The following is a 144179-nucleotide window of genomic DNA, read 5'->3' as shown; positions in this document are numbered from 1 at the left end:
CTAGTTTTGAGTAGCTTAAGCAATTGTTGACACATGCACCAGTGTTAAAGATTACATATCTGGACAAAGAGTTGGTAGTATGTAGAGATTCCTGCAAGAGAGGACTTGGTGGAGTTCTTATGCAAGATGGACAGGTGGTATGCTATGAGTCACAGAAAATAAATGAACATGGGCAGAACTATCTGACACATGATATTGAGCTAGCAACGATCATACATGCATTGAAGATGTGGAGGCACTATCTTCTTAGTAGGAGGTATGTACTGATGAGTGATCACAGTGGGTTGAGATTCTTGTTTGACTAGCCAAATCTAAATTCCAGTAAGGCTAGATGGTTGGCCACAATAAGTGAGTTTGACTTTGAGATCAAGTACATCAAAGGAAAGGAGAATGGGTTTGCAGATGCTCTTAGAAGGTGGATACAGGTAAATCATATAGCGACTATGAGTTACTATGGTACAGATCTATACGGTAGGATATTAGAGGCAAGTTAGCAGGATGTTAGGTATATGGATATTGTGAATAGGTTCAAACAGAGTAAAGGTACATGTACATGTAGTATTATAGGTACAAGTGCATGTAGTAGTACAGGTACAGATATAGGTACAGGTACACAGAATGTGGACTATCACATCTAGACAGATGGATTGGTTAGATTTAAGGAAAGGATATATGTGCTAGACAACAGTGAGCTCAAGAAGGTGATCTTGAGGGAGTTTCATGCGAAACCATATTCAAGTCACCTAGACTATCAGAAGACACTAACTATGGTGGAGAAATTTTATTATTGGCCGAATCTGAAGAAGGATGTAGCAAAGTTTGTGGCTAGGTATTTTGATTGTCAACATGTAAAGGCAGAGTGTAAGCATCCAGGTGGAATGTTACCACCGCTTGCAATTCCAGAGTGGAAATGGGAGGTCATTTCCATGGACTTTATCATATGTTTTCTTAGGAGAGTGAGATAACATGATTCCGTCATGGTTATTCTGGACATGTTGAAAAAGGTTGTGCACTTCATTCCAGGGAAGTCTACATTCTCATCTAGCAATGTAGCATAGGTATTTATCATAGATGTTGTCATATTGCATGGAGTTACAAAGAATATTTTGTCAGAAAGGGATGAAAAGTTCACTTCTAAGTTTTGGAAGGAGTTGTTCATAGATTTGGGCACAAAGTTGGACTTTAGTACAAATTATCATCCAGAGATAGATGGACAGACTAAGAGGGTCAACATGATATTGGAGGACATGTTGAGGATGTATGTGATGCATCAACAATGAAAGTGGGAAGAGTATCTTCAACTAGTAGATTTCGCTTACAACAATGCGTATCAAGAATCTTTAAAGATGAGTCAATTTGAGGAATTGTATGGGTGGAATTGGAATACTCCGATTAGTTGGAGTAATCTAGTTAACAGGATGTTGATTGGACCAGACATGTTGGCAGAAATGGAACAAGAACTCTAGTTAATCAAGAAGAATTTGAAAGTAGCACTGGATAGGCATAAGAGTTATGTAGATTGGAACAGGTTGTTCAAGGAGTTCCAAGTTGGGGAACAGGTGTACTTTAACATCAAACCGAAGAAGAGCTCCTTGCGGATTGGATCATGTGCCAAGTTGGCACCACTATTTTGTGGCCCTTTCAAGATCATTGGGAGAATTGGACCAGTAAACTATCGATTTTCACTACCTTTGACAGTGAAATTACATGTTGTTTTCCATGTGTCATTGCTTAAGAAGTATTTTAAAGACGTTGATCATGTGATTGACTGGTTTTTATTGCAGGTGGAGCAAGATGGAGAATTCCAGTTGAAGCCTCAATGTATATTGCAGAAAAAGTTGCTCATGCTCAGGAACCAAGAAATTGAGAAGGTTAAAGTGAAATGGAAGAACTTTGGGCCTGATGAAGCTACATGGGATATGTCAGATCAGATGTGGGCTATGTATCCTTCATTGTTTTCCAGTTGAGGCAAAAAAATTTTGTTATATCTTTTGGTGTGATGTTCTGATATATGTACATATGTATATGGATGTAAATACAACGATGAGCTTTGTTATAAAGCTCCAATAAGCGGTATGGGTGTCATGTCATTATACTTGTCATGTTCTTATGTTGTTATGTTGGTTGCTTTTCAGCAGGGTTATCATTGTAAATATCACATGAGCTATGTTATAAAGCTCCATGGGTAGTATGTTTTCTTTTTAGTGATTTTTCTGAGGTATAGGTGTGGTCGGACATAGAGGACAGTGTCGCCCAAGGGGGATGGTTCTGTAACATCCCTGGTGAACATTCCATGTAATAAAATTTAATAAAGGAAAAATTAATAACCATGGTTGATGGGACACTTATTCCAAGATGAATGTTGGGCAAGACATCCTAGTGTGGGGGTTCATTTGGTTTATTATGGCAAAGGAAATTGGAAAAGGAAATGGCTAAGGTTTTGGAAAGGTAAAATGACATTTTTGGCACATTTATTTATGAAAAGAATGGAAATTAGGAGAAAAGCAATGTGAAAGGTCATAGGTTGCATGTGAGGAGGAAATTGAAGGAAAATAATGGAAAATGAAGAAAATAGAGGCCTAATTGATAAAAAGGCTTCTGAGGATCAGTTTGTAGCCTTTTGTCAGTTTAGTTTTGGAGCTCTCTTGTTATTCTCTCTCTATATCTCACTCTTGGACACTTAGAGTTTTCTTGGAGCACTTTGGCATTGGATCAAGAAAGGCAAAGAAGGCAAGAGGAAGGACAAAGCAAGAAAGGAAGAGCAGGATCAAGTAGCTGTAACAATATTCTTTGCAGGTATCAATTTTCATTTTTGTTTTCCTTGCTAGATTTGGCATGCATGGTATTTCATGTGGTTATTTTCTTGTTATGGCATGGAGTTTTCCAGGTGTGACAATGTTCTCAGGTTAGCTTTGCCATTTCCAAATAACCATGGTGTGACGGGGTTCTCATGTTTTGGTTGAGGTGGATTTCTGGATGGATTCAAAGAGAGGTGGATCTTTGAATGATAGAACACATGGCCTAGTAACCCTTGAACCAAACTTTTGGTTGCGGTAAAGCCAAAATTTTTGTTGCCTCGGTGGGCCTCAAAATCCTAAACCGGTGAATGGAGGGATATACAGTAAAGCCTAGAGGTGGGTGCTCTCCACAAGGCCTAGTAATCCTATGATGGGATATGTGGTAAATCGTCGAGAGTGGGTCTCAGTTTAGGGCCTATTGATCTGGTGTGCATTGTAGTAAAGATTGAGAGACTAGGAGACAAGAAAATTCCTCACGGTGTAGGTGGAGAAATCTGATGGAATCCATGCTCGTTTTGCCTAGTGATCTCATTGAGATCATGGTAAAGATGATTATTACATGTTGACTATGTTGGCCTAGTGATCCAGGATGGATTATGGTAAATCCTGGTTTCTATTGATGAGGGTGAGGTGGTTTAGCCTCAGGATGCCCTGGTTGGTTGTTTTGGTTTGAGTCCCACATTCATGCTTGGAATATGGCACATGGGTGAATGGATAAAGAGAGAATTGGCTCAGCCATTCTATGGTCGAGTGGAACATCGTCGTCCCATCCCAAGTTGGATTTTGCATTCATTAATAAGAGGTTCTCTCCTTGATATATTATGTATAAATGTATGGGTTTATATGTTGATTTTAGAGATGTTGTATCCTTGATATTTCTGTTGTTATTATGTTGGTTATAAGCATGTATTATGACACTTATGTTGCACATATTTCCTCATGTTTTTATTTGGAAATTAATGAATAATGTATTAATGACTTAATAGATGATAATGCAACTAATGATCTAAGGGAATAATGCTTCTTAGCAATTCTCAGGTAAGTATGAGACCCCTATGCTCATATTTGTTGTTTACACCTGTACATTACATATTTTTGATATGTTTGATGAAATGTCTGTTTGGGCTAGTAGGGGTCCAGTCAAGCAATTGATTAATTAATTGTATTTTTGTCATCATTCTCTTGTTATATTTATGTTCTGAAGGTGTCATTTAATTCTCAACAGTGACCTAGGATCTGAGCCTGAAAAAGTGCCTCAAATCCCAGGGACGATGGCATGACACTGAGTAAAATATTCCTTGGATGCTGGTAGGCCATGCTGCGGGAGCATCTAGAGCCTTCTAGACATTGGAATTCTCATATCATTGGAGTTTTCGGGGGTTAATTGGTCTAAAAACTCAGCGGGACCTAGGGGCTAGTTACTTGAGTGGTTGGGATGGTTCCTGGGAGTCCTCTAGCTGATGTGGAAGGTATGTGTGTTATCTTGTCGTCAATTCAACCTTCTTAAGGTCACATAGGAGGTTGAATCCCATCATAGTAACCCCTCGTCACATATTTACCCTGGTTGGCCGGTTACTTGGGTAGATGTGGGAGGACAGTGTTACACTAGCAATGACTATAAATGGATATTGACAATTATTTATCATTTTACTAGATAGGTTAAGGCCATTCACACGAATAAATACACCACAAAGGTTGTTATGGAATTTATATAAGAAAATGTCATCTTGATGTTTGGTATGCTAGTGAAGTTAACATTTTATAATATTAAAGCTTTTAGTTATACTGAGCTGTCCACACAACTATTCAATTGTATTTTTCCATCCAAATTATTACCCATGAGGACATGGATTGGCTAAGTCAAGCAATAATAATATCACAACTATAAAAAAGTAGTGGGTGAAAACAAGATAAATTGGGATAGAAATGTCAAATATGCCTTGTGGGTAGACAAAATCAGCAAGAATCAAGCCACCAATATAATACATTTCAGCATGTATATCCATTAGATGTCAAGCTACCTTTCCACTTAAAGGTTCCCATGAACTAGTCACTGCAACACTTTACCTATGACTATATGGTTTTACAGGTATGAATCAATCAATGTATACACAAGTAAAAAATGGGTGATTAGTGATTGCGCAACTAAAAAGGTTAGTCACCACAATTATTTCACATGAATTACTACTAAATTTGAGTAATTTTAAGCGACCCAACTAAAAATGACTAAATTAAACGACTAATTTAGTCCAGGGATAAAATATACGACTAGATAATAAGTGACCTAACTCAAATGACTAATTTATTCCAGGACTAAAATATATGACTAGATAATTAGTGGCAAAATTAAAAATGATTAATGTAAATGACTACTATAATCCAAGAATAAAAATATGACCAACTAACAAGTACAACAAGTATATGAATAAGTCATTTATGCTATCCATTTTAAAATTTCCACTTCGAAAATGGAAAATTATAATTTGGATACTAAAGTGTTACATTTCACTAAATTTAGAGACCCCCTTGTCTCTAAATCTGTCTACAATGTTAAAATTTAGGTAGGTGGATTCAATGACCCCCTTAAAGGGGTCTATGAATCCATATATAATGCTAAAATTATAATAGTTTTATACAATATAGAGTATAAGTTTACAATATATAATAGTTTTATACTCCCTTTGGAAGGAGGGACAAGAAAGAGAGTTTGAAATTTATATAGAAGGGTTTTAAGGGGTAATAGGAATTTGTTCCTCACATCTTAGAGAGACGAAAAAATATTTGTTGTGGGGTTTTTGTGATGTTGTTACATACCATGGTTGATTATTGCAATAGATTCATAGAGACAATGATTTTATTAATTTGAATTCAAAGTATGTTGATTTAAACTTGGTAGATTGAAAAATTGAGGTGAAACTGAGGCACAAAATTAGGTGCAGTAAGGCGAGAGATATAGTCAAGATTGAATTAGCAGGCATTGAAAAAAATCATCATCAACACCTGTCTTCATCTTCTCTACGTCACATAGACTAACTTTGTGTAAATATTTATTTTGTTTGCAAGTTTATGTGAGTCTTAAAATGACTGCACGACTAACCTATGGCTTGAGTAGTCGTGACCTAGGGGCATCTAAGCCATCAAAATCTAGATCGCATCTGGTATGGGCTGCATGCACCAACCCTTAGCATGGATGGATTTTTTCCCATGGAGTTTCGAATTGATGACCTTTACACCACAGAGTGCCTTAACAAAACACCATGTCATCCTCTATTCTACACCTCATAGACAACTCTATGCAAATATTAATTTCATTGTTATTTTTTGTTTTTTTCCAATACTTAAATTTTATAAAGTTTTAACAATGTGTAAATATTAATTCAATGGTATTTTTGGTTATATTTTCAATACTTAAATTTTATCTATTTTTTTAAACAATCGAAAAACCTATCATAACTCAATTGTCAAACCAATAAAGGGGACAACCATCACTAGTTGATATCCGCTAATGCAGGTTGACTCATCATTGTTATTCAAGGAAAACCACGCCACATGTAATTACCCACTGGTGGTCTGTAAGGGGGCATGCTTTCACTCCTCCCAGATGCCTCTAGGTCTTGGTGATTAGCTTGTTTCCTCACGTTCGAAGAAAATGAGCTCTAAGCCAAGAAAAAACAGTTTTAGGACATACTCCAGGCCTGAAATTTTATCCATTCTTATATTAGATATATTTCTTTAAGACTAAATATATGTGATTTAAAAAAAATAAAAAATATATTATATTCCTTTACCAAATTTAAAAATTATATAAATTATATTGATATTTTTGAATTTACAAAATATAAAAAATATTTAACATGATATGGAAGATAACTACCAATTTAAAAGTCATATAAAAACAAATAAATAAAGAAAGACTCCCACCACAATTAATTAAACTCATGCTTAGCCGACCAAATATGTAAATTTTTCATTAATGTTATTGTATACGTAATATCCCAACTCCAACTCGCATAAAATCCATATAAATTTTCAAATTGGCCTCACAATAGGAAGGGTCATCGACTTCTCAAGAAATGACTGCAATTTCAGAGTTCAGGGACTGACGGACTTCGATTTTGAAGCTTTCCCTAGGCTACAATTTAGATTTCAGGGACTAACAAACTTCGAATTTCAATCTTTCTCTAGGCTACAAGAGTCATTCACATTTTTTTTCGGTTCCATTTGAAACAAAATTCCTTGGAAATGGAGGGTGTCTAGATAAAAAATATCTACATCGAAGGTTTCCAGTGTTCTTAATTTCATATATTAGTGCCCTCACCATCAAATCACGTTACACCTAATTACATCCTTTTCAACCTGAAGGTAACTGCGTAGTAGAATCGGGAAAAAGTGTAGAAATCCATGCAGAGCGCCAAAATGGGCAGTGCTGGTGGGCCAGAGGAAACTGTAGATAGAATGGTGTGTACCCTTCCATACCTTACTCCTTTAAATTTTCATTTTTTCAAATTTTGTAGGGGTTGGGGAGGTCAAATAAAGCTATGATATAGCAATGAAAATTAGGTCAATACGTGTGCCTTTGGAATAATGACATATGATGTTTTCACACTTGCAATGATCCCAATATATTCAAAACCATGACTTGTGTTGATTTTAAAAATCCAAATTTCTGATGTTTGTCACATCATTTGATTATGGAAATAATGCATCTAATCCTCCTATTCTCACACCAATAACAACTTCTTGTGCTTTGAAATTTAGGTGTCACATTTTCTCTTCTAGTTATAGTGCAACCAAATTCTAATTCTTTGGGGCTCTGTACTTTGTGACAATGCCACTTAGGGTCACATTCTATTGGGGTTTGTGTTCTCCATTCACCTGCAAATGGCATATGGCGGTTCAAGCTCCCATTGGCTTTCTTGTTGCAGGTCACTCAATGGTCCTATATATCATATTGTTTTGGCCATGACACCCTTGGTATTGAGTTGCATCCCAATTGATTTGGCAGTGAGGTTTCACCTATATCTGTTGTTGTTTATAATGCATGATCATTAACCATTTTTCTATATCCCATACTGTGACTGCCTCGCTCTAGTTTTTCATGGCCATGGTTGTTTAGGGTTAGTTGGCAATCTCAGATCTGTTTGTGCTTTCAGCATGTTTTTCCCTGCACACTTGTATGGCATTTCATGAGCAATGTAATTATTCCTAGCTAAGCATGTGTTATTACCTTACGAGTGATGGATATTTGATTCTTCTTGACCAAGTATGTGTTCCTCCCTTGCATGATGCTTGAGTACTTATGAAGGGATGATTTCCTTTCAGGTTTCTACCAGGATCTCGTTGCTCTTGCATGAGCATCTGTGATATTGGAAAGGGTATTTTTTTTTATTGCAATTGTGTGGCCCTTTCCAAACCTTCTCAGTGCTTTGTAGGTTCTTGGATCTCTTGTTTTCATTATTGGTCTTTATGTTTTACTCCCTTTTTCACTTTCTATGGATACAACCTTTCTGATGTCCACATTTTTTTGTAACATGCTCTATGCACTCTAAGTTTTGTATCAATTGAATTTTGAAGCATATTTCAAATAAAAAAGCACTCTAGATTGAGATTAAAACTTTTATTTTTCCAAATACCACCTTCATCTCCAATATCATCAACCAAAATCTCATTCAACTCAGCAATCAATACTCACACCTCTTCTACACATACTTGTAGCCACAATTTGTCTGTTTACAGCTCACATCTTTCATATAATTTATTACTTTTTTTAGTGTTTGTTTCTTGTGAACTGTAAGGAGCAGGTGGGGACCTTACAAAACATTTGCAAGAAAATAATTTCCCTGTAGCATTCGACAGGAAATCCTCAACAATTCACATAAAGAAAAGAATCCCAAAAATGCCAATAATGAAAACTAAGAATGCAAGTCATTTCATGTGATACCAAGCCACTAATAGAAACCCCAAATTATGACCAAAAAAATATCTATACTTGCCCCAATTTCCTAAACATTGAAAAAAAAAATCCAACGCTATGTGCCACAGGCATAAGAGCTCATCTCTTAGCCCAATATCAAATTTTCTCGTTGTCTATCTGGTTATCAGCTTGCATAGCTCTCTATGTAGGGAAAACCCTAATAGGGTTTGGGCTAGAGACTACACAGGAAAGATAGGTAAAAGCACCTCTATTATTCCCTCTTGCTCCATCGAACTTATTTTTTGATGACTTCTACCTTAAAGTATTCAATAACAAATGTTGCATGCCCTTATCATAGAAATTTGTAGTTTGCAAAAGTAGAGACTGAAAAATTGCTTATATCTGTGGTTGAAAATTTGAAACTAGGTTGGAAACAAGTAAGGAAGTAGCCAATAGTAGAAATTTTAAAGGGCAAACACATTATTCTGGGTAAAGCCTATGTATATTGTAGATTTCCATGTAACTTTTTTTCAACCCAAATAATATCTGAAGCATCCCAAATGAATCATACTTGCAAATTTTGAACACTCATTCAGAGTAAACTAATGTTTTATTTAAAAAGATTCATTATTCAAAAAACTTCTTTTTCCCTAAGGATGGGAAGAGTGTCTTCTTGAAACATCATACATTTCATCTTAATTACACAATTCAGCTCTAGAAGTCTATCTACAATATGAATAGCTGCGAAAATATGCATTCAAACATATTTTATTCAGTTTTGCATGTTTTTTTTTTTTGTCTCCGTTATTTGATAATACTTTCCATGTCTTTTTTTGAATCACCAAAACTTATTTGTTTTCTATTCTAATTCTTTTATATCCCCTAATTATCAAGATTCGATAATAATCACTTTTTTGGACTTGAAAATTTTTCTTTTGGTTCATTGTCAACTTTGTTGTAGATTATGTCTTCATAAATAGGTACCTTCTAGGAGCAGCTACATGTGGTATTGGAGAAACCTTTTTTGTCTAGTGAAAGAAACTTCCAAATACTTGGGAGGATTGATAATCCAAGCAAATAAAAGTGTGGTAATGTCCATTCAATTTGATCTGGAGAAGGTCATTGATGGTATACATTAGGCATGGGTTGTACTAATATGTCTATAAAGACACTCAAGAAACTAGATATTAGGAACTAACATTAGAGGCAAAAAGTGATGGGGTTTATCGATGCAAATTATTGGATATTCATGGGAAAGCAGTTGAGTGATTAATAAATGGTTTGATCAATTGCTCTTTAGAAGAAATATGGCATCTTGAATTTTTTAATAGTTTGTCTTTATTGCCTTACAGTTCAGTTGAAACATCAAACAAATTTGTATTATGGATCATACCATGTGACAAAGATATTCTACTGTTATCATAATGGAATAAGTTGCATTTGTATCATCACTATTTCCACCTAAAGAGGCATGATGACTTTAGTGGATGCTAGTACACTATGATATCATGCACTTGGTGACATATGTTTCCATTTCTACATATTCTGATGCATGTTCTTCCATAGGGAGCATCTTCTTATGCATTTCAAACTTCACTATGAAAAACTACATATTTGGAGGCATGACTCATCTTACAGTGGGATTTACAAATTAAGCAATGGGGAGGTTTATAGAGAGCATCATTCATGAGATGGTCACAAGTGGCATTCAAAACTCTTCTTTGAAGGTCAAAGATACATCCTAAGTGGAGTACCCATCATCTTAGAATATTTTTGGAGTAGTGTCACATGCACCAAAGAAGAGGAACACTCCAATATGGAAAGTCTCTAAGGATTTTCAAAGAAATGTAAGGCATCATGAAATGAAAAAATACCTTATTTGAGAGAATGTCTGAGCTAGAGAGAAAACACGTGGTACCTATGCATTATTTAAAGAAGAATTACAACATAATTTGAGGAGTGCTTCACCTTTTATTGAGTTCTATTGCTATTTTGTTGAAAGGAAACTTCTATATGGTCATTCTTGAAGACAACCCTAACGAGGAATTAGGTGAGACATAATAGGAAGGAAGTATCTATCTGTGTTGCGAAAATCGCAATTTTTTTAAAAAATCAAGATTTTTTTCCTAAAACGATTAAATCGGCTGATTAAATCAACGATTTTTTTCATTTTGAAAAAATCACGATTTGATCCTTATTTTTCCTGAAAAAATATTGATTTTTGTATTTTTTTTTTGTATTTCTTTTTTTTGTATTTTTATTTTTTTGTATTTTATTTATTTATTTATTATTATTATTATTATTATTATTATTATTATTATTATTATTATTATTATTATTATTATTATTATCTCGATTTATATGATTTTTTTTCGATTTCAAACCCTCACCGATTTAATATTGATCACAATGTTTGTAACATTGGTATCTACCACATTTCCCAATCCTAAATAAGAACCTCTATGAGCGCTCTCATTCAAGGAGGCTTCCAGACCTTGTGTATATTTTAGAATTATTTTTTGGAGGAAAAGGGGGATCCATAACTTTGTAGACAATTCATGATAATATTTTCTTAGAAAGTGGTTGATGAAAGAAGCTACAAAAGTAGGATCACTTCTCATTTTCAAGCCATGGTTGGATGAATGGGATTTTCCCTCCAAGCTTAGTTGAAGATGTCTTCATAGAAAGAAGTTAATGGTCAAGTTCAATGTAAGGTTTGTCCATTTATTCTTGTTATAAAATTATATATTACAAAGCAATGGAACACATAAAATATATTGTAGAAATATAAACACAGAAAACACATAAAATAAGAGATACACATATATACATGGTTCACCCAATTTGGGCTACGTCCACGGAGAAACAACCAATCCTTCCTTTTATATTATCCAACAAACAGAAGAGATACAACCTATAGTAGATCTATTGTAATTCCCTCTTCACTCACACAATCTTCTCTCTCTTTCTCACTCAGAATATAGATCTACATAGACGCAATACAATTCCCTCATATATAGAGATGGGTTGCCTTCTAGGGAAAAAAACCCTAAATTAAACATAACTTCTACTATCAGGTCTCTGCCTAATGAATGGTCTAGATTGACTACGAAATTACAACATTTTACAAGGAAATTTTACATCTATTTTTAGCTCCGGGGACGATGCCCCTGATCCCCTACCAAGGGGGGGCTGAAAATAATCACCATCGCCCCCCCAGACCCCCTTGGTGGCGTAGATTTTACAGGCGGCATTGTTGCCACATTACGAAATGGGGTCCAATACGGAGATACTTATGAATAAGGAAGATAATCAAGCTCTACACCCAACAATCTCCCACTTGGAGACTGATTATAGCAACTCCACTATTGCTTCATTTGATGGACAATGACTCTACTTTGGACCTGGCTGTTTCTCATCCTCTTCATCATACTTGAAGACCAATTGAAACTGAGCAGAATCTTAGTTTCTCCCTGGTCAACACTTTTGTTAACATATCTGCAGGATTCTGGCTAGTGTGTATCTCTTCCAGCTTCAACTATCCATCTTCCAACATTGGCCGTATAAAATGATACTTGAGTTGTATATGTTTAGTCTTGGAATGAAATGCAGAGTTCTTTTCAAGATATATGGCACTCTGGCTGTCACTGTATAACCTAGCCAACTCCTCCTTCTTAACCAATTCATCAGAAACCTTTGTAACCAAATCATTTCTTTACTAGCCTCTGTAGTAGCAACATACTCTGCTTCCGTTGTTAAGAGTGCAACAACACTTTGCAATTTTGAAACCCAACTGACAGTTGTTCCACCTACAATAAACACATACCTTATGCTGCTCTTCCTGTTATCTCTATCACCTGCCATATCTGCATCAACATATCCCTGTAGAGAAATTTTTGAACCACCAAAGCATAATGCTTTATTTGTGGTACCTCTCAAATACCTGAGAATCCACTTCACTGCCATCCAATGTTCTTTCCCTGGATTGTTCATGCACCTACTTACAACTCCCACTGCATGTGCAATATCAGGCCTTGTGCAGACCATTGCATACATTAAGCTTCCAACTGCTGATGCATATGGAACTTTAGACATATCAGCAATTTCTTCCTGAGTCTTGGGACACACCTCCTTGCTTAGTTTGAAATGGCTAGCCAAAGGTATACTAACTAGTTTTGCATTCTCCATATTAAATCTTTTCAACACCTTTTCTATGTATTCACTCTGAGACAATGTTAATTTTTTGTTCTTCTTGTCTCTAGTTATTCTCATACCAAGGATTTGTTTTGCAGTAGCCAAATCCTTCATTGCAAATGAGTTCGCCAATTTTCTTTTAAGCACATTTATTTCCTGCATGTTAGAACCTGCAATAAGCATGCCATCTACATACAATAACAATATAATATAGTTACCATCATTTTTCCTTTTGAGATAAACACAATGATCAGAGTGACATCTAATATAACCTTATTCAGACATAAACCTATCAAATTTTAGATACCACTACCGTGGAGCCTGTTTTAAGCCATACAAGCTCTTATTCAACCTACACACTCTTTTCTCCTTCCCTTTTACCTCATATCCTTGTGGTTGCTGCATATATATCTCTTCCTCCAAATCCCCATGGAGAAAGACTATCTTTACATCTAACTGCTCAAGGTGCAAATCTTTAGCTGCTACTAGACTTTAAATAGTTTTTATTGAAGTCATTTTCACAATAGGAGAAAATATCTCATCAAAGTCTATACCCTTTTTCTATGCAAACCCCTTCACCACAAGTCTAGCTTTATACATTTTTCTACCTCCATCTTCTTCCTTCAACCTGTAAACCCATTTATTCTGTAATGTTATTTTACTTGCAGGAAACCTAACTAAGTCCCAAGTCTGGTTATGTGCTAAGGAGTCCATCTCTTCTTTCATGGCTTGCTCCCACTTCTTCCTGTTTTCTACTTGCACTACTTCTTCATAACATTCTGGTTCACCAGAATCAATCAACAATACATAATATAATGAAGGAGAGTATATTTCAGGGGGTCTACTTATCCTGGTAGATCTTTTAACACCACTTTCAGGTGTTTGAGGTGCTTGTTGCTGTTGTGGTTGTTGTTGTTGTTCTAGATGTTGATTATTATGATTTTCAGGCACCTTCACTTTTTCTGTGATCTCATCAAGCACTGTGTATTCTCTGTTTTCTTTTTCCTATTCCTTTTCCCGCATCTGATCCTTATACAAAACCTTTTAATTGGATATGACATCTCTGCTCCTAATGATTTTCTGTTTTTCATAATCATAAAAGAGATAACCAAAATCATTAACACCATATCCAATAAAGGTACATTTATTTGATCTTTCCTCAAGCTTTGTTCTATTTTCTCTATTAATGTGGACAAAAGCTTCACAAGCAAAAGTCTTTAAAAATGTGTAGTTTATCTATTAATGTGGACAAAAGCTTCACAAGCGAAAGTCTTTAAAAATGCGTAGTTTACCTTTTTACCTGTCCATGCCTCCTCTGGAATACCACCATCCAAAGAACTTGAAGGACCTCTGTTTATTAGATAAACAACAGTATCTACAACATCTTCCCAAAATTGTAAAAGCAATCCTGCATGTAATCCCATGCACCTTGCATGCTCTATGATTGTCCTGTTCATCCTTTCTGACACACCATTTTCTTGTGGTGTTCCTGGAACTATCTTCTCCCTGTGAATTCCATACTTTGAACAATACCTATCAAACTCTTTGCTGCAATATTCACCTCCATTGTCTGATCTAAGACACTTCAACCATTTTCCTATTTCATTTTCAACCAAAGCTTTCCATTTCTTGAAAGTATCAAATACATCATATTTATTTCGAATACAGTAAATCCAGGTTTTTCTTGTTGCATCATCAATAAAAGTAACATAATAGCGATAGCCACCAAGAGATGATACCTGAGCAGATTCCTATACATCTATATGCACAAGCTCTATTTTTTCGCTCTTATTTTCTTTCCCAACTTTGAGGAATCTGACTCTCTTCTGTTTTCCATAAACACAATTCTCACAGAATTTTAAATCAACATGCTTCAAACCTGGCAACAAATTTCTTGAGTGAAGAATCTGCATCCCCTTCTCACCCATGTGCCCAAGCCTATGATGCCACAATGGCGTATCTTCTCCTGTATAGGTTAAAGGATTAACAGAAATAGAAATACCATTGCATAAATACAATGTACAAACCTTTTCCCCTTTTGATATTACCAGGGCTCCTTTAGTGACCTTCCAGGTTTTATCTATAAAAGTAGTTACACAACCTTCACCTCCCAACTACCCTATTGAAATCATATTTTTCTTCAAATCTAGAACATGCCTTACCTCCTTTAATAGCCATTGATTTTCATTCTGTTGTTTTATGAAAACTGTACCCATTCCAATGATTTTACAGGGTTTATCATCACCCAATCGTACCTGTCAAAAATCTTCGTGAACATAATCATGAAAATGTTTCCTATCAAGTGTGGCATGGAATGAGGCCTCTGAATCTACCACCCAGGCATCAATAATATTTTCTAATGAAAGAATCAAAGCATCTTGCAAGGCATCACCTGTCACATTAGCTTCATGATTATTTTCTTGTTGCGCGTCTCCTTCTTTTCCCTTCTGAGACTAGCAGTCTTTCTTCACGTGTCTTTTCTTCCTGCATTTCTAGCACACTATCCCTTATATGGACTTGGATTTGCCTTTCCTTGACTTACTACTCCTGGGATCTTTCCTCTTTCCATTTTTATTCCCCTAGTCTCTGCAGTCAAAGCATTACCTCACATCTCACCGGAGCTTTTCCATCACATTTCCTCACTAAGGACTGCACCGAAAACATCATCAAACTTTAAAGTACTAGATCCAGATACAGAGTTACTAATGGCCATAACTAAACCATTCCAACCTTTTGGCAATGGGAACATAAATAACGGAGCCCTAACTTCATCATCAAAAGTTACCCCTACAGAACTTAACTGACTGGTAACTGTATTAAATTCATTTAAATGATCAGCAATAGATCCACCTTCTGACATCTTCATATTAAATAAATGCTTCATAATAAATACCTTATTTGAGGTTGAGGGTTTTTCATATAGTTTGGCCAATGCTGACATTAAACCATTTGTTGTCATTTCCTTTGAAATATTAAAGGCTATCGACGCCGCTAGGCACAATTGTATTGTTCCAAGTGCCTTTTTCTCAAGAATATCCCATTCTGTGTCTTTCATACTCATCATCTTCTTTGTCTTTCCGCTCAATGGTAGGTAGAGATCTTTTTGATACAGATAATCTTCCATCTGCATCTTCCACAGTTGGTAGTTTTGGCCGTTAAATTTTTTGACGTCATCACCCCCCCAAGACCCCCTTGGCGGCATTTCTACCACATTACGAAATGGGGTTCAATGCAGTGATACCTATGAATAAGGAAGATAATCAGGCTCCACACCCAAAAATTCTTTCTTTTGCATGGATGACCATGATTTTGCAAAGATTTCCATTGTATATTGTTGCTGGAATATTATTTGTAGAAGGGAATTATTGCTCCAGTAATAGAAAATTAGGACTAAGTTAAAAATCTAAAAACTCTCCAACTCTTTATGTAACCTCAGATGGTTGAATAAATTTGTTGTTGGAATTCTTTGGTTATAGTTGTTCACTCATAGTTTGAAGTTTGTTGTAACTAAGAAAGTAGGTTAAGTGTGGTATGTCCTGGCTCCTTGATTTCATGGTGAAATTAGGTTTGAAGATATCATATGTTGTTAGTTGATCTGTGATGTACCAATAATAAATTATGCAATTTTTTCCTTCATAAACAAACTTTCTTTGACAACCTTTTTTTTGTTGGTAGGTAAGCACCCACGGGGGATTTGAACCAGTGACCTATCGCAAGGAGTGCCTTAACAGTGCACCCATTCACCGTCAATTCAAAGCCCCATGGGCTCTTTGACAAATTTTTACAAACTGTTAGAGTGCAATAATTTCATCAAATACTTAATAAGAAATAAGGGAAATACTACGACAAGAGGAAATAAGAGGAAATCATTAATTTTATTGCTTAATTCATAGAGTTATTACAATATAGGAAGATCAAGGAAACTGGAGGTTCACTTGGTGACAACTTTTGACCAATCTCGGCCCACTGGTATAAACTCATAAAGAAGGTACATAATGTTAGCCTCCTTCAAAAATTATGAACCCTTTAATGATGCTGCTTAGTACAGAGAATTTGGCCTCAAATTTCTGCAAGAAACATACATATTATCTCAGCTTCATAATATGATGATTGATCTCCAATCTGTCCTCTTGAAAACACTGATATATGGTGCCAAATCTAAGAACAATCACCCCTGAAATCTCATCCCTCCCTCAGGAATATATTATCATCATATTAATGATGAACTTGGCCAGAAGTATGACCCTCATCTTAGGTGCTCTCAACTTATGTAAGGTTGCCTGCTGAAACCCAATAATCACACTTAGAAAATGATGGTATTTGGCCTCTTTGGTACAAGGTCCTTGGACCCCTTACCAAGTGTGCTATGGTCTGGTAACCTAGTAAAAATAGTGCTCAGAAACACAAATATTATGGTATGCCAAATAATAACAATAGTGCCCAAAAAATGCAATACAATAACTTGGCCTCCAAGAATCTATAGAACTACTAGAGTAACTTGGCCTTTTGGGGAATAGAGAGATTGACACTTGCAAATTATACAAACCCCCCAAAAATATTTTCTTTGGTACCTGAAGATCATCTGCAATTCCAAACTTGATAAGAAAAAAATCACCTTCTGCAATGGACCAACTAGGGTGGCATATGGAATCCACTGAAATTGGTAAGGTATTAGCTACAGTGGTAGAGATTGTCCATCGAAACTAGCTAAGGATATCGCCTGAAACCTTCTTATAGGAACTCTCTTGAGCTCAAACCAAAACACAATGAAAATTTACCAGAAATATAATGATTTGAAATGACATCCATTCTCCCTTTTAAAATAATTTTCTGAATCTTCTAGAAATTTCCTTTTATTGATTAATTCACTTATCCCCTCCAAATAACTTTTTCCTCCTTTTATTATTATTAGTAATTTTTCCCTTTTTTTATTAATAATAATATGCTCCTTTTATTATAATAGTAATATCAAAGTGAGTTGGGAAAAAACTCCTTCTGTCCAATTAACAATTTCCTTCTTTCTAGCCTAAAGGAGAAAAGTTAGGCTAGTGGAAATATATCACCATGCTGAAGGGATTGGGGACATCACATTCGTCCCCACCCAAGATGGCTTGTCCTCAAGAAATGACATCACCAATCATTGTTTCACCAACTGAACTAGACCGAATTTAATACGAGGATCCCGGATATGGAACTGAGTCACTCCATGCCCAAGTTGACCTCTCGATTCCTTTGTCTGACAGAAGTTCTCTCCCTGCTTCATGACCCAGGCAGTGTGCCTACTTCCACTAGAAATATTCTGAAGTTTCAAACGTAGAGCATAGTCATGGTTCACTGCCTTTGCATAGAGTATGTTTGGAAGTTCCATTGTCTTAGTTGTTGATAGTTGTTGTCCATGCATATGATACATCTTTGTGATAACTTGGACTGGAGGGAGTTGTACTACTGTGAAACCCTTTTCATTAGAAATAGAAAATTGTAATTTGTCTGCATTCATATCTTCCACTTATTTTGTTGCCACTTTTCTATTTTCTAATACTCCAAGGCTGGACTTAATAGGATCCCCTTCTTCATTGTCTTATGGTTTTCTGTTGTAAGAAATCTAGACATAACCAGGTTCCTAGATAGATTAGATTCTTTATTTTCCATTTTTTTATATGTATTCACCTTTCGATTACAGGGACAATAGTTCCATCAACATTCCATATAGGCATCCTATGAATGCATGCAGGGGTTTCTGAGAGGGAGAAGGCATTATTCCCTATAGAAAATGAGTGCTTTCCTTTTTTATCTCAAGTTCATCCTCTTTAGTGAGCACTGGCCTAACATACATGTACTAGTGTGCAACTAATGCCAACGAGAACATGCAATCCAGCTCCCTTCAAAATTTGATGTTATATGCAAATGCATTGAGAAAGGCTAAAGTTGAAATTATAAATCTCTTATTATGGCTCTTTCCATATATAACATTTTATGATAGATGTCTCCTAGAAGAATATCCAACTCTTTTGTCTTTGAAGTACGATAAAAGTATGCTTCCTCATGATCCTTTTTACCTGCAAAAGCAAAATTTGTGTCTTTAAGATTTTCCAATTCACTATCATTGAGTTTTAGTCCAGAAAGGCACAATTGATAACCAATTTAAGGTATATACACAATGGACCCATGTTTCGGGATTATTAGCTTGGCATGGGAGGCATTTTTAGCTCAAGTGTTGAATCTCCTCAAGCAAGCCCTCATATATTTCCTTCAATTCATCCAACTCTAGAAAAATACAGAATGCATTCATCATTCCATATTTATTTCTATTACAATGTTCAAATTGAACATTCCTACATGCTCATGCTGTCTTTCAAAAATCCCAATTTAAATTTTTTTCCTTGTATGTAAAATTGAACTCATACTCTTTGAAATGGTTGTCTAATCATCCAATGTTGACAGATAACCTGGACATCAAAATCTTGAGTAGATGTGGAATATCTTTCATAGATTTCGAAGTGTTGTGTAGGGCTGACATCATTTCAGCACAATGGTGGAGCAGTGGTATAACATTGATATGACCATTCAAATTATTGAGATATAATATAGGCCTTAAGAACCAAGTCCTTAAAAGACTTCAACCCATGATAATGACACACTTGTTAAACATGCCAAGTAACGAAAATCATTTCTTGGCTTTTCCAATTCCCATGCTTCTTGGATGCTTATCAACTTGAAAAATTTGCAAGGCATCATAAGCTGTAGCATCAATTTTCAGAATTTTTTCTAATGAGATCTTTGAAACCCTGTCAAATTTTATTGGTGTGGTGTCATATTACTTCATTTCAATAGACTTGTTGACAAGCATATCTTGTTGTAGTATAGCAAGAAGGTCCCCAACAACACAAACTTTCACATCACTTTCAATGTTCATCATGGAATTGAGTTATTCATGAGCACATGCACAAACAACCAAATGCTCTTATTCATTCAAAACTTCCAAACACTTGTTCAAAATGTTAACATGCTTCAACCAATTTTTTGGGACCTTTGAAAGTAACAACCTGTGAGCTAGTCAATACTCAAGGCTTCCAACAATTCCTAAAAAGGTATCAATTGGATCACCATGATTAGGAATATCAGAGTTATCATTTCCAAAAATGTTGTAGTACATACAAAGTTCAGGTGCAATAGATAAAATGATTTCATTGTTTATGTGATCATTTGGATAAAACTTAGGAAACTGTTCCAATATTGATAAGACTGATGTGATTGTTCATATAAGCATCTGCAAGATCTCTAGACAAAATTTTTAGGAAAGCATCTCTTTGTCATCAAATTCTTGTTTTGAGAGCAACCGAGAGTTTACATTTGTATGAATGTCTTGAGACAATTTTCCATTTATAATGTAGATGCAGGAGCTGGAGGATGGTAATGATTTTACATGGTATTTCTGACACAAAATCAGTATTTCAAGGCCCCAAAGAAAACTAAAATCTTGTATTCCCAATTGAACCACGATGTAACCAGACGTGTTGGTATCTAGTGAATTCATTTCTTTAGTATTTTGGGTGTAAGGGTTTCCATGCCCAAACTTTGATGGGTTGTATCCAAAGCACTAGACTGAAGAATAATTGGTTTGACTTCAGGTAGATATGGTAGCACAATTGATCCAATGGCTATTGATTGAGTGCCATCTAGAAATAACTTGTACTCCTTTGAGAGCACACACATATGTAGAAGTGTATGATTTTGGAGAAGCCCAATCCAAAATTTTTCAAAGAGGGTTGGGTTATTTGAAAAAAAATGGTGCAAATACGTCATACTCTGTAATGTCAGGCATGCTCTTTCTAAAACACTATGCATATGCCTTAACAACTGCGTGAGATGCAAGAATTTTGATTTTCCCCTTACATCAAATATGTTTTATAAATGAAGGGTAATAGAGGCCTTCAAACGTTAATAGTGGTGATGAAACCAAATCTTGGGTCTTCCCTCTTTAGCACATAGAGGAAACCAACTTCCCATCGACATCATATACCTATTGACTATTCAGTGGGTCTACATAGTTAAACTTGTAAGTGTAATATTCCCAAATAGAAATTTTCCAATATAGAACTGAGTTTTATGAGTTTATGAATTCCGATGAAGTGTTTAGTCAAAAAGTTTGATGTCAGAATGTTGTAGGTGTACTTTCAGTGTTTTGGTTCCAAATGAGATAGTACAGGATGGTATCATATATATTACAAAAATTCAACTAGAAAATACCATGGTTATATGCCATATGTCAATGGAGTGAGCACTTTTCATTAATGGACTAACTCAAAATTATGACAATAGTAAATAAAATGGCACAGAGTCTAGTAAAAAGTTGTTATAGAGAACTAAAATTCAAATTGGAACATGATAAATACACTAGCAAGAAAACCTCCTTCTAACAACTATAAAGTCTCCCACACGCGCCACTTTATTATCAGCCCTGGACCTTCAAGCAGAACCCAAACTCAGCTCCCAAAGTGAACTGTTATACACAAATTTTTGGAGGTGTACAAACAATAGAGAAATAACTTGGCCTCCTTATATAACTTTGAATTTGTGTCTCTTTCATAAATTTTTTGACTGCCACTCTGAATTTATGCCCTTAGGGTCATCTGACGGTTTAGTATAGGAGAAGTTATTAATTATAAATTATAACCCAATCGAGTTCTGAATTTTTCCTGCAAATAGTGACTGCATAAGGCTCTAACTGTGGGCTATTATTGAAAATTTATTTTGATTGGTAGGATGTGGATATGAACTTAGTATCTGAATTGATTCCATTTCCTACATGAAAATAAACAAATTGGATTGAATCATTCGTTTTTTGCGATGGTTTTATTTATGGTGAATATTTTGACACTTGTTAGAAGGATAATTATTTTTATTCTCCTATCTAGTTAATTTCTTGAGGCCCCGTCCTACAAAGTCGATAAAAAAAATTAAGGCCACTTGAATTAGGTTGTGACAACTGATAATTAAAATAAAATATCGTTGTCAAAGTAGGACTCTTAAAGTAGGTTTGAGGCACTCTAAGAGCCTGCATACATTAGGTGGAGTTGATCAATTAAGTTCAGGGTGGAGACACTCAAGATCTTCCCTTAAATGACTCCTTGTGCAAATTGGCGCTTTGCCAAATAATTATTTCTCATCTCATGTGGGTATTTTCAAATATTAAACTGTGAAATAGAAATATTTGTGCAGAATCATGGTTTTTGCAAACAAGGGTCATTTCAAACAAATTTTTGCATTAGATTTGATTGAACAGAAAATCCACTTACATAATAGAGTAGAAAAATCATACTTTATGGGAAAATTAAATGGGATCATAGATGAGGTATCTGTGTGTGAAGTATAGTGACTTGGATTGGCAAAAGAATGGCTAGGCAAAAGAGTCAATAATTTGACATTCTCTTAGAAAAAACATGGCAACTATAGTTGAAAATATGGAGAAGACAATAGTGGAAATGGGTTGAAATAATTTCTCCATGAATCAGTGACCCATGAGTTTAACCTGTGAGTCTAGTTAGTGGTAACTATGATGTGAAGCCTTTCAATATTCATAAATCGTGCAAATTTTCAATTCCTATGGATCATTTATATATTGATTGCTTGAAGTAGAAAATAGTCTTCGCAGGTCCCATAATACCCAATTTCTTGAAGAAAGTCCTTGGATATATTGGGACGTCCTTTTACTCTAGTCTTGTATTTTCCTGTGTTGTATGATGATATTTTCTAGCGTGTTCTTCCCCCTCTTTTCCAGAAGCTCAATACAAGGAGTGGTCTAAAACCATCTCTAGCTATCCTCAGACAAGTTTGGAGATGGCGCAGGAACCTCGAGTAGCCAAGTTATCATCACCTACTCCCCAATGCCCATTAAAAATGAATAGAATCAAGAGAAGTTTCTCTTTTCAATCTCAAGTTGGGAACAAACCTTCCAACTAATTGTCCATTATGTGCTACTTGTGATTTATGCTTTTAATTCATGCACCTTCTCTATTTCACCACCTATGATGTTGCACTTTGAAAGTGTGCCCTTTACCATAAACTCATCCTCACATATTGCCATTCCCCCAACTCCATAAGCTTGTGCAACTTGGTTTTGTTTGGGTTAAATTGTTATAAATTTAAAATTAGTTATCACCAAAAGAATTGGTGAACATACTATTGTGCTAAGCAACCTTACAGTTTCCGCTGAAACTTAATATAACAACCAGTGGAAAATAATTCTTATCTACTTGAATATTTCATGCATCTCCATTTGCAAAGTGAACATTGACGGCTCATGAGTTGGTTGTTATTGAGATTGATGAATTCTTGAGAGTTGACATCTTCAATTTCACTAAATAGAGAATGAGAAGTAAAACAAAACTATGCAAAACCATGTATCGTAGACACACCTAAAAATGGGATCATAACCCCCTGTTCACCTGTTGCTAGGCATATAGTACAAATTCGTCAGATAGCTATCAATGTTGTAATCCATTTTCTGTTTTCATTGATGTCTTCGGTGGTATTGGACTAGTGAGAAACGTTTCCAAAATGTTGATAGACAAGAACTTGCTACAAACAGCTTTGTTCAAGATGGAGGAATGTTTGGGAAAAAGTAGGACATCAAATACTCTACCTTGGCTAATTTTAAAAATAATGTGTGTATCTTTGCTGATGTAGGATGTTCTTGCTTGGTTTGGAAAAAAATTTCAAATGTGACTGGAGGAGTATCTCAAGGAATTTTGTTATGCATAAATAGGAACAATTCGGTCTACAAATCTATTACAGTGATCTTATCCTTGGAAGTTTGATCCCTTGTTTATGACTAGAAACAGTGTTTCCCAAGTGCAATAATATTCATAATTTGATGGTTCATCTCCTCCCTTATGGAAAATGTAAGGAAGGTAATTACATAACTCGCTTCACTCCTGGAACAATTATTTTTCTACAATGACCCAAGGATAACTCGCTTACATTTATAAAATTAATTACATAGCTATGGGTTATTCTAAATCCATGATTTCCTCCATAGGTCACTCAACTAAATCCCTAAAATATCTTATCCCTCTTTTAACTCAACTAATTTCTATTCGAGGAGCTCATAATCCCTAACATATCTATACAACCCAACTCCTCTCATATTCTCAATTATAAGAGAATATTTCCAACAAACCACACACTCATATTTTTCTCTTAAAATGTACATCATTTATAAAATAATTAAGAAAAACATCACCCCCTAAATCAACCAAATAAACAATGAAATTTGAGCAGGATGCTCTTGCATCAGACCCCCCATGTAGAAAAGTTTCCATAGACTCTTGTCTATGAGGTCTGTCACTTTTTTGTAATAATGTGACATCCACAAGTCTTAGTGACTTGCTATCTCTAGGATTACAAACTCTGTTTTGCCACCGGTCCTTTAAAGTATCAACCTCATTCTGTAATTTTGCACAGAATTCCCATAATGGTATTTTCAGAGAATTATTGAACATGATTCTCAACTTTCCATGCCACACCATCTTTACCTCTGGAAATATAGACTTGTGAACTGCAAGTGGAAACTCGAATGCCCACTTTTCTAGCCTTTGAATTTCAAATGGGTTTCGAACTGGCTCTACATTAGCACTTATAGTTTTATCAGCTGACTCGGTAGTGTTGAAATTAATAAGAGCTAAATCTGAAAGCTCACCATCACCAGCATCACTCACTCTGTCAACCGGATTCCATCGGTTTTTACAACTAATTCCACCAATTCCTCGGAGTAATTCCTCTTTGTCAATTACATCAATACGATTGATGTTTTTTGTAGTGTCTTCTCCTCCTTCCGTTGCAATTTCTCTGGTCTTATCTTCTTCGGCCTCTGGCTCTTTGTCTGCTGCTTCCTTCTCCAATTGCACTGGACACTCAACTTTCTGTAATGAAGAATAATCAAGAACTTCTTCTTGATCAAAACTATAGTCATTGACTGTCCCTATAGTAACAAATTTCTCATCCGATACTATACCTGCATTCATCAACAAATTACTAGTTTTAAAAATACAAGACCTTTCGCCCTCTTTTGATGCTTCAAGCACCAATCTCCCATCATAGACCTTCTAGATTTCAGCAAATCCTCTTTGTTGTGACTCCATTCCTTTGAGTCTCTCCTTCTCTAACAAATCAATATGAATTTTTTCAAGTTCTCTGAACTCATTTATCAGCTTTCCATTCCACTTCTATTGCAATAGCTTCCACTTGACCCATTTCTTCATTCTCCATCTGTATCTTCGGTCTTCATTTGTCTTTCTTTGTAGCCACTCTATTAATATATCTACTTCTACTCTCATTACTGCCAGACTAATCTCATGCTCTTCATTCTGCTGCCAATTGTTATACTCCCGCAATCTAATGCCTTCCTCAAATTTACTCTTATGTTGTTGATCATCTCTTTTAAATTGTTGGTTTCTTCCATCTTTATCCTACTGGATTACTACTTTTGTTTCCTTCATGTCTCTAAGGACATAACTTTCTTGCTGCTCCTGATCTTTCATCTCATCTTCAAATAATCTCTGTTCAATTTCTCTGATTTTAGCATCATATTTATTAATGCTGTCTCCTGTACCTACAACCACATTATTAATTGAAGAGTCAAAACATTCACTTAACTCTATAAACATTAGAGAAATTTCATCCTTATTATGCATGGTAACTGCAATCTCTTCTTTGTCAGGTTCTGAAAGCTTCGTTTCTCCTTCAGATTCCTTGAGCAATCTTTCCAAGAACTCTATTTCCATGTGAAATATTTCCAGCATTTCATCACAACTTTCATTCTCAACTTCATTGTTCTTCTGGAAATCTTCATGAGTTATCCTATTTTTTGTACCATTACATTGCAAAATTCTTTCATCAATTTCATTAAACACATTCATTTGTTTACCTCCTTGGAATACCACTAGGGAATTTTCATTATGCTTCTGGTCCATAACAACTTCAATTGACTGTCTTACACCAAATAGAAATTCATTTATGAATTCTTTCTGCTACAATAAATCAGCACCTTCCTCCTCTAAAAGGCATTCTCCATCATACTTCACCTTAATAGCTTTTTTAATCTTTGTGACAGTTTCACCAAACTGTCCATCATCTTCTGCACATCCTATAAACACACACTAACTATGAGATTTAAAAACACAAGGCTTCATAGCCTCATTTGCTTCCCTCGTCAACATATCTTTGAATTGTTCTGAACTATTCCAATAGTCCATGAGATCTTTAGTTGATCTCTCATTATCCTCTTCACCCAAAATTTCACCCTGTTCTGGTCCACAAATGGAAACTTCCATTTTTGACTCTGCTTCTCTGAGTTTTTCCACCAGCCATTTTACTTGCCCCTATTGTAGCCTTTTTTGTGAATTATGCCGCTTCAATGGCTTCTTCTTTAATATCCAACCTAGTCTTTGGTTTTCCTATAGTAGCATTGTTAACACATCAAGTTCTTCTCTTATCTCAGCCATCTCCTTTTCAAGCTCCGCTTAACTCATCTGTTTCCTACGGATTGTTTTAGCACCCTTTTCCTTCATCTTGTAGCCTTCTTCTGAACCTTCCATATGACTTTCCATAGCCATCTTATTTTCTGTGTGAGCTTCTACACCTACAACCAATCAACTTCCTTCTGAGTTGATCTTCTCACCAAGCTTCTCCTTTGCCTAGTTTCCAAGTCCTCTTTCCCTTAGAACTTGCACTGAGCAATCTTTCTCTCTCTCTGGTTGCTACACTCACTTCTCTTAAGGACTCCTCTGTCCCTGTCTATTCCAAGCCTCAGTTGGAATGAGGTTCTGCTACAGTCTTACTGTTGTAGTCTTGTGCCAAACTTTTCCATTCATTCAACTGCTACGAACTTTCATACCTTTGTAATCATAAATCTCCATAAGCAAGAACATCCTTGCTCTGATACCACTTTGACGCAGGAAAAACCGCCTAAAGGAAATTTCCCTAGTTTCCACAATCACCTTACGTAAACCTGTGGGTTATGACAACCTATGCAAATGGGAAGCATTTCTATTGGTGGGTTTTAACAAAAACCTGACCAATCACCAAACAACATTTCTACACATAATCCGCCAACGAACGCCAGTCCCACCTGAATGCACACAAGACCAGACCTCAAATCGCAATTGAACACCAATTGGGAATTGAACAACAATCACAATTGAATAGCAATCAGAATTGAACAACAATCGCAATTGAACAACAATCGCAATTGAACAACAATTGCAATTGAACAACAATCGCAATTAATGCTAGATCACTTTATGGCCGATATCTGTTGGATAACACACGGTCATCAAATCTACGGCCTACGGGTCTTCAACTAGCACGCGAGTTAATTACAGGCCTAATACCGTAGTTGACTGTGACGTAAGCATTGACTAGTGAGATCGACGACTATGATTTAGTGCGGGCCTTCAACCACAATTAGGGCATCCTGTACTCTCCTACCCCCGCTGTAGTTGCTGAATAGACTTCCTCTTGGTTTCGAATAGAGAATTAGCATCTTGATTTCATTCCTGGAATGGTCGAATTCAGGTGTTAACGCAGATCTTCCTTCATAGTTCCACTGAGTTGTCTCTGAAAAATAAATGCACGGATTCCATTCTAGTTCAAATTTCCCCAATTACGTATTGTGTGAAGCAGAGTTCTCCTAGCTCAATCAAATCCAAATCTTTGATCCTCCCAATCCAAATATCACTATAACAAATGGATTCAATGACTTAATATACACATAACTACTTTAACTTCGATCAGATCATCATGATGATCACGATCGCTCTCTCTCATTCCACTGGATTTCTGTACGAAGCTCTCGACTAATGGTTCACACTAAAATTCACATAGTGATAGATTCATTTACCAACCTTACCCAATCAGAGAATTGACATGTCATACATATATGATACTTTATTTGATTGTCGAACTCCTAACTTGATTTCACCTTCTTACTCTACATAAAACAACGTTCTCCTTCATGAATGTGACTCGATCTTCGTGGATAGGCAAGATACCTCCTTCAATATTGTAAAGAAATTACACACACGCACTCCAAATTCTTAAAACACTATACGCTGCTCCAATCACTAAGAAATCTCGTAATAGCTGGTCAAGTTTCATGACCTTTGCAAATACGTTCCACGTTGATAACTTCAGCTCGGCATCATAGGCTTCTTCAATACATATTTTCAAATCTAAAGATTCGACTTATTACAATGGTCTTTTAAAATGATAGAATTTCTTCAACACAGAACATTAAAGGAGCTAATCTCTTATCCAAGACTTCAACAGGAATTCAATCAATCAACAATCATCCAAGACAAAATAACATAATGAAAACTTTCTTTCATTAATCAAACTATATACATAAAATACTTGGCTCAATTTCTACATTTGAAATGGCCCTCACACATTTCCTCACACCCATGTCTGTCTTTTTCTCTATCCTCTCTATCCTATCTATCCTTATACGCAGGCTTACATTTATAAACTTAATTACATAGTTATGTGTTATTCTAAATCCATGATTTCCTCCATAGGTCACTCAACTAAATCCCTAAAATATCTTATCCCTCTTTTGACTCAACTAATTTCTATTCAAGGAGCTCATAATCCCTAACATATCTATACAACCCAACTCCTCTCATATTCTCAATTATAAGAGAATATTTACAATAAACCACACACTCAAATTTTTCTCTTAAAATGTACATAATTTATAAAATAATTAAGAAAAACATCATCTTCTAAATAAACCAAATAAACAATGACATTTGAGCAGGATGCTCCTGCATCAATTTCTTAAAGAAGGCACTCTCCCTCAAGATACTTAGATGATTAGGGACAGTTGTAAATAGTTACAGAACACAATTTCGCTCTCCCCTATTGGCTTTCTATGGAAATATCAGTGTAAGGCTACCTTTTATGAGAAACTGTCCCCACTTATTTCATGAGAAGGCTTATTAAATAGGAAAACTGACCATCCTTGTTAAATCCAAATTCATTTTTTGCCATAAAGATTTTGAATCCCCTCCTCGTGGGGTAGACTCATATTTTAGCATTTCTTGCTTAATAAGTACACATGAATTTCCTTGTATTCTTGTCATTAGATTATTGTGGCTCTCTTTTCTCCATGACGTACTCGTTGAGTTGTGGTAGTATTTCATGCAGGACTCTGTCAAATTTCAAATAACTTAGGCTTAAAACAAACACTGAAATAGTGGAGTTTAAATTGCTATATTCAATACCAAACTTATCTTAATTTAATAAACAATGGGTCGAGTGGTTAAACCAAAGCACAGATGCCCATCTGCTAAGAATTTTTGGGCATGGTTTCAAGCTAAGTTTAACAATTTATAACCTCCCAATTTCTTAGAGATGTATTGTCCTTCATCACACGTGGACAATTAGGGATAGATGCAAATAGTTATGATGAAGAGTCCAACTCCCCAAGTCTTCGCTATTAGCTTTCTATGGAAATATCTAGTGTTCCATAGGGACATACTCCCAAGGTTGGGGACATGCTCCTTGCATCCCTAGGACCACAGGTCTTAGGGCCACTTAGCAAAAAAATTTTTTGCATCCTCTCTTTTGCAAAAAATACATGAAATGCATAGTGCAATATTTTGTTGGTGTGCACGGACACTTCCCAAAAAGTTGGGTTTGTGGGTGGCCCCTCCTGAAAATGGGGACATCTAGACACCCCACATGTTTACTTTTTAAACATAAAAAAGTGAGAAAAAAGGCTAAAAAAGGCTAAATAACCTAACCTAACCTCGTGTCTCTACACCATTTCCATATCCATTTGACATTTACACTTACCATTCAAAATTATCTTTCATATTTCAATTTATCTTTACAAAGAGAGTTAAGTTGCCAAGGAAGAATAAGGTGTCTTTTGTAGTTGAGCCACCAGGAGGAGGCATTAGAAAGCTATAGCCGAGCCACCAAACAGATTCATCATTCTGATTTTGGATTTTTCTCGGAAAAACTATGTTTAACTGTCAACAACCTCAGTTTATGATATTTGACAACCAAGGGTTATATTGTTTAACTATTTAACATCCAAGGTGAAACCTACAGTCCAACATTTAATAGCCAAGAATATGGTTATGGTCAATTAAAGATGGGGTCCCCTATTCTAGGGACCCTAACATCCCCCTATCCCCCATGATGCTCCATGAAATTTAAGGGTTGTCTCCACTTGTGCTCAAAGTATATTTCCTAGCTCTTGCATCCCCACATTCAGAAACTTAGTGGAGCATTGGAATTATCAGTGTAAGGTTGCTCCTCATGAGGAAGCACCCCATCTTAGCCCAGGGAAACTAAAGCGTTTTAACAAGAACTGGTTTTACGTGTTAAATCATAACTCATTTTTTTCGTTTTGAGCCCCTTCCTAGTTACATTCATTTAGATATGGGGAGAATATTCTAGGGACACCAATGTCCCTCTATCCCTCATGAGGCCCCCTAAAATTTGGGGGGTGTCTACATATGACCCTCAAGTGTGTTTCCCAACTCCCACATCACCATGTTCTAGAAATTTGGTGGAACATTAGAATTATCAGTGTAAGGATAATTTTCATGGAGAACCATCCCCTCTTAGCTCTAGGGAATTGAGACTTTTTAAACAAGAACGAGTTTTACTTGTTCAAGTCAAATCTAACCTTTCCCATTCTAGTCCCTTCGTATAGGTGCACATACTCATATGCTAGCATTTCTAGCTTAATGAGGATGGTAATTCCCATCTATTCTTGCCATTAGATTGTTGTTGCTCTCTTTTCTCCATTATGTGCTCATTGTCCCTTGAAGTAATATATGAAGCATCTAAAAAAATGCAAGGTTCTGTCAAATTTTAATTACTTCTCACTTTTAAAAACCTTGAAATAGTGGACTACAAAATGCTATATTCAATTCCAAATAAATATTAATTTATTGAGCACATGGTCAGTTGATTAAAGCACTTTATGTGCTCAAACCTGGGTTCAAAACCCAGAAGACATGTTGTCACACTAACACTTCCCACAGAGTTAACTTCCGCATCCATGGTCAGTAAAAGTCCAAGTGACATGGATGGCCTAAGGATGTAGAGTATCTCAATGAATGATGCCAGGTTCAAGCCTTCTATGGAATTTACAGAATAGATACTTCTTGGTCATGGAATCTAAGCCAAAGGAAGAGCCAATAATTAACAAAGGGTTATTTAACAACAAATGAAAAACATCGTGCCTATGACCAAAATCCCATGAATGATAATAAGTTAATAACACATTAATCTAACCTTTACATACTTCATTGTAGATTTTTTTAACTCCTTATCCAAAACTAAACCTAACTAGATTTGTAACACTAATTAGGACAAATCCTTGGTTTTACCTTCCAAGATTACCAATTCAAAACCCTAATAGGTTACTAATAGGGTGTTGGTTCAAAACTCAATAGCTAGGTAGATCAAATGTTAAGACATACACCTTAGTTCAATTCTCATCACATAACTATATAGGTCTATCCAAAATGACCTAAAAGAAAAAAAATAAAAAATATGCAGGATTCAAAGAAACATTTACAGGGTTTTAATTCAAATTTTGTATATTCTCATACCAAACTTCTCTTAATCTATAAAGCAATATGATATGTCCCAAAGTATGGCAAGCAACATGTGAATGATGAAACACCATTGATAAAAAAATTAGACGCCTCAATGCAATCCACTTTTACCTCCTAGCCAATAGACAAAGTTGTAGCACTAATCAAAGCACCAAAGCCCTAGTAAGGCCATGCCAAATCAAATATTTAAAATTCCATCCAGTTTGTTTACTATACCTATCCTTGTGGAACTCCCATGTTTTGGATACTGGAATATTTTTGTTACTGCGAGAAGTAGGTATGATATTTTTGTTTAGCAGTTACAACTTAGAACATGTTTGAAATATCTTAAGGGTTTTGATGCCCTCATGGTTAGTAATATTGGCGGTCATCCCTATAGCTCATAAAAACTGATTACCTACTATTGTAAAATGCTTAAATATTCATAGTTCAAGTACGATTTCCTACCATAAAATGACCCAAAAAACCTATCAGTGTACTAATTGACCATTATACAATTAATGGTTAGAGTACCCATTTCCTACAAATAAATGACTAAAAAAAGTATCATGTTACCATCGGGCCATTGATTCACACCAAGGAGATTGATAAAATCATAAAATGTTAAGCCATCAACCAATGCTTGTATTCAACCCCTCCCCACTTGTATACACAGAATGTTAAGCCATCCACCATTGTTTATGGGCAACCCCATAATATGTATCATGTATAACGTGATTTTCAAAGGAGTCAATATTGGTGCAAGTGTGATGTCCCTCTCTAAATGATCACACTAAGGGGAAAAGAAAAAGATGTAAAAGAGAGACACGTGACATTCTGATGATAAAAGAGAGATGATGCTCACTCTTACTAATGACAAAAGAGAGATGAAGCTCACTCTTCGGGCATTCATCATCATTTCCTCATAATGATTTGGAGAGCTCTTGTGGCTTTTGAGTGCTACAGGTGAAACCCTTGAACAAATTCATTTCGGTAGTGAAACAAATACACCCTGGTTGATCAGAAAGAAAAAAAAGACCACTCAGATGTTTCACCAATATTTATTGCTAAAGATTCATCTCATTTCCAGGTCATGGGTACCACCAGACACTATGGGATTTTTGGAGGTTATATTTTCCATCTGTAGTTTGTGTTGGAAAAATTGGTCTCATTCACTCATTGCTAGATTGTGGGCTCACTTGAGGAGGTCGTACTAGTTATTATCAGTAAGTTGAATATATTTTTTGTGAGTAGTTTCAGCCCATATTTTCGCTTCCCTATCTAGCACCAATTTTTTCTTAACATTTCAAGCCATCATTTGTCGGGTTGTGGCATCAAAAGGGAGGGTCAAACTAACCATTGAATCTTCTCTAGTATAGTAATTCATAAGAGTGTAAGGGGACATTTCAACGTTGTTAATTGTGTTTCTTCTTCACATGAAATTTTCAAGCTTGCCTCCAAAGTCCCAAGCCTCATATATGACCTTCTAATAAAGCATAAACTAATATATGCACGTATTCCAAGCACCCTTCTTTGGGATATATTTTCCTTTGTTTGAGTAAGAAATTTTTCTGGTTTATTTTTGAACTGCTGCCTCTAAAGATTTTCTACAATTTCTTTTTCAAATTCAATATTTTTCTTAAGCTAGAGTAGCATCTCTTCCCTAATCACTGGCAGTACACTCTACCTGAATTCTTCTTTCTCATCTCTGTATATGGATGAACAAAGGTCTTTCCATGTGTCAATGGTAAAAACAACATTGCTCAAGGTCGCATTAAGGTTAAAATTAGAAAACTTTCTTTTCCATTCCAGATATGAATCTTGCAACTCTGGTGAAAGGTCTACTTTCACAGATTCTAATTTAGCCAAAATAGTATCAAGGCTAGCAGAAGTAAGAAAATTCTTCATGTCATAAATATCAAAATTCTTTACTTGGTTGAAAGTGTCATTGATCGTGAGGAAAGCCAAAAGAAGTTGTTTTTCAATCAAATATTTTTTCCATGTTCAAAAGTTTCTCAATATATAATAGGTTGACCAAAGCTCTTCATTTGCTCCAAAATGCCATTGCTCATAAGGAAAGCCAGGAAAATGATATTATGTCTTATGTTTACTAATTTTTTAGTAACTAAAGATTTTATCGAATCATGGAGTGCATTTTCCAAAACATGGATGACTTCTACAACCCTTGGTAACAACTTTTTGTTGCTTCCAAATTGAAGAAAAAGCTGCTCACCTGATACTACTCGGAGTTTCCTTATAGATCCATCTTTTTTAATAGGAATTTTTTTTTCCTTCTAGTTTGTATTACCACCTTCACCTATATATGGGCCTCAATATAGTATCTTCTTCAAACAAAATCAAATGGCCAGAATTTTTAGATTTTTCAATGAAAACTCTAATTCCATCCTAGTAGAGGGTGTAGCGGGTTGAAATTTAATCTCCGCGCTATTGAAAAGCAATTTCTGCTTACCCATTAGAGAACTTTTGAGGTCTAAAATGGGCCTCCTAGGAAAAATTTACAACCAAAATAAACTTTATAGGAACCAATAGGATTGAAGATTATGATGTCAACCATGGGGGATGATGATTCACCATTTTTGGGGTAAAAAAGTAAAAAGATTAAAAAAGAATAAAATAATAAAACTACTTTTTCAACTTGTATTTTCAACTTATCTCCCTAAGGTTTTACTCAAATTTCAAGCAGGAGTACTCGTTGGATGCAAAATTTAATTCCTCGTCTAAGGAGTACCAATATTGCATACTTTCGGTGGACCCTACTAGACAAAAAATGGAAAATACATGAAAAATTGTGATTGCAATCAAGTTTTTCATGTATTTGTTATTTTTGTGTAGCAAGGCCCATCGAAAGTATATGATCCGAATTGGATCCTAGAACACTCTCTAAGTTTTCATGACTATTTCAAATTATGCTAAAAGATTCAAGTCCTAGAAAAATCATAGCTATCAGAAGGAATCCTCGTAACAGTTGCAGTTGTGGCCAGAGCAGAGCAACGAGGACCCTCGGTCGAGCGCACAGACCGTTGGCCCATGGTAATGTGCACTGGCGCAAACTAGCAAAACCGGAGGCCAAATCAAGAAATGGGGGTGGTTTCTGATACGCAATTAGCACTAATCGTGTATCATAGGGTGTCCCCCTTAGTGAAGGAAAGCCCCGAAGCACCCGGACCTGAAATCACTATAAAATTCAGAAAAGTAATGCATTCGGTTCCGTAGCGTGGGATTCCACAAACTGGCAGGATATCGGAAGGCCTCGAGGTGGTAAACAGTTTTGACTGAGTCCTACCCGATGCCACACATCGAGCGACACGCATCCAATGGACGAGAGAGAAAATTGCTCGCATCGGACGGGTAAACATCGTGCGACTTGTCTGCCCCATATAAAAGACAACCGTAGGATTTGGGGGGCCCAGATCAACGACGAAGATACGTCCCGATGATTGACCTGATTTAATAGGTCAAAAAGCAAGATGACAGGGGATTTGAAGTCCGACGTGGATGATGAGTTGGAAAATGATTCATGATTCGTGGGCAATCTTGAAGCAAATGAAATTAATGGCCATTCAAAAATGATTCAAGGAATCTGACACCTAGTTTGTTGGGAAACAAGTGGCCACCTCCTTACGAGGCGTTACTCAGTGATGATGATGCAGAGGAGAGGAATTCGAATGGACAGAGGTAAGGAAACTAGAAGGTTGAGAAGCGGAAACAAATAGTCAAAAGAACAGTTTAGTTTTAAAGTCGTGACCTGACAGAAGCAGAAAAAACACACAGAGAGGCAGACAAGAGTTAGCTAGACGCAGGAAGCTAATAGCAGAGAACAGAGAGTAGAAGTCGAGCTGACCTGAAGGTAGCATTGAGCTAGACAGAGCCAGAGAGAGTCAGAGAGTCTGTGTACTCCATTGAAGGCTTTAGAGGTTCAAGAAAACTCCTCGACATAAGCCTGTCATACTACTGTGACCCTTAGAGGTCGAGTTTCAGTAAGGAGAGTCTGTGCACTCCATTCCTACTGACTTCATTCTGTTTAGTGAGTCTCGAATCGAGCTCACTATTGTAAAAACTATGCTTGAAAACATAATAGAGAGGCCACCACTGAAAGGCTGGACCAGGAGACGTAGCCCAGGAGCATTGGGTGAACTCCTTATTAAACTTGTTTTGTTTACATGTTTGACTATTATGTTTTCTCTGATTGCCTTAGTGTCTATGTATTCTAGCAATCTTATCGATCTGTTGCATAAGTAACATAGGCACATCCATGCACATGAGTTTGTAATACCTTTAATTCTTTTTCCTGGATAAATTCTAGATCAAGTGGTATCAGAGCTCTAGGTTACTAAGGTTAGACAAGCTTGTGCTGGATCTTGTTGTTGAATGCTAACTAGATCAAAGCTTAAATTAGGAGAAGGAGAGTTGGCTGAAACTAACCCAGAAATTGGAAGAGTCTATTCTAAGAGGAAAATGTTAGAAGAAAATCCCTTGGAATCAGACCCCCAGTTCATGGATAGTTTTATGACCATGAGATCCATGGTGGAGGAAATGTATAGGGAGTTTAAGAAAAATAGAGATGAAGATTCATCAAACTCCAAACAAGACAAAGGAGTAGAAGAATCTCTCCTCCATGACCATTCTAAAGGCAAGGGAAAGAAGAAAAATTTCTCACGCCTCGTAATAGCCCTGAAAATGAAAAGAGGGCATCTTTGATTAAATGAGATGTTTAATTTGATTTACCAATATATGATGGAGAGTTGAATGCAGAGAAGCTGGATAATTGGATCAGACAGATTGATGTTTATTGTAGAGTGCAGAGCATTGACTCAGACAAGAGTAAAATTTAGCTGGCTAGCCTATGCCTTGGAGGCACTGCTTCAGTATGGTGGGAAGGCAGGACACAAGTTGACATGAAGAAACATGGTAAGATTCTTTCTGTTTGGAGTGAATTTTTTTCTGCAATTAAAAAGCAATTCTATCCACTAGCCTACATGCAGTAAGCCATGATGAGCTGGCAAACTCTTTGATAACTAAAGGGGCAAAGTGTACAAGGTTACACCCAAGAATTTAGGAAAAGAGCTTTGATTCTAGGAATTTCTTTAGACTCACCTGAGACTCTATTGAAGTATATAGGTGGTCTACATAGCTACAAGAGGCACACTATCCTCATGTCTAATCCCACCAACATAGATGAGGTATCTATTCAGGCTACACATCTAGAGGCTAGAGGTAAGAATGGGAACCCAGAAATTGGGGGATCATCCAAACCCACTGCAAGAAAAAATAAGGAGAAAAGAAAATAGAAATGGAAAGACAGGAAGACAAACACTGTACAAAAATGCAAGTCTTCATACACTCACTGTAAGAAGGATGGGCATGATGATGAGCACTGCTGGATTCTGCATCCGGAGCTGAAACCTAAGAAGTTCGAGGGAAAGAAGAAGAAGACTGTTGCAGCTATTCAAAAGGATTTGGGATCAGACTCAGGAGATGAAGCAACAATCGCAACCATAGGTATACAAGGTAAAAATTCTAAAGCATCTACTAGTAATTCTGCACAATCTACTGATAATGAAGAAAATGAGAGAAAAAGACAAGAGCTTTTTCATATTTGAGTTATTTCCAATCATCAAAAGATTAATACTTTGTTTGATAGTGGCTCACAAGTAAATTTAATTTCTGAAGCAATTGTAAAGAAGTTGGGATTACTAACCACACCTCACAAGGAACCATATCCATTAGGTTGGCTATGTGATAAAGCAAAGCTACAAGTGACTAGACAATGTAAACTTAATTTTTCTTTTGGGTCAGCATTTGTAGATGAGGTTGAGTTAGATATAGTTCCTTTGGATATATGTGGAATTGTTTTAGGAAGTCCTTGTATGATAGAAAAGCTATTTTCTATAGAGCTAAGAACAAGTGTCTACTCGTTAAAGATGGAATCGAATATATTGTAAGAGCTCATAAGCTCAAGAATAATTATACTTTCATAAACTCAGGGCAGATGAAATGAATTGTAAATTCATGCAAACAATTTTTACTGATGGTTGTAAAGGAAAAGGAACTTGATAAAACCAATGTATTTGAGGGCTGTGATGCTAAACAGCAAGCCGATTTAGAAAAAGTTGTTTCAGAATATGATATATTTTTTCAAGAACCTAAAGGTCTGCTGCCCAAAAAGGAAATAGTGCATGATATTAATTTGCAGCAAGATGCTCCATTTCCTAACATCAGAATGTATAGGTTGTCCGCTTTAGAGAATGCAGAAATCAAGAAGCAGGTACAGGAGTGGCTCGAGAAGGGGTTCATCAGACCTGGCACATCACCATGTGGGTCTCCAATTGTTCTGGTGAGAAAGAAAGATGGCTCGTGGAGAATTTGCATTGATTATCGAGCACTGAATAAGATAACGATCAGAAATCGTTATCCCCTTCCTCGCATAGATGATCTATTAGATCAGTTGAAAGAAGCTATTTATTTTTCCAAGTTAGACTTGCATAGTGGCTATCATCAGGTCAGAGTTGCAGAGCAAGATGCATGGAAGACTTCTTTCAAAACAAAGCAGGGGCTGTATGAGTGGCTGGTTATGCCTTTTGGCTTAACTAATGCTCCTGCTACTTTCATGAGAATAATGAATTATGTACTCAGACTTTTTCTTGATGATTTTGTTATTGTATATCTGGATGACATTCTTATATTTAGAAAAATGTGGGAAGAACATTTAAAGCATGTTAAGTAGACTCTAGATGTTTTGAAAAGAGAAAATATTTATGTTAAACTCTCAAAATGTGAATTTGGCAAAACATCTTTGAGTTATTTGGGACATATACTAGGGTATGGTGAATTGAAGATAGATCCCTCTAAGGTTGCAGTCATTGTAAACTGGCCTAAACCCAAATCTGCTACAGAGGTTAGAAGCTTCTTAGGAGTAGCACAATATTGGAGAAAGTTTATTTCTAAATTTTCCTTAATTGTAGCTCCCTTACATGCTTTAACAGGATTGAACAAGGTGTTTCAGTGGGGAGGAAAACAGTAGAAAGCCTTCGACACCTTGAAAGAAAAGATTAGTACAACACCAGCACTAGCACTACCCGATCTTCAAAGACCATTTGAGATTGAAACAGATGCCAGTGACTATGCCATGGCAGAAGTGTTGATGCAGCACGGTAAACCCATATATTATCATTCTAAGACATTTAATTATGCAGTAGTTAATTATCCCACATATGATAAAGAATTGTATGCATTAGTACAAAGTGTGAAAAAGTGGAAACATTACATAATGGGCAAAGAGACAGTTATACATACTGATCATCAACCACTTCAATATCTACACTCCCAAACTAAATTGCAGCAATGAAGACACTATAGATGGATGGGTTTTCTACAACAGTCTCATTTAGTCATCAGATATAAAAAGGGCATACACAATAAAGTTGCAGATATGTTGTCCAGACCAATTATAAATGCATCTACTATACTTAAGCATAATTCAATATTGCATGAGAGCTACATTGAACAATATGCTCAAGATATAGATTTTAAAGATGTATATGCAACTTCAAGTCAAGGCAAACGAGTAGAAGAATTGGATTATCATGTTAAGGACCAACTCTTTATCATTTTGGGAATCTATGCATTTAACAAACTAAAAGAGTAAATATAATTCGAGAAGCACACACTTCTCTAATATCAGGTCACTTTGGTGTAAGTAAAACCATTGCACCGCTGCAAAGATTTTTTTATTGGCCAAAAATGAATGAGATGGTTTCTAGATATGTAAGAGGGTGTACCATGCGTGCTAAAAGCAAGCCTAGCAATAGAAAACTAGGCTTGTACACTCCACTACCAGTTCCTTCTCATCCTTGGGAAAGTGTTTCCATGGAATTTGTTGGAGGACTGCCTAAATCTAGGAAAGGTCATGACTATTTATATGTTGTTGTGGACAGGTTCAACAAAATGTGTATTTTAATACCTTGTATCAAACAGATTACTGTTGAACAAATAGAAAAGTTGTTCTTCCAACATGTATGGGTCCATTTTGGATTACCCACTTCCATAATATCTGATTGACATACCCAATTTGTTGGGAAATTTTGGTCAAGTTTGTGGGAATTGATGGACACCAGGTTGAAGAAGAGCATAGCTTTTCATCTGCAAACAAATGGCCAAACAGAAGTGGTCAACAAGACAGTGATCTAGTTGCTTAGAGGCTATTACAGCAAGCATCCCAAACTTTGGGATGAACATTTATGTTATGTGCAGCATACAACCGAGCTAAACATTCCTCTACACAGAGATCTCCTTTCGAGACCTGTTTTGGTTTCACACCAAGGTCTCCCTTGGATTTTCTTTGGTAAAGACATAGTAGTTGATGGACACAATGATGTGGACAAGGCAACCAAATTCATTGAACAAATCCAAGAGATTCACCAGGCAGTACAAGAACAGCTGGAAGAGAGCCAAGCTAAGTACAAGGCAAGGCATGACAAGCATCGGATGGAGCATAGTTTCCAAGTTGGTGATCAAGTCTGGCTGTATATTAGCAAAGACAAAATGCAAGGTGAAGGTAAGAAGCTAAAGCCAATAAGGTATGGACCTTTCAAGATACTTGAGAAAATTGATGAGAATGCTTTTCACCTTGATCTACTAGCTTACATGCACATCTACTCAGTCGTTAATGCAAACAACTTGAGACTATTTGAACCTTCATTAATCAAAGATCCCGAAGGGTAGAGTCAATTTCCTTCTATTGATGATATGTTTCCTGAATATCTTAATGAATTGTAGGAAGATACAGTTCTGGACAGGAAGGTAAGAATTACGCACAGAGGGGATGTTGAATACCTCAGGATTGGACTCAAAGGTTCAAAACCAAGTAGTGTGAAATGGATAGAAATTGGGCCAAGCGAGGAAGCAATACCCTCACTTGATTGATGCTTAAAAGAAAACCAAATTTTGGTGGTCCCAAAAGATTTTTCAGTGGGAAGTCCATGATCCGAACTGGATCCTAGAACACTCTCTAAGTTTTCATGACTGTTTCAAATTATGCTAAGAGATTCAAGTCCTAGAAAAATCAAAGCTATTAGAAGGAATCCTCGTAACAGTTGCAGTTGTGGCTAGAGTGGAGCAACGAGGACCCTGGGTCGAGTGCGTAGACTGTTGGCCCATGGTAACGCACACTGGTGCAAACTGGAAAAACCGGAGGCAAAATCAAGAAATGGGGGTGGTTTCTGATACGCGATTAGCACTAAAGCACTGATCGGGTATCGCAGGGCGCCCCCCTCAGTGAAGGAAAGCCCCTGTTAGGTACCTATAATACTAGTGATTACCCCATTACTATTGTAGTTGTATACCTTATTAATATTGTTATGCCTCTATTGTCCCCATATTGTTATTACTGTGCCCCTTAGAATCCCTCTATTGTTATTTTTGTGCCTTTATATTATTATTGTTAGGTCGGCTGGGTTATATTGTGACTCCTTAGACTCCTATATATAGAAATGAGGTTTTGTCATTTGAATGATCAAAGAATCATTCATTTGTGTAATGTAAAGGAGGTTTCCCCCTCGAAGAGGCTAAATTCTAAGGCATTGATCTATCTTTTCTATCTTATTGTGAGCTGGTTTCATAACATTTGGTATCAGAGCTTTGGATTATAGGGTTTCACTGCTCCAAATAGGTTATCGTGGAATTTTCACTATAACTTTTTTTCTACGATGTTTCAGAAGAAAAAAAGAAAACCCATTTGAGAAGAAATTGCACTAAATCTTGGGTCCGAATTTCAGAGCTTTTTGCACCATATTTTCAGAGATATGATATGAGGAAGTTGGTCTTTTTGCAGACTCTTGAATTACATTCCAAACAGGTGACCTGGGGAAAATCGTCATAACTTTCTCTCTGAGCATCATATTGAAATTTCGTAAGAAGGTACAAAAAGAAAATGGACTGTAGTTTCTTGTATATATTTTCAGAGCCAAAGGTAGAAACAGGGACATGTGGCATGTTGTACAAGTTCTCTCTACTGAACTAGTCTATAATCAGGTCACTATGGGAGATTTGGCATAACTCTTCCTTGGAGAATCCAATTGGGATTAGACTGGTGGAATTGGAAAGAGGACACAGAGGGCTACTGTAGGTCGCAATTTCAGAACTGGATGATCCGAAATTACAGAAATACATTAGAGGCAATATCGAGCTCCTACAAAGTGAAAAAAGGTGTGTAGATTTTTTAAATTTTTTTCTTAAGCTTGGTTTGAAAAATTATTTTGAAGGAATTCAAAGGGCATAGTAGAGAATTATTATAGGTAACTGATGCCTCGAGGAAAGAAAATGTAAACACCTAATAAGCAACCTAAAAGCTCTAGCATGACTCATGAAGAAGAGGAAGAAATGCTACATGATATATCAAAATTACAAGACCAAGTGCAACAAATTTCACTGTCACAAAAGCTAACAGAGGCAAAGATAGATGGCGTGGAATCTAAAATAAAGGGCGTGGAAGCTAAGATGAATGGTGTGGAAGCTAAGATTGATGATTTGAAGATAGATTTGAAGACAGATTTGACAAATTTTCTACAAGAAATACTTACTAATGGTGAAAGGGTAGTAAATGAAACTCATGAAGCGAACAAAAGAAATGTTAATCATGATTTCATAGACTCTAATGTTGGATCGAAGACCAACCATATTCGAAAAATCGATATGAGGAAGTTTTATGGCAAGGATCCCGCAACATGGATATTACAAATGGAGCAATTTTTCGATCTCAATAATGTGCAAAACACACAAAAGGTACATATTACAACTTTATATTTGGAACCAAATAAATTTGTATGGTATCAATGGCTTTGCTCTCGTAAACAAATTATCACTTGGGAAATTTTTACGGAAGAATTGACAGCACATTATGAGGATACAAAAAGCAACACTTTTTTTAGCCAATTGATAAGTCTCAAACAAAAGGGTTCAATAATGGAGCACATTGAGGAGTTCCAAAAATTGAACATAAGGGTAAAAAATATTCCATAGGAGCATAGGATTGATGTGTTCATAGGGACTTTAAAGGATAATATCCAACATGATGTTCGCCTTTGGGAACCTGATTCATTAGAGAAGGCATTCAGGTTAGCAAGAAAAATGGAAAGCAAAATTATGGCAACCACGAAGCATACCACTCACAACTATAAAGATGGAAGTGTTGTTGCCCCTAGTCTTCCACAACCTATAAGGTTGACACCACAACAATTGGAAGAAAAAAGAGCAAAAGGGCTTTGTTACAGTTGTGATAACAAATACACTAAAGGTCATAAGTGTGCTGAGAAGAAATTATTCTACATAGATTGTGAAGAGGAAGAAGAAAAGGAGCAAGAAAGGTCAAAAGAAGAGGATATACTCCAGGAACAAAGCCTAGATAAAGAAGAAATGAATCCGACCATATCTTGTAATGCATTGGCTGAAATTACCACTCCTCAAACCATCAAGATAGAAGGACAAATCAAGAAGAAAAAGGTAATAGTGTTGATTGATTCAGGAAGTACCCATAATTTTATTCATTGTAAGGTAGCAAAAGAATTGAATTGCTTCCTATATCTAGCACCAGAGTGTCAAGTGATGGTTGCAAATGGAGGAACAATAAATTGCTCTGGAAAGTGCCATAATATCAAGCTATCCATGGGAGAATATGTATTGACTAGCCCAATGCTTTCCATTCCAATGGGAGGTGCTGATGTTGTACTAGGAGTCCAATGGCTACAATCCTTGGGTACAATAGCTTTTAATTTTCAAGAACTTTCGTGAAATTTTATGCGGAAGGAAAGGAATTCGAATTAAAGGGAAATCGGGAAAGATAATCAGCTCTAATGGTATGACAAAGCTTCTAAAAAAGGAACAAAGAGGTGTAATTGCACAATTATGTTCGCTAGATGTTTCCACATCGAAATCATCTATTTCTCCAGATCTCCAAAAAGTCTTGGACAATCATTCCAAGGTATTTGAGACTCCCAAGGGTCTCCCACCTATTCGTGATCATGATCATGCTATTCATCTGATTCCAGGAAGTGTTCCTCCAAACATCAGGCCGTACAGATATCCTTATGCCCAAAAGAGTGAAATTGAACTTATGGTTGCAGAAATGCTAGAGGCTAGTATAATTCAACCTAGTCAAAGTTCTTTCTCTGCTCCAGTAGTATTGGTGCACAAGAAGGATGGATCATGGTGCATGTGTCCGGATTATAGGGAGCTCAACAAGCTCACTATTAAAGATAAGTTTCCCATTCCTGTCATTGATGAATTACTAGATGAATTGCATGGATCAATTTACTTCACCAAGTTGGATCTTCATTCAGGATATCATCAAATCAGAATGAAGACTGAAGACATTCCGAAAACAACATTTAGAACTCATGAGGGTCATTATGAATTTTTGGTCATGCCTTTTGGCCTTACCAATGCACCTTCTACATTTCAAGGTTTGATGAATTCCATTTTCAAACCCTTCCTTAGAAAATTTGTGTTAGTATTTTTTGATGATATACTAATCTACATCAAGTCTTGGAAGGATCATGTTGAACATGTTGACAGGGTGCTACAACTATTGGAGGAGAAACAATTATATGCAAAAAGATCCAAATGTTTCTTTGGAGTACAAGAGGTGGAATATTTGGGTCATATTGTATCTCATGAAGGAGTTAAGGTAGACCCTAGCAAAATTAAAGCCATTAGGAATGGAAAATCCCCACATCCATAAAGCATCTGCAAGGATTTCTCGGGTTGACAGGGTATTATCGCAAGTTTGTTAAGAATTATGGGAGAATAGCAGCACCTCTAACAACATTATTGAAGAAAGATGCATTTTCATGGACTCCAGAAGCAAAAAGGCCTTTGAACATCTTAAAGAGGCAATGTGCCAAGCACCGATCTTAGCTACACCAGACTTCACAAAAACCTTTATTGTGGAATGTGATGCTTCAGGAAATGGAATTGGTGCTGTTTTAATGCAAGATGAAAGACCCATTGCTTTTGAAAGTCGTCCAATCAAGGGAAAGTTTTTAAACAAAGCTATTTATGAGAAGGAAATGTTGGCAATACTACATGCACTTAAGAAATGGCGACCCTACCTAATGGGAAGACACTTCAAGGTAAAAATGGATCATGATAGCCTTAAATACTTTTTAGAACAAAGATTATCCTCTGAAGAGCAACAAAAGTGGGTCACAAAGATGTTGGGTTATGACTTTGAAATCATCTAAAAAAAGGGAAGCAAAATGTGGTGGCAGATGCACTCTCAAGAAAGGATGAGGATGTGGAAGCATTGTTGTGCGCCATTTCTATTATCCAACCGGATTGGATAAACGAAGCAAGGGAGGAATGGAAGAATAATGAAGAAGTGTAGGCACTTATTCGAAAGTTACAACAAGATTCCAGTACATCTAATACATTTAGCTGGAAAAATGATTCGTTATGGTACAAAGATCACTTATACCTCTGTAAGAATTCCCAACTCAAACAAAAGATTCTTATGGAATTGCACACTTCTCCCTTAGGAGGGCACTCAGGGTTTTTAAAAACTTACCACAGGGTTAAGAAGGAATTTTTTTGGGATGGCCTTAAATCGGATATTCAAAAGTTTGTGGCAGAATGTTTGGTTTGCCAACAAAATAAAGTTGAAACAATTAAGACCTCGGGTCTATTACAACCTTTATCCATTCCAAACCAACGTTGGGAGGAGGTTTTAATGGATTTTATCACAGGTTTACCCAAGTCTGAGGGAAAGAGTGTCATCATGGTGGTAGTTGACAAACTTACCAAGTATGCACACTTTTGTGCATTATCACATCCATTTAAAGCCAGTACAGTTTCTACTGCATTTATGGAAACAATTCAAAAGCTACATGGAAACCCAAAGATTATTGTAAGTGACAGGGATCCCATTTTCACTGGAAATTTTTGGGTAGAATTATTTTCTTGTCTTGGTACTCAGTTAGCTCATAGCTCATCTTATCATCCTCAATCTGATGGGCAAACTGAGATAGTAAACAAATGTTTGGAAGGATATCTTTGTTGCTTTGTATCTGATAAACAAACATAATGGGTCAAATGGTTGCCTCTAGCTAAATGGTGGTATAACACTTCCTTCCATACAGCAACAAAAATGACCCCATTTATGGCACTTTATGGATATTAGCCACCATCCATCACATCATATTTAAGAGAAAATTCTAAGGTTCAAGCAGTGGAACATCACATCGAGCATCAACAACAAGTCCTCCAACTCTTAAAGGATAACCTCATGTTGGCGGAAATAGAATGAAACAACAGGCAGATCAACATCGCAGCAAAAGAAGTTTTGATGTAGGTGATTGGGTATTCCTACGACTACAACCATATAAAAAAATGTCCCTCAAGCAAGCTAAGAAGGATAATAAATTATCACCAAAGTATTATGGTCCATACAAGGTGTTGCAAAAGATTGGTACTATGACATACAAATTGGAGCTTCCTGCAACTTCTTGAGTGCACCCAGTTTTCCATGTTTCATGTTTAAAGAAGGTATAGGCGACAAGCTCCCAGTTCAAACAATATTGCCAGAACTTGACGAGGAAGGAAAAATTATATTGGAACCAGAAGCAGTCACTGAAACAAGAACTCGACAGCTACAAAATCGATCAATTTCGGAGTATCTCATCAAGTGGAAGAATTTATCCGCTGAAGATTCCACATGGGAGGATGAGAATTTTATGCAGAAGCATCCAGAACTACTCAAGCGTTGAGGACAACACTTTTTTGAAGGAGAGGGGCATGTTAGGTCCCTATAATACTAGTGATTACCCCATTACTATTGTAGTTGTATCCCTTATTAATATTGTTGTGCCCCTATTGTCCCCATATTGTTATTACTATGCCCCTTAGAATCCCTCTATTGTTATTTTTGTGCCTTTATATTATTATTGTTAGGTCGGCTGGGTTATATTGTGACTCCTTAGACTCCTATATATAGAAAGGAGGTTTTGTCATTTGAATGATCAAAGAATCATTCATTTGTGAGGCTAAATTCTAAGGCATTGATCTATCTTTTCTGTCTTATTATGAGCTAGTTTCATAACAGCCCCGAAGCGCCCAGACTCGAAATCACTATAAAATTCAGAAAAGTAACGCATTCGGTTCCGTAGCACAGGATTCCACAAACCGATAGGATATCAGAAGGCCTCGAGGCAGTAAGCAGTTTTGACTGAGTCACGTTCGATGCCACACATCGAGAGACACGCGTCCAGCGGATGAGAGAGAAAACTGCCCACATCGGACTGGTAAACATCGTGTGACTTGTCTGCTCGATATAAAGGATGATCATAGGATCTGGGGGGGCCAAATCAATGGTGGAGATACGTCCCAATGACTGACCAGATTTGACAGGTCAAAAAGCAAGATGACAGGGGATTTGAAGTCCGATGTGGATGATGAGTTGGCAAACCATTCATGATTCATAGGTGATCTTGAAGCAAACGAAATTAACGACCATTCAAAAATGATTCAACTGACACCCAGTTCGTTGGGAGACAGGTGGCCACCTCCTTGCGAGACGTTACCAGTGATGATGACGCAAAGTAGAGGAATTTGAACGGACAGAGGTAAGGAAACCAGAAGGTTGGGAAGCGAAAACAAACAGTCAAAAGGACAGACTGGCTTTAAAGTCGTGACCTAACAGAAGCAGAAAAAAACACAGAGAGGTAGACAAGAGTTAGCTAGACGCAGGAAGCTAATAGCAGAGAACAAAGAGTAGAAGCCAAGTTGACCTTGATGCAACATCGAGCCAGACAGATCCAGAGAGAGTCAGAGAGTCTGTGTACTCCATTGAAGGCTTGAGAGGTTCAAGCAAACTCCTCAGCATAGGCCTATCATACTACTATGACCCTCAGAGGTCGAGTTTCAGTAAGGAGAGTCTGTGCACTCCATTCCTACTGAATTCATTCTGTTTAGTGAGTCTTGAATTGAGCTCACTGTTGTAAAAGATCTACTTGAAAACATAATAGAGAGGCCACCACTGAAAGGCTGGACCAGGAGACATAGCCCAGGAGCATTGGGTGAACTCCTTATTAAACTTGTTTTGTTTACATGTTTGACTGTTATGTTTTCTCTGATTGCCTCAGTGTCTATGTATTCTAGCAATCTTATCGATCTGTTGCATAAGTAACATAGGCACATCCATGCACATGAGTCTGTAATACCTTTAATTCTTTTTCCTGGATAAATTCCAGATCAGTATACCATATGGGTACTCCTTGGATGAGGAATCAATTTCAGCATCCAACGAGTGTTCCCGCTCGAAATTTGAGTAAACCCATAGGGAGATAAGTTGAAAATATGAGTTGAAAAAAGTAGTTTTTTCTTTTTTCCCTCTAAAATTTGATGATGTAATCTAATTTTATTTTATTAGTTCCACTATTATTTTATAATTTCCTTAGGAGGCCCATTTTAAACCTCAAAATTCCCCTAATGCTAGATGCCACCCCAAATAGTAGCCAACTAATGTTCCAATTGCTAGAACTTATATATTTGAATAGGAATCTCATCGTCTCCTATATGCTCCATCTCTTTAGATGTTGAGTCAGAGATATATCAAATAAATCTGCAGTACTCAAGTAGAATGTGGAGAAAATTGTGCAATATTTTCTCCTCTAATTATTTAAGCTTTGATTAGATGTTACACTTTTGACTTTCCTTGTGGTGAACTTGGATGGAATTCTCCAAGTCAGTATAATCCCAGAACTCTGGAAATGCATATTTCTTTAGAAAAGAAGCAAATTCTTCATTGTTGAGCCCAATGAAATCAAGATCATAATTTTTGCACCTTATACCAAAGGGAATTGGCATTAACCTTTTTGAATTTAGGACTAAAATACTTTTTGGACTGTTTATATTTAGTAGTGAGAAAAGCAAATATTGGATATTCTTCAACAAAGAACAATGTATTTTTTGGTATTGATAGACCTTCAGGAGGGGTTGTACTGATATACCTTCCTATGTTTCCATTGAACCTGAAAGAAACCTCGACATTTTTTTTTCATAATTTTGGACATGACATATTTTGAGTCTATGAGTTATCCTTCTCTTCCGAATGTCAAATTGTGCTTAATTTGTTAGGGTCTTTAGAAGCATTTAGACTATTGTTCATGAGAGAAGAAAAGACATTTGATGACCTTATATAGGTGTATTCAACTAGAGTTTATGTTTATGACTATATGGTTGTATTCAACTAAAATATTTGTTTCAGAATATGTTGTGTCTTGTGCATCTCTGTGGGACCTATATTCATAATGTTAACTCCATGTCTCTTATAATTGTAGTAGGTGGACGGTTTTACATCCAAAAGAACTGGTTTCATCTCAATGGGATGGAAAAATATGGAAATTAGCTTTGATATCCAATTTTGTTGGCTAAAAGAAGGAACAATGTATAATTGGTCCTAGTGATTTTGTTCCAGAACAGGAGGGAGGGTCATGTTTTGAGGAAAATGGAGATAAGGGGGAAGAGCCATGGTATCCATTTCATATTATTTCCAGTTAGTTCATCATGGAAATTAAATTCTTTTGATTATGGTGTTCAAATGGTTCCATGGTTTTCCATGCTTGAAAAGTTGGAATTGGACTTAAAATCAATTTAGGAACTAGTTTATTGATTTTATATATATGTTGAATTGGCCTATCGAACTAGTTTCGTACTAAACCAACCAATTTGATATGGAACCAGTCACTAAACTAGTTCAAGGGCCAGGCCATCCTCTTTTAGGGTCAAACTGGCTGAATTGGTTGGTTTTAAAAACCCTTGTCCTTTGAAATAGATTTTATCATTTTAGGCAATTCTCTTGGAATTTTTACATTAGATTTTGAGAACTTTGACTAGAGTTGAAATTGACATTTTCCAATAATTATGTCTTATGATATTTATGTTTGGATTATGTTGCCCTTGTTGGTCAGTGGTCTTGGTGTTTAGAAGAGAGGTCAGCCTTCATGTGAAAATGATAAGAATACAGAGCCCAAGTAATACTATATATTGCAATAGTTTATTTGAGTGTGTTCATCAAATTTTAATTTGAATTGTTTATCTTATGTTGCAATTCAATTCTTTTATTTGTCAATCGGAGTTAAGAAAAGAAAGAAAATTTGTCATACAAGGAGGTAGGAGGATTACCAGAAGTATAGGTATGTAGTTATTGGTAGACTTGAGATTTTTGAGATCATTGCAAGTAAAGAAAACTTACTGTAACCATGTTATGTGCTTAAATCTGCAATGAGGAACCTTTCAGACAAAATAAGTACCTGTTTGGTTGTGTCTTCCACATGATTGTCCCAAAATAGACTGCCAACTTTCAATTCACTGAGATCCTGTTTGGCTATGAGCATACACCTTGTACTGCAACAAGAAATTCCATTTGTTCTCTACCTATAATTTCTCCCACATCTTTCATACCCTTCATCCCATTCTTCTTTGGGTTGTTTACACCTTCTTGTTTCTCATCTCAGCCTATGAGAGTTGGTTCTTAGCTGAACAGTGAGCTATGATATATCTTTTTCATGCAGGGATACTATGTTTCAGGTAGTCTTGGGCCCTGATTTTTTCATTTGTGTTGAAGTTGTCTATATGATATTGCTACTTCCTCTTGATGTGTCTCTTCCATGTACTTTGGTATCTTGATGAAATGTTACTAAATTCCAATGTTGATTCTCTTTTTGTAGGATGAAAAGTATTGGCCATTGATGCCCCCATTACCATCATATGGCTATGGAAGAGAGTGTCACGGGCCATGTTATGGCAGTCTTATTCATGGGAAGCATCTTCAGGACATTGTGATTACTAGTTAGATTCATTATCTAATTTATTTTTCCCATCTCTAGCTGAACTATCTCATAATGAAAATTAAATTTGTTTATGAAATTGGGATGTGCTCTTCTTATATTTTTTCATAAAGAGTCATGATGTTTCCATTCATTTTCTTATAGGAAAACATTTATCATTCATATTGATTTTTTTGTAAGTTGGTTTAACTAATAATTGTGTAGTCTTCAAAACCTATGTTGTTAATAAAAATGTTACTAAGGCTACTCAAATAAGAGAATAATTATTTCCTAGAGGGAGGATAATTCAAATTGTAAGGATTTGTGAAACTACTACAAAACTATCTATAGTGAGTATTTACCTACACAAATTTATTTCGAGACGTCTTATTCATCAATCCCACTATCTTTTCTCCCTAGAGGGTGATGATAAGATAAGTTGAATAATGTCCAACAAACAACTATCTTATCTTATCTATTCCCCATAGTAAAGGGCCTCTTTCCCTTGAGAAGGAGCGAGAGGGCATTAGATCAATGGTGTTCATATTAGATAAATTATACATAAGTAATGACACTCAATTTATACCTTCACCCTATATTATACTTAGTAGTGAGGAGTATAACTATCAGGGATGATGGTTGATGAAGTAAGCACTTCATATGATATAAAATTTTAAATATTATAAGCCTATGACTAGCTCTACCATCCATAACTTAAGTCAGTAACATGAACAACAATTACAAGATGTTAACTCTAAAATTTACAAGTTCATTCATTTACATGTACTTAACTAATTTGGGAATGTTCCATTGTAGTTATAGGTGTCTTCTGGAATCTTGGTGAGCTCAGAGTATGAGTAGATCCCTTCTAGATTTTATCCCATTTTAATAAATTTAAGGATAGTAAGTCCTTTGCTCTGGGTGCCCTTCTTTGTTTTTTATAGTAGTTACTAGTGATAATATGAGTAGATCCTCTTAGTGGGCAACTCCTTTGCATAATTGTTATTTTGAGGACTTTAAATTGTTGGTTGTAGGTCTATTGCATATGTTTTGATATGAAATAGAACCCTTTATGTTGCCTCTAAGCTTTCTAATGATGGATAAAATAGCAACATAAAGGGTTACAGAGATCTTCGACTAATAATTACAGAGATATTTGTTTCACATTTTTAGATTTGTGATAAAAAGGCACAGTGAAACTTTTCAGATTACCATATTTATTATATTTACACAAAACTAATTTATTAACCTCTCAAAGCTTTGAATATATCATCATTACCGAACGTAATTTTATATCCTTGGCCCTTGTGTTGTTTTCCAAATATTTGAATATTATAATGTGTAAGGGAAATCATGGTAGTTGTTTGGAGGCCAAGATGCAACCAATTAATCATTATGTTGGTAGGAGGTTAACTTCCTCTGGACCCTAAGCATAATGGCATATTGGGGTAGGTTACCCACCGACATGTATGGGTAACCATAGGAGAATTTTTTCTTCTATGATGCAATTTGCTAGCCAACTGTCATACATTATTTATTGTATGTTGTCTTTTTCTTTCCTTTTATTTTCACAAGTTATTTACATCTTGAGCTTTTTGACATGTAACTTAGTTAGCATGATTGTGCCTAAGTTTTTCCTGAAGGTTGAATACCAAGTCCTAAGGTGTTTTTTTCTTGGGTGAAATTTTATTTGCTTTGTTTATACATGCCATCTCACCACATAGTGGCCATTATCGCCTAACTGAAGAAAACTTGTTCGAGTTTCTTGCTTTTCTAGGGAAAAATGACATTGCCATTGCTGATGTTGAGGTATATGTTGTATAAATTCTTTATAGTCTACTTTAGTTTATATTTTAGTGTTCATCGTCTTTCATGTCTTATACTTTACATTACATCTTCTTTCATTTTCAGAAGAGGAATGCAGTGTTGATGCTAAGAAGCACGAATAGAAGAAAGAGGAGAACAATAACACTACAGTCACAAATGCAGAAAGAGAGAGAGAAGAGAAATGGTCTAGCCCTTAAAGCTAACATCGCACATGAGATACACATATACATACTGTATGTCAAGTCTTTAGAGTTGGTGAATTCATCTACATTTCCTTGGCAACAAAATGGTAATGTTTTGAGGTGTTGAAACACTATTTCATGTGTAAATTGTAGTCCAACCAATATTAAGTTGGAAATTCATATTGTAATACTTGACATTTTATATAATATAATATATGTGGTTGAATTAATTTATAGTTGGAATTGATATTATTTAGTAGTGTAATTAACATATGTAACTTTGCACTTTCATATTAGATGAACATGAACATTGTATGACATTTTTTTTTAATTTAGTCGCAAAACCATACTAATTAATTTATGTTGATTAATAATAAACACATAAAATCAATCTAAAACCAATAAATTAGTAGTTTATATTGATTAATGATGAACACACATAAAATGAATATACAGCTAAATTAGTTGTTTATAAAGATTATTAATGAAAGTAAATTAAATTCATATAAACTACTAAATCAATCACTTATATAATAAATATAAAACTACCAAAAAATGGTAAATGACTACTGCAAATGATAAATTTGTGATTACAAATGATGACTAAAGTTTGCATATATATCACTATTAGTAGCTAATTTACAGTATCTTATAACACATACAACATTTTCGTCATATTTCTTTGGTCATTAATTGGTTTTCTCAGGTGATCATATAGTAATATATTTTATTGTATATTTGGTCATTAATTGTGACAATTAATGACCAAATTAATGACTAAATACATTACTAGACAACAAAATTGAGATAACCAATTAATGACTAAGCTAAAAACGACTAAAATTTTGTCGCGTTATAAGATACTGTAAATTAGCTACTATTGGTCATCGAATGAAAAATGGTTGTTTATATGCAAATTTTGGTCATTTTTTTAGTAATTAATTAGCCTTTTTTTACTATTGATAGAACTTAATGAAAATTGTAGGAGATCCTTTGATTAATTGATTCATAGGCATAATAAAACCAAGGTCACCTTTGGAAAGAGAGCACGTGAAATATTCATTGAAATTGGGGATATGGTAATGATGTGGAATAAATGGAAGGAAAAGGTCAAAATGCATGGGAACTTTGAAAGCTTGTGGCTTGTTCCTTTCAAAATATTTGGTACCATGATGTTTTCAGCTTTTTGTTTTTTTCTTATTTTACAATTATCATTCATATCATCTTATTCAAATTTGTTATAATTTGATTACCTTTTTATGAATATATGCAAGGTGATAATATCACTTTGCGCGATCTATTTATCCCTTTTTTTCTTGAATGTGTGCAGAAGTATGTATTGATGGAGGTTTGGAGTCCTTGTGTCCTCCTCTATAGTACACATCCATGAGTTGGAGCCACTATTACCACACATTAACTATTTGGTCCTACATGGGAATTCCTTCATATTTGTGTTATTAGTTCACTATATCAAAGAAAGGGGTACCCCTTCCTCCTAAGGCTTATATCATGCATATTGTAAAATGTATTTTCATTCATAATAGCTAAATAGGGTGCAAGGGTTTGTCAAGGAGTATTTCAATGTAATTTTTTCCATCACAGCTAAGAAGGGGCACCCATATCATTAGGATCCACCAAAATTATGATTTTGATCTTAGTTTTGTGATAAAAAAAATGGACACTTAGAAGGAACACTTGTCACTGTGTTCAACTTCCAGAAAATATGTGCCCTCATTTTCCATAAATATATTTGTTATAAATTTACTTTTGGGTGATTGAGGTTGGACTTATTTATTCCTCTCATTGTGTCATTATTATGGTCGTTAGAAGATTGAGTACTCAATTATTCTTTTTATTTTCTAAGGGAAGATTTCATTTTTGTTTTGGTGGTAAGGTTTCTATTTGGGATGAGTTTACTATTACTACATCAAACTAGTTCACCTTGGGATTTTCTACCCAAATGGCTATGAATCTCTAAAAATAAATTTCATATTATTCATCGAATATGTTTGATATTTATTATCTGAGGTTCATTCACTATTGTATTATTTTCTATGTATGTTGAAATATAATGTGAACTCTCTTCATGATAAATATTTGTTTAATGACTTGCATTTGTTTATTTTTGCAACGTATTTTGGTGATGAAAGCAAGGTTATTAGAAATTCAAGTATAGGAGTATTACACAAAGGAACCTTCCTCTTCTTTAGCAAGGCAATCTCCCTCTCCTTCCATTGCATGACCCTATTCACCCAATACCAAAAGGAACTTGTACTCTATTGTTCAACCACCAAAATTCTTGTTTCGTTAACACTTTCATGGGTAGCAGACTTGGTTCCATTTACCTTATAAATTTTTAATTATGTTGTCACTTTTAATCCAATGCTCCACTTCCTCGTAGGAATATTTCAATGGTGTCGATTTTTATCTCCAATGATTCTATTATGCTCGTACCAAAGACCACAAATTTCCTCTTTTGAGATAAGGTGTTGGTACCTAACTCTCTTAGCCACCAATTTTCTCTTAAAACTATTTTTTTGATATTAGATCAAAGGGGCGAATATACATCAAGATCCTTCATCAAGTATTGCAAAGCCAATGGAATTTTGTAGCACTACATAGCTCCACTTACACTTTAGCAAAATGGAGTATTTGAGAGAATGAAAAAAACATGAGTTGAATTTGCTCGAAGTATGATTAAAGGTAAAAGTTTACCTATTGCATTATGGGAAGAATTTAGAAATACTACTGTAAATTCTTAGAAAACAAGATACCATTTGAAATTTATTATGGTTTTCAACTTGAAATTATTTACATCTTATAATTATTGGGCGTAGTACATTTTCACGCATTCCCAAAGACAACAAAATAAAAATAGATGCCAAAGGAATCAAATGTATTTTTTTTGTTATTGTATAGATTATAAAACTTATAAAATGTTTGATCCCATCATTCATAAAATGCTACTTATAAAATGTTTGATCCCATCATTCATAAAATTCTTATAAGAAGAGATGTATTATTTCATGAATTTGTAGTTGAAAGAATAAAAGAGGATGGTCATGATGTGTGGTGTCAACCTAAAGAATATGATGAAGATGTTAAAGAAGTTATGGTAGAACATGTGCAAGATGAAGACTAAAGTAGCATAGATACTTCAAGTACTCAAAGTACACCAAGAGACAAATATGGAGATATCACATAAAAAAGAAGAATAGATGAAGGAACTCCCAAGAGAAGTGTAGTGCTAAGAAGTTCAATACGACAAACCCAAACAACTGTAAGGTATAATGACTATGCTTTAATGACTCAAATGATAAAACCATTAAATTTTGAGAAAGTTATGAATAATAAAGAATGGATTAAAGCTATAGAAGAAGAGTATGATTATGTTATAAAAAATGAAACATAGAAATTAACGAAATTCCGCCAAAACAATGTCCCTATAAAATTGAAATACTTGTACAAGTTAAAGTTTAAAGCTAATGGTAGCATAGACAAATATAAGGCAAGATTGGTTGAAAAATGTCATTCACAAAAAGAAGGTATAGGTTCTGACGATACTTTTGCACCAATGGAAAAAATTAATACAATTATAATGATCATAGCATTGGCCACAAAATATGATTGGAAGTTACATTAGGTAGATGTGAAATTAGTTTTTCTAAATCAATATCTAAAAGAAGAGGTTTACCTCATCTAGCCTGAAGGATTTTTGAAATACAATCAAGAACATCTTGTTTGCAAATCAAAGAAATCCTTATATGGACTTAAACAAGCCCCCAAGTCATAGTATGAAAAAATAGACAGGTTTTTCCTTTATCAAGTTTTTACAAAATGTAAAAGAAATCATAATTTGTATACCAAGTTAGATATGAATGGAAACATCACTTTAATCTCTTTATATACATTGATCATCTATTTATCATAGGGAGTGCTACTAACTTGATTAAGGACATCAAACGACCACTGCCATATGTATTTGAGATGAAATATCTGGGGAAGTTTTACTATTGTTTAAGTTTGGAAGTATGGAGAGGAAATGGTAAGACCTTAATCACACAAGGAAAAAATGTAAAGGATTTACACAAAAGGTATAACATGGATGAATGTAAGGTAGTGTCTACTCTATTGGAACAAAATGTCAAGCTCTCTAATGATGATAGAACAAAAGAAGTTGATGGTACTTTGTATCAATAATTGGTGGGAAGATTCAAGTATCTCTCTACAACCTGGCCTCACATTGCTTATTCAATAAGTGTCCTTTGTCACTTCATGGCTAAGTCTCATAATAGTCATTAGAATGCAACAAAGAGGGTCCTTTGAGATTTGAAAGGAGCTATTAATTTTGACATTGAATATACTAATGAATCTTGCAATGTTGAGTTGATAGGTAATAGTGATTTTGATTGGGATGGAAGTTTAGATGAGAGGAGGTCGACTTCTGGATATGTGTTCAACATAAGATCTGGAGTGATCTTGTGGAGTAGCAAGAAATAACTTATTGTTTCATTGTCATCCATATAAATAGAGTACAAAACGTTATACAGTGTTACATTTGAGGTTGTGTGGCTCAAAAGAATCCTCAAAGATACTGGAGAATGGCAACAAGTACCAACCATTATCAAATGCCATATCCAAAATTTCATCAAATTCACAAATAACCCAATATATCATCCGGGCCAAAACACATTGAAACACAACATATAGGTAAAAAAGCATTGAAGCACATCATTATGTAAAAATGTGGCTGACATATTTACTGAGCATGTTAGAAAAAATGAGTTAAAAAATTATTGAAATAAATTGTGTGGTGTAGAGAACTCTCAATTAAAAAAAAAATTTAAAAATAATTAAAGAACTAAATTAATTAGAAGTTAAAACGAGAACGTTTTTAGAAATTGTTTTTGTCAACATTTTCATATATTGTAAGCCAATTTAAATTACATTACAATTTAGTAGTGTAATACTTTATGAGAATAATGGTTTCTCCACGATTGTTACTTTTATTATTTACTCAATTATATCTGAAATCCAGATATTGATAGTAATGAAGATTATGATTTCTGCATCTTTAAAAGTACTTAAGTTTGTTATCTATTGAAAATTTTCCGCCCAATCTGCTGAAGTATTAGAGATTTGAAATTTTCAGGTCTTATTTTAAGGAAGCTTTAAATTTTTTAAAAATTTATGGAAATTTTTACATGATTTTTGTTAAATGTCTCAAAATTTCTGAGGGTGTTAAATCTATTTCAACGACTCAAGTTAATTTTTTTGAATTTTTTTTATAGAGTTTTTTTTTTCACCAGATTTAGGCTCTTTAGGTTGTCTGGCAAATTTGCCGTCGTTAGATGACACCAAATTTTAAACGTAGCCATTGGGAGAAGGGCGTGTTAGGTACAGTTATATCTGAGTACGGCTTTCGAGAGTTTCGATTAAAAAAAAATCCCCTTTCGTGCCAACGACCTCGAAGAAAGTACACACTTATGACCAGTCGGCACGTTGGCCCTTATCCCACGCTTTCTCTATTAGTGAAATCCGATGAATATAGATCCGCGCGGAGAAACTATTCATTATCTATTCTGAATGTGTTACAGAACCAATGTTTTCGGAAGCCAGAAGGTACAAGTTATAATTATTCCAACGTCGTGGTCGGCTCTCACGAGGTATGATCGGTTGGCATCAACAACGTCAACCTCTCCCACCTGTACTTTAATAGAGATGAAAGGAATGCTCCTACGGCGATTGTCACCACGATTCACGCCATGTGAGATTGTTTCTTTTCCAAGCTGCGGTTAACCCACAGCTTCACAAGTCACAAGACTGCCCCTCCTTCCACTAATATTTATGACTTCACCTTCGCCCACTCAGGACGCAAACTTTACTGAAGAACTACATCCTCGACAAGCTTTTTGGAATCGGTGTCAAACACTCTGGATCCTATAAATGCAAGTACATCTCTTCTCATCATTAGCTAGCAGAAAAATAGTCCTATTTCCCAAAATACACAAATATTTTGTTGGAATACATCTAAAATTGGGAGTTGTCTATAATGCGACTTTTTGAAGATTCCATTGACGGAATCCGGCGAAGAAATTGAGGTCAAATCTTGATTTCTTGCAGTTAAAATGGTTTTTTAACTGCATATTTGGATTCAGCACTCTGAAAAACCCTGGGACGCTTTCATTGTGCAGAAACTAGCTATCAAACTTGCGATTCCAATAATTCTTGCCGGATTTCGACCGGAAAAATCCGCCAGAAAAACTTTCAAAAAGTCGCGTTATAGACAACTCCCTAAAATTGTGTTCAGATGGAACATCAACTTATAGTTTCGAAGCGCCGAACACACTTATACACTGCTTTTAGTTGTTGGTAGTTTCTTGTTTTAGAAGATGTGTAGAGAATAGAAGCGAGATAATATGCAAGAAACTGTGGCAGTGGCAGATACACATCGTTGGCCACTTTAGTGTCTTCTTTTGTGCCACTGTTTTCATATGTCATTCCGCGATCATAACGATTGAACGATGCTGGCCTTCTATGTGAATTGCGCTTGATATCCTCTCACTTCTCCTTTTTCCTATACTATGATACTATTGGGTAGTGTTTTCAGTAGTTTATAAATGGTAAGTTGGCTGGTTAGTGTAGAATTCAAAATTCAGATCATCTATGGTACCTTCGTTTGCTAATGTAGAATTTAGTTAGTAAAGGCACCTCAACTTTTCTCATAGCCATCAATTTTTTTAAAATCTTGGAAATTGTTGGGAAGGTTGCACAGGGGCAGGTTGTAATGAAAGTTGTACAATGGTAGTGAGATGAATCTTTCTATTAAACGGAAAAAAATGAAATTGATATTTTTATATGGCTTTTTAGAAAAGATAATGAAGAGTATGGATGGCTTTGGAAGTGTCACAATCAATGTGATGAAGATGAAGAGGAGGATATCAAGAATTTTAAACAAATCAAAATGAGAAGCGCTACCTTTCTCAAGAATTTTAAACAAATCAAAACAGAAGTGCTACCTTCCAAGAAATGCATATTTTAAAAGGTTGATAGATTGGATAAAATATTTCAAGTCTCACACTTCCATGCAGTCAAAAAACCCTAGGGAGTAAAACTTCCCTAGAGAGCTCTACATACAATTTGTGGGAGTGGTTAAGGATGAATAGAAAATGGAGGGGCCAAGACAAAATCCAAAATTAGAAGAAGATGGTTACCAAATTGATGGTTAAGTTTGTTAATGAAAAGAAATTAGAGACATTAAAGCGCAATGATAAATGTGTAGAAAGATATTTTAATGAATTTGGTAGGATGCATTGGAAGTTGGTTTTGTATGACTAGTTTGTTGATGGATTTAGGTTTCTCAATAAAAAGAAGTTAATTGTAAAGAAAATGTACTATGTAGTCATTCACATGTTTTCCATTTGGCCTTTGGAATTTAGAAGGTACAAATAAAGAGAAAGCATAAGTGTAGGCAATAAGAGAAGAAAAAAAGTAAATTCTCATAGTAAATGTGAGGTGCATGTTGTTGCAAAAAATGTGTGTACATAGCATAGTATGGATGGGATGCTAAAGGAGATTATAGAAAAAAAGGGTTTGAAATGGAAGGCTAGAAGAAAGAGGTTTAGGTAAAGAATTTTGCATAGAAAAATTAAGGAGGTGATTTTGCAACAATGAGTGATGTTGTAGCAAAGAGTAATGTTGCAAAATATGTTGGCATTGCAGAAGAGAGTGGTCTTGTAGTAGTGGTGTTTTAGGGAGATCATGTTACCACATATGTGAGTGTGGAAAAAAAATTCAAATTCAAATGATTGATTCATATACTGTTTTATGTGGGGATATCGTTGCAAGTAAAGTGGAATGTGTAACAAAAGAGAAATATGTCTTAAAGAAAGATTGTATATCAAGAAGATTTGATGAAAGTGAGTAAAATTGATGGATAGAGGAGGAAAAATAGTCTGCTACAATACTTAAACACACAAATAATTCACAAAAACGTAGAATAAACCACAAAATAGAATATATATACACAACTCTTTAACCTGAATTGATTGAATTTTTTAGAATACATGATTAAATAGACCCAAAAAAACTTACGGATAATTCTCTTGAAAGATATCTAAAACAATGGTTATGCTAATTTTAGCTTTCACATGTGCATGATGAATTATACCTAAATTTATACACACTCCAACATCCCCCCTTATTTGAATTTTTCAAATTCCTTAACTCTGACACCACTCGAATGAACGAAGGAGGAAAAACAAACTATTCACAATAGCACAAAAAAAAATTAACACAATAGAATATAATATATCTGTGACTATCCAACTTGATTTCTTTATCTTGAATGAAATGAATTGCTAGATAATAAATGATTAAATAAACCGAAAAAAACTTATGGAGAATCCAAGATCATGGAGAATTCTATAGGATGATTTTGTAATATTTACCGTATACACTTGGATTTCAAGCAACATCCCTAGAATTCATTTTCTCAGATGTTGAGTATTTTTTAAGACACTTTCCTCTATTAAATACCCTCTTATCTATAATCATCATTGATTTTGCAATTTAAACATTTTCTTCATTTCATTCCATATAGTTATATGGACTGTTTTGATATATTTCAACTTGGGAATGCCATTGCAATTAAACCATGTAACTAAATTTGTCGATCATTAAGTATTTTAACTATGACATAATTGGTGCTATGATTGTTTTTTAAATTTTGGTTTAGATTACTACTACTTTGTAAATAGTCCTAACTATTGTTTATATGGATTGGGGAATATTATATTTTATTGAGTACAATTATTATTTATTGTGATTTTAGATTTGTCAATATCTTTGGGAAGATAATTTAGCAATAACTTTACATATAACTATTCATATACATGACTCGTCCTTATACCATTGGAAAGACCAAAGTTGTCCATATTATGTTGATATAATTTCTTTAATTGTATAATCGCAACAATGTATGAGCATTGGCCAAGAGTGTCCAATACATCCAGCATAGCTACAATCAAGTTTAATAAAATTCAACTAGGAGTTTATTTGTAGTTTTGTCCTGGATTTGAGATCTCATTGGTTATCCACTAATTCAATGGATTTGTTGTTTCTATTAACACATACCATGAATAATGATAAATTGAAAAGACACCCATATTGAAGGATAAGGTTTCTAAGATCTATAAATAAACATAGGATATGTTGTAGAGATATAATGAAAAAATTATGGGTTAATAGTATCAGGATCATATTCCTCATTCAGTGCAAATAAGGGATAATGCCTAGTTGTGTATGTGAAAAGGAATATCTAGTGCGCAATAGAGGAAAGATGATGCATTTCAGATGTGTTCCTTATGTTTTAATTAAGGAATTTAGTGAAAACAATTTTAATCTTAGTGTTTCATCACACCTACATTTCATCCAATACTCGATACAAACTTTATTCAACCCTATTTTCCACCAATGTTTGATTCAATTTCAAAAACCAAATTGTATCCTAAAAAATCTCTCACATTCACCTAGATATTCATGAGCTCTTCCAAGGGAGTCTATTATTTCACACAAATTTCATCACTCAAGGGTCCACATGTGATTACTCTATTTTAGGCGGCTAAAGTAGGACAACTCCAAACACAAGGTAAGCCTTATTCAATCATTTAATTAGAATGAAAACCTTCATCTACATAAGCAATAAATGAGAAACATTTCTAATTAGGAAAGATACATTATATGTTCAAAGATTCAATTGGAAACAAATTGACTTATGCATAGTGCTTAGTCACCATCTTTGTTGGATGATAATTTCTTGGTTGGATCAAAATTGACAACTTAGTCAAACTTCAATCAACCTTGAATTGTTTAATAACATATTATTAAAAAAGGATAAAGCTTCATACATATTGTATAACACTTAATTATATAGCATATAGTTTAAACACCATCCTTAAAAACTAATATAAACATCGGAATTTCCATTAATGTTAAAACACACACCTATTCTTTAATAGTACAATTAGTGAGAAGGTTCTTGTTCTTCTCCATTCTTCTCGTAACTAATGTAACTTGTTGAAAATGTAACTAGTGTCAATCTTTATAATGTAATATAAAATATATTAATGAAATATTTATTATATTCATTATTATTATTATATTTCTAGTCAAAGCATGTTCTTCATGCTTTTTTATGGTTCATTGAGTCAAATATTTTTTTTTCATGAGTTAAACAATGTACTTGAGTCAAATTCTCATTTGGACTATTTGAAAGAAAAAGAAAAGTTATTTCATTTGGGTCAAAAAGTCAATTTTGTCACCACAAGACCAAGTCAGCCTAGAAAAGGCACCTATTCGACCTCCTGGAAAACTATAAATAGAATCTATGCTTTGACCTCATTTTCTCACTCATCACACTCATCGATTTCCATGCCAAGAAGAAGAAGAAAAGAAATGAAAGGCAAAGGAGAGAGAGAAGAAGTCAAAGGAGAGAGAAAAGGCCAAAATTTTCGATTTTTTGTTCACATGTAGGAAGGTGCTAGGGAAACTCTGTGACTTACAAGTCTGAAATTACAGGTTCGAATTTTTGTGATTCGCTAGATTTGAAGAGCATTGATTGGGATTGACTATTGTTGACTTTGACTTGGTTGGAAAAGATATGAAGGAGGGTTGACTTGGGTGTTTGTGGAGGTATTGGTCTTTGTCTAGAGTATTGGGTATATCACTTTGATTTTATTCTATAAGAGGAGGATTGGTTGGGTTTTCCTCCTTGTGGGTTTTTTCCCTTGCTTGGAACTTACATTTTTTGTTCTTTATCTCTTGTAATCTTCATGTTTTGAATATTTTGGTAATTACTTTATGAAGATAACATAATTAAAGTAATAAAATCCAACAAAAATGACAAGTGATTATCAAGAAAAAGGAATCAACCCTAATCTATAAGCACTTTGATTTGTCAACATGGTATCAGAGCTAAGGCCAAGAAAGGAATTTTGAAGATCACATCTTGTTGGCACTCTTAATGGAAGACATTCTTGAAGCAACTATCTATCTTCTGTCTCCCCTCTTCAATGGAAAGATATATGAAGAAATGTCTTAAGACTCTTAGTAGTCTCATTAAATATATCAAAGGTTGCATCATTAAGTTCATCTCCAATCTATCTAAAAAAGTCATGGATGGAAGTCTTTATTTTTCTCTTATGGGTTCATTTGAAATGATAATACATGGGTAATCAACAATGGGGCTTCAAGGCACATGAGAAGGGAACATGGTAAACTAAAAAATCTATCAAAATGAAAATCCTCTCACTTGAAGACAATAATAACTACCCGGTCAAAGGGATTGGATCTACTTCATTGGAGCTAGAATCTAGTGGAAATATTCATCTTAACAATATCCTCTATGTTCCAGGTTTGAAAAAAATCTTGCTTTCTATTTTTTCCTAGAAGATAAAGGTGATAAAGTTGTGTTTGTTGACGACAAAGTTATTGTACGGGGAAAGGGATCTAGCATTGAAAATGCAAGGACTATTGGGATTCATGAGGGGAGATTGTATAGACTTCTAACACCTCCTCCTCAATCTCTAGTACACTTAGACATCAACCCTTGTGAATTATGGCATAGAAGGTATAGTCACCTACACTACAAGATATTGCCATCATTAAATCAAATTGTGACTAGTATACCCCAATATAAAGAAGAACAGGAAGGAATTTCTAAGGGATGCACCTTAGAAAGAACATCAAGAAACCATTTACAAGTGACTCAAGATCGAAGGAAATTTTGGACCTATTTCACTCCGATGCTTATGGACCCATGACAAAGAAGTCACTCGGTGGTAATCAATACTATCTAACATTTATTGATGATCTCTCTAGAAAGACATGGATATACCTCTTGAATTCTAAGGATGAAGTATTAAAAAATTTCCAAGAGTTTAAGGCTGAAGTAGAGAATTTGACAGATAATAAAATCAAAACCCTAAGATGAGATAATGGTGGAGAATATACTTCTAGAGAACTTGAGGCCTTTTGCAAAGAAGCGGGAATTAAGAGGGAGCTAATAGTTCCCTAATATCATTAACAAAATAGTGTGGCTAAAAGGAAGAACTGGTCCATTGAATAATTTGTGAGTGCTGTGCTACATGACCAAGACCTTCCCAAGTTCTTATGGCAAGAAGCTTATTTGAAAACAAACTACATGCCAAATAGAAGCCCTCACAAAATTCTTAATGACATGACTCTCGAAGAAGAATTTACAGGAAAGAAGATGAATGTTGATCACCTTAGAATTTTTGGATGTTTTGTCTACATTCACATTCCCATGGAAAAAAGGGAGAAGTTGGACCCAACATGTATAAAAGGCATCTTTGTTGCATATATCACCTCATCAAAAGCATATAGAGTTTACATCAAGGAAGATCACCATATTGAAGTAAGAATATATGTCATTTTTTATGAAAGTATCACATACAAGAAGTCCAAGGATATTCCCATTGATTCTGATGAGGAGGAAGAACCTATATTTACAAATAAAGAAGTTTCAAGACAAGGCAATCCTCTAGAATCTACAACTAGCCATGAAGAACTTGAAGGACCAAGTGAACCTGTGCAACCAATCATCATTCTAAAGACTCGAAAAAGGCCAACCTAGATAAGATTAACTCTATAAGAAGTTGAAACACATGCAACAAGTAAAGGAACATTCAGAGAAAAAAAGAAGCCCAAAAGATACTATGGTTATGAAACATACATGACTAAACTTATTGAAGTAAAACCTACCACTTATGAGAAAGCAACTGAACATCAAATATGGAAGATTATCTTGCCATGTCATTATAAATACCTACCTAGTTAAGAGGGAGTGTTTAAAATGTAACTAGCGTTGGTATTCATAATTCAATACAAAATATACTTTTGAAATATTTATTATATTATTACATTCATTATTATTATTATTATTATTATGATTATTATTCTAGTCAAAGCATGTTATTCATTATTTTTAGGGTTTATTGAGTCAAAAGAAAATTTGTCATTTGCCAAACAATGCACTTGAGTCAAATCCCATTTGGATTAACTGAAAGAAAAAGAAAAATTAATTTATTTGAGTCAAAAAGTCAATTTTGTCACCACAAGACCAATTTGGCCCTGCTTAGCCAACTCAGCCTAGAAAAGGCACCTATTTGACCTCCTAGAAAACTATAAACAGGAGACACTTCAGTCTCCTTTTCTGAGTCATCAAAATCATCAATTATGTGCCAAGAAGAAGAAGAAAAAATCCGAAAGTCAAAGGAGAGAGAGAAGAAGTCAAAGGAGAGAGAAAAAGGCCGAAATTTTTCTAGTTTTTGTTCACATGTACGAAGGTCCTGGGGAAAATCTATGAGTTACATGTCTGAAATTGCAAGTCCAAATTGCAGGTCTGAATTTCTGTGTTTTACCAGATATGAAGAGTGTTGACGAGCATTGACTCTTGCTGACTTTGACTTCGTTGGAAAAGGTTTGAAGGACGGATGACTTGGGTCTTTGTAGAGGTCTTGGTCTTCATCTAGAGCCTTGGATATCTCACTTTGATATGATTCTATAAGAAGAGGATTGGTTGGGTTTTCCCCCTTGTGGGGTTTTTCCCTGGCTTGGAGACTACATCTTATGTTCTTTGGCTAAGATTGTGATCTTCATGTTTTGAATATTTTTGTAATTGCTTGATGAAGATAACATAATTATAGCAATAAAAGGAAACAACATTCACAAGTAATTATCAAGTAAGAAGAATCAATCCTAATCTACAAGCACTTTGATTTCTCAACAAAGCTAAAATGCAATCGGTTGGGAAATTAAATGTCAAATATGAATGTATAAATATGTATAATCTTAATTATAATCGTGATGCAAATGACACTGGTTCTTTAAATCTTAAAAATCAGGCCTAGTTGGCAACTATATAAATTGCATCTCATTTGAAATGCTAAATAGAGTAGGGCTAATTACATGTAAACTTTCATATCCTTCTAACATTCAAACTCATAGTATTTTTTATTTTTATTTTATTAAGAAATATTTACACGATACTAACCATATGTTTTAATGAGTTACAATCCAAGAAAAACAAATGGGAGAGTTCTAATCAAATCCACTAACCATCCTACAAAAAAAATAAAGTTAGTCTAGAATAGAGCCATCAAATGAGTAAAAGGTGTAATTGAAGAGATTTATCCTTAATGGAGCTACATGTGAATTTGATGAATCCATGGAGAGATATTGTAAGGGGATGGGAAATGTAACACCTCGATTTTTAACCACTTAGATATACTAGATTAAATTATATGTGGACTCTAAATTTATGGTGGTGATGATTGGAGTCAAGTCATATTATAATAAATAAATGATGAGTTCATATTTAAACAATGTTTAAATATAGAATTATAGATTCCAAATGCATGATGTAAAGGTCATGGCCTAACTAACGAATTTCTAAGAATTTATGATGTAAATATACTTTTATGGACCATGCAGTTGATTTTTTATGAAGAATTAAATATCTTTAAATATTAATGTTGGAATATGTTACATAATGATCAAAGATGGCAATTAATGGCACAAGAGGTGGCATGGTTCGACCATAGCAGAAGAGGAAATGGGGTTATGGGAATGCAATATTTTTTTTCCAAGTGTTGTCATTACATCTCATATTTTCTGCACCATGTGTCTTAATTGAAGCCTCCATCTCCACCAACTTGTAGAAGTAGTCAATGAATGTTTGTAAGAGGTTAGTGGGGAAGTTTTCTCATATAGTTATTGAAGCATGGGATAACCACAATCATCATGGATATGTGTAATAATACTTTGTTCCTCATGTTGGAAGGAATTTTAACTCATTCATTTTCCATCAATTCCATTCTACTACAACCAACGCCTCCATTATCCATGTTTCAAATGTTGCAACCTCCATTAGAAGCAATAAATTAATCTTGTTGTTGACTAAAATTAAAATGCAAAAGAGTAAATTACAGACCTTAGATGAAAGATGAATGGTTGTAGGAGAGCATATAGGCTAGTGTACTTGGGGATCATTAACACGTTGTTTAGTTTCTACTCATTAGAAGCTTGAGATATAATGTCTATTTTGTGAAAAATTTTCAAGGATTAGAACATTTCTGCCTAAATTAAAGAGCACTATAAGAGAATATCCCTCAGCCAATATCAAAGAGAACAAGAATATCATCTCTTTGTTAAGCTAGTTAGTGAAAAAAAATCTCAAGATTTTTTGATAATGACTAAAAAGTCTCAATATTTTTTGATAATGACCAAACAAAATACTTAAAATACTCATTAATAAGTAAATTGGTTTATCATAGAAAAAATATATATTCCATAATCTAAAAAATGTAATTTATTTTTTCAATATAATGATCTAATTTAAAAATGGCATCTATACTAATCAATACAATTATTTTTTAGTATGAAATGAAATCCTTAAATTATCTTTTATTAGACAATGCATTCCTTACTATTATTTATGAATATGTAAGTACAATTAATTTATAGTATGAAATAAAATCCTTAATTAAAAAAATACATTCCTTACCATTATTTATGAATGTGTAATTGAAATCATTAAAATATATGCAATTATACATATTGTATATGTTTTTGTTATTAATTTCGAATATAATCACTTTATTACCATCAAATATGTAATTCCATATTTACATGTTACATTACATTTTATTATTTGAAAATATAAATACATATTAATTTTAATTTTAGTTAAAATTATAATCATTATATATATTTCGTGGCTACGTATTCCGATGACTCAAAGTCTTGGGCCAGAATACCAAAATTTGTATTAAGTCTCCCTATCTTTACTCGTTTACGATGGATGAGGCTTTCAACTCACTTCGCATTCACTTTAGGTCAACACCCGCGCTGCCATGACTAAGTGTTAGGGCGAGAATAGAAGTCTCCCTATCTATTTTCTTTTCTTTGTGTCATTTTATTTCATGATTTTACATTTATATTGATTTTTAAAGATGTTTAAGGAAATATATTAATTTAGATTTATCTTAATTTTGGATTTACTAAGTTTAAATTTTCACTCTAAAAAAAATTGCATATCAAGATATTTGATCTCTTGAAACTAGATAGATCAGAGTTAAAATGAATCTAGGCAGTTTTATTATTAATTATTAATTTTATAATATTTTTAATTTTATGTAATTTGACCAAGTAAAAATGTTTTATTTATAATTATCATTATTAATTTTATTCTATTTTGATTGAGTCGAAATGTTTACAAGACATTACAATTCTTTACATATTGGACTAGAGAACAATTACTCTTAACTTTTTATTATTTTTCAAAATGTTCACAACAACATCTCCCATAGCTTTTTTCTTTTATGTTTAGTTTAAAAAATGTTATAAACTAAAATAAAATAACAATGAAATATTTATAAAATATTTTGATTTTAAAATGAGTTATGGTTTTTGAGCTAGTTGTATTGATAAGCTATGGTATTGACCCATGGTATTGTAAAGTCTATTCATAAGTTAATAATACCCATGGTAAAATGGGGGTGAATATCATCATTATGAATCTTTTGATATGTTTATTGTAAGTTTTAAGTTTTATATATATATATATATATATATATATATGTTTATTGTAAGTTTTAAGTTATATATATAATATATATATATGTTTATTGTAAGTTTAAGTTATATATATATATATATATATGTTTATTGTAAGTTTTAAGTTATATATATATATATATATATATATATATAACTTAAAACTTACAATAAACATATATATATATGATTTATTGTTTTTGGATATGTGGTATTGGTAAACCATGGTATTGGTCCATGACATTGTAAGAAAGACTATTATTTTAATGTGATAAATAACCTTATACGCCTTTACTCTATATTCCACTGTATACAAACAAATTCAAGATTAAAACTTATACGCCTTTACTCTATAATCTACTCTATACAAACAAATTCAAGATTAAAAGTGCAGTTCCTTATGCTATCTTGTTAAGTGAAACGTGGACTGCTCTTATTGAAGCAATTGCTATGATGCGAGTTGTAAGGTATTTAAAAAAAAATTGAGCAAATGGAAGAGGGTAGATGGCCTAAGGTTGTATTTAATGACAGATGGTGCAAGAGAAAAAAAACTTGGATGTAGCAAAATAACAAATGGTTTAGTAAATGAGGTATTTGCTTGAACCTCTTCCCCATAAACAACAAAGAGATAAAAGCTTTTGTTATGGAAAAGTTCCACAAATGTACTTGGGATACGGAGCTAGGAAGAAAGAAAAAGTACTATATTGAAGTGTTTAAGGCCCCTAATAGTGATAAACCAAAAGCATACATAGAGGTCAATATAGAGGCCAATATCTCTTGGAGAGCCAAAATTCTTATTGCTCAGTGAAGGACTAATTCTCATCAATACAGGGGCTGGAAAATGCCAAAAGAAGTGTGGGAGGAAAGTGTATGCACTTTTTGTCGAGAAGCTAGGAGCATTTATTTTGAAACTTCACAAAAAAAAACCAAATACATCAAGCAGATAAAAAAGCAATCTGTCTTATCTTTAATCTAGTAAACTTTAAAATAATTTCTTTCTTTCTTCTTTTTAAGAACCATTACACAATACTTTTAATTAATCATCTAAAAAATAATTAATTATGCGGAAAGAAATTAATTAATTATGTGCGAATAGTGTTCGTCGCTCAAAGAAATACGACTTTCCACGGCCAGTTTCGAAATATAGTTAAGCATGTCGAGTCGAAATGGTGTGAAGTATCCTCGAGAATCGAGTCTTTTAAAATTTCCACGTAATAGTGAGAATGGGTGAGAAAGAGTAAAGTATCCTCGAGAATCGAGTCTTTAGAATTTACACGCAATAGTGACACCACTGGAATGCAGGGAGAGTTTGATAATGTTGAAGTCGCCATATTTGTTTAATGTTGCCTTTCATTTCTATCAGAGAGTTCCAATAATGATCAAGACATGGACTGTGTAGTACCATGCCCCGACAATCTTATCTATTAAAAAAAAAATTGGAATTCCAAAGTTACAATTTCAAGTAGAAAGTTCTAATAATAAAAACATGTAGCGGACAGTAACATGCTCTGAATTATAAAATGCGAACATGGGATTAAAAGAAAATGCCGAATAGTTCGAGACATAATACACATAGCAAGTGCTAAACATATGTTGTGTTCACGCGCGCATGCACTGAAACACATAAACCAATAGAGTGAACGGATACAGAGAATGCACACATCCCCGTAGACAAATACTAAAATGCACACGCCCATGGAAACAAGTACATACAGGAGCTTCCATTGTGTTAAAACAAACCCAAGACGATAGGGAATCCGTACATAGATTGCACACATCTCCGTAAACAGATACAAATAATGCATACCTCCATAGGGACAGATACAAAGAAGAGCCCTAATGGGGGTGAAACAATGCTTTGTTTTTAATACATATTCACGTGCGGCTCTAAGGTAGAACATTAAAAAAAGGCGTCGTCTAGCCGGGCTGAGGATTTGTCCTGCTTGTCAAAAGCCAATGGGTAAAAAAATTTCAAGAAATTTAAGTGGTAGAATCTTCTTAAAATACTTTTACATAGCAGTGTTTGAATCATGTTTTTTATAATAGAAATGAATTCAGCACCATCAAAAACCTTATAAATTTTGAAGTTTGACCACTATAACTTTGACTTACAAAAATCCTTACCTGATTTATCAAAATATTGCCAGAATTTCCATGATTTTCAGGGCAAAAAGACAGCAGACTACTGGTTAAATAAACCCAAAACCCTAGATGATCAGGATGCCAACTCATTCGGTGCATCCTTCAAAAAAAAAAATTAGACTTCTTTCAATGGGTGATCCCAATAACTGTCACCTTTCAGATAGACGACCATGGGACGAAATGTTTTCTCAAAGGGAGCCGGATGCTTCATTGTTCCTATTACACACTATCAACCAAAAATATTGATTTTCCTAATCTAAATCATAGTTTTCTAGACCTTGATGTCTATAGGTCATGGTAATATAAAATCGAGTTTCGGAAGATGCCTCACGAGAACTCCACAGCATCGTAACCAAGGCAAGCAAAAACTCAGTACATTTCCATTTGTTCATTACCCTAACTTCCGGAATATGATTTGAGCTCCATGCTGGGGGTGAAGCATCATGAGCACAGTGGGTGCGTGCCTGTAAGAAGGAGAAATATCAAAAGAGAAACGTTGCAAAATCATGGTTAAAGCCACCTTGGCTTCCAACATAGTAAAATTCCGCCCTATGCACGTCCTCGGACCAGTCCCGAATGGAATGAATGCCAGTGGATGTTTTGCAGCCTGCGCAACTCCCTTAGAAAACCTTTGAGGATTAAATTGGTTCACATCGTCACCCCACAAGGCCTGATCATGGTGAATTGCCAAAATCGGTATCATTAACTCCATCCCTTGTGGAAGATTAAGCTTTCCAAGCGTCATGGGTTTATTAGTTCTTCTGATCAAAGCGACTATTGGCGGATACAGCCTAAGAGACTCTTTTACAATCATGTCAACCTGAAAAAATCAAAAGAGAAAACAATAGACATGGGTCAATAACAATAGACAATATAAGGGTTGAAACCATAATCTCAATTCAGTATTGTACTCATCAAATTCCTGCTCAAGGTAGCATACAAAACTTAAAATTGGGAAGCTCATAATCCCCGTGGGTGGTAAAATTGGGAGGCTCACAATCCAGATCAGTGGTTCACCGGCACTATAAAGTCTTAACTTCAAGGGAAATAGGAACTCTACCAACTTAAAATTGGGAGGCTCATAATCCCCATGGGTGGTAAAATTGGGAGGTTCACAACCTCATCAGTGGTTCACCGACACTATAAAGGCCTAACTTTAAGGGCAATAAGAATTTGACCAACTGAGATTAAATCCGAGATTATGAGACTGAGAGAATTTCAATACTGAATGGGGACACAGTTATTAGGTATTTAGACAGGTGGTACTCCTATTTACAACAGCATACACGAAAATTAAAGATAGGAGTATCTTACAATTCTAAGTTTGCCCACTGCGTTTCTGTCAGGAATATTTTGCCCGCAGACCTCCAGAACTTCCTTTCGAGCCATTTCTTGCCATTCACGATGGATTGCTAGAAGAACCATGGTCCAAGTTAGCATATTCGAAGTTGTTTGTTTTCCAGCAAAGAAGAAAGTCTTGCACTCCTCCATTATTTCGTCAATTTTGAGAGCAGAGGAACTATTCATATTGCCCTTAGCGTTTATCATGAGCCCCAGCAGATCAGTACCAGCTCTTGATTCCTGTTCCCGACGTTGAATCAAGTTGGTCATACACCTTCGAATTTCCTTATCCAGTCGCCATTTATATAAATTATTTTTCGTTGGAAAATACCTGCAACAGATTTTACAACTAAGCCACGTAAGTATCTAATTGCAGCTACCTACAAAAACTGAAAATTAGGCAGCGATGACCGAATATTATTACTTATTACGTATATCAGGAATATATCCTACTTACAATCAGGCCTCTGAAAATCACAAGTATAAGACTCGAAATAGAACGAGGTCAAATTAGTTAAATTACTAAATTCATTGAAAACTTGGGCCTTGTTTTGTCATCAGAACATGATGACATTCTACCGATGGTTTTTGTATCACCATGAAAATATAAATAGCTACTGCTAATTATTCTTTTGAAACCTGTTTTCTTATGGTTTAGGTCTGAAATTATGCAGCTCAGTACCCAGTACTTTTTGGGTTCAGAGAAGCTAAGTCGTTTACACCAAGTTGTTTTTATGTGTGGTGTGAGCTTGAAGAAACGAGAAAATTAATGAATTTGACTTATTTTTAAAAACATTTTCCTGAAAAATCACATATCAAAAAATATTTTCCATATCAAAATATTTATAAAAATCACGAATCATAAAAACCTGCATTCTTAATTTATCTCTCATATATATACATGAGACAACTTATTTCTCTTATATATATAAGACACTTACACGACCATGTTCACAAAATTTGTTGGATATCCAATTATAACTGCACCATCCATCTCTTCATAATAAATTGATATTTAAACACTCTAAAGTCATGCAAATCTGGACAGTAAAATGCGCATCACTTCTACGCATTAAGACTAAAGAAATGGCAATTACTGCACCATGCATCTCTTCATAACCAATTGATATTTGAAAACTCTAAAAGCCATGCAAATGTGGACAGTAAAATGCGCATACTTCTACGCATCAAGAGTCTAAGAAAACCAAATTTGCATTTGGAGTTATTTTTAATGGATTGTGGTTAAGCTGAAAATATGCAATTTTTAAGATAGCTTGGAAAACTGTGTGAGATGAACGCAAACAGTGGGAATTATTTGGACGATATGTCAGTTGGTAACGGCAGGAATCTATTGACAACCCGAACTCTCTCTAAATTAGCAACCATTGCAATGCAAACTCTGTGCAATGAATACAAGCAGTGGAAATTCTCGGGAAGATATACTAGTTGGTAATAATATAGAAACTATTTATGAACTGAACACTCTCTAAATTGGGTTTTTGCAAATTGACATTTGGAATATTATCTCACCTTGAAAAGGGTAGAATAACCTTTTGAAAGGCTTCTGCAGCAAACCTCATCTGTTCAGACTGCATGTTAAATATATGCTTTCCATCCTCATAGCTATTGCCGAAAGCTGTTCGTGCAATCATATCTGCACTGAGAATTTGAAACTGTTCGGACACCTCTATCTCATTTACTCCTGATTCGATCAAACTTTCCCATTTGTTTAACATAATTGTTGCACTTTCAGCAATCACTGGAATCAAGGCCTGCGATGATGTACGATACATTAGTGTCCTTGGATTTAGTCTACATATGTAATTCGTAAACCTAAGAAAGCATTACAGAATTCATAGTCGAGATAATAATTACTCGTAGATGTTCCATGTGGAAAGCAGGGTTTATGATTCCTCTGTGCTGAACCCATTTCTTGCCTTTCAAGTTCAAGAGCCCATCCCCTTCCAATTTCCTAACAATTGCATGAGCGTCTGTCTTTTCATAATCGTCAAATTTGACAGACAAAATCTCTCTAACGTGCTCAGGGTTTGTAATATTTATTCTCGCAATAGGGCCAAACCAGAGCAAGAACATGCAACCTGTAAATAAAACCATTGTATTGAAAGAAACAACTGCTTAGAGGCGTCTCATACATGTTGAAACCTTGAAAACAGTAGAATTCGACGATTGATAAAATAACGTACCATACGTTTTGGTCCACTCATGGTAGAATGAGAGAACTCTAGGAAGAATATCATGTGAAAAGTCCATTGTCGTATAACTCGCTTGCTGCATCATCTTCATCATCTCTTTTGCATTTCCCAACAATAATTTATACGGAGGACCACGGATTCCTTGTGATTCGAAATGCATTTCTATTTGCCGAGGCTTCCACCATACAAAGCTTATGACTCTCATGACTATGACGACTGCAAAAACAGTCGCAGAAGCTACTGCAACCAAAACCCTAAAAATGCACGAATCCATTCTCATCATTCCTGTGCGCAATGTGAGCCTTCGTTAGCCTTCATTAATCTTCTATTACCGGATTATATAATTACATAATCCCTGAGTTGGTTCTACGGTTTCCAGAATTGGGTGGCGGGTTTCCAGCTGCAAGGCAATGGAGTAGTGAATATCTTAAACTGTCATGTCGACAATTTTACTATTTTCCTCTAGAAGGGTGCCATTGAAATGCTTCTATACAGCTCATTGGCATGTTATTACCTGGAATCATCTGGATTAGGAATAAAATAATAGAAGAAAGAGATAGATGTCTATGTTTTTCTTGATATATGCGAGCATAACTTGTCTGGTGAGTACAAGGCGGTGACCATGGAGCAAAAAATTCATTACTTGGTTATCGTGATTATAGGAATTAAATCTGTGCATTGCCCTCCATGTCATAGTCTTTCTATATGTTTTGCAAGACTGGCGCTGATCCCATGGTATTAGACCACCTCTTTGTCTAGCTGTCTGCATTTAGGGTTGTACATCCCCGTCAACTATGCTGGATGCTTCTGTCCAACCATAGATAGGAAGAGGCATTTCCCTGCACGTAAATAGCATCGAGACAAAAAGCAATTGCAATTACAATTGCTCTCTTGAATTGCATTTACAATTGCTCTCAAAGTCAAGATTGAAATCTCCAAGTTCAAATCTATCCATTGGTTATGTTTATAAACAATAAATTTTGGAATGAAGCTTTTAAAATTCGTTTGGCTAACGTCTAATCATAACAACTGTGTCTTCTCCCCCTGTATTTGTCATTTGCTTGGTAGGATTAATTTTCTAAAGTTTTTGCATTGGTAACGTTATCAAATAAATACTCTTTTGACTTTACTTTATTTATTCATAGATATCGTTATAAAACACAACAAAAAATCGGATTGCTTCTGTATATTAAATCTTGGAACGCTATTTAAGTTTTGCATAGAAAGTGTAATTAGAAATAACTATTTCTTGGCTGGCTTGAATCTTGATTTTCTAAAAAAATTTAAAGTACTTATACCCATGAGTTGCATTGGTGCTTTTCTAATTAATTACACATCGAAGTCTCGAAGCAATTTCCATGCGCTTCATTAAGAAATTCTCAAATGCTTGTTTGGTCAAAACGCGTATGTCTAGATTATTTTGTTACAGTAAAATTGTTTGTTTTCTTAATGCCCATATAAGGAAGAGAAGAAATGATATCCTCTGGCTTTAAAGGTACTGTAATACCTATATAAAGTGAACGACTGATGTCCTCTAACTTTAAGGATAATGTAATAACTTTAGGCCATAAGCATTTCGAAAAGGTCATAGACTAATGAATAGCTATCAATTCATAACCTACGGCCTTTAATTAGACATGCATTAACTCCGCCTTATAATTAAAAATTGGCGCTTCTGTTAACGGCCCTAATAACTGAATTCTTATAATCCTCAGGCTGAAATTAGGGTTTGAAATTTTTTGGAATACCGAATTCCGAGGAGGGTCAGGTAAAGTGCCGTTGGGAGTTAGATGTAGTTCCGGTATACATCTACGAAGTAAATTTGACATAAGGTCATGGCCATCAAATTGGCGTAAAAACCAAAAAGTTCGATATCTCTTGAAAACTGCTTATTAGATTGTGCTGTGGTTCTATGTTAGTTAAAGTACTAATTTATATGTAAGAGCAATTTAATGTAAAAGATAGGAAACATTGTTTATTAAGGTTTATGATGTAAATCAATGTTTAAAACGTAAAGAAGTTAGGTTTGGTTTCAAAATAATGGAAATTAATTTCAACAACAGTTTGGTATACTATATTTATGTACTCTTGATTTATTTGTTGTTTCTGAAAAGTTAATATTTATTTATTTGTTGTTTTTAAAAGCTAGTATTTAATTTTAAATAGATAATTTTACTGTATTTTTAAAAGGTAGATCCGATTTATGGGTGTTGGTACACAATTAATGACTACAGAAGTGGCAATGTAATTATCAAATTTATTGGAAGTGTGAAACAAGATATCAATTTAAATGATACCAACTAGGATGCCAACTAGGACACCATATAGGGATGGCACAAAAATGTGTGATCGTTTGCTCATCATTCTTAGGAATGCACATGTGTTCTTTCTACATTTTATTTTTTACACGACCACGAAGTATGTTTTCTTCATTTTGTACCATGCGATGTGTTTTTGGAATCTGATTGAGCTCAAGATCACCCCCTTTGTCTACATCAAGCTCTAAGTCAATAATATTGATCTCCTTTGCAAGCATTCCCATGAAATTCCTTTGGTGTTTTATTATTATTATTATTATTATTTAATTTCTAGAAAATTTGGTTTAAAATTGGGAAAAGAAACCTAAATGATGCCCTAAAACACAAACTCCTTATTGAATTGCAAAAGACTGGGTTATCATGGAGCATAATGAGAACCCAAACCCACCATCATTAAATAGAAACTCAAAACAACCAAATGCCAACCCATTATAAATGAATCTTAATGCCAAAATTGATGCATCCTTAACTACTTTGAGGGCATTTACACATGTCCCCCAAAACATTGGAGATCCCTCATGATTATCTCTACAAAGTTTACTAAATTCAAAAGTATCATCCATTTATATTGCCCAAGTCCTATTAACTAATATTTCTAATTATACGGGCCATTTCCACCATCTTTTCCATTCCACACACCTACAAAGGATGCATCCATAGGCCATACATTAGTCCCCCATAGTTGTCGCTACCACTATTTGATCCTCAATCATTTCTCCACGTAGCCGCCATGCATCCCACTTGACCATCATCGTCATCCTAAGGTGGAGGTTCAATGGACGTGTTGGTAGACATTTCATCTAAGTATATTGTGTAGTTGATTGCTCAACCTATCAGTGAATATTCGTCATTACTGAAGACATTCATAGTGGAATCATTTTTGAATGATGAATGAAACTAATTTAAGGTATTTTGTTTAAATTTCATGCTTTGACTCTTGTAACCACTACAGGATGGTCTAGTAGAGAGATCATGGTGGTAGATGAGGGAAATACAACTACGATTGACTGTATCATCAACGATGATTTTTCCTTGCTTGGATTATAAGCTATAATTTTGTAAGTATGATAATTCATTATGAAGATAATCTTATGAGAATTTTTTTTTTTATGCAATACTCAAAGAGATGAATCAGAGACGAAAAGAAAAAATATTGATCTCCTTCTTCTAATAAGATGAGAATGATCGACTTCTAAGATCCACATAATGGTTGTGAGGGTTGAAATGTTCAATGAGTGAGTCTTAATGAGATCCATTGTTTATAGGGAATCATATGATATATTTTCATGTTTGGGCATGAGATGTCATTTCTATGTGTGTACACACACACACGCCATACCACATGTTCTATTACTAATTTGAATTTCAACCTTGTCTCAACGAGGCTCCAACCCTCAAAAAACATTTCAGGCTCCAACCTAGTTTCTTACAAGGCTCCAACCTTGTATGAGGACTTCAATCCTCTAGGGACCCAACCCTCTCTATTTACTTCAATCCTTCAAAGTGACATCAATATTGCTTCAAGACTTCTAAAATAGTCTCCAACAAGTCTTGAAAGATGTCTCCAACCAAACTCCAACAATTCTTTAAGGACTGCTCCAACAATGCTTCAAGGATGTCTCCAAGGGGTCTTCAAGATCATCTTCAACAAGTTCTCTATTTCAATTTTATATCTGCAATAAGGTGTCTCCAGAAGTTGCATTTATAAATGCCTTCAAGGGTATTCAAGAACAATTTATTCAAATCAATTTCAACATATCACTCCAAAAGGCTTCCCCAAGATCATGCTTCAAAAATCATCCTTGACTTTAGAAGCGTCTTCAAGTTTGAACATGAATGTCTTTAAGATAAGTTGAAATCACTCAAAATATAAAAAGGATGTTGCTTCAAAAATACAAAAGGTGCTTCTACATATATGAGAATATGTATGCACTCAACAAGATTAAGTTCAAGTCTTTTATACAATGCCAAAACTTTGTGGCCAGGAAGGTCGAATTAGTGACATAGGACTAATTCTATATATGACTAAGGTTTGCAATTTTATAGTGTCGGTGTATGCCTTCCACATGGAAAAATCAATCTCCTCACATATCTAAGGTATAGGGAAAAAATTCCGTCCTTAAAATTGTTACTTCACACAGAAAAGATGTCCTACTCCACAAGGTTTTCTCCATAGATAAATAGTTTATAAATTTCTTTTCTTAGAAAACAGTGATAAATCACATAAATATCAGTCCTGTACATAGGAGTTCTTTGCCTAATCACAAAGAATTCACCATAGGTTACAATCTTCTTAACATAGTGTTTTCAACCCTCCTCCACAGGTGAGGTACCTCAGAAATTTGCTGGATTTTCATGAAGATATACTAAAAATATTCGCTAGCTTCTAGCACAGAGAAATACTACAAACTTTCGACCCTTCTTCCACAAAGTCTAGCCACAAAATTTTGGTATTCTTCAACAAAGACAAAACCAGAGATCTAAAAGTTGTAGCTTCAGTCACAAGTTCGAGGTTGAAGTCTTGTCTTTTGCAGGCATTGAATTTTTCACTAAAATATTGAGCATTGACCTTCAACAAGGGTGATTGATATGCTTCAAAAAGAGTCGAATTGTTCCAAAGATGTCTCAAAATTTGTTAAAAAAATTCACCTAGAAACCTTTAGCCCAAACAAGAAATCAAAACAATTCTCCTTCCATTCACTTTCAACTTCATGATTTATGAACATAATCCTCTTCTTCAACCTGAAGAATCCTCCTCTAGCTTAAGATGTTGTGTTTTCTTTCTTTTTTATCAGAATTCCATAGAAAACATGGAAGATGAGTTTTTAATGTTAAATTTCACCTCAACCATCATGTCTTTTGGAAGGAGGGTGTCGACTTATGCTCAAATGGAGCCAACCTGTAATATTGACCTTTACTTGTATTTGTAATATTAATGTTTCAAAGCATATTAAACCTTCAAAACAATCTTCCAATCCCAGTCTACTTGATGTTTATGTAGCATGAACCTTGTTAGAATTGGTGAATATTATTTTGTTTTGAGGCATATTTAGTGACAAACTCCTCATCATAGGATTAGGTCTAAGGTTTTCATACGATAGTCTCCCATGCACATAACTATGAAAATCTTCATTATCAAACTCATATCCCATTGCACATAGCTAGAAGTTTAATTTTATCAATCTTAAGAACTTAAATCATGTAATCTTCAATATTCTTATGATAGGCAACATTAAGTCCTTCATTGAATTTGAAACATAGTTAATATGATCAAGGATTTCCCTAGATTTCCAAATATGTTTCACAATTATTCATTGTCCTTTTATTGTGACAAGATAGGGCTACTAGTAGATAACCAAGAAGCAATCCTTTTCATAGGTAGAGATTTGTTTCAACTGCTTTTGCTTAGGCCATCAATGAAAATAAAGATGACATCTCAACAACGAATTATGGATTTAGGTTGATGGCTAGAAAAATCCCACTAACAATAAGGAGGATCACCCAATGTCAGCTCCCACTTAGACCTACCCTAATTTGGGTGGTGATTTCCACATGTACATGGGCCTTCTTTCCAACAAAGGATTGCTTGAAATTGTTTAAATGCCAAACCAATTGAATGAAATAAATCTAATATAAGCTAAGAACTAATCTAAGATAACTCAATGCAATATAAATGATGTTATATCTATTTTACTATCTTTACTAGGAGAAAATATTAAAGTATATTAGATACAAGATAAAAGAATGATTACCAAAATAAAGGAAGAAATCCTTTTATTTGATAATATAATAAGCTCATATACATATTGTTACTTTTCATATTAATAATTAAAATATATATATATATATATATATATATATATATATATCATTTACTTTTATCTTACATTGAGATGAACTGAAGTCATCAAGCATTTTTGACAAAAGTCATCAAGTGTTTTTACAAAAATAAATTCAAGCTTAAAGCAAGAGTGGTCTTTCTTTATCCCAAGAAAATCTATCCCTAGAAAGAAACTATAGCTAGAGACAAAGAAATCTATCCTTTTCCACTCTTATATTCTAACCCATGTACATTTATGATTTTCTTATATACATGTTTTCTCATTCCTTCCAATCCTTTTGCTTCCATCTCAATTTCCATAAGATGGATTCTTATCCATAATTATTCCTTACAATGTGGAATCAATTTCTTCTTCTTCTTTACTTTAAAATAGTTATCCCAATTATGGTAAATATCTCTTACATGAGAAACATGATGAGGATTTAGGTTCTGTAGATTAACTCCACATTCAAAAAACATTTTTTCTTTTCTTTTTTATTTCATTTTCCAATATTTAAAAAGAACCTTGAAATATATTTAATGCTTTCTACTAGTAGATAGATGAATTTTTTGAAGACTTTGCTATAACATCCTACGTGTAGTTAAGGAAGTGAAATCGATGCACCAAAAACTTTACTAACTTCCCTCAGGTGCTATAGGAGCCCTAAGGGCTAAACCACCCTTCCAGGTGCCCAAGCCCCAAGTTAAAATTATTTTTTTTAGTGACCTGGACTCCTAGACGTAGGCATAACATTGCCTAAACTCAACTATAGTCCTCTAGTCACATGGATGACCCTTCCTCCTATCGACTGCATTATTTTTCTCCCATATCTGTGCCTGTGATCGTGGGATTTGAGCCACTTTTTCAAGGCTAGTCCCTAGACCATTGCCTAGAAATTGTTGAGATTTTCCAAAATAATATATGAGATAGAGACAAATCCTTTAATACAAAACTTAGACAATAAATTAACCTAACAAGGCCTAACCATGACAATACTTTTGTCAAACACATTGAGAACATGTAATCTACAAGTCATACATGCATATCTGAACACAGGGGTCTGATACTTATCTAAAAATAATCAAGAAGGTCTAATGCCCTCTCATACTAGCTACCATAACATTTAATAGGTAATGCGTTCAATAACCATTCATTTACCAATCAAAAAATGATGAGAGCCATAACTAAAATATGTCATGTAACCATGCTTATAACCAACATATAACCAAAATAATAACACTGATAGAATAGCCATAAATGCCACATCATAACTAGGACATTTACTCATAAAATAAAAGAGGAAAAGAGCTCTTATTAACATATGCAAAATCCAACCAATTTAGGGACTTCCATGCACCACTCAACCATAGATTGAGCTAAACCAAATTTCTCTTTCAACAAATCAACCCTGCCCCATTTTAAAAGCATGAATGTGGGATCTCATGGAATAAGCAAAATAAAACTAAACCAAGGCTTCTAGAGGTCAAACCACCTCAACCGGCAACCAGTGATTCCACCTCATGGTGAGGCATCACTAACATCGCCAGATTGGTCTTTATCCAAGTTGTCGAGGGCTCTAGAGTGTTTGTTACAACCCATCTTAAGGACTAGTAACTCAAGCCACAACTGCCCCAGGATCTAGAGCATTTTTCCAACTAAGGCCTCAGGAATAGTAACTCAACCCACCAAGGGCTCTAGATTGTTTGTCCAACCAAGGCTTCTAGGACTAGTAACTCAACCCAAGTTGTTCCAGCGCTTCTAGTGCATTTTTCCAACCAAGGCTCTAGGAACTAATAACTCAACCCACAACCATAAGGAACATTAGCACCAATCATAAAACAAATGGGAAATCCCACAACACCATGGCTATCCAGGAAATGAAAAGGCTAGGAAAAACCATTGTCAATCTAGGCAATCCTCCATGCCAATGATAGATAATAACAAAATAACTACATGCCCATTTGCAGCTACTGATGTCAATGTTCCCTTGCGCTTTCCTTCTTTCCTTTGCCTTCTTTCTCCAAATCCAATGTAATCCAAGAATGCTCAAAGATATTTCTAAGTATGCAAGAGTGTGTGTGTGAGAGAGAAAAGAAAAGAGCTCTAAGCTAAAACTGACGAAAATCCATGAACTGATCCTCAAAAGCTGTTTTATTATTGAGACCTGTATTTCCTTGATTTTCCTTCATTTCCCCTTCAATTATCCTCACATGAAATTATGTGACCTTTCACCTTCCTTTTCTCCTATTTTCTATTATTTTCATAAACAAATGCCAATAAATGCCACTTTTCCTTTCCAAAGCCTTTTCCAATTTTCATTGCCATTAATAAGTCACCAGTCATCCCCATCACTGTGCTTTTTCCCAACTTTTATCTTGGAATACGTGTCCTATGACCTTGGTCTTATTTTTTCCTTTATTAACTTTATTACATGGATTTTTAACTAGGGTTGTTAAAGAACCCTCACCCTTGGGGGAAAACCATCCTTAGTGTTCAATGACACTTATAAGCCAACAAAACATATGCTTCCCATGGAGTTTTATAACACAACTCAATGTAATATTTACATCATATTATACTACTAAAAACGAATCCAACATATCATGAGCACCATATTGTTTATTGGAGTTTTATAACACAACATGTTGTAGTATTTATGACATATATATACGTATATAGGCATAACCAAAAAACAACATCAAAAACATATACCAAAAGACATATTCTCACTAATGAATAGAGAAGGATACATAGCCTACACATGATCAGACATCTCTCGTGTAGCTTCATCCGACCCAAAGTGCTTCCACTGCATTTTAACTTGTTCGATTGCTCAATTTTGGAGCATGAGTATCTTTCACTGCAAAATGAAGTAAGGTTCTGGCTGGAATTATCCTTCGGACTCCACTTGAAATAAAAATCATTCAATCACATGATAAACATATTTCACATACTTCTTAAGCAATGACACATGGAAAAAATCATGGACTTTCGCTGTCAGAGGTAGTGCAAGTTGGTATGCTACTAGTCCAGTCCTTTTAAGAATCTCAAAAGGCCAACAAAATCGAGGTGCCAACTTGGCACATGATCCAATCATCAAGGATATATTTTTGGGCTTGATGTGCAAGTACACTTGTTCCCTAAATTGAAACTCCTTAATCACCCTGTGCTGATCTACATAACTCTTTTGTCTATCTTGTGCTTCCTTTATATTCTTCTTGATAACCTGCATTTCCTATTCCATCTATGCCAACATGTCCGGTCCAATGAATATCATGTTAACTAAATCACTCCAACTGATAGGAGTATTACGACTCCACCCATAAGTTGCCTCAAATGGACTTATGTTCAAATATTCCTGATACCCATTATTGTACACAAACTCTAGTAGTGGAAGATACTCTTCCCACTTTCATTGTTGATGCCTAACATACATTCTTAACAGGTCCTTAAGAATAATGTTGACCCTATTTGTCCATCTGTTTGTGGATGATAAGTGGTATTTAAGGCCAATTGATTTGAATTGGATCATTATATTGTTTTTCATCCCCCTCGATGCATTTGGAGTGGAAAAAGTGGAGGAATCAACTCACAGAATTGCTTTTTACTTGTGGGACCCAGTTTGGGGAAATTGGGTTTGAAATCTTCTAGGGGCAGTTTGAGGAATCAAATGATGTTTTTTGGAGGTACAAATTTGTCACTTTAGCATAGAACCATTTCATGCTATTTTACACATAGATACCTTTCCAATGGTGCAAGAAGTGCATCAATCTGAGTCTGTATGCTAAAGTTATGCCACTTAGAAGTTGGCCTTCCTATTTTCACAATTATAGTTTGGGGGGATGTCGTGCTAGCCCCCATTATTCATGGAAATGGGGCTAAACATGTGTTTTAGATGTAAAATAATCTAGAAGAGTGTATTTTGTAACCATAGTTAAGATTTGATGTAGTCAAACTTAACCACTAGTAGGCTATCAGGTTGTGTTATAATCGGTCCACTAGGAGGAAGAGGCATTCCATTCTTTCGAGATCATTTTGTTCCATAGATGAGCAAAGATAGCCAGGAGAGATAGGAGGTAGAGAACAAAAAGAGGATTTGTGCATAGCCCATGGGTCACATGCATTACTTCTTTGTACGTGCAACCATATTTACAAACAGATAAAGAGAGCGAAGCGACCTCACCTTCCAGGTGGGTTTTCTCCCGAAAGGGTTTCCCATAGAGCATATATTTTGTATTGTATGTGTCTATGATTATTCTTTAATTCTCTACTTTTCTTCATAATTTCCATTCGCATGCATGCACTAATTACAGTAAAATCTACAAATCTAGAAATTAAATAAAATTGTAATAGTGTAGAATCTCATATTTTTAATATATATCAAATCCGTTGTGATGAAATGTCCAGTGGAATATCCATGACAATTTACAGATCATTTGGTATCAGAGCAGGTTTATTTAGGTATATGTGGATATTTATAGGGGATCTCGATCAGTGAGGTCGAAATTTATAAAACCCTAACCATGGCTAATGAATCTGTAAATGAACCTCCTGATCCTGTAGAGATGAGGTTTTCACGGCTCGAACAACAAGTTGTAGATATAAACCACAATGTAGACCTCCTCATGGAGGCCTTAAGCAATTTTCTTGGAATATTTGGAGAAGATGGGGGTTCAAATGTAGAGGACAAATTAGAAGGGGGATCGAGAGATTAGGAAGACACAAAGATCCAGCTAAAGAAAGAACCCAAAAAATATCAACTCAGTTCAAGTGTCGTGAATCAATCCTTGTTCAAAATGGATGCAAAAATCGATATCAAGCCATACCATGATGAGATTGACACTCTGAAGCTAAACCACTTGTTGCAGCAACTAGAAGTTTATTTCAGCGTTCATCAGATTGAGGAAGGGAAAAAGATCTCATTCGCATGGCTAAAACGAGAGGGCCACGCACTGAATTGGTGGGAGATCCACATGGAAACCTTTAGGTTGGAGGGAGAACCTCCAATGACTAAGTGGAATGATTTTAAAACCCTCACTAAGTCACAGTTTTATCCCATTAGGTAGATGGAGGACCAGTGGATCTTGTGACATTACTTCAGGCAAAAGTCAAGCTAAAGCGTTCATGATTACACCACAGAATTAAAAAAGATGGTTATAATGTTGGGTATCTCTCTAAAGAACCGAGATGTACTCCTCAAGTATTTTGGGGGTCTGCACTGCCATCTACGTGAGAAAGTAATGTTGTTCAAGGTCAAATCAGTGGACGAGGCTTGTGTACAAGCATAATAATTGTAGAACATAGGCCTCAAAAGAGTTCAATCAAGTGGATCAAAGCAGAAGGAGAAACAAGAAGCTTCTAAGAAGGGGAAGAAGAAGCAAAAAGGGAGAAAAGATAAAAGGATAGTAGCCACAACACACCAATGCAAAGATCATAGAAACCACTACTACATTGATGGCCATGCAGAGGAGAAGGGTTGGAAGTTGCATCCAGGGCTAAACCCGAAGAACAAGAAGAAATATTACACCAATAAGGATCTCATGGCCACTAATTCAAGGATCCAAGCTTAAATAAGCTCGGACATGGATGAGAAGATTGTCTATGCATCAGTGCAGAAGGAGGTGAATCTAAGTAGCCTTCAACAATAGGAAGAGAAAGAAATGACCAAACTCTTCCATATAAAGATACAAGTCAAGAAGACAAAGATTGATGACCTGTTTGACTCAAGATCGCAGGCGAATCTCATTGCAGCAGAGTTGGTCAAGAAGTTGGGGCTAGAATTTCATGACCATCGAAACCCATATTCAATGGGATAGGTAAATAAGGATGAAGTGGTGAAGGTAACAAAATAATGCAAAATTAGATTTGCTATCGATGCTGATTTTATTGATGAAGTAGATCTCAATGTGGTTCCCCTTGATGTATGCGAGTTGTGTTTGGGAGTCCATACATGTACATGCATGATGCACTATTCATGAGGACAGAAAACCAGTATCGACTCATAAATGATGGAAAATCATTCATCCTCAACGTGCACAAAGGCAAGTCAAAAATTTCATTGGTAAGTGCCAACGAAGCCAAGAAATTGATCAATTCCAACAAGAAGTATGTTTTATTGTTTTTTAGAGAAAGTCACCCTGAAGAGGAGTCAATAAGAGGAAAGGCATCCCTGGAGGGGTATACTAAGAAACAAAAACAACAATTGGAGAAGTTGTTATAGGAATACAAGGATATGTTGTGAGAGCTTAAAGGGTTACCACCTAAAAGAGAAGTGGAGCATGAGATCTAGCTACTGCTAGAATCCCCATTGCCAGATATTGGGTTGTACAGGAAGTTTGATATAGAAGCAAGTGAGGTGAAGAAATAGTTGTAGTAGCTGTTGGAACAGGGTGTCATTCGACCAAGTACATCACTATGTGGGTCACCCATCATCATTGTGCCAAAGAAGGATGGGAATTGATGGGTGTGTATATATTACATGTTGTTGAATAAAATCATGATCAAGAACAGATACCCCCTTCCGAGGATAGGCGATATGCTAGATCAGTTGCATCAAGCATAGTATTTCCCCAAGCTAGACTTGAAGTCTGGATATCACCAGGTTTGAGTCAAAGAAGAAGATACATAGAATACTACCTTCAAAACTAGACAAGGTTTGTATGAGTGGTTAGTTATGCCATTTGGCCTATGTAATGCACCAGCTACATTTATGAGATTAATGAATGATATATTCCACCCCTTTTTAGATTCATTTGTTATTTTATAATAGGATGATATGCTAGTATATAGTGCTACCTGGGAGGATCATATTTCACATTTGACGCAGGTGCTGGAAACATTGAAGAAGGACCAGCTGCTAGAAAACCTCAAGAAGTGCGAGTTTGTGCAACAACCCTTGGTGTATTTGGGGTATGTGATCAGTGGAGGAGAGATGAAGATAGATCCTTCCAAGATGGAGGCCATTATGAAATGGTCGGTTCCTCTATTGTTTCTGAGGCCAGGAGTTTCATTGGGCAGCATAGTACCTGAGAAAATTCATATCCTCATTTTCAGTGGTAGCACCACCACTCCATGCGATAACTACAAGTGGCAAGAGTTTCCAGTGGGGAAAATGTCAGAAGAGGACTTTCGAGGAGTTAAAGAAGAAGATATATCAATCACCAATTATGGCATTACCAAACTTGCAACAACCTTTCGAAGTGTAGACAGATGCGAGTGAGTATGTTATGGGAGTTGTCTTGATTCAAGGAGGAAGGCCCATTTGCTACCGTTCTGAAGTATTTCATGGGGCAGTTCTTAACCACCTTGCCTGTGATAAGAAGCTCTATGCCATGGAGAAAGTTGTGAAGAAGTGGAAGCACTATCTGATGGGAAAGGAGACAATAATCCACATAGATCACCAGTTCTTACAGTATTTGCAGGCCCAAAGTAAGCTACAATAGACTAGGCATTACAAGTGGATGGGATTTTTATAGCAGTTTCATTTGGTGATCAAGTATATGAAGGGTAGCACAAAAACGTTGGTTGATATGCTTTCAAGGCCACCCACATCAAATATTACAACATTACAGACTCTTATGCACATGGTGCCATTCACCCATGATGCATACAGAGAGGCATATTCAGAATATGAGGACTTCAAGGAGTTGTATCAACAGTTGCAAAGTTAGAGTCACATCCACAATGGTGATAATACCATTGAATACCATCTCCAAGATGGGTTACTCTAGAAGTTGGATAAGCTATGTGTTCCTAAAGGTGAGCGTTCGAAACTGATTAAAGAGGCTCACACCTCCAAGGCTGTAGGGAAATTTGGTGTAGGGAAGACCGTGGCTAACTTGTAGAGGTATGTGTATTGGCCCAAAATACAAGAGAAGATAGCTAGGTTCATACGAGGATGCTTGCTTTGTTGTACTAGAAAGCCTAGTAATAGGAAATAGGGTCTGTATCATGCCTTACTTGTACATACTCATCCTTGGAAAATAATTTCCATAGAATTTGTGGGAGGTTTACCAACAACCACGAATGGACATGACTACCTATTTGTGGTAGTTGGTTCAACAAGATGTGTGTTTTTATGCCTTATAAAAATACCATCAGTGGACAAGAAGTAACAAGCTTGTTCTTTGGACAGGTCTGGGTGCACTTTAGGATACCAAGGAGGATCATCTCAGAGAGGGAAACATGATTTCTTAGTGCATTATGGACTACATTGTGGGAAAATATGGACACAAAGTTGAAGATATCTACAACATTCCATCCACACACAAATGGGTAGACAAAAGTAGTCAACAGGACTTTGGTGCAGCTTCTGAGGTGATACAACTAGAAACATCCAGAGACATGGGATGAAAATTTGGCATATATACAACATTCATATAAAAACATAGTCCAAACTTCTACAAGAAAGTCCCAATTTGAGATGTGTTTTGGATATTTTTCACCTTTGACCTTTGGATATTGTATATGGGAAGCAAGGAGGAGAGAGGGAAGATCTTACAAGAGATGCTTTGAGGGTTGAAAAATTTATAGAGAAGATCAAGCAGATCCATCTACAGGTATAGGAAACACTGCATAAGTCATAGGATAAGTATTAGGTTAGGCATGATCAACACAAAATAGAGAAATCATTCAAGGCAGGAGACAGAGTATGGATACAGTTGAACAAGGAGAGGCTGTAGGGGCCTAGTAAGAAAATCAAGGCTCTAAGGTATCGTCCCTTTGAGATATAGGAAAAGGTGTGTGATAGTGACTATCAACTCACTTTACCACCATATATGCGCATTTACTTAGTTGTGAATGTAGAGAATTTGAAACTCTATGAGCCTTCAATGCTAGATCAGGAAGAGGAACAGGTCCTACCTTCTGTGGAGGATTTGGCACCAGACACTTAGATAGAGTTGGCATAATATTTAGTTTCGCAGAATAGGTCTAGAACTACAATACAAGGGTAACATGGCCTTTGGCAGATTGGGTTGAATGGAAAACTTCCAAGCAAAGCTAAATGGTACACCAAAGAGAAGGTGGAGGAAAAATTTCCTCACCTCATTTAGTAAAAGCTGTTGGGGACCAAAAGCCTCCCAAAATGGGGAGGTGTCATCCGAATTCAATCTCTGTATTTTTTTTCATCCATATCGATGTGTTTGGAGTGGAAAACGTGGAGGAATCAACTCATGGGACCTTTTTTACCAGCGAGACCCAGTTTTGCGAAATGGGGGCCAAAATATTCGAGGATCATTTTGAGACATAAAATGATTTTTTTGGGGATAAATCTTTGCCTCTTTAGTGTAGAAAATTTCCACGCTATTCCACACACATAGACCTTTCCAACAACACAAGAAATGCGTCAATCAAAGTCCATATGCAAAAGTTATGCCACTCATAACTTAACCTTCCTGTTTTCACACTTGTAGTTCGGGAGGATGTCGTGTCAACCCCCATTATTCGTGGAAAAGATGCTAGCCACGTGTTTGTGATGTAAAATACTCTAGAATATTCTATTTTGTAACTCTAGTTAAGAGTTTATGTAGTCAACTTAACCACTAGTAGGCTAGTGGGCTATGTTATAACCAGGCCACTAGGAGGAAGAGGCATTCCATTCTTTCAAGAGAATTTTGTTCCATAAATGAGAAAAAATAGCCAGGAGAGATAGGAGGTAGAGAACATAGAGAGGATTTGTGCAGTGTAGCATCCCATGGGCCATAGGCATTACTTCTTTCAACCTATATCCATATTTCCAAACAGAGAAAGAGAGAGAACAAGCCTCGCCTTCTAGCTGGGTTTTCTCCCGAAAGGGTTTCCCATAGAGAATATCTTGTGTCTTGTGTGTGTGTGTGATTATTTTTTCATTCTCTAATTTTATGCATAATTTCCATTTGCATGCATGCACTAATTACAGTAAAATCTAGAGATCTAGAAATTAAATAAAACTGTAATAGTGTAGAATCTCAAATTTTTAATATTGTATTATCATATCTATTGTGATGAACTGTCTAGTGGAATATCCATGGCAGTTTACATATCACCAACTCTATCCCCAAACCTAAAAATAACCCTTTCCAAAACCTAGAAGTGAACTTGGCATTTCTATTTGACACAATATTCTTTGGAACATTATTCAATCTCACTATCTCTCTAATGAAGACATGAGCTACCTCACTAGATGAATTCATGGACTTTACTAGAATGAAGTGAGCTACCTTAGTCAACCTGTCAACAACCACCATAATAGAATCATGTTGGCCATGTTTCCTTCGAAAACCTATAATGAATTCCATGGAGATGACCTCCCATTTCCACTTCCGAATTAGAATTCAATGTAATAACCCACCTAGATGCTTACCCTCTTCTTTTACATGTTGACAACCCAAACATCTCGCTACAAACTCTGCCACTTCTCTTTTCAACTTCAGTCAATGATAAAACTTCTTAACTGTTGTTAATGTTTTCTGATATCCCAGGTGACCTGAATATGGCTTAACATGAAATTCCCTCAAGATAAGATTCTTGAGCTCATTGTTTTCTGGCACATAGATCTTGTCCCCAAATCTGATCAAACCATAGTCTATGATATTATTGTTCACGTCTTGTTTACCTGTACCCTATTGTTGTAACCTATGCTTAAGCCCCTATCATCCTATTATCCTACCTGCAATATCTAGTCTTGTAAATCTGTACCATATGAATTCATAGTTGCTATGTGACTTACATATACTCTTTTGCTGAGAACATCTACAACCTTGTTCTCTTTACCTTTAATATATTTGATCTCAAAATCAAATTCGTTGATCATAGCCAACCACCTATCTTGCCTAGCATTCATATTAGGTCTGTCAAACAAATATCTCAATCCTTTGTGATCACTCATTAGGAGGAACCTCTTGCCAAGAAGATAGTGTCTCAATGTCTTCAGTGAATGGATGATCGCTGCCAACTCAAGATCATGCGTCACATAGTTCTGCTCATGTTCATTCAGTTTCCTCGACTCATAGGATACTAATTGTCCTTCCTGTATCAGAACCCCACCAATTCCTCTATTTCAAGCATTTGTACATACCACAAAATCTTTTTCTGAATTTGCAATCCTTAGAACTAGAGCATTCATAAGCAACTACTTCAACTTCTCAAAACTCGCTGCACATTCCTCTATCCATTCAAATTTCTTTCCTCTCCTCTGCAATGATGTAATAGGATAGGAAATCCATGAGATGTTCCTGATGAGCCTCCTGTAGTAACTTGCTAATCCCATGAATGATCTAACCTCATCCACATTTCTAGGAGTTTCCCATTCCATGATAACTCTTATCCTTTCCGAGTCAACTACTATACCTTCCTTGGAAACCACACACCCCAAGTGTTAGGTCCCTATAATACAAGTGTATCCCCTTTATTTTTATTTTTGTGCCCATGTAGCCCCCATATTGTTATTGTTGTGCCCCATATAAGCTCACTATTATTATTGTTGTGCCCTTACATTATTATTGTTATGTAGGCTCTGATTATATTGTGACCCCTTAGACCTCTATATATACAAAGGATGCCTTGTCATTTGTATCATCCAAGAATTTTTCATTTATGTAATGTAAAGGAGGTTTCCCCCTTAAAGTGGGTAATTTTTAAGTTGTTGTTCTATTTATTATTGATTCGGTTGCATAACATTTGGTATTAGAGCTTTAGATTGTAGGGTTTCACTGCATCAAATAGGTCATCGTGGAATTTTTACGATAACTTTTTTTCTACGAAGATTCAAAAGCTGAAATTGAAACCACATGGATATAAAATATTGGTTAACCTCGTATATGAATTTCAGATCTTGTCTCACTATATTTCCAGAGATTTGATCCGAGGAAGTTTGGGTTTTTGCAGGCTCCATAATTCCATCTAAAATAGGTGACCTTGGGAAAATTGTCATAACTTTATTTCTGAGCATAGGATTTAAATTTCGTAAAAGGTGAAGTAAAGAGAATGGACTGTAGTTTTTTTGGTATCATTTTTAGGGTGAAAGGTTGAAACGGTGAAATGTGGCACTCCGTACAAGTTCACTCTACTAAATGCGTTTATAATCAAGTCACCATGGGAGATTGGGCATAAATATTTATTGAAGAATCAAATATCAATCAGAATTGTGTGGTTAGAAAGAGGACTCAAAGGTCTGCCACAGGATGAAATTTCATACCTTGAAGATATGAAATTATAGAGATACAATAGGTTCAATATTGAGCTCCTACAAAGCAAGAAAAAGGTGTGTATTTTTTAAAAATTTCCATAAGTTTTGTTTGAAAAATTAGTTTGAAGTCATTCAAAGGGAACAATGAAGCATTAAATATCATTAATTGATTCCCCTAAGAAATAAAATGGAAACACCTAGTAATAAACCTGAAATCTCTACTATGACGCATGAAGAAGAGGAAGAAATACAACACGATATATCAAAATTATGCAACCAAGTGCAACAAATTTCACTCTCACAAAAGGTAACAGAAGTTAAGATGGATGGTTTGAATAATGACATGGAAGCTAAGATAGATGGTATAAAAAGGGATGTGGGAGTTTTGAATGATGGTTTAAAAGAAGACATGGAAGCAATGATGAATGTCAAGATAGAGGGGTTGAAGGAAGGTTTGACAAAGTTGATAGAAGAAAGGTGTCCCAGTGGTGACAAGGTAATCCATGAAAATCATGATGAAGACAAAAGGTACATCAATTATGATTTTAGAGACTCCAATGTGGGGTTTAAGAACCACCATATTCCAAAGACAGATATGAGGAAGTTTGATGGCAAGGATCCAGTAGCTTGGATACTACAGATGGAGAAATATTTTGATCTACATGATGTGAAACCATCACAAAATGTATGTATTGCATATTTATATTTAGAACCCAATCAGTTTGTATGGTATAGATGGATTTTTTCTCATAAACCACTTGTCACCTGGTCAATTTTTACGGAATAAATGATACCACATTATGAATATAGAAAGAGAAAACCTTCTTTAGCCAATTGATAAATCTCAAACCAAAGGGTTCAATGGTGGATCACATTGAAGACTTCCAAAAATTGAATATTAGGGTAACCGATATTCCAGAGGAGCATAGGATTGATGTCTTCATAGGGACTTTAAAATATAGCATCCAACATGAGGTTCACTTTTGGGAACCTGATTCATTGGAGAAGGCATTCAGGGTGGTAAGAAAAGTTGTAAGAAAAATTATGGCAACAGAGAAGTCTACCATTCACAACTATAAAGATGGAATTTTTGTTTCTCCTAGCCTTCCACAACCTATAAGGTTGACACCACAACAATTGGAGGAAAAAAGAGAAAAAGGGCTTTGTTACAGTTGTGATAGAAAATACACTAAAGGTCATAAGTGTGTTGAGAAGAAATTATTCTACATAGATTGTGAAGAGGAGGAAGAAAATGAACAAAAAACATCAAAAGACGAGGATATACACCAGGAACCAACCCCATAGAAAGAAGAAATGAATCTGACCATATCTTGTAATGCATTGTCTAGAATTACCACTTCTCAAACTCTCAAGATAGAAGGATATATCAAGAAGAAAAAGGTAATAGTGTTGATTGATTCAGGTAACACCCATAATTTTATTCATTGTAAGATAGCGAAGGAATTGAATTGCTTCTTATATCTAGCATCAAAGTGTCAAATGATGATTGCAAATGGAGGAACTAAAAATTTCTCTAGAAAGTTCCATAGTATCAAGCTAACCATGGGGGACTATGTCTTGAATAGTCCAATTCTTTCCATTCCAATGGGTGGTGCTGATGTTGTACTCGGAGTCCAATGATTATAATCTTTGGGGGCGATATCTTTCAATTTTGATGAAATTTTCTTGAATTTTTTTTGGAAAGGAAAGGAATTTGAATTAATGGGTATTGAGGGAAACAAGGAAATATAATCATCTCTAATGACATGACAAAGCTTTTGAAGAAATAACAACGGGGTGTAATTGCACAATTATGCTCACTAGGGGTTCAAACATAGAAATTATCTATTTCTCCAAATCTCCAAAAAGTCTTGGACAATCATTTAAAGGCATTTAAGGCTCCCAAAGGCCTCCCATATATTCATGATTAGGATCATGTGATTCACTTGATTCCAAAAAGTGTTCCTTTAAACATCCGACCTTATAGATATCATTATGCCCAAAAGTGAAATTTAACATATGGTTGTAGAAATTCTAGAGGTTGGTATAATTCAACCTAGTCAAAGTTCTTTCTCTGCTCCAGTAGTATTGGTGCACAAGAAGGATGTATCATGGCATATGTGTCTAGATTATAGGGAGCTCAACAAGCTCAATATTAAAGATAAATTTCCCATTCCTTTCATTGATGAATTGTTCGATGAATTACATGGAGAAATTTACTTCATTAAGATGGATTTTTGTTCAGGATATCATGAAATTAGAATGAATACTGAATACATTTCGAAAACAACATTCAGAACTCATGAGGGTCATTATGAATTTTTGGTCATGCATTTTGGCCTTACTAATGCACCTTCCACATTTCAAGGTTTGATGAATTCCATTTTCAAACCTTTCCTTAGAAAATTTGTGTTAGTATTTTTTGATGTTATACTAATCTACAAGAAGTCTTGGAAGGATCATGTTCAACATGTTGACAGGGTGCTCAAACTATTGGTAGAGAAACAATTATATGCAAAAACGTCCAAATGTTTCTTTGGAGTACATAAGGTGGAATATTAGGGTCAAGTTGTATCTCATGAGGGTGTTAAGGTAGACCCTAACAAAATTACTGCCATTAAGGAATTGAAAATCCCCATAACCATAAATCATCTTCGAGGATTTCTCGGGTTGAGAGGGTATTATTGCAAGTTTGTTAAGAATTATGGGAGAATAGCGGCACCTCTAACATCATTTCTAAAGAAATATGCATTTTCTTGGACCCCAGAAGCAACAAATGCCTTTGAACATCTTAAAGAGGCAATGTGCCAAGCATTGGCCTTAGCTACACCAGACTTCACAATTTTTTTTATTGTGGAATGTGATGCTTCAGGGAATGGAATTGGTGTTCTTTTAATGTAAGAAGGAAGACCCATTTCTTTTGAAAGTTGTCCAATCAAAGGAAAGTATTTACACAAACCTATTTATGAGAAGGAAATATTGGGAATACTACATGCACTAAAGCAATGACGACCTTACTTAATGGGAAGACACTTCAAGGTAAAAACAAATCATAATAGCATTGAATAATTTTTAGAACAAATATTATCTTTAGAAGAGCAGCAAAAATGGGTGACAAATATGTTGGGTTATGACATTGAAATCATTTACAAAAAAGGGAAGACAAATGTTGTTGAAGATGCACTCTCAAGAAAGGATGAGGATGTGGAAGCATTGCTCTATGCCATTTCTATTATCCAACCCGAGTGGACAACCGAAGCAAGGGATGAATGGATGCATGATGAAGAGGTGTGATCACTCATTCAAAATTTGCAGTAGGATCCAAGTACATCTGATATATTTAGCTGGAAAAATGATTCATTATGGTAAAAATATTGCTTATATCTTTGCAACAATTCCCAACTCAAACAAAATATTCTTTTGAAATTGCACACCTCTCCCTTAGGAGGGCACTCAGGATTTTTAAAAGCTTACCATAGGGTCAAGAATGATTTTTTTGGGATGGCCTTAAATATGATATCAGAAATTTGCGGCAAAATGTTTGGTCTGCCAACAAAATAAAATTGAGACAGTTAAGACCCCAGGTCTTCTACAATCTTTAGTCATTCGAAGTTAGCGTTGGGAAGAGGTATCAGTGGATTTTATCACAAGTTTACCCAAGTCTGAAGGAAAGAATGTCATCATGGTGGTAGTTGATAGACTTAACAAGTATGCACACTTTTGTGCATTGTCTCATCCTTTTAAAGCCAACATAGTTACTACTACATTTATGGAAACAATTAAAAAGCTTCATGGAAATCCAAAGATTATAGTAAGTGACAGAGATCCCATTTTCACTGGCAATTTTTGGACAGAATTATTTTCTTGTCTTGGTACTCAATTAGCTCATAACTCATCATCCTCATCATCCTCATACCCCATTTATGGCACTTTATGGATGTCATCCACCATCCATCACATCATATTTAAGAGCAAATTTATAAGGTTCAAGCAGTGGAATATCACATCAAGCATCAACAAGTTATCCAACTCTTAAAGGATAACCTCACTACGACGCAAAATTGAATGAAACAACAGGCAAATCAACATCACATTGAAAACGTTTTGATGTAGGTGACTGGGTATTTTGACGACTACAACCATACGAACAAATGCATCTCAAGCAAGCTAAGAATGATACTAAATTATCACCCAAGTAATACGGTCCTTAGAAGGTGTTGCAAAAGATTGGTACTATGGCATACAAATTGGAGTTTCCTGCATCTTCATGAGTACACCTAGTTTTCCATATTTCATGCATAAACAAGGTTATAGGTGACAAGATTCCAGTTCAAATAGTTTTGCCAAAACATGACTAAAAATGAAAAAGCGTATTTGAGCCTAAAGCAATCACGAAACAAGAACCCGACAACTACAAAATTGATCAATTTTAGAGTATCTCATTAAGTGGAAGAACTTACCTGCTGAAGATTCCACATGGGAGGATGATACTTTTATATAGAAGCATCGAGAACTATGCAAGTGTTGAGGACAACACTTTTTCGAAGGAGAGGGGCATGTTAGGTCGCTATAATACTAATGTATCCCCCTTATTGTTATTTTTGTGCCCATGTAGCCCCCATATTGTTATTTTTGTACCCCATAGAAGCCCACTATTGTTATTATTGTGCCGTTACATTATTATTGTTATGTAGGCTCTGATTATATTGTGACCCCTTAGACGGCTATATATACAAAGGAGGTCTTATCATTTGTATCATCCAATAATTGTTTATTTATGTAATGTAAATGAGGTTTCACCCTTGAAGAGGATAATTTTTAAGTCGTTGATCTATCTATTTATGATCTGGTTTCATAACACCAAGTAATGTACCTTTGTCTGAAAGAAGCTGAATTTAATAAGATTAGCATACAACTGATTCTCTCTTAGCAATCTCAATACTATTGTTAAGTGTTCAACATGATCTTCCTCATTCTAGAATATATCAATATATCATCAATGAATACAATCATAAACTTGTACAGATAAGGATAAAACACACTATTCATCAAGCACATAAAAATAGGTAGAGAATTCTTCAAACCAAAATGAACTACAAAAAACTCATAATTCCCATACCTAGTCTGGAAAGAAGTCTTGTAAATATCCTCTTCTTTGATGTGTGCATGATGATATTTTGATCTGAGATCAATCTTCGAGAAAAAAAATTATCCTTTCAACTATTCAAACAAATCATCAATCCTCGATAACATATACCTGTTCTTAATCGTCACCTTGTTCAGCTTCCTGTAATCAATACATAACCTGAGAGTACCACATCCTTATTCTTCACAAACAATACTGGTGCACCCAAAGGCGACACACATGGCCTAATATATCCCTTGTCAAGCATTTCCTTCAACTGCAACTTTAATTCCACTAACTCTCGAGTGTTCATCGTGTAAGGTGCCTTTGATGCAGCTGCTGCTCCTGGTACCAACTCAATAGAAAAGTCCACTTCCCTGTGAGGTGACGATTTTGAAATCTCTACTGGAACACATCTTGAAACTATTGCAAAACCAAATACCTCTTGAATACTTATGCATCCTCAACATCATTAAATTTATCACTGGAAATATGCACTACAAATAGTACACACCCTTTCTTGCAACTACGCTTTTCCTTCATAGTTGTGACTATTCTAAGTGATGTAGGCTTCTTCTCACCCTACAAGATTCTCTGTCCTCCATTTTCATCCAAGCAAATAATTTCCTTTTCATAACAATCCAACTTAATCCTATGAAGATACAACCAATCCATACCCAGAAGTATATTGTATGATCCTAACAAAAGAACATCTAAATGCATTGATGTAGACCATTAGGGGAATTTTGATGACTAAAATGGGCCTCCTAAGGAAATTATAAAATAATAGTGAAAATAATAAAATAATATTAGATTACATCATCAAATTTTAGAGGGAAAAAATAAAAAACCTATAATTTCAACTTATCTCCTTATGGGTTTACTCCAATTTTGAGCGGAATTACTCATTGGATGCAAAATTTAATTCCTCATCCAAGGAGTACCCATGGTGCATACTTTCGATGGACCATACTACACAGAAAATGAGAAATACATGAAAAAACGTGATTGCAATCACATTTTTTCATGTATTTCTCATTTTTCGTGTAGCAAGGTCCATTGAAAGTATGCCCCATGGGTACTCCTTGGATGAGGAATTAAATTTTTCATCCAATGAGTACTCCCGCTCGAAATTTGAGTAAAACCTTAAGGATATAAGTTGAAAATACGAGTTGAAAAAGTAGTTTTATTATTTTATTATTTTTTAATCTTTTTACCTTTTTACTCCAAAAATGGTGAATCATCCCCCATAGTTGACATAATCATCTTGAATCCTATTGATTATTATAAAGTGAATATTTTGTTTGTACTTTTTGCTTAGGAGGCCCATTTTATACCTCAAAAATCCCCTAATGCATACCATTCAACTCAAATACACAAGCCCTTACCCGATCATGAACTCTTCTCTTAGTATTTGCAGCCAATTGTACAAACCAAGACTCTACATGCACTTATTTATTCAAACCACACTTATCCACCAGGTTAGGATTAACATAACTATAATTGGATCTAAGTTCAATCAAAATAGAAACAAATTGATCACAAAGCTTACCTTCCATCTTGATAATGGATTCATGGTGATCTGCCTACCTATTATCTATTGCTGCATAGATTCGAGGAATTCTCTTCCCAAACTCCCCAACTTTCTGTGCCTCCTCAGGACTGTAGATATATAGTTTTCCACCATGATATTGTAGGAAATCTCTCCTGCGATGATCCTTGCCACAAGTCCAACAATGTAAAGGATTCCTATCACCACCTTGTTTTGCTCCTCAGACTGAAATCCCTGTCCTCTATCTGTTGTATTGAACTTCTTATGTGACACTGCATTCTCTTTATTACATGTGTCATCTAGTATGCCTCACTTCTTATTGCATTTTCCTTTAGCCTTGTCATTACCTTTGCAATCCTATTATAATTCAGAATTATGCTTCGGTTGCTCATAACAATACTTCAGCTTTTTTATGGCTTCCTCCAATGATCTAGGCTCATGAAATTGAATTTTATCCTTGAATTCTACAAGTAACCCATTGATGAATATTTGAATCTTTTCTTTCTCCTCCTTCAGATAAGGCACATACCTCAACAACTCTAGGAACCTACTAGTATACTCTTCATTGGTCATAGATCCCATCTTATGCTCATAAAATTCCTTTTCCATGTCATCATAGTATCTATCAGATAAATACTTCTTCTTGAAAAGTCTCTTGAATTCACTCCAAGTCAACTCCTCTTCCTGAATACCTTTGACATTCCTAACATCTTCCCACCAAATTTTTTCTTTGCCTTTAATATTGAAAGTGGTTACCCTAGATTTCATATTCTTTGAGTAATCATGCAATGGAAAGAACTTGTTCATCCCAAGTAACCAAGCTTCTGCATCCTATGACTTCTTCATTTCTCCATCAAATGTAGGAGGATTATTGTTATAGACATTTTTGTGCCTCGTAACATGGAGCATGAAATGTCGATAATTACAGGGATCCTCAGTCCCTAAACATGTTGTTCTTACCCCTAGAAGAACAAGGTTAGCAAACCACAACACTTCCCATCAGTTCTCCACCTGAAAACACTCAAAAACAGGCTATTTTTGGATCATGTCAGCTGCTCCACTGAGCATCTGCGCTGGAATGCAACTGCTCCTCCTTGTACCTGCGCTGAAAGTCAAATCCAATGAAGGCTACCTGCGCTGGGCGAGATTGGCCAAGTGGCACAGTCATTCTGCAAGGTGTCAACTGCCCAGGAAGCTTCCAAACTGACACTTGGTTCAAGAGATTCGCCCTGTGATGAGTAAGAGGTACTTGATCTCCATATGTAAGCAAGGATCTCCAAGTGGACTCAAGAACTGAAGTTTAACTGAAGAGGGAGAGGACACAAGGCAGCTTTATGTCAGTCTCAAGCTGACTCATCCTTTCTTCTTCTCTCCTATATATAGAGCTCTTCTATGAGGTCTAGGGAGGCTGGAATTTTGTGCAAAGCAGGGAAGTGCTGTTGGTTTACAGTTAGAGCTATTGGGTGATTGCTTTTATAGAGGTGAAGAGGAGATTTCTTGCTGCTGGGGAGGTGCTGCTGGATTAGAGCCATTGATGGTTGTAATCTCCTCAGAACCCTGTTACTTCTATCAATAAAGCTTTGAATGTTCTCCTATATACTTGTATTGCATTGATGTATTGTATTTACTTGTATATTTGATTCACTCTAATCCATGCATCAGTTATGAGTACATGTATCTTGTAGTCTTCTTCTCTCTGTTGTGCAGGATCTGTGTGTAGCTGGACCGGCAAAAGGAGCTAGGAGCGGAGAACAAGAGACAAAGAGAGAGGATAAGGATCGACAAAAGCGAAAGACACCGGTTGGTTAATCTTTTCTTCCTTCTCTCTGTACTTTCATAAAGGAAAACATTAAAGCTTTACTTTCAGTTGTTGCTAAGGACTGTCACCCTTAGAGTAGGGATAGGGTCATCCGAGTCGGATACTTTTCCCCACAACAAACTGGCGACTCCGCTGGGGAGCCTAGTATCTTGTTAGTGTTTGTAGTATCTTTGCTATTCATTTCCTGAAGAAAAGAGCACCAAATCGAAAAGCTTTTGACTATATCAAAAGCGAAGTAGAGGGGCTGCTACTCTTGCTCATTTTCTGAGCAGATTCATGATTTGAAGAGCTGATCTACAAAAGACTCTTGTACTCTTTGTGATAGCTTTTCATCCTCTTGATTATCCCTTAGCCTGCACTTGACCTATAGCTTTTTATTTCAGCAAAAACAGTGCATTTTTGAGCTTTTTATGACCCGGAATTCCTTGTAAACGCAACTCTCGTGTCTCAGTGCAGGCTGTCCACAGGCAGTCTGCATTTCAGCGCAGGTACTCCCTTCGGGAACTGCGCTGAGAATCAAACTGACAGACCAGAGCCTGCGCTGGTCCAGTTAGCCAGTGTCTTGCTGAGGTTTCCCTTAGTGTCTGAGCCCTGTTTTCACTGATTTTTGTTGATTGCTTGCTGGTCATTGTACTTATTGTAAACCATTTTCCTTGACATTATTCCGCCTCAGTTGTGTGATGAAACTGTGAGTGTTCTTTCAGTATTTCTTGCTTCAGTTACAGTTTCCCACTGTGAAAAGCAAACCAGTATAGCTGTGGCCTCTTAGATCCTGAACTGTAAAAGTGTTTTTGTGATCTTAAGAGCTAGTTTTATTACTGTTCATGGCTGTTTGAGTTTGTTTGTTTTTCATCTTATGGTTTGAATTCATATATTTTTAGTGTCGAAACAAGTACCTGTAAAGCGTCTTTTGATTTTAGACAATACTTGTTTGTTTACGCTTCAAATTGAATTCGAAAATTACACGACAATTTCCTTTTTGTCTACATCAACATTAAAGGAAAAGAAAAGAAATACATGCATCTTGCATTTGCATTTTGATAAGTTTGCCTGATTGATCTAGGAGAAAGTGCATTAGTTTGTGCTTTGTGCTCTGTGTGGAAAGATAGTGTTTTTCTCTCCCCTCAGTAGTTAGGATTTTCAAAGCTAAAAAGATTGTAAAAGCTTGCTTATCATTTTAGCTGCATTTAGGAATTTGTACCAATACATCTCGTGGTGATCCTGAAAGACAAACTGCTAAACAAGATCAACTTAAAATATATTGAATGAATCTAAAAACGCATTGTAACATAACGCTCACATTAGAGGTCTAGGTAGAGACGTGTTCCGGCGTCGTTAAACGTAGTGACTGTCGATCTCTACGAAGGTGGGTGATTCCTCCTGAGGGACGATAGCACTAATACGGACTTGTGCTCCCGCGTACCGTCGCGTATATTGGGAGACCCCTATAGGCATTTATCCTTTATCCTTAGGAAGCCGTGTCGGCCGCCCTACTGATCGCGATGCAGTGAACACAACATTCACGAAGATCGACCACCCGTACCGTAAAACGTATTCTGTGGTTTCGCGAAAGGTTTGGCACACCCTCTGCCTAGATCTCCAGAGCAGTTTCTTTTGGCCCTTTTCAAACTCTATAACTGAAAAGGTCCAACCGAGCATTTGTCACTTCGGGCTCGTTAATACATCGAAGGCGACTAGAGTCATCTTTAGCTTTTTCTCGACTCTTAAAACATGAAAAAGCAAAGTTATGTCTAAAAGCGTCTAATAAAATTCATTCAATACGGAAACATATTTCCCCTTTTTGTATTTTAGTTGATCAAGTAATCCGCAACCGTGGAGGAAAGTCAATTAAAACTCCGTCGTTCGAGGAGACTCACGAGTCAACCGTCTTTGTCTCCGGAATCGAGAATAGTACGGACGAAGCGAACTCGCTTGACCGGGTCAAAATCTCCCATTAAAGTTAGAACAACAGTTCCGACAACATCTGAGATTCTGGTCACTCCTAATATTTCTGGAATCCCTGCCTCTATTGAAGAAGTTCAACAGCAACAGAGGGATAGTTGTACTGATCCTAGTCTGAAGACAAGTACTTGCATAACTGAACCAGTTCCATCTGAAACCGGTCCACAAAGTCTTGTTGCTCAAACAACTGTCGCTGTCGAAGCAACCCCTTCTTCGGCACCAGAAATCTTTTACGGACCTGACGGTCTTCCTCTTCCTCCTGGTCTGATTGCAATAGAGGAAATCGTAGAGGACCAGCAAGCAAATACTCCAACTCATTTTGGAGTAGGCACCACTCTTTTTCCTTCTGCATCAGAAGTTTGTCCATCGCCACAGGAAGTTCATGTAGAATCGTTAGGCAGTTTATTGGATAGACTTAAAATGTCTGAGCAACCGTCGACATCTAGGACTGTGCCAAATGACGCAGCGACAGCAGAAGCTCCTGCTGTCAATCCAACGATGTTTGCCGGCATACCAGCTGTCCCGACTAGCTCTCATCAGCTAGAAGGAGTCCACCCAGGGACTATTACGACAACTTGGTCTGTTCCAGTTTGTTCTTCCGGTATAATACCCGGTAATTCTTATGTTGAAACCAGACAAATTGATCCCTTTGGGAATCAGTTTGGACCATCCAGTCCTCAGAGGCCATCTATACCCTTGAGCTCCGGATTGTTACCGTATGGGGGGCAATATGCCCTTTCACTTCCCCTTCCGGGGGGATACCCATACGGCAATTTTCAACAACATTCAGGTTTGACTGAAGTAACGACAAGTGGTTGGGTACCTATGTTACCCCAACAACCAAGAGTTGTATATTCCATGCAACAGTGTGTACCTATGTCTAGTATCCCGACGACGCCAGCAATTGTAACCGTGTCGCTAGTTCAATCAATGCCTGTTGTATGTCAACCCCAAGTTGTAATGCAACAGCCCATTGACCCTACAACACAACCACAATCGCCAACTGCCGGGACGACACAGATACAAACGGGAACCATAACTCCGCATCTTGGTCCGTCGGTTAGTGTCGCACAGCAAAACATGGCTTCACAACCATGGATGGTGCAATACCAACAACCTCAGTTTCAACAGGTGTACCAGGGATCTGAGCAACAGATCTTTGCGAATAGTGGGCAACCCTATATTCAGAACGGGTTAAATCAACCACTTTACAGTGGCCAAGCCCACCAGCCGTATCAGTCATATCAACATCAGTTGCACTATGCTGGTATGCAAAGACCTACTGCTCAGGCGATTCCATCGTATCCTGGGTACGCCTCGCCAAACCTGAGTCAGCAGTTGCCATTTGTGGCAACTCTAGAATTACCAGATTTACATCGATTGACGAACGATCCAATTGCCTATGCCCATTGGTGGCCAGCGATTCCTCACAAACTTCCTTCGGACATTCCTAAATTCAATGGAAATCCTGGCGAAGACCCGTCGAATCATGTGATGACATTCCATCTGTGGTGTTCGTCGAATACCTTGAATGATGATTTGATAAGGCTTCGCCTTTTCCAGAGGACATTGACTGGTCCGGCGGCTAAATGGTATATTGAATTACCTAGAGCCTCTTTCGACAATTTTAGTTCCCTAGCCACGACTTTTTTAACACACTTTCAGTTACCTATAAGGTACGAAACTGGAACAGAGATCTTGACCAATTTCAAGCAGACAACAGCCACACATATATCAGATCATATACATGAGTGGCGTCGTCGTCGCAGAATGGTAAAGACCTATGTTCCAGATCAGCTATTAGCTGAGTGGTTTATAAAGTCGCTTCTTCCTGCTATAACAGAAGATGTGGCCAAGGGAGGCGTCGTAACAGAGGAGCAGGTTATTGCTCGTGCTCAATATTTGGACTTAGTATATACTCAGTCGGGCACGCTCTATGATAAGATACCTGACGCCCCCCAGACCGGAATTTTCAATCCCTCCTCCTCCCGGATCGAATAGTGACTCTCATGCCGGTGATGGCGTGATTGGAACTGCAAACGCTAAGTCGACAAAGGATTCGAATAAGAAAGCCCGTAAGACTTCGAATCAAAAAGAAAATCAAGAGATTCTTGCTTCGGAGGTGAATCCTGTATCTACGGATAAAGGCAAAAACTCCGATCAACCAGGAAGCAAGAAAAAACAAAACAAAGGGAAGAAGAAGAAACAGGGTGACTCATCCCCTCAAAAAACTTCTTCGAACCCTCCTGGGCAAGGGAAACAAAATTATCCATGTCATATATGCGATGAGGATCATTCGACAAACAACTGTCCGTTCAAAGCTGAGTTAAAGAGGTTCTTTAAAAGTTCCCAGACTTCAGCTGTGTTGACTGATCCATTTCCCACCCCAGGTCAAAATATGGTTGATAGTGGAAATGCTTCCCCGTCACAAGTGCTTATGTTGTCGGTTTCTAAGTAGAATGATGCTTTGATCTCGACCAGGAATAAAGATTATGGGAATCCGCCGGTGTCGAACGACAAAGGGAAAGATCAACCCAGTAGTTCGACAACAACTTCGGCAGAAGCTGTACCCCCCTTTCCGCATGAATTAACAATAAAGCCACCTAAGGGAGTAGTACACAAGTCGACATTTAATCCTCGCGCCAGAGCGGCGCAGCATTATAACATAGTGGAAGATTTGGCCCAATCGCCATCTGCTATGTCGACTCTTGAGGTACTACAAAATTGTCCATCCCAAAGGCAGGCATTGTTATCAGCAATTGGTGGAGTGGATCCTAAAGATTCCAATCTTGTATCCTTTGATCATAAAGGATATGATCCTCAGTTACCAGCGCAACTAGCTTTCCTTATCCAAGTGAAAGCACTCAACAAAACTGTTCATAGAACGATTATTGATGAGGGAGCATCGACATGTATCATGTCGATGAGTTGCTGGAAGACTCTTGGATCTCCAACCTTGTCGCGATCTTCGACGACATTGAAAGCATTTGACGGTAGGACGTACACTCCGTACGGTATCCTAAATAACTTCAAAGTTGAACTAGGAGGAAAAACAGTGGAAATTGATGTTGAAGTCATTGATGGCAATCTTGACTATAACATCCTACTGGGACGACCATGGATATATGCCATGGCAGCTGTAGTGTCGACATATTTTAGGAAGATCGCATTCCCGTTTGAAGGAGGGATTACGATCGTCGACCAACAGAATTTCCTCCCTAATGGTTCACAAGTTACTGGAAGCATTCCCATGATCCATGGGAGCGACCATTCAGTGCAAGATATCGGAGTAGGCTTGCTAAAAGATCCCACAATGATGGGAACTTTCGCGTTGCCACCTCCTTCCCATGTAGGGGATATCCCGTTTGTAGCAACATGCAACATGGTATCTTCTTCGAAGGTCGCAGGAGACAAAGTCGTCATGGATTATCAAGTGGTTTTGCCACCTAGCCCTATAGAAATATTGTAGCAATCAATGTTTCAGGCATGGGAGGCGAGCCCAAATCAACGCTCGTCAAGCGTTTGGGTAGATAGGTCTGGAGAATATGGTACCCCATTAGATCCATGGTCAAAAGTTCATGGGACTGACGAAGGAATCTTACAATCAATGATGATTGAGGGGGCACCATGGAATGATCACCACCATCGTTCCCTTCTTCCAGAGTGTGAAGAAGAAACTCAACACGACCTATATCACCCTTCAGTGTTTGAATTCCTAACAAATACTGTAAATACGGTGGATTCAGAGCGAAACCTATCCAATATTGAAGAGACCGTAGCCGTAAACATCTCGATAAAATCTAATGTTGTAGAGAATATTCATGTCGGCAAAAGTTGTTCCCCTTCAGAACTGGAAATATATGGTGCTCTCTTTCGCGAATTTAGAGATGTCTTTGCATGGTCATATGATGAAATGCCAGGCATTGACTCGAGCATAGTTGAACATGAGATTAAAATGTATCCTGATGTCAAACCAGTAAGACAACGGCTTCGACAGGTTCATCCCAAGAAAGCCGCTGCCATTAAGGCAGAAGTTGAAAAACTTCTCCATGCTGGATTCATCTACCCGGTTCCTCTAACTGATTGGGTATCGAATATTGTCCCTGTTATGAAAAAACAAGGGACGATAAGAGTGTGCGTCGACTATAGGGATGTAAACCAAGCTTGTCCAAAGGACAACTACCCTACACCCTTCATTGACCAGATAATTGATGAATGCGCCGGATGTGAAATCTTTTCCTTTATGGATGGATTTTCCGGGTATAATCAAATAAATATCCGCCCACAGGACCAGTCTAAGACTGCATTTATTTGTCCGTGGGGCACATTCGCTTATCGAAAATTACCCTTTGGTTTAAAGAACGCAGGGGCGACGTTTCAGAGGGCAATGAATTATGCCTTCCATGACATCAAGAACATCGTTCAACCTTACCTCGACGATCTTCCGGCTCATTCACGGAAGCGGACTGATCATCCGCGGCATTTGAGAGCAATATTTCTACGTTGCCGACACTACAAGATAAGACTCAATCCGCACAAGTGTGTGTTTTGCGTCGGTTCTGGTCATTTACTTGGCTTTGTAGTCTCTAAAGATGGGATTCGTCTCGACCCCTGTAAGGTTCAGGCAATCATTAATTTGCCTCCACCTTCAAATTTGCTTCAGATTCAGAAACTCCAAGGGAAAGCAAACTTTCTGAGGAGGTTCATTCCAAATTACGCAGAACTTGGCAAAGGTTATACTCGTCTTTTGAAAAAGGATGTGCCTTTTGTCTGGGACCAGGTTGCGCAAGCTTCCTTTGACGCTCTGAAAGATTCTCTAGTAAGAGCATCATTAATGTACGCCCCGGACTATCAAAGAGATTTTAACCTGTATCTAGCTGCAGCAGATACGACCATTGCGATGGTCTTAGTGCAAGAAGTCGATGGAATTGAAAATCCTATTTATTATTTAAGTAAAAACTTAAATGACACAGAAAGTAAATATTCCTATGTTGAAAAACTAGCGCTTGCTGCTGTTCAAGCGATTCAAAGGTTTCGACATTATGTCCTCTTTAGGAAAACTACTATTCTGTCAGATTGCAACCCCATGACGTATATATTGTCGCGACAGTTGCTTGGGGGCAAATATTCAAAATGGATAGCGATCCTTCAAGAGTTTGATCTGGATTTTGTAAAATCCAAATCGAAGAAAGCTCTAGTTTTCGCGGAATTATTATGCGATCTCCCATCGTCGTCCAACGATGAAACATCAGAAGAGTCAATCGTGGATGAAAATTTGTGTCTGATATCAGTAAGCGATGAGTGGTATGGAGACATCATTGTTTATCTCCAAACCCAAAAGTTTAGGCCTAATACCTCACACTCGGAACGGAAGCGTATACGATACCAATCTAAAGACTACATGATCGTCGGTGATACACTTTACCGTAGTGGTGTCGATACGATTCTGAGGAGGTGCCTTACCCATGAGGAGGCCGAAAAAGCCCTGAATGATTGTCATTCAGGAGCGTGCGGGGGGCATCAATCTGGATATGCAACAGCACAAAGAATCTTACGAGCAGGATATTTCTAGCCAACTATGTTTAAAGATTGCATAATAGCTGTCAGAAGTTGCCATGCGTGTCAGATCTTTGATAGCAAAACCAGGAGACCGCCCGCACCTTTGCAGCCTATAGTTGCTGTTGGGCCTTTCACCAAGTGGGGCATCGATTTCATGCAATGTAACCCCACCTCGACCGGGGGGCATGGGTATATTATAGTCGCTGTTGACTATTTTACCAAATGGGCCGAGGCGATGCCTACATTGGATAACACTGGTGAAACAGCTGCCCTTTTCTTTTTTAATCATGTAGTCGCCAGGTTCGACGTTCCGCAGGCTATAGTGACAGATCATGGATCGCATTTTCGCAATCACATGATGGTTGAGTTAGCTGCCAAACTAGGGCTATCGCACGATAGCTCTACCCCGTATTATCCACAAGCCAACGGACAAGTTGAGGCAATCAACAAAGTCCTGAAGCGTATGTTGCAAAGGATGATCGGGGTTCACAAAAGAAGATGGCACCTACTCCTGTACTCAGCATTGTGGGCTTACCGAACCTCGGTAAAGAACGCCACTGGGTTCACACCATTCCAATTGGTGTATGGCCTGGAGGCAGTCTTACCGATCCAGTGCGAAATGTCGTCTCTTAAACTCGCAATTGACCTCCTCCCCGGAACCTCAGAAGAAGAGGCTCGTTTCTTGGAATTAATCCAGTTGGATGAAAACCGTCGTGACGCCGCTTTGGTGAACGAAGCCCATAAGAAACGAGTCAAGGCGCAGTTCGACAAAAATGTCAAACCTCGTATCTTCTCTGAAGGTGACTTGTATTTGCTTTACGACCAAGAATCCGACAAATTAGGAGCAGGAAAATTTAAGTCCTTATGGATGGGTCCCTATATTGTTAAAAGGGTGTTAGCAAAAGGAGCCTACGAGTTAATGGATTATGACGGGATACCACTGGCGCAACCCCGCAACGGGTTGTACCTCAAGCGTTACTATGCCTGAATAGTAACTTGAGTGCTTTTGTTGTATTTTGTTTTCGCTAAAGTGTTTGTTTCGGTTTAGTAATCCACTCTTCTCGTTTGTTGCAGATGTCGAATTTCTCTGAGACATATGTAGGATATGCCGACGGGGCGAGTCGTAGTACGCGGAATTTGTCCTCCGCAGCCTGGGCCATTTTTGATCCAAGCGGCGAGTTAGTGAGTTTCAGAGGTGTGTGTATTGGGCAGTCAATGAACAACATCGCTGAGTATAGCGCGTTGATTGAACTCCTCTCTGATACCATCGCTCATGGTATACGCCGACTAATTGTTAGGCTAGACTCACAGCTTGTGATACTACAACTCACTGGTATATATTCAGTCCGCAATCCAGCTATTTATCGAATGTTTCTAAGGGTTAAGATTTTGGAAAGAGAGTTTGATTCAATTCAATACCAACATATTTCCAGAAACTTGAACACATTAACAGATTCATTAGCAAACTATGTATTAGATAGACATTTACGACATATATAAAAAGAGATGCATCGGTGCTAATGCAAGTGGATCACAAATAAACCATAATAAACCCGAAAATCAAAATATATAAAGCTGTTTATAGTTTGTACATGATGTGCTATAATCAAAACAAAATTGGTCGTATGACCTAGAACTCAAAAAGATGCTAGGGGGCACCCTAGCCTAGTGGTGCTCATGAAAGTACGTCACGGTCTGTGCAATCATGCGCAAGAGACGAGTCCATCGTCTAGGCACGCCAATAGTGTGCCGCTGCAACTGTAAAGGTAACTCGTCAATCTGTACATCCGGAAGACTACGAGTAAGGCTCTCGACCTGCTCCTGCACAGCTGCAAGTATCTCAGTATCACCAAGGTCGCGAATGACAACTCGCCTAGCAGGCTCTGCTGCTGGGGCAACAACTGGCGATCGTGGACGAGCTGCTGAACGAACAGGACCAACATCTGCATGCACCCAAGAGTTTGATCAGTTTTGCACAATAACATCATGAGTAAAAACAATAAACAGTAACATGGTCAGAGATTTTACCAATAGCGCCCCATTGCTCGCCATCCGGTAGCACCAAGTCCGGATCACCTCGGTAGTCCATACCCACATATGGATACTCAGAAAACACCATCTCCTGATGCTCGAACCACCTAAAGAAGGCCTCAGTAAAAGTAATCTGAGGTTGACCAGCATGTCGGGACATGTGGTCAACCCACCTCTGCATGCGTGGCTCGGTCGGAGAAGGCAAGTCAAGTATGATGTACTGAGGCTGCATCAATGGGATTTTCTCCAAGGCAAAGGCAGTCAGAATAGAACCAAACCCAAAGTTCTTCAGCTTCCCGTCCTTCACCTTGGTCAATTGACTTTTCATCTGAACAAGTACTGCATCACACCAGTTAAACACTTTCGGTTGGAGACACTCCAAAGCGTGCTGCATGTAAGATCTGTTGGCAACATGTAAAGCTGCGCTACCGGCCATCCTACCAATAGTAAACAGAATGGACCTAAGAGACCTGTCAGTGATGTCACGGATATTGATCTTGCCGTCTTTGCTCGGCTGTGAACCTTCCCGGCAATATTGACGGATATAGTCTCTGGTGGAAGTAGTCCCTCGAGCCGTACCTGACAAAGAAATGGGGGCACCCCGCCTTGACAACCCAGTCAAGAAGTACATGTCCTCTATGGTCAACGGGATGGTTTTCCCCCTAATCTGGAATACTTGGTTAACAGGATCCCAAGCATCAAGCATATACTGCAGTAAAGAAATCTGTGCTCTCATGCTAGAGATACGGAAGAACTTCAGTAGGCCACAGTTCCGAAGCGCGCTCACCGTGACCGGGTCATGGAGTGCAACCATGTCCTCTGCTTCATGTTCTCGTTCTCGCCATGTAAGGGACATTTTGTTCAAAGTTCCCTACAAGCAAACAAGAGAAGGAGTAAGTTCCTAATTTTGATGAAAAACTGGCGAAAAATCATCAAAAAACACATGCAGGATCAGTTTTTTTAGGCCCAGCGCAGGCAGAGAGTCTCCCCCTTGCATTGAGATGCAGTCTGCCTTAAGACCACCTGAAATACAACGCAAGTTTCAAAAGGAGAACCTGCGCTGATGCCAGGGCGCCCTGATGAAACCCCTGGGGCTCAGAAACCCTGAAAAATGTGCATGAAACTGAAAAAGAAAACCATGAAAGTGAAGGGCTAAGGTTTAGCTCCTACCTGGTCCAAACGGCGCCGAAAAACGTCCACAGAATCTCCCGAAATCAGCTGGTGAAAATCAAGGAAGAAGAGGCACCTCCAGAGCTCCAACAAGCAAAATGCAAATGAAATGGTAAATGAGAGGTAAAAACACCTTTTTATGACTTTTTACACAGTTTAAAGTTAAATATTAGGGTTATAATCTCATTTTCATACAAATGTTGTCCATTTCTAACAAAATTTGTTGCAACAATTGATGGTGAAGTACTACATTTGAAAAGAGAAAAGCTAGTAAAAGTAAAAAATCAAATTTGACCATGAATCGAGCAGTTTTACCACGGAATTTATGCTCGTTAAAAAATAGAAAAGTGTGAGCAAAAGTTTCCACCAGAGTTCAAGCTCATTAAAAAATGAACCTATCTCGGTAAATAACCATTGCGATCGTAAATTTATCAGCCTTAAAAACCTTGGTCGTGTTTTCATCCATCACCTCCACTGTCATTTGGCCGGTCGTTCACCCCCATATGTGTGTTTACCCATTTTGAGGAGCATCTGCGAAGAGTGATTTCATCTAGCCATCCTTGTGATGCTACCGTGATTGGAATATTCCAACTTGTACCTGGAATTTGCTGCTGCCCTGTTAATCACTCGTTCCTCAAAAGACGAGTCTTCTTTGAGCTCTTTTCACTGACTCGTAAAATATGAAAAGTTTGCCGAGTTTTGGCCTTCCAGCTCGTTAAAGCGACCGGAAGAGCTATCCCTCCTCTAGATTTTAATCTTTTTGGACCTGAGGGATTATTGCACAAAAAGATCGAGCGCTTGTTTTGTTCGGCTCGTTAAAGCAATCGAAAACTCATCCCTTCTGTATTGTTTTATACTTTTTCGGACTTAAGGGATTAGATGACGAAAAAGGAATTATGGAGTTAACTTTCTGTACCTTTTCAGACTCTCTAAAAATGAAAAGGACCGAGTTTTCTTTGTCGTTAGACTCGTTAAAATGATTAAATAGCGACAAACTTGTCTTTAGACAAGAACGAGTTTCCCTATCGCTAAGCTCGTTAAATCATAGCGATGGGCTTGCCCGAAGGGCAGGTTATAGAACAAGCATATGTTATCCTCCTCAAGCTTGACAAAAATAAAGAGGTACTGGTCAGAAATGACTGGGGAAAAATTGGGAGAACATCAAAAGCTTAATGGTAGCAAGTCACTCTTGAACATGACACTTTTCCTCCGTTCCACATCGGGTTGGGTTGTTTCATTCACCGGTTTCATCACCATGGTCTTCGCCAAACCATCCACATTTGGGGTAATGCTACCGATCCATCGCATCAGTGTCGTTATATGTTCAAGAGGGGTCATTCTGAAAGTGTCAACCGTGTCCCATCCACTGCCATACATTATCCTTCATCCATTCATGATCGCCACCCTGAATTATATATCACAGTTTGTTTTCACCTCCACTAAAATCATTAGCTCCGTTCCGTGTCATTGATGAGGGATTCATTAAGGCCCTCCTTTGACGGATCGCTTCTTGTCGACTTCAGCTCATTATCCAAGAAGTTGATCTAGGAACAACCCCATCAGTACTTTGAAGCTTGCATGCCTCAATGGCAAGTTTCTCACTTCCGGCGACAGGTATACATCAATGACCTTCGACCAGAAGATTTTGCGTGGCGTTCGACGCCAAGTCCTTTATTCACGCCACGTGAATTGTACTGCAGTACCTTGAGGTTCATTATCATTATCGGTGATTCCTCTCGCGCTTGTTAACGGTTTTCATCATTGACCGGTAATCAAGCGATGTCTTTCCATGTTCGACTTCAGCGAAATTCTCACATGGATCGACTTGTACTTAGAGTGAAGATCGAACGCGTTTGAAGACCCCGGATCTAGTTTCATCCATCCGGGTTGCGATACATATTCAGGATATATAAAAGCATTTGTCATGTACATCATTGCAGCAGATGATCATCCTACTCAAAGGATGATAATTTCAGCAGAGAATTATCAGTCTACCATCAGACGATCGTCTGTTATATGTACCAAAATGTATTTATAAAGCTGAGCATGGGAATGCCCGCCTCAGCTAGATCATGAAAATAGAATGAAAAATAATGTATTGTATTACAGGGCACCTCCCCAACACTGGAATGAACTTCGGACCCTCTAGATAAAGCATTTCACCCGATAAACGGCCTCATACTTTAGGGGGCAACTGTTATAGACATTTTTGTGCCTCGTAACATGGAGCATGAAATGTCGATAATTACAGGGATCCTCAGTCCCTAAACATGTTGTTCTTACCCCTAGAAGAACAAGGCCAGCAAACCACAGCACTTCCCATCAGTTCTCCACCTGAAAACACTCAAAAACAGGCTATTTTTGGATCATGTCAGCTGCTCCACTGAGCCTCTGCGCTGGAATGCAACTGCTCCTCCTTGTACCTGCGCTGAAAGTCAAATCCAATGAAGGCTACCTGCGCTGGGCGAGATTGGCCAAGTGGCACAGTCATTCTGCAAGGTGTCAACTGCCCAGGAAGCTTCCAAACTGACACTTGGTTCAAGAGATTCGCCCTGTGATGAGTAAGAGGTACTTGATCTCCATGTGTAAGCAAGGATCTCCAAGTGGACTCAAGAACTGAAGTTTAACTGAAGAGGGAGAGGACACAAGGCAGCTTTATGTCAGTCTCAAGCTGACTCATCCTTTCTTCTTCTCTCCTATATATAGAGCTCTTCTATGAGGTCTAGGGAGGCTGGAATTTTGTGCAAAGCAGGGAAGTGCTGTTGGTTTACAGTTAGAGCTATTGGGTGATTGCTTTTATAGAGGTGAAGAGGAGATTTCTTGCTGCTGGGGAGGTGCTGCTGGATTGGAGCCATTGATGGTTGTAATCTCCTCAGAACCCTGTTACTTCTATCAATAAAGCTTTGAATGTTCTCCTATATACTTGTATTGCATTGATGTATTGTATTTACTTGTATATTTGATTCACTCTAATCCATGCATCAGTTATGAGTACATGTATCTTGTAGTCTTCTTCTCTCTGTTGTGCAGGATCTGTGTGTAGCTGGACCGGCAAAAGGAGCTAGGAGCGGAGAACAAGAGACAAAGAGAGAGGATAAGGATCGACAAAAGCGAAAGACACCGGTTGGTTAATCTTTTCTTCCTTCTCTCTGTACTTTCATAAAGGAAAACATTAAAGCTTTACTTTCAGTTGTTGCTAAGGACTGTCACCCTTAGAGTAGGGATAGGGTCATCCGAGTCGGATACTTTTCCCCACAACAATTATATTTTTCGAATTCCTTTGGCAAGTACTACTTCTCATTCCTTCTGTTACCACCTTCTGAAAATAGAGTTCCAATTGTACAAAGAGTACCAAAGAACAGAGAAGTATGTATCCATCTTCTAAGACACTGAGGCTCTCAAAGCTAAATCAAACCCTCTCTAATGGATAGTTCTTGGAATAAGCTTTCCAACGGTAGGTGGAAGTCCAAAAATGGACTCTTGGATCAGAGGTTAGATAAAATTGAAGATACCCTTTGAAAAGCCGAAAAAAAATGAAAAAATGGCCAAGGGTTAGGGTCATCGCAAATCACAATCGGGGATTTTTTAAAGTATTGGTAGGGGAAAACAATGAAATCTGTGATTGGCCAATCGCTGATATCGCACATCACAAATCGGTGGGACCAAGGCACAACATATCGACTCATTGGTGATTGGCGGGTCCAAGGTAAGGCAAATCGGTGATCAGAGGGTCCTCGGGCAAAGTCTATCGGCTTATCGGTGGTTGGAGGTCCTGCATGTCAGAATTTCCACAATATCGATGATCAATGATTTTGGATGGGACTGGGGTTAAAATATTGCGAAGTGGAAAAGTCTCGATATAGTGTGAATTCGTCGAGAGGGGCTGAAAACATGTTAACAAAGGATTGCAATGAAGAACCAAGGGCAGGTAGGCCCTTTTCTCTCTCCTCCAGGGGGCCAATTGGTGGAATACCATTGGTCCCAATGAATCCACATCGAAGCTGATGTCATCATGATGTGGCAATACGGAGGACACGTGGCATGTTGATCTGGAATTTTCAAGGTCCTATGGGGGAATTTTCAGTGACACATGGCAGTGATGACGTCACCCATAGAAAATCAGCAATCTGCAAGACAAGGCATCATTCCATAGTGAAACCCCCAATTTTGATCATGCGATAAGGGGGTACCAATAAGGGGGCTGCCCCACGATCACATGGAGGACCAAAGAACCAAGGGCCAAGCACTGAAGGGGCCAATCTCACAGATCAACGATCGCACAAATTAGGGTCCCTCCTCTGCCAAAGTCCCTCCCGGATGCTATCTTTTATGCATCCTGCTTTCTTGAAGTCTCTCATCCAAACAATCAGCAGGCTCTATGTAATATGGTAGGAAGGCCCTCTCCTATACTCTGATTACGATATCCTGTGTGGGCCCAATCCTCTAGATCAATGATCATAAGTGTCAAGGGGAGATACTAAAGGTGAGCATTATAAGTTGTCGATATGTGGGATTCTATGTAACAAAGGAAAAAGACTTCCGAAGGGAAGTCTAAAGGACCTAACGCTCGAAGACTAAGCACTTGATCATGGCCCCTAGTCACATGAAGCAAAAGGGGCTAAAATGGATTAGAAGGTCCCATCCTGTAAAGACTTCTTAATGGAAAGTCCCGATGTGATAAATCTGCAACCAAGTAGTGCATAACTTTAAAGGCGTGATGGGCAGGTAGCTGTGGAATTTAATAAATGAGATGGAGCATTCAAACTCAGCATGGACTGACCCAGAAAGGCCCCTTGTGACACGAAACCAGGGTCGGCACCGACAGAAGTAAACAAAGACTTGGAAGCCTAGGAGGACTTGATTATCCAGCATGGTGTCTCATACAGAGGGAAGACGAAGTACCACTGAGCGGTCCTCTCCCTCTATACTGTGTCATGAAACTGATAGTTGCCCACTTCTAGCTTTAAAGGATGAATGATTCAAGCAGTAAAGGCAGAAGCAACGGGAATCAGTTGAGCGACACAGGAGGCCAAACCATGGGAAAGCTACAACCAGAAGCAAAGGCGATCATAGGGATGGTTATGAAGATATTTTGTTAGGATTCTTATTTGACCATTGACTTGTTTTATTACCCTGTAATGTGCCACCATTAAATGAGGAAATTAATATTTTGTAATGTTTTTGGGCCACAGAGCCATCCCTAGCCGAGGTAGCTAGTCAAACTGATAGTTGAGAGAGGGTCGGAGATATTTTTTTGTAATGAATGTTCAAATTCTCCCCTCTCCAGATAAATAGAGGGAAGCGACACTTTACAAAGGTTTATAAATCTTAAAGAAAAAGCTACATGTTATTTTCAGACTGTATGACTGTATGATATGCATCTTTCAGAATATAAACAAAATGGCGGTGATTCCCCCTTTGAGTACTACAGTATTTTCTCCCTCTATTAAAATCCATTATGTTCATGTTTCTTCTCTGAATTCATGTAATTATAGCTGCTAGAATATTTCAAACTTCCTCACAAATTCATTTGTATTGACTTGTTAATGCATGTGTCTGTATGGATTATTGAGATTATATCTTTAAAATTGCGCTGCATGAATCATAGCACCTAGTGTCTCTTTTGTCCATCATATCTACCTCTAACTCAAATAAGTGTAGAAATTCTTGTTGCTTCAAGATCTATGTGTTAAGTGTAGAACTCTTGATGCTTTAAGCTCTATGTGATGAGTTACTCCTTCTCCTTGTCCTCTCTCATTTCTCTATCAATGCTTATTAAACTATAGGTCCTTGATCTACTCGGCTTCCACTATTTTATGCACATATTTTTGTGAGTTGTATATGTGAAGAAGTACCAGAAACTCATGGTTTACTCGTTTAGATGAATGAACCAACCCACTTAGTTTAATATATATATATATATATATATATATATATGTCTCTCTCTCTCTCTCTCTCTCTCTCTCTCTCTCTATATATATATATATATATATATATATATATATAGATATAGATATGTCTCCATTTTCCTAAGAATCATACGAGACACAAAAAATCTAGATGTACCCAGGCACTGGTCTTGTAAAAAATCCGAGGCTGTCTCTAGGAGTGACAACACCTTCTATACAGATGGTGATGGTGATGATCATGTTGTCTCTCTGATCCAGAACTAGAATAGAACCCACAATCATTATCCCTCCTATCAGGTGTATCCATGAACCTACCATCTCTGACTGTATCATCCTTATCGAACCTGTATCCTAAATGAGGCCTGCTCCCAAATGTCCCATTAGTTCTTTCCTCCTGTCCATGACTGATCCTAAGTGGTCCCTGTCTTTTCAAGTCTAACAAACTTTGAAGGATAATTTCATTAACCTCTACTTGTTTATTTTGTTCCCTAGAAAGTCCCTCCTGTGACTGAATTATTCTATCATCGCCCACCTTACAACTCATTATCTCTACTTTAAAAAAATTTAGTGTGTCTGTTATGTGAGGGGAGTACTCATCACCATGTTTCTCATATGATTTGCAGGGAGAATCACATGAACAATAGTCTATGGTCTTGCTTGTTATCTTTGATCCTCTACTTCCTACAAGCATACCATGTCAGATAACCAAATATAAACAAAAGCACATGTACATCATTGAATCGCAAGGGAGGCTATCTTGTCTACACCAATCAATCTAGATTAGGATAACATATGTATATATACAATGAAATAAACATACCAAACATACCAACATCATCAACCTATACATGACGACTCAACTACAACATTGACCAATACCTTGCATACATGACAAGCACATATATAACAAACATGCATGCATGACAAACACATTGCACCCATCTAGTCCAAGTGTTGAACCTCAGAGCTTTGATACCACTCTATAACACCCTCCTCCCACACTTACTGAAGGTCATCGGTCCACTGGGGTAAATATGTGACAAAGAGTTACTATGATGTGACTCAACCTCCTAGGTGTAGTTAAGGAAGTGGTATCGACACACCCAAAACTTTACTAACTTCCCTCAGGTTCTATAGCACCCCCAAGGGCTAAACCACCCTTCCAAGTGCCCAAGCCCTAAGTTAAACTTCTTTTATTAGTGACCCATACTCCTAGACACAAGCATAACATTGCCTGAACTTGACTCTAACCCTCTAGTCGCATGGATGACCCTTCCTCCTAGTGACTGCAATCTTTTTCTCCTAGTTCTCTTCCTGTGACCATGAGATATGAGCCACTGTTTTAGGGCTAGTCTCCATACCACTGCCCATAACTTGATGAGAATTTCCAAAACAATATATGATAGAGACAAAGAATTTAACACAAAACTTAGATAAGAACATCACCTAACATGGCCTAATTGTAATATTCATTTCATCAAACACATTGAGAACATGTAATCTACAGGTCATAAATACATAATTCCCTCTCATGCCAGCTTCCATAACATTTATTATATAATGCATGCAATACCCATTCATTTACCAGTCAAAAAATGATAAGATCCATAATTGAAATGTTTTATGTAACCATGCTTATAACCCACATATAAATAGAATAATAACACTGATATAACAACCACCAAAGCCACATCATAACTGGCACATTTAATCATAAAATACAAGAGGAAAAGATATATTATTAACATATGAAAAATCCAACCAAGTCAGGTACTTCCACGTACCACCCGACCATAGACTGAGTTGAACCCAATCTTTCTTTCAGCCAATCACCCTCATGCCATATTCTAAGCATGAATGTGGGATCTCATGAGATAACCAAAACAAAACCAAACTAGGGCTTCTAGAGGCCAAACCACCTCCTCAACCCTCAACTAGTGATTCCACCTCACGATCGAATATCATTAAAATCACCATATTGGTCCTTTTGCAAGCTATCCACAGCTCCAGAATGTTTGCTCCAACCCAGCTCCAGGACTAGTAACTCAACCCATAGCTACTGCAGGGCTCCAGAGTGTTTTTCCAACCAAGGCTCTAGGACTAGTAAATTAACCCACCAAGGGTTCCAGAGCATTTGTCCAACCAAGGCTTCCAGGACTAGTAACTCAACCCCAGTTGTTCAAGGGCTTCCAGAGCATTTGTCTAACCAAGGCTCTAGGAAGTAATAACTCAACCCACAACCATAAGGAACATGAGCATCAATTAGAAGAAAAAATGGGAAAACCCACAACACCATGGCTATCCAGGAAATGGAAAGACTAGGAAAAACCAGTGTTAATCCAGAAAGTCCACCATGCCAATGATAGATCATAAGCAAATAATCACAGACATACACCGTGCATGCCAAAACTAGCAAGTAAATCATACATACAACTCACTACCTACAAAGCAATCGAGTTGTAGCTACTGATCTCGTTGCCCCCTTGTGATTTCCTACTTTCCTTTTCCTTCTTTCTCCAAATCCAATGTGCTCCAAGAATGCTCCAAGATTTCTCTAAGTGTGCAAGAGTGTCTGTGTGAGAGAGAATAGAAAAGAGCTCCCAGCTAAAACTGACAAAAAGCCATGAACTGATCCTCATAAGCCTTTTTATTATTGAGGCCTCTATTTTCTTCATTTTCCTTCATTTTTCCTTCAATTATCCTCACATGCAATTATGTAACCTTTCACCTTCCTTTCCTCCTGTTTTCCATTATTTTCATAAATAAATGCCAATAATTGCCACTTTGCCTTTCCAAAGCTTTTTCCAATTTCCATAGCCATTAATTAGTCATGAGTGACCCCCATCACTTTGTTTTTTCCCAACATTAATCTTGAAATACGTGTCCCATGACCTTATTCTTATTTTTTTCCTTTATTAACTTTATTAAGTGGATTTTTAACTGGGATTGTTACATTTGTTGTATTGCTTATTGATCTACATATTACTTTCCTCACTTGCATCTTTTTTCTATCTTAGATTAACCAATCATATTTGACTAGGTAATGCCTGCCTAATTGGTCCTACATATGGAAAGTTGTTATCTTACATGATGTCTAATGCTAAATCCCATAAATTAGAGAAATATTAATTTGATCCTTCATTCCAATCATTAACATTTGCACAATATATAACCTATTTCTCTTGGGACACCTGGATTTTCAATTTCTCCTTTTCTATGGTTTTAGTAATGTCTCTTGGATTTTTCTCAATTTTCCCACGCGATAACCTTATCAAGATATTTGTGGATGGATTTCTTATCATCCAACTATATTTCTTTTTTGTTTGTTTGTCAAGTTTTCTTTGATTCTCCAAGTCTAACCCGTGCCTTGAGAAACCATGACCCGAGGGAATCTACTCCATCAAAGTCACCCATGGATTGCACCCAACCTGGGCCACACCAGCCCTAACCTGATTGGATTTTTTAGCATGTCTCCTCCCCATAGCATAGGCACAACCACCCTCATGAGGTTTGGGTCGCCTTGCTGACGAGGCCCACCCACAACCAGTTGTGCTAGTGGGCCTTGACATCATTCAACTATATTTCAAGTTTATCCAAAGAGTTGATTAATTCAAGGTAGAATTGATGTATTTCACTTATCTTCGAAAATAAATTTTCTTGAGTCTTTCTAAGTTAAACATTGATTCTAATAGTTTTCGACTTTAATAGCTCTAAATCCTTTTGTCTAGTCTATATTTAATGTAGCTAATCTTGCAATGAATTTATTTTTTGTTGAAATTTAATAGATGCTATTTCCAAATTCATATTATCCTCCTTTTTTGGATCTCCATCATCTTAGAATATCACTTTTTCATTGCATTATTTTATTTTTTATCTCTTCCTTCGTTTTCTATTTATGGAAGAAAAAAAGTTCATTGAGATGAACTATTTGCCTTTAGTGTTTCTATTTCAATTTTGATTGCTAAACCTTATTTCAAACATCACAAGTTTAGTTTTAAATACGTGTCAAACTTAGAAATAAACTCATTAACAAACCAAGCATTTGCATTAGCATAAGGTCCCAAGGTTTTTGGAATTTAATGTTCTCTTTCTTTTAGAATATTTCCAATATCATTCTGTGCTAAGTATTGTTGAGAAGGTTCCTCCCCAAACACACCTAATTTCTCTTTCTTGCTTCTTTTAACAACAATTTTATTTTCTACATTGAAGAAATATTCCCTTATGGTGAAAATAGTTTCGTCAAAAGGATCTCATTGATCTAAGCTACCATGTAAGGAGTTATGCTACCACTTCTACTATCCAAAAGTGTAATAATTTCTAGAGGAAAAATGGTTTTAGTGATCTTAGTTGTAATTCTCTAGGTTGGAATATTATTAGTCATATTTATATCTTATCACTAAGTGGCTAAAGGTTGTGGAGTGATTTCATGATCAATAAGAGTATGATCAACTCCCTTATTTGACTACTTTTTTTCAATATTACCTTGAATCCCTGTAACTTCCTCTATGTTTTGTTCTATATTTTAAGATTGTTGGATTGTTGTAGTAATTATTTACCTAATATCCCATGTTGTTTTACTAATATTTTAATTTGTTAATTTGTGATAGAAATGGGCTTACTCTATTTAGACATTGATAGACCTTGCTCATATTAACTATGATAATATGTATTTTGATCCTTCTCTTTGTATTCATCTTTTTCAGATTGAAAATCCTTTTCATTTTCTAATAGAGTGTCTAGTTGTCTACTACTTAATATACATCTTTATTGTAGAAATGCTTTATTTATATATTTTTGAAAAGTAAAAAATTGACCTATTTCCTTTAAATTTTGTATAACATCAATTTTGACTTAAACCTACTCATATTTTTTAGCTCTTTCAAACAAAAAATGAGTGGAAGATTATTCATGACATATGATTTAGTATAAGTGGATGATTTTAGATCTACATTAAAAATGTCATATCGACCATGTCTATAAATATTTATGCTATATAACCAAATACCCTTCATCATCTTTGCCTCTATTCTAACATGCTTTTGTTCTAACAAATAAATATCTAGCTTGTTGAGAAAAGTATGTAGGAATTTACAGGGTAAGTTCCTCAGACAGAACACCAAAGGACACCGCTCACAAACAGATCACAGATCAATACACCAGTACTTTTGACGTGGTTAAAACCCTCAAAGAGGGAAACAGTCCACGGCCTGAGCCAACGCGGCCACTTCAGGCAATTTATTAATAAAAGAATGAAAATTTACATAAGCTTCTCTCATGAACGGTTAACCTACAAATGACCCTCCATGCTCTTTAAATAGAGATCATGGACCAATCGGGTGTTAAGCCACGGATCAAGTGTCAGTAATACCGAGGAGAGAATGAACCTTCGGATCACTACATATCGTGATCGTCGGATTGTAAGTTACAAAATGTACATAGTAAAGAAACACACTTTACCTAACTCTATACTAGACCAAGTTATACTTAACTATTTCCTATGTGTCGGAATATCCTAACAAAGTAGCCCATAGCCTCTTCCCATTTTGACTTGAATTCTTGTTGATATCTATGACAATCATCTAATAGGAAATTTCTCTCACTGCTAGCATTTATATTACATATTTAGGTAGCAAATAAGGTCTTGCACCACATCCAACACATGTTGAGATTAGAGAAAAACTCATTGATGTTGATCACCAACATTTTATAAAATATCATTTGTTTCTTAAGTAATCTTTGGAGCTATTCTATCAAATAATAAATTATAGAAAGAATGCATGTAATAGTCACATATATCATAGAAGTGATTTCTGCATTTCTTGTTCCATAAAATTCATTAGTAAATACAGATTGATTTTTCTTTTGGTGACTAAATCCATTTCATTAATGGAAAGCCCGTGGTTAAAAAAAAAACATATATGATATAGGTTAACATGAAGAAGGGAAACCCAATACATGGTTGTGATTCTAATGATATTTTTGATTGCTTGAAGGACATTGGAAGACAAGATTTGTGCCTAGTCAAATATCCTTACCTTTTAAACAATTTGCTTCAACAAGGGAACAAATTTCAATTTTGAATGTTATGGCTTCTTCTCACCATAAAACCTATATAACATGGTTATATACATAATACATGACCTTTTGAAAATATGAATCCAATATAGTATGTTGAGTATCACCTTGAAGGAATTTGAATCATAACACCAATCTTTAATGAGTTCAACTATTTTTTTGTTCTTTGCTTTCAAATTATTTTCCTTGAACTACTATAAATATTGTTTATAAAGACATACCTATGGAAAGTATAGATTATACTTCGTGGAAATGTCATCATTTCTTAAATAACCTACAACCATTTTTGTATGATTGACAATAGTATAGGTCTTACTATCGATATGGAAAACTATCCAACATACCTTGTCATAAAATGGGAGGATAGATAACCTAATAACTACCTTATGGAGGTTGATTTTCTAATGTCTTCAAAATCACCCCTATTATACTTTTATTCTACGTCAAAATTACCACTTTCATGAAATTCATAAATAGTGACATGTGAATAAAATGTTGTATTTTGGTTCTATTCTTCACTAAATTCTTCTTCCTTGATGCATTCACTCACTATTTGCTTCCTAATAAAATATGAATATATTAACTATAAACTAAATGGCTCTCTAGGTGAGATACCTGGAGAGTGTACAAACTCTCCTACAAGCCCGCTTACATTGAGTCATATGAGCCTCAAATATATAGGCTTTCACACTAACGGGATGGTTTCAACGACTCCCTAGATATCAGGATATGAGGTCTAAGATTAGAGTCTCAAACCTATCATCATCATAACAATAATCTAAGTTTAGATTTGTCCATTACTTCCAACACTCCCCCTTAATGGAGAAAGGGTACTAAACAATAACATATGCCTACTGGTTTAGTCTCAGCTAGGCTTACAATTAAAACATGAAAAACTTGTTAACATAGGTTTTCATTTTGGTCTTTTTGCTTATGAGTCCATACTTGTTCATCTTGAGTCAAGGCTTCATCTTCACTTTCCTCGCCATGAGGTAGTGATGTATCTTCTCCACATTTCTTCCCCAGTGATGGAAAGCTTGAATTCTTATTCTTGCCCTTCTCAAGATTATGACAAGATGGATACGAGAATTTTCCCTCTCACTATTTCTGGTGTCAACCATCTGAACGTTAGCTATGATGTCTTCACCATTCATTGATGTAACGTCTGCACACACATAAATATTAATGAGATCATCGTAATTTAAATTATCTCCAGCTTTTTCTTCTTCTGCCATGTCTTTGCAATCAAATTCATATGGCTTGTCCAATTGATCTTCAACACTTTGTTCCTCTTTACACCGTTCCGGAAGAGTAGCTCGTGTGTCTTCAATCTCAAGATCTTGCACAACAGACTGTGCCTCTCGTGGTCATCAACAAAATCACATTGTTTTTCTGAAATTTCTTCTGACTCGAACATACTTCCCATGCTAATGCCTCCAAATGCCCACATGACAAAATCATCATCATCATAATAAAAAATATCTAAAAATATAGACATGTTGTTAAAGTACAGCTTATCTTACTTTATCTTGCTTCGATATTTCTTTTCGACTCCACACGGTCCTCTAACGAGCTCCAACAACCTCGTTACCACGCAGGCAAGAAACTTCTCCCTTTTGCAGCTCTTCAACTGTAGAACCTTGTAGACTATGGCTTTTGTGCCACACAGGTCTCAGTGCCCTCAGCTCTGGCAACGAGCAACAAAACGACCTCTCACAAGCTGGAAACACTATCAATGTCTAATTCTGATGTATGTAATTAGCAATTTCTGATAACACATATTTCTGAAGATGGGTTCAAATTAGCAAGAACTTTCATATTTCCATTATGGCATATAATAACTTAGAAGAAAATTTACCCAATAGGTTTTGGAATCTCCTCAACCTGCAACTTGAGTTTCTCAAACAATAAGATTTCCAGGACAAATCTGTTAGATGATGCTGACAGCAATACCGAATCTATGGGCTAGATGATGATTTGGTTCGAAACCAGGCAGAAAATTCATCCTCTCAAGTTGATTATATAATTTTGCCCCTCAAGAATTAATGGTTAGAACCAGGAGAAAATCACCTTGAATGGCGTTCACCACTTCAACGCAATCCTCCACACCACTTATGGCAAATGTTTAAGGTTTTTATTTGATTCAACACAGAAACATTCTACAGCCTCTGGAAATTTTGTGGCCTCCTGTACGCCTCCACGGAATTCCACGCAACAGTCTGACCTGGCAATCCAACAATCCAGTGTTCTGGCAATCCAACGATCCAAGTTGCTGCCGATCTCCTTGTGGCCTGCGAAAAAAAAAAGAATTCTGGCCTCCTTGGCTTCCTCCTCGCGGCCTTCGGGCAAGTCTGGCCTCCTGTGATCTTGGCCTCCCTCGGGCTATTTGCACCAAGTCTCACGCAGATCAGCAGATGCACGCCTCCACGATCTCTTCACAACAAAAGTAGCCACACAACACAATTTTTTTTTGGTTCCGCACAGTCAGCGCGATTTACCACGGCGGATTCACGCTATTCAACCCTTTAGTCGCGTCGTTCCACCCTTAGTCGCACCGAAATGTCAAAATAAAATGCACGCAAGTCTAATAGTGGGATTGACGCGATTTTTCCCTCCAAACCACGCCATGATTTCACCTTAGGCGCGCCGGGCAAATCCTTCACTCAGCATACAGGTTCCTCGACCTTACAGCGCTGGTACCATGATAAAATCTGAATATATTAACTATAAACTAAATGGCTCTCCAGGTGAGATCCCTAGAGAGTGTACAAACTCTCATACAAGTCTGCTTACATTGAGTCAGATGAGCCTCAAATATATAGGCTTTCACACTAATGGGATGGTTTCAACCACTCCCTAGATATTAGGATATAAGGTCTAAGATTAGAGTCTCAAACCTATCATCATCATAACAATAATCTAAGTTTAGCTTTCTCCATTACCTCCAACACTTCCCCTTCTCCTTAATCTCATAGGCTTTTAATTGTTTCATGTTTCCTCTTCTCATAATTCTCTCTGGAACAAGTAAAATTCAAGCAAAAATTTCCCTTATTTTGGTTCAGACAAATTTTAATTAAGAACATAGAGATTAGTGTAACTCGAAATTTAAACTTGTTTTAGATGCTCAAAATGTCTAACTATATCTAAAGGTGAACTAAATCAACTAACTTGAATAGTAAAATGACAATTCTTGTGAAAATAAGAAAAGCCAAGAGGTTAACTATTTTAAAGTGGTGGGAATCAATTTCCTTTACTTCACATCAGTGGTATTAATATAAATTGTTTTTAACATAAGTGGTTCATTGTATTTAATATTAGATTAAAGCTAAAGTCATATTCATACTTTGAAGCACCCACATGAAGCTTGATAGGCATCCAACACTAAAATGTATCTGGGATAAGCACGTGTAAGAATTTGTTTTGGCCTAGATTTGTAGGTATAATGTGGAGAAAAGGTATTTGGTATTAGGAAATTAGGTCTTGCTAAATGAAAATTTGACTAGACACAAAACGAAAACAATAATTGAAAAATTAATCTAAAATTGAGAACAATGTTATGTAAATCATTCCCCAAGTGATTTGGATTCGGATGTCATGTACAAGCTAACCAGAGAAAATATAATTGGTATTTTGAAATCTAAAATGAAATGAGAAATGTGACTATCACAAGGTAAATATATGGATATAACATCAATGAGATAGCCTTAAAAGGTATTTGGTATTCTAGCATCTAAGATATTCACATTATGTGCTACATGCGTTTATTTAAGGTTTGAATGATTTTTGCAGAAAGTCTCATAATGAAATGATATAATAATGCATTTTTCTTTATTCATTAAGTATTGCTGTGAAATATATCTCGCCTACCTGGTATTTAGATCTTAGCCATAACAAGTACCTTATAACTAATTCTATAATTGGATATGTTCCCTAGAGTCTTTATCAAATTGTATATATCTGTGTGCCCATAATTTATGGTTATCCAGAATCATGGAATCCAAAACATTTAATGTATGCACATATTGTTTCATTTCCGATCTACATATATTTTAAACCAAACTTTTATATATCATTCAAATAACGTACCATTTTCCTTATGTTGAGTTTGGTTTAAAAACGAATCTAGGTGTCTTGCATCTCGATATAAACAAAACAAAAAAAAGGTAGACTAATGAATTCTATGGATACCAGACACAATAATGATATTGCGATGAATTGGAAGTATGGGTCTGGATAGTTGATATCTATTCACAGTATTAAAACACAATTCTTAAAACACAATTCTTGACATTTATATATGGATTAATTTTTTTATGATTTTTATAAAAATTATTTGTTAACAACAGGATAAAATTATTTTATTTTAAAATCACCAAAATTTTATAAAAGATTATAAAATCATTAAAGAGTTGAATTTTTTTACAAAAATCTCATTAAATATTTTACATTTTACATATAAAATACTAGTAATATTTGTCAATGTTTCTAAAATTTAAAATAAATATCCATTCTTAAAATTTTCTTAACTCATTTATCAATATGTTACATCTTGATGCTAAATAAAATTTATAGATGAGATCTAGTTTAATCATTCTCTCATATATAATAGTCATTTCCATAATTGACTCCCATTAATTATAAATTTGAATAGTTCAAACATTTTCTTTCTTATTTCCAAATAAATTGAAATTTAATGGTAAACACTAATGAAGGAAAACTTTACTTTTAAGATTAAAAATAAATCCAAATATAAACATAAAACTAAATGAAAAGAAAAAATAATTGTAAAATGAAGAAAAATAAGAAAATATTTCGGTAGGGAAATCATTATTTTATGAAAAATTCAAAACATAATGGGGTTTTTATTCATCTAAAGCAATGTTAATGGGAATTTATTCCTGTGTCTAGGACTAGAGTGATAACAGAGTGTAGACAAGACACTTAAATACACAACCCAAATAATCTAGAAACCAAAAGAAATTATTCTTTATGTGATGGTGCACTTACTTGAGGAAACTATAGTTGATGTAGATCTCTTCCCTTGATGTTTGATTTTCGATCCTGACTTTCAAAACCTACATACATAAAACTAATAAAATATGGATAATAGTATATCTAAAGAAAATTTGAATACTTAAAAATGAAATAAATCAACAATATAATGCACAATCATATGTTAAATTAAATAAACATCAAATTGAAGATAAAAAAATATGAGTTTAGTGTTATTATTAGATAAACACCAATATAAGAGTATTGAGTACACTTGTAGCTCATTGTTGAAAATGAATGGAATTGTACTTTGGGTCCCACTTCCCTAGGCCTCTAATGATATCCACAATCATTCTTCTCCTCAATGAGAGAGACAATGTCTCAATTCAAGATTAGTAAGAATATTAGGAAACACGTGTTTGTTGGCTAGGAGAGTTCTTAAAAGCACCAAGAAATGCATTCTACATTAGAGAAATTTTTCTAGGGTAAGGTTTCTTTGTTGAGGAATGAATATACTTCTATTTGGTGAGCTCCAGTATTGCAACAATAATGCTGCAACTCCTAGGACTCCCTTCTTTACTTTTATCAACCTGGTAGTTCGTAACAAACTTGGAAGCGACGGTGCTGTATGCACAAGTACTAGCTCTTGCCACGGCTGTCACTTGGTCAGCTGACACAAGTCCGCTAGGGGCTTAAGCCAACTTCTATGAGCTCTGAGAAGAAGCTTTTTAACTGATGGACAAAAGCTAACAGTAATCCCAGTATTTTTTGTTAAAGGCTTGCAGGATCTGAGCCCAAGTAGTGATACTGTTTCCAGGTAACCCCATGAACTAGCATAATGCTGCATCCTTGAGGGTAGAAGGAAAGAGTTTCAACTTTTGCTCATCTTTTGTATAGTCATAAGTTCGACAAAGGACAGCAAACTCAAACAGGAAGGTATCAGGGTCTTCAGTGGTCAATCCGTGGAAATGAGGTAAGGCTGAGGGACTTATGTTCTTCATTTTCATGTCCCCGTTGGTCCCTCGAATAGGGAAGGTACCCTATATTCTCTCGTCATCATCTCTACCATTTCTGTTGTCAGCCATGGTCTCAGAAGGAATGTTTTCTTGCTCTTCTTCTGTTATAGGATCTTCGTATATCTCAGGAGGTTCACCTATAGGTTCTTCTGGATCACTGCCACCAAAGAAGAGAGAAGGGTGACTCAGTGAAGTGGTGGGGGTGTTGGGTAGGAATTTTCCGATATTATCTCTGTTCCTACGAGGTGTGAAAGGATTTTTGGTTGTTTTTTCTTTTTTCTCTGCTTGTACCTGCAAAACTGAAACAGATGGAATTGCAACTAACTAAAATCTATCTTGTAGAAATGAAAATGCGGGATTGAAATGAAAGCAGGAAAGGACTAATCTACTTTGCTGAAATCAAATTGCGAGAATGAAATGTTAGACTACGCTTGCAGAATTGAAATTGTATTCTACGCTTGTGGAATTGAAAGGCTAATCTATGAAAGGAGGAAATGTCTAATTTACTTTTGCAGAAATGAAATTGCAGAATGGAACTGAAATAAACTACTTAGCAGAAGGTTAGAGTAGGAAAATAGAAGAAAAGCAGCAATCATAAATACCTCGACGCTTCCCCGGCAATGGCGCCAAAAAGAGTGATGAGCTCCAGTATTGCAACAATAATGCTGCAACTCCTGGGACTCCCTTCTTTACTTTTATCAACCCGGTAGTTCGTAACAAACTTGGAAGCAACGGTGCTGTATGCACAAGTACTAGCTCTTGCCGCGGCTGTCACTTGGTCAGCTGGCATAAGTCCGCTAGGGGCTTAAGCCAACTTCTATGAGCTCTGAGAAGAAGCTATTTAACTGATGGACGAAAGCTAACTCAACGAAGGCTGATCTACTTGCAGAAAGAAACTGGAAAGCAAAAAGGAAACGTAAAACCTAGCAAACCATAATTTTACCAACTATCCCTATCGATGCAAGAAAGAGGATGCAAGCTACTGAAAGAAATTCCATTGACTTCTAGGAAGGTAAATACATGTATCTAAGCTACTTCTACAGTAACATCTGCAAAAAACATCTTTTTGTATTTTTGGATAAGTTGCCAGAATTATCATGCATGCGAATTGACTGTTTTGACTGTGCAGGGGTGGATTGGCGAGAGGAAATGCTTAGATGAGGTCGGGAAGGTTCAGAGAGGGCCTAAGGGGTCCCTAACACCCTTCCAGAGAGTTTCACAGAGTTTGGCTATCAAGAAACCTCATTCGTGAGCTTCTACAGGAAGTCTGCAGGGGTTCTACAGGATGTCTGTGATTTTCTATAGGATGTTCTGTAACTTTCTACAGGATGTTCAGAAATGGGATTTTGGAGGATGGATGGATGGAGAAAGATGAAGGAGTGGGTATGGAGGTAGGATAAGGGTTGGAGGTGGTCCAGGACTTGGTGGATGGAGTTGAGGACAGATGTAGATGGCTGGATTTGTTCAAGGAGGACTGAAGCAAGGATGCATAAAAAACTAGGGTTATGTGAGCAAATGGCAAACGTAAGGCTAGAAGCTAAGCTAAGGGATGGAGAAGATGGGTGTGATGAAGTATGGGTAGGTAGAGAAGTGGTACAGGTGCTCTGCAAGTCATTTTTCCAACTGAACCAACGAAAACTTGAAAAAAAATCAAAGACCTAGTTACGTTGACCTAATCTGATTTAGCTGTCAGTGAAGAGAATGAACAGAAGCTTGAACTGCAATGAAACCATGTATACTAACTCATGCAACTAAGCAAGCAAAAGTATGAACTTGTAACCAACTTCTACACATGAAAATCAAACACTAGTGATTGCATGGCAAAGCAAAATCAGTGTTTTTGTGGGCAGCAAGGTCACCCTGATCCCAGCTCCTGATCCCACTGAGGTAAAGGTGAAACGAGTGATGTTTGATGGCCCTTTTTTGAAGCTTTTCCCTGTTAACAACCTATCAACTAAATCTGAGCATCAAAAGTCTTTCTAACAATTAACAGTGACCTAGTTAATCAGCAAGATTTAATCTACTTAATAGAAATAATTTTGCAAATGCATGAAGAACAAATAACAATACATAGGGTTGGGCCCAACCCCAAGAGCTGCAGGCTCCAATAAAGAACTCAGATCTGATGCTAGGTAAAGCTGCTTCTCATTACTCAAAGATAATCATCACAAGAAAGTTTGTACGGCAGTAGCTAAGAAAAACCAGCTGAAAGAAAAGGACAGCACTATAGTGCAAATACCAACAGTTCCAAAAGTAAACTACGAAGGCTGAGGCCTTCTTATTTATACAATACAAGGGGGATAGCAGCCCTCCTAGATTCAAGGGACTCGGCTGTTCCAACTGCAGTAAACAGTCACTCTTTCCAAAGTTGCTTGGCTGCCTTTAGAACTCGTTTTGGTGGCCTATTGAGCTCGGAGTTGAGGGTGGAGATTTCGAGGAAGGGCCATTTAATGCCACAGACAACCTCCCTATGAATCCTCACCTCAAGCTTTGCTGTCACATGGGCCATAATTGCTTGGTTTTGCTCCAAAATTTGTCCAAAAAACCTAAAATGACCACGTATTAGCCTCCTTGGTAGAGTGACCACCGTTATTCATTCAAATAACATAAACATACTAGAAAAACATGCATAATCTATGAAAAATGGAGGATTGAACAAGGACAATTAGGCAAAATGAGCCCAATAAGTTACCCAATTCGGGGCTCATCATCACCCCCCTGCTAAATGGGTTGCTCATCCTCTGAGCAACTAGTCCAGCTCATCATCCTTTATGGCTTTGATCACCTCCCTCACGTCCCAAGCCTCTGCTGTGATATCCTCTTCCCGGTCGTGGAATCCTGCCTTCCTTTCCACTTCCTCCCATTGTCTACCTTCTTCCTCTTCCTTCACTCCTTCTAGCAATCCCAAAAGTAAAAGAGGACTGAATTTCAAGCTAATCCAATTGGCCTGCAAATTCTGCATCAACTGTTTGTAGAGGGGTACCCTTGCCAAGGCTTCCCTCATCCTGGTGGGAGAGTGGTATTCTTTTATCTTCAGGCTGTGAGGCAGTGTGTTCCACCGCCTTGTGCAGGCATGCATGCAGTTTTCTCCTAACAATCTCTCCATGTCCTCAAAGTGGGCAAAGGCTTGAGCCTGTCGCTCAATGTATTCCAGTAGATCCTGAGGACTGTTGGCCAAGTGCTGGTGGGTGCTTATCACTGCTGATGGGTCATCCGGCTCTGCTCTGATCATGAGAGGCTCACTGAGCTCTTTTCCTATGATACTGCGGACCTCTGTTGCTCTCCTCTCCTCATGGCTCATCCAAGAGGCCATGGCCATAAGATGGACATCTCCTATCACCGTGTTGGGATCCCATGCATTCATGTTCGGAAGGGCGAAGTTGTGCAAGTAGAACTCTGATAATTTGGCCCTATCCTCAAATGAACTACTGCCACATAGAGCTGCAAACTGATGATAATTTTGGAATGGGGTGATGCCCCTTTGAGCCAAGGTATTGATCTGAAACTGTAACCACTGATCCTTGAGGTATAGGGCATAGGATTTGGCAGGTTGCCTACACTGCAGAGCTTCCATTTCCCAGCTAGCCATGCAGGCCAGTTGGGCCTCCTTTTCTTGTACTTGCTGTTTCAGAGACTGTGTCTCCAATTCTTTTTCCTATAGCTGCCGATTCAGTGTCTCAATTTTAGTCTGCATCCCTTCCTTTCTCTGTTGTTCATCAGGGATATCTTTGGCTGTTGTGGGCTCCTCCTGTTGTTGTTGTTCTCCCAAGATATGAGGCCTGTCTTCCTTCCTCTGTCCCTGTAATTGTAGCTGCTGCCTAAGCAACTCATTTTCTTCCTGTAGCTTGACCCACTGGCTGCTCTCCACATGTTGTACTAGATCCAATTCCCTTCTTTCCTCCTTGAGTTGTTCCTCCAAAGGACCTATATCTGCCACACCCTTGGACTTAGCGATTTTCATCCAAGTGTGGGTCCTCACTCTCTCTTCTTCTAGTGCAAGGAAAAGTGGCACTGTGAATTTTTTAGGAATGATCTTTCCGGCCTCCAAGAAGTTATAGTAGGAGCCCAAGCTGGGTTGGGGGCTAGGTTCCGCAATGCTCTCTACCTTTTCTTCCTCCTGTGGTGATTTAGCTGCCTCACCTTCCATTGCTTCGGTCTCCTTCAGCTTAGCCAGTGTTTCCTGTAGAATAGTCTCAGCATCCTGTAGAGAGGCCTTTGTGTCCAACATTTTCATTCTCTCCCTCCAGGTGGATATCTTCGGGCTTCCCCGTTTATAAGTGATGGATGCCTTGGAGGGAGACCTCTCCTTTTTTGTGGTAGGGGTGTCTACAATTGTGATTAGTTCTTTTGACGGAGGCTGGGGTCTGCCAGTCTTAATCCTCACACTCCTTCTTGCCTTAAAATACAGGGGAGGCTCCCTCTTTCGCTTTTCCTTCTGCTTGGGAGATGTGCTTAGGGTGGCCAGCACAGCTGCTGCCTCCCTAGCTAAAATTTCTGGTGATTTTTCCCTCTGTTGCTCTGTCTTCAGACTTCCTGTAGAAAGTCCTATGCTGATTGTTTTTTGTCTTCCTGTAGAAGCAGTTTTCGGGCTTCCTGTAGAAACAGTTTTCACTGTTTTGGCCTGCTTGGCTGGGGGTGTCTTCTTCTTCAATTTTGCTGTGGTTTCCTTGGATGTGCCCTCACTTGCTTGGACCTTTTCAGTCCTTTCTGCCCTGATTTGCAACCGTTTCTCCCTTGGCGTTTGTGCTTTTATTCCACCCACAGCTTTGGCCTCAATAGCTTGGCCTTTTTCTTGTTTCTCTTCTTGCTTTTCCTGTGGTGGCCTGTCCTGGGTTTTCTTACCCTTAATTTCCTTACCCTTAGTTTGCTTCTCTGCCTCAATATGCTCCTTTTCCTCACTGCTGGATGAAGTGAGTTCTTCGGCCAAAATCCGGATATCATCATCCTTGGACATATTGCGGAAAATCTCCCAAGAGAGAGGGACAGTATAAGTATGGAGGGCATCTTCTACTAGAAGCTTGATAAGCCCATGATGGGCCAGCTGGTCTGGTGTCCCTTCCTTCAGTTTTGTGCCACACTCAATCAATGACTGTAGGAGGAAATATGGGAGGCTTAATTTTTGTTCTGTGGGTAAATCCATCTTATGCCTGAGCTCAGTTAACAACCGGAAGTGATAACCATATACAATACTGAATCGCCCCTCACAGGTAATGTATTTCATAATCTGAAGGCTGACCTCGCTCCAAAATGGATGTAGGCTAGCTCTCCGGACCCCATTTTTATCCTCTGAAAATTGTTCTTCTGGTAGGAAGAATTCCTTTTTGGCCTTCTGGCCCAATTTCCTTTCCTCTTTATCCCAGGGTATCCCCAATGGCAAGTCAGTGACCCGACTAATGAGTTGTGGGGTGAGTTTTAAGGTCAATCCTCGGAAATTTACAGTGGCCAGTGTCTTTGATTTAGGCTGCAGGGACCTTAGGAACTCCTCTGTTATCTCATCATCGTGCCCTTGAATTCTGTCACAGAAGGTCATCCAATTTGCACGAGTAAATAGGTCTACCACCTCAGGAGTTTCTCTCAACTTCTTGGAATCTGAGGGTTCCTTTCTGATAAACCCTCCTGGCATGGTGAAAAATACTCTGTTTTGGCTTGTGCTTTGATCAGAAAGGGAATTCTGTTTAAGGTTTCCTCCTTTGATTCTCAGGACAGGGTTTCTCAGATGTTTGTATCTCCCTTTTCACCAATTCCTTGGTTATAATACTGCTGCTGCCCCAAAACTTGACTGTCAAAAGGAAATTAGGCTCTCACAGACAGAGTGCAGAGCTTAATTTTCACACCAACCATATACAAGTCACAATTTTTTTATGCACAGATCAGTCCTTACAGAGGTTTATCGTTTCTACAGGAGGAATTCGTTAACAGGCACCGTGGAGGAGAATGTAACACAGAACCAACTGAAAAAACTCCGTGTATCACCCAGGCAAACCACAATTCTTGACCCACAGGTAGACTTGTTTTAACTTTCCCTACTCCAAACAGTTTAATTTACCACCTTTTGAAATTTCATGCACGGGTATGGTGTTTTTCGAGCCTACCTCTCTTCGAAACTCTAATTCCGACGCAGAAGATCCGAGTTTCTCTGCTCCGGGAGACTATGCTGTGCTTCTTATAGAGCTCCTTCCTGTAGAGAGCTTTGCTGGCTTCAGGAAGACGTCACGGCGCTTCTAAGCAAGCCTGGGACACGGAAGGAGGTTGAAACGGGCCGAGAAGCTCGGGCTAACGAACTGTAGAGGAGGAGGACGCGTACACTACTGAAAACAGGTTGCAATAGTAAATGCCAATGGTTAATGTGAGTGTTATGGCCGAAGGATTTTGAATTACGGTGCAATTCATGGCGCAGGGGTGAGGTGTCCAGGCCGATCCATTGGCCAATGTCATGGCCATCATTCTCCAGCGTGTCTCTGACCGCCATTTTTCTATCTCTGTCATTACCTGCCGTCATCACTGCCCATCCGCCGATTTCACTGCAAATCTGCCGATTTTCCTCAACTGGACACTTCCCACGTGTCGACTTCACAGCCCTTTGGCGGATTTGAGCGTAACTGAGCTTGTTTGGATCCCACAAGGCCATTTGACTGACTGTGGGTGGCCAGTCAAATTTGTTCTACCCGCACCATTCACAGACATGCAAGTTTCATAGTATAGTTTATGCAATTTGACGAAATAAGGTTAGGCACTTACCTATGTGGCCATGGATGTGCTCTGCAGGTTTCCGATGTGGAACGATGGCTCTGCTCATTGCTGCTTCATGCACAGGCACTGGAATTCCTTCGTTCATTCGCTGATGCTGCATGCAGGCTTCAGAATTCGATCCACTGGTAGTGAATGTTGCATGCACGGCTCTGCCTTTTCTCAGCTGTCGAGGAGGTGTTCATGTTCAAGCAGAGCTGGTTACATGCCTCATGCATTGATTTCAACTGTTATTGACTCCATAGGGTGTATTCCAGGCAGATCAGCTGCTACAGGATTCCTGTAGGACATCCTGTAGCTCCTTCTCCCACTGGGTTGCATGCTGAAACGGGCAGGGTTGCATTCACGATTGAAGGGTCCTAATGAAGCTTTAGCAGGTAGAGTGTGTGGGCCTTCATGTACTTGATTTGTCCCTTGAAAAAAAATTGCAATATGAGGAAAACAAGACTTTTTGCATCACTGTGTAGGAATACAGGACCAAATTGTGGTAATGGCAGTGGAAAGAGATGAAATAGGTGATGGATGGGAAAAAGGGGTGGCTGCATTCCTTATCAACAAATTTCAAGCTTTAAATCCCTCTTCAGAATCGATTTTGGCCTACCCAAAGGTTCTACAAGATGTTTCCTGTAGAAATGCAGAACTTCCTGTAGAAAGCCCTGAAACTTCCTGTAGGAGGTTGAATCTTGACCCGATTGTGTCCAAATCATGGAAAACGTGAGTGGCCATGGAGGGAGTGTCTGTGAGGATGTCTGGTAACTTGGTACGGACCCCTGTCCTTGTTTTGCGCAACCTCCTTTATCTGCACTGCATTCCCTGCAACTTGCAATAATTCTCCAGAGATTAGACCTGTTTCTTTTATTTTTTCTCTCTTTCCTCTTTTTCTTTTTCTCTCTTTTTTTTTTTTTTTTTGAAAGACAGCAGGGGCACCTTCATGAGGTTTTCACCCCCACTATCTTCCCTGGGCACCTCAGAGAGGTTTTCCCCCAAGGATCTTTTTATTCAAATTCTTTATTTTCTGAGAGACAGCAAGGCGCCTCCCAGAGGTTTTCACCCTCACTGCCTGCCCTGGCCGCCTCAGAGAGCTTTTCGTCCAGGGATATTTTTATTCCTCTTTTTTTTTTTTTTTTTTTGATGATCAAGGTGTGGCCGGGACAGAGGAAAAACCCTGCTCTATTACCAGCACTGATTTTTCCACAGTTTCAATGAACTCCTGCCTTGAAAGGGGTTTCTTGTAGATTTTCAATCAATGCCCATTGACAAGCATGGGGATGGCTTCTTCCTCAATGGTCCTGATAAGGACTGAACCATTGTCATTGCATTTCTCCACTGTATACGGACCTAACCATCTTATCCTCAGCTTTCCTTTGAAATCCTTGTATCTTGAGTCATACAGCAGTGCCCAATCTCCCGGCTGGAATTGCTTTTCATTAAGGTGCCGGTCATGCCATATCTTCCTCTAGAGTTGAACTACTTCTGAGTGGAGGAGGGCCTGCATTCTTTGTTCATTTAATCCATTCAGCTACAATAATCTTTCACATTGAGCATGGTTGAGATCTAGGTCCAGCTGAGCTGCCACCCTTAATGTATTGTACTCGAACTCTATGGCCAACAAAGCTTTCTTCCCGTAGACAAGCTCATAAGGTGTGAAACCGGTTGTAGTCTTCCAAGTGGTGTTGTAGGCCCAGGTGGCCTCAACCAGGCGATCTGCACAATCCTTTCTGCTACTGCTCACAACCTTAGTCAAAATCCCTTCCAATGCTCTATTAGTGACTTCCACCTGCCCATTTGCTTGAGGATGATAGGGGGTGGAAGTCTTGTGCTTGATCTTGTGATGAGCGAGCAAATCTTCAATCAGGTTGGAGGTGAACTGGCTTCCTTGATCTGTGACTAACTCTCTTGGGTAGCCATACTTGTAGAAGATATTTTCCCTCAGAAACCCAGCCATCTTTTCTTCTGTTGCTTCTTTGATTTCCTTCATTTCTGCCCACTTGGTCAGATAGTCGGTGCACACAATGATGTAAGACCGTTGCTTTGAAGGAGGGTTGATAGGACCCAGAAAATCCGTGCCCCACTTCTCAAATGGCTCGAAGGTCACTTGAGGTTGGAGAGGCATTTCATCCCTTGGAGTCGGTTTTCCCATCCTCTAACATCAGTCACACTGGCTGATGTATCTTCTGACATCTTGATGAAGAGTAGGCCAATAGTAGCCTGCCTGTAGAATTTTGAAGGCAGTCCTTTTGGTTGCAAAGTGGCCTCCACAAGGTCCGTCATGACAGGTTAGGAGGATGTCAAAGACTTCCTCCTCCCTAACACAATGTCTCAAGATCTGATCTGGGCCAAGTTTAAACAGGTTGCCCCCGATCCAAGTGAACGGGGCACTCTTCCTTACAATTATGCTCTTCTCCTTTAAGGATAGATGCGGAGGGAACTGTGCTGAGACCAAATAATTTGCTATATCAGCAAACCATGGAGAGAGCACTGAGATAGCAAACAGATGTTCATCTGGCATCTGGTCATCCACTGTTCCTTCTTCACCTGCAGGAAAGTCTAATCTAGACAAGAAGTCAGCAACACCATTTTCCTTACCTGGCTTGTCGACAATAGTCAAATCAAATTGTTGCAACAAAAGTAACCATCTAATGATACGAGCATTAACATCAGGCTTATTCATTAAATATCTAATCGCAGCATGATCAGTGTGTACAAATGTTTGATAACCAGTGATGTAGTGTCTGAACTTGTTTAGGGAATGGAGTACAGCCAGGAACTCTTTCTTGGTTACAGTATAGTTCATTTCTACCTTGGACAGGTTTTTGCTGACGAAGTATATGGCATATGGGAGTTTCTCCTCAACTTGTCCTAAGGCTGCCCCTATGGCTTTGTTCGAGGCATCAATGTGGATGTGGAAAGGTAGGGCCCAGTTTGGACGTCTCAAGATCGGGGCGGACACCAGCTTATCTTTCAACTCATCCAGTGCCCCTTGACAGTTGTCAGTCCATTTAAACTCAACATCTTTCCCTAAGATTCCAAACAATGGCAAGGCTAGCTTGCTGAAGTCTTTAATGAATCTACGATAATATCCTGCTGAACCTAGGAAACTCCGAACATCTCTTACCTTTTGCGGAGGTGGGACCTTTTGCATGAGAGCAATCTTATTAGGATCCACCTGTAATCCTTGTTGAGAAATGGTATGACCTAGCACGGTCCCTTCAGTCATTAGGAATTCACATTTTTCGGGACTGAGGGATAGGTTCATCTCAATGCACTTGGTTAGAACTTTTCCCAGATTAGTCAATGCTTCTTGGAAGTTGGACCCATAAGGAGTAAAGTCATCCATATAGATTTCTATCGAATCATGGACCAACTCAGAAAAGATGCTCAATACTGCTCTCTGGAACGTGGCAGGAGCGTTTCATAGCCCAAAGGGAAGGACTCGGTAGGCAAAGGTACCCCAAGGATAGGTGAAGGTGGTTTTATCTTGGTCTTCCGGTCTGATTTGGATCTGGTTATACCCGCTGAACCCATCTAGGAAAGAGAAGAACTTATTCCCTGCCAGTCCATCCAACACTTGATCTATGAAAGGCAAAGGGAAATGGTCTTTCTTGGTGGCTTTGCTAAGTTCTCGGTAATCTACACAGATTCTCCACTTCCCATTCTTTTTGGGCACCAGCACTAGAGGCAAGACCCACTCACTATCGGAGATAGGATAGATGAATCCTGCATCCAATAATTTTTGCAATTCTTCTTTGACAATGTCCTTAAGGGCTGGATTCATTCTCCTCTGAGGCTGCCTGACTGGTTTACAATCTTCTTTAATGTAGATGTGATGGGTACAGATCGAAGGATGGACTCCTTTCATCTCCTTATAGCTCCAGGCGAAAGCATCTAAATGATTGTTCAGTAAGCTACACAACTCCTTCTCCTGGGAAGGAGATAGGGAGGAGCTGATCTTTAAAGTTCTTTCAGGACCAAACTCCACATTCTTAACTCTGGGAGAGGTTGGATCAGTCACACAGAGGTCCACTAAGGTGCTGGCTTGGGTATCCTCCACCAATTCCTCTAAGGACAGTGCACTGGGAGGTGGATTTTGAATCAAAGTCTCAATCAAATCATCCTCGGTTTGAGGACCTCCCCTAGTGGTTTCTACTATGCACAATGGTGCAGAGTAGACCTCATCCTCATCTCCTTCTTCCAACTAGAGTGGTAAGTCATGTTCTAGCAGAGGTTGGGCAGGAGGATATAGGACTAGCTGCTTGGACATAGGCCCATTCTTGATGGTCATGCTTCCAGCTCGGCAACTGATGTAAGCATCTGTAGTGGCTAACCAAGGCCTTCCCAAAATGAGGGGGTATCCAATGAGCTTTGCCTTTGGCTGAAGGACCAAGAAGTCCGCAAGGTACTTCCAAGAGTCAATAGAGACCAAGACATCTTCCACAATCCCTTCGGGAATCACGGTGGAGCGATCTGCCAACTGCAAGACTATCGAGGTCTTCCTTAAGGAATTCTGAAGGTTGAATTTAAGCATGGTGTCCCTGGTCATCACATTAATGGCAGCCCCTAGATCAATCAAGGTATGGGGAATTATGGTGCCATTGATGTGGACATCAACTACAGGACTCCCAGGGTCCAAATACTTTGGACAGATTACTTGCCCCAACATTAGATCGAATAGTTGTCCGATGACATTGATAGTCGAGGCATCTCTCTTTCGCCTGCCTGGGTGCCTGAAACACTTCTCCTTAATCAATTTGTTGTATATCGGTACATCTTTGATGGCCTGGAGAAGTGGTATTTTCACACACAACTATTTCAGTTCTCCCAGAAGTTCAGTCTCCTTTGGGTTTGGTTGCGTGGTTACTGTTAGTCGCTCAGGAAAGGGTGGAATGGCTTTGGGTTCACTTTCCTGTTTCTCTTCCTCATCCTCTGGGGGAGGAGGTTGGCGATATGGAAGGGTCTTCCCGGATCGCAGGTTGATCTCCTGGATCTCCATAGCATAGGTAGGACATGTTGTCTCCCCAGTGTATACCTGCTGGGCCTGTCGGTTGTTGGGGTTCGGGTTCAGTTGAGCAGGAATCTGGGGTGGTCTTGGAGGAACAGGAGGTAATGGTTGTAGCTGAACTGGTGGTGGAGGACGAATGGCGGGAGGAGAGTTGTATTAGGGCCTCCACCTCGGTTGAGGTGCATTCCACTGAGGCTGTGGATGGACATGTGAGTGAAACGAATGAGCAGTGGGTTGAGTATGGTATTGAGGTGGATAAGACCACGGAGGAGGTGCAGACCAGGAAGGATGAGCAGGGGGACCCCAAGAAGGCATGTGAGTAGATTGTTTGGGGCTATAATAAGCTTGGGATGTCCCTTGCATCCCCTGCTGGTAAGGTCTGGGTCCATGCAACCTCTTTTGGTTGAGGAAGTAGAGAGGTTCAGTGGGTGCCTCAGTGCCTTGGTACATGGCTTTGAATCCAGGCAAGGTTGGGCATTGGTTTGTGGGGTGGTTCTCCTCACAAATGAAACATACCTCTACTAAGTGTAATGGACACTCGTTCTTAGGGTGCTTCCTCGTACATCTAGGACAGAAAATGGCCAAAGCCCTCTCAGCTTCCTCTTTCTTTTGCTGGATTCGGAAAGTATCAAGTTGCATGGCAATGGTCTATCTCATCTCACTTTTGAGGTCTTCCATCTGATTAGCAAACTCATGCTTGGAGAAGGTAGTACTAGCTGAAAGTGGATTCCCCCACCTCTTTTCTGGGCTGCCCTAGGGTGGTTTCTAAACACAGTCTTTAAGTACTCATAAGGTAGTTGGTAAATGTCTCCTCCAGCTAGCATGTGAAGGGTATCTAGAAGGTCTTCAGGGACTCCTCGGAGCAGAACCAACTTTAGAGATTCAGGGTCAAGTGTGCACCTGGCCCGTTTATAGCTAAGTTGGAACCTTTCCTCGTAGTCTTCTAAAGACTCATCATTTCCCATGGTCATCCGAAAGATTTCTCCCTTGGTTTCCTTTGACCTACAGTAATCCCGATATTTGTTGTTAAAGGCTTGCTGCATCTGAGCCCAAGTAGTGATACTGTTTCCAGGTAACCCCATGAACCAGCGTAATGCTACATCCTTGAGGGTAGAAGGAAAGAGTTTCAACTTTTTCTCATCTTCTGTATAGTCATAAGTTCGACAAAGGACAACAAACTCAAGCAGGAAGGTATCAGGGCCTTCAGTGGTCAATCCATGGAAATGAGGTAAGGCTGAGGGACTTATGTTCTTCATTTTCATGTCCCTGTTGGTCTCTCAGATGGGGAAGGTACCTTCTATTCTCTTGCCATCGTCTCTACCATTTCTGTTGTCAGCCATGGTCTCAGAAGGAATGTTTTCTTGCTCTTCTTTTGTTATAGGATCTTCGTATATCTCAGGAGGTTCACCTATAGGTTCTTCTGGATCACTGCCACCAAAGAAGAGAGAAGGGTGACTCAGTGAAGTGGTGGGGGTGTTGGGTAGGAATTTTCCGGTATTATCTCTGTTCCTACGAGGCGTGAAAGGATTTTTGGTTTTTTTGCTTTTTTCTCTGCTTGTACCTGCAAAACTGAAATAGATGGAATTGCAACCAACTAAAATCTATCTTGCAGAAATGAAAATGAGGGATTGAAATGAAAGTAGGAAAGGACTAATCTACTTTGTTGAAATCAAATTGCGAGAATGAAATGTTAGACTACGCTTGCATAATTGAAATTCTATTCTATGCTTGCTGAATTGAAAGGCTAATCTATGAAAGCAGGAAATGTCTAATTTACTTTTGCAGAAATGAAATTACAGAATGGAACTGAAATAAACTACTTAGCAGAAGGTTAGAGTAGGAAAATAGAAGAAAAGCAGCAATCACAAATACTCTGACGCTTCCCCGGCAACGGCACCAAAAAGAGTGGTGAGCTCCAGTATTGCAGCAATAATGCTGCAACTCCTAGGACTCCCTTCTTTACTTTTATCAACCCGGTAGTTCGTAACAAACTTGGAAGCGACGGTGTTGTATGCACAAGTACTAGCTCTTGCCATGGCTGTCACTTGGTCAGCTGGCACAAGTCCGCTAGGGGCTTAAGCCAACTTCTATGAGCTCTGAGAAGAAGCTTTTTAACTGATGGATGAAAGCTAACTCAAAGAAGGCTGATCTACTTGCAGAAAGAAACTGGAAAGCTAAAAGGAAACGTAAACCCTAGCAAACCCTAATTTTAC

The 144179-nt window shown here is 37.1% G+C and overlaps 1 protein-coding gene across 1 annotated transcript; it reads right to left on the bottom strand.

The window, feature by feature from the left end:
• Positions 1–71275: 71275 nt before the first annotated feature.
• On the bottom strand, positions 71276–74985 carry LOC149208795 (cytochrome P450 734A1-like). Its single transcript, XM_089394150.1, has 5 exons — positions 74697–74985; positions 74368–74591; positions 74023–74264; positions 72466–72823; positions 71276–71971 (listed from the first exon to the last, which is right to left on the bottom strand). The coding sequence occupies exons 1-5, from the start codon at positions 74983–74985 to the stop codon at positions 71543–71545; spliced, it is 1542 nt and encodes a 513-aa protein (XP_089250276.1). The 3' UTR covers positions 71276–71542.
• Positions 74986–144179: the final 69194 nt, after the last annotated feature.

The sequence above is a fragment of the Pinus tabuliformis genome, chromosome 1_2 (assembly GCF_031772625.1).
Source record: "Pinus tabuliformis cultivar Carrire ecotype Pingquan chromosome 1_2, CPIR1, whole genome shotgun sequence".
Taxonomy (NCBI): Eukaryota; Viridiplantae; Streptophyta; class Pinopsida; order Pinales; family Pinaceae; genus Pinus; species Pinus tabuliformis.
This window is presented reverse-complemented; position numbering and strand designations above follow the sequence as displayed.

Bases quoted from the DNA above. Each gene is read 5' to 3' on its own strand.
- LOC149208795 (XM_089394150.1), bottom strand. From the start codon at position 74,985: ATGAGAATGGATTCGTGCATTTTTAGGGTTTTGGTTGCAGTAGCTTCT. The intron at 74,592-74,696 runs GTACGTTATTTT...TTTTATTTACAG, and splicing joins TGAGTGGACCAAAACGTATG to GTTGCATGTTCTTGCTCTGG. The intron at 72,824-74,022 runs GTGAGATAATAT...AATCTGTTGCAG, and splicing joins GTTATTCTACCCTTTTCAAG to GTATTTTCCAACGAAAAATA.